At 39.9% G+C, this 122833-nt stretch overlaps 4 protein-coding genes across 6 annotated transcripts; 2 read left to right on the top strand and 2 right to left on the bottom strand.

Annotated features, from left to right (window-relative positions):
* Positions 1 to 1574: 1574 nt before the first annotated feature.
* Positions 1575 to 13405, top strand: LOC113163728 (sodium- and chloride-dependent GABA transporter 2-like). Of its 2 annotated transcripts, none has more exons than XM_026362611.1 (16): positions 1575 to 1648; positions 2479 to 2738; positions 3072 to 3206; positions 3404 to 3544; positions 3669 to 3786; positions 4855 to 4905; positions 5615 to 5744; positions 6143 to 6277; positions 7645 to 7748; positions 7862 to 7986; positions 8428 to 8540; positions 8625 to 8762; positions 9164 to 9266; positions 11413 to 11513; positions 12297 to 12443; positions 12565 to 13405. In XM_026362611.1, the coding sequence occupies exons 2-16, from the start codon at positions 2549 to 2551 to the stop codon at positions 12730 to 12732; spliced, it is 1899 nt and encodes a 632-aa protein (XP_026218396.1). In that variant the 5' UTR covers positions 1575 to 1648; positions 2479 to 2548; the 3' UTR covers positions 12733 to 13405. The 2 variants fall into 2 exon arrangements, with proteins under 2 accessions (XP_026218396.1, XP_026218397.1); XM_026362612.1 differs by having other exon boundaries at positions 1599 to 1648; positions 2498 to 2738.
* Positions 13406 to 19441: 6036 nt separating this feature from the next.
* On the top strand, positions 19442 to 28455 carry slc6a1l (solute carrier family 6 member 1, like). The gene is made up of 15 exons (XM_026362613.2): positions 19442 to 19730; positions 21541 to 21925; positions 22493 to 22624; positions 22793 to 22893; positions 23377 to 23486; positions 23621 to 23753; positions 24697 to 24831; positions 24920 to 25023; positions 25105 to 25229; positions 25381 to 25493; positions 25782 to 25913; positions 26300 to 26402; positions 26733 to 26833; positions 27139 to 27306; positions 27725 to 28455. The coding sequence occupies exons 2-15, from the start codon at positions 21685 to 21687 to the stop codon at positions 27818 to 27820; spliced, it is 1794 nt and encodes a 597-aa protein (XP_026218398.1). The 5' UTR covers positions 19442 to 19730; positions 21541 to 21684; the 3' UTR covers positions 27821 to 28455.
* A 3257-nt stretch (positions 28456 to 31712) lies between these two features.
* Positions 31713 to 110786, bottom strand: LOC113162853 (IQ motif and SEC7 domain-containing protein 3-like). Its single transcript, XM_026361090.1, is given in 16 exon segments — positions 31713 to 32440; positions 37035 to 37078; positions 37837 to 37929; positions 39406 to 39564; positions 39857 to 39956; positions 41034 to 41159; positions 44316 to 44455; positions 46760 to 46926; positions 50921 to 51043; positions 54579 to 54740; positions 63147 to 64432; positions 72662 to 73244; positions 95445 to 95525; positions 108532 to 109162; positions 109165 to 109233; positions 110696 to 110786. Coding segments are annotated over 16 exon segments (4416 nt in total). The 3' UTR covers positions 31713 to 31879.
* A 6871-nt stretch (positions 110787 to 117657) lies between these two features.
* LOC113162975 (troponin I, slow skeletal muscle-like) lies at positions 117658 to 120240 on the bottom strand. Of its 2 annotated transcripts, none has more exons than XM_026361260.1 (7): positions 120134 to 120240; positions 119514 to 119555; positions 119071 to 119112; positions 118668 to 118799; positions 118489 to 118578; positions 118182 to 118364; positions 117658 to 118045 (listed from the first exon to the last, which is right to left on the bottom strand). In XM_026361260.1, exons 2-7 carry the CDS (start codon positions 119532 to 119534, stop codon positions 117944 to 117946), a joined length of 570 nt encoding a protein of 189 aa, XP_026217045.1. In that variant the 5' UTR covers positions 119535 to 119555; positions 120134 to 120240; the 3' UTR covers positions 117658 to 117943. The 2 variants fall into 2 exon arrangements, with proteins under 2 accessions (XP_026217045.1, XP_026217046.1); XM_026361261.1 differs by having other exon boundaries at positions 120167 to 120185.
* Between the last annotated feature and the right edge of the window lie 2593 nt (positions 120241 to 122833).

Raw genomic sequence — 122833 nt, 5'->3', positions numbered from 1 at the left:
GTGGCCGTGACCTTGTTCAGCCAGGTGACGTAGTGGGCCCAGAAGAGTAGTGCTCATAAGAAGTGGTTGAATTAGGATTAAAGGTAGTAGTTATTGAATATGAAAAGTTGTGGGTGCAGATATACGCCTGGTATGTTCTCATATATTTATCTATGTATCTCATATATCATGCATAGAAATAAAGTAGCATCCCCCCCCCCATCCCCACATACACTACCTGGATGAGAGCCAACATGTTTTAAACAAGTTTCAGCTTGCAACGCAAACTTGTTTGACAAAAACAAGTGCTGGAAGAATATCCAACCCACTGCTGTACACTAATATAAAGCCTTTTCCATGTTATGCAACTTGAGAATATTTTTTGTCTGCTCCTTTGAGAAATAGTTGATCCCCTTTAGTTGAATATACGTGAATCTACATGCATTGGGTGACAAACCTAGTCCTGTTTGTTCTTTTTAAATAGACAAATGGGCAGGAAGGTTGTCAGGAAAACAAACAACGGGCAAACTCAACCAGATGTAATACTCAGGGCAGTCAGAGAGGTGAAGCTCAGCTTCACAATAAATCGGTCAGAGGAATGGCTAAAGAACTGAATGTTAACTATTGATCGCTGCACAGATATTGAAATAAAATAAGTCCATCAGAAATTGCTGGAGAAGGTATTTTTCCATTCTTGCCAGTAGGTTAATTGAAAAATCAATTAGTTTTCAGTGAGGAGCAGTAAAGTCAGCTGGCAGAGTAGATCATCACTGTATCAGACATTTTTTGTTGGCCTCTCTCCTGTTGAAGCTTTCATAAATGTATGCAGTTCATAACATAACATAAACCGTGCAGAGAAGAAGATGGCAGGTACAGACTGGTTCTCTGGCTTTCTGATATCCATCACTCTCATTTAGGATCCCGGAGGCCAGTAGGCTTTCACATGCCACAGCTTTTCATAAGCATAATGTGAACCAGTTCTTCAACAACTTGGAGGCGGTGACGGCAAGATACCAGTTTGAGCCCCAATCCATTAGGGAAATGGATGAAACTCGTGTTACCACTGTCCGTAACCCAAACAAAGTGGTGGGATATCTGACATCTGCTGAGAGGGGAACCCTGGTCATGTCTCCCTTCTTAATTTTCCCGCTCCCACAGGAAGTGCGGGACAGGCAAATCCAAGCGGCTTAATGAAAGAAGACTTTCTGAAACATTTAGTGGTAAACACAAAGTGCAGCAAAGACAGACCATGTCTCCTGCTCCTGTCCATGCACAGCTCACACCTGTTGAACAGAATGACCTTAAGGACAGTCTCTTTATTGTGAGCTGACACTTTACAATACAGTGAAAGTTAATATGTTAAGGGTCCATGAAGGAGAAAATGTGACAACCAACCCTGTTCTCCACCACAACACAGGTTGGAATAGTATGAAAAATAAAAACCCTCTCAGCTGACACTTGCAGATCTTAACAACCTGCTCCTAATAGTCCTGCAGCTTTTGCATGCTTTCACTTTTCCTCTACTGCTTGATTGTGGGAAGGCTTTGAGGATGAGGGGATCATGTATGCTGCATGGGAAAGTCAGTGCGTGAGGTTTCCTTCTGGACACACCTCTCTGTCGAAGACGTCTTTTCTTCAGTCTGCGGATTCTTCGTCTGCGAGCTGTCGGGTGAGTTACATGCATTTAAATCTTTATCTTTCTTATTGTTTCAAAGAAAGATTACAAAGTTCAAGTGGCTCATCATGTTTTGCATGTTTTTCTCAGAGTTACTTTTAGCGGAATAAGAGCTGTGAAGTCATTAATGACGCGCAGGAGTTTCTGTCAGATCCAGTTTTCGGCACTGATTTAAACCAGGATAGAGCTGATAACAAAGTAATATTAACTAAACTGTTCATATCTTTGCTCCAAATCTGCACATATGGAAGAGAGCTGCGGAGAACATGACCGACAAAAAGCCTGCAATGCATTAGTTTATGATGTATGAATATTATGTATATTCCGTCAACGAGTACCCTCTATCTATGAAGATAACATGTTTTTATTGTCAGTGGTATATCACCGTCAGCTGTAATCAGGTTATGGCAACAGGCAAAAACCTAAACTACTGGTTCTGGTTGAGTAGAAGTTGTTTGAGTGGTAAAGAGAGCTGGTCTGATCCTCTCTAAATAAAACCCACATGAGTGATATAGACTTGATTTGAAAAGTCACTGACTCATTAGAATGACTGATGGAGAACTGTCTTTTATATTAAGTCCACATCAGTAGTGTAGTTTCAAGCAGACTTGAAGCAGCAAAATATAAGTATTAGAAACACATTTAAGTTCAGGGACCTTTACAAACAAAGACAATGGCTTTCACACTTATTATGGTTGTTTACTTAAAATGTCTTTAAACCTTTACATTTTACAAAGACTTATCATGGCTATAACCATGAGGATCCATGTAGTGTGCAGTTTTTGTCGTAGCTGTAGATAAACTGGGTCATATGTCTTTAACAGGCTGTATGCGCTCCTGCAGACAGCAACCAATTTCTGGTGAGAGTCGCTTTTTGGCACAGACTGAGACATTATGACTGCAGAAACAACCAGAGAGGAGCCTGAGAGAAACTCCGGGACAGATAAAGACGCGCCTGAGGAACAGGTTCAGTCAAGAGAGAAATGGGCCAACAAAATGGAATTCCTACTCTCCATGGCTGGAGAAATCATTGGCCTGGGAAACGTTTGGCGTTTTCCATATCTGTGCTTCAAGAACGGAGGAGGTGAGGCACTGGGGCAGTGAGTGCTTCATTTAGTAAATGTAACACATACAGCCTGTTTATTTGTATTCCTAATGGGTTTCCATTGTCATGATAGTCTGACAGTATTTGTGTTTCTATAAAAGTTTCAAATGCACAAAAGATTTATTACCCTTGACATTAGGAGATTGAGATTTAGCCATTAGGAGTAGTGTAATCTCTCTGTATTCAGCACAGATCTACTGTAATGATTCCATTTGCATCTTGCTGCATAACAAAGAGTCCACAGCATTCCAATCTTTCTAGTATCTCCGCCTCACAAAAATGTGATTCTTCTTTATCTGTTCCACATTTCAGGTGTTTTCTTCATTCCTTACTTCGTGTTCCTCTTCTTTTGTGGCATCCCCGTGTTCTTCCTGGAGGCGGCTTTGGGCCAGTACACCAGCCAGGGCGGGGTTACCGCCTGGAGGAAGATATGCCCCATGTTTGAGGGTAACAACAAGGCTCTGACAGACTTTTATTGACTTGTACAACAATCAACATCTTTGTGTTGGAAAATAAAGCGGTCTGCACTCAGGCCCACACTTGTAATGTGTAAAAAAGAAAGAGATTATGCAAGTATTCTCAACCTGTGGAGTTTAGGTGCCAGTTTTACATTTAATGTAAAGGGATCTCACTGTGTCCTGCAGGAGTGGGAATTGCTTCCCAAGTGATTGTGATCTATTTAAACATCTACTACATCGTGGTGTTGGCCTGGGCTATCTTCTACCTATTTTACTCCTTCAGAAATCCCTTGCCCTGGTCCACATGTGACAACAGTTGGAACACTGGTAAGGCAGCCATTAGTATGAATCAACACTGCAATTCACACATCTGTATTTGATAAGCAGTATTGAACAGAGTTTTCCTATACATTTAAACCATCCATCTCCCCTTTATGTCTCTGTCTCCAAGAGTTATGTCACAGTCGCGTAAGCACGTTCGCCAACCCCCATTTGTTTCGATCTAACTCCAGCTGGTCATTTCTGCACAACATCAGCTCACCTGACTACTTTGAGAACATTACGTTCAAGTAAGTTACATCTTTATTACTGAGTGAACCCTCATAATTTATTATTATGTTGCAACACATGTTGAATGCACAGAGGAACTCAGAAGGGATTCGTTTTGGCTTTCAGAGATGTCACAGATTTGGGTCACACCCATTCTTTTATGTGTTCAGAGCAGGAGGTTTTGAAAACTAACAATAATAATTGCTGCCTTGGGAGTTGCCAAAGGTAGACCAAATAAATAATCTTTTTCTTTTTAGAACTATTCAACTCAGTACTTTAACACATATAATGGCTACAGAATTTGCATTGGAAGCTGGCTTGATTTAGTGGCTTGTTGACTTCCAGATCAGAGTGGGTACATCACTTTTTGTGAAATGATTACGTGCAGTGGTTCCTCCCAGGGATGTGTTTTATCACTATTATGGCTTATTTTGTACAAGCACCTTCTCACACAGAGACCTTGGCAAGGCTCCTATATGAAATGAAGGAAGAGCACAGGCCAGGACTCGCCTGCTTCCCACACTGGCGGGAGTGTTAGATCTTCTCTAAACACTAAAACAAAGGAAAGGTCGATTGATTGGCATGATCGCACCATGATAAACCATAAGCTTGGACTGACCTCATAAGCACTAAAATCACAACAACAAATGCATTTTTTAAGGAAAAACTGTTATCTTTTAATGTGCTTCATGCTTATTGTGTTAATGTATTATCAGCTGAATTGTAAATACTAGAAGAAGCAAAGACTGTGAGATAAATTCAATTGTAAAATATCTTACTTCATATGTAACCTGATAAGGGGCTATAGCAAGTTTGTTTACTTAAATTATGGGTTTATGATAACAAATTATTTTCTTAATTTGTTTATTATCCTATTTAATACTATTATTATTAACATTTTTTTTTTAAATAACCTCAAAGATATGAGTAAAAACAGTCAAAAAGAAGATCAGTATATTTGAATTATCCTATTTGTGTGTTGTTAGACCGACTGCTGCAATGATAGTTTTCTAGTAATGGTCTGTGACCTAAACCAGAGGCAAAAGCTGAGCACTCATTTTGCACATTTGTTGTTTTTGTTTTTCCAGCAATGAAACTGACCCGTTCCTGTTGAAGTCCCCGGAAGAGGAGTTCTGGATGTGAGAAAAACACACACTCACGCACTTGTACTTGTGACTGACAGTAATAACATCGTCCCCAGTGAGCTTGTCTTTGGATGAAACATTCCTAAGAAATAGCTGTTAATAGATCCCAGATAGCAAGAGGGCATCTTTACTTCTGGCCTGCTGAATGAATGTTAATGTTAAAGTTAATGGTACACTAACAAAAGGTGGACCTTCCAGTTTCACCCGAACACAACAGGGTAAACAAAGCAGTTACACTCCTCGGAAGCTACAAATGACCAATCCCTGCACCTTTATTTGAGGTCTAACTGGAATACCAAGTTGTTTGTCTTTGCTTTTTATTCTCTTTTATGTTGGACAAACACGGCTGCTGCACATTGTCAAAAGATAGTGTCCTGATTTAGTGTGGGAGCAGATATTGGGAAATCATTCGGCTACATTCAACTGTGCTGCATGATGTGAACAATGTGTCCTCTCTGGCAGCTTCTAGAATATAAACTGAAGTCATCTAAAATAAACACATCCCTTTTGAGACTTTCAAAGCATTGTTGTCAGAACACATCTGTATTAGGCTGAGTGTACTATAGTGGGAGGAAGCTTTTTAAGGAAGAAACGATCTCTACTTGTCTGCATTGCATACCTGTGGACATCCACCATTCTGCAGGTTATTTGCAATGGATGCATTTGTGCATGTGTGTTGATGTGTCAAATGTTCTCCCCACAGTAACCGTGTGTTGAGATTGTCAGACGACTTGTCTCTGGGAAAGGTGCACTGGGACCTGGCTCTGTGCCTCCTGCTTGCTTGGGTTATATGTTATTTCTGCATCTGGAAGGGCATCAAATCCACAGGAAAGGTGAGTCCATGTGTCATCGTCCATTTTCATTCTCCTTATTTACTTGTTTGTGATTGGTATAGATCTAATAAAGGGGACCACAATCATCAGATAATAGTCATTTAGATTTCCATTATATCAAACTGCATTTAATTAAAAGGTTTATTCAGTAATAGTCTCTAAAAGCATTTATATTCTGTATGTGTCTTCATTTGATTGGTTCAGTCACACTGCTCCCATCAGCACAGTTACTATCAGCACATTACCTTCCCAGTACCAAACAGAAGACAGACCATTAGCATCTTGAGGAACATTTCCCTCAGAGCAAAAACAGAGCTAAGGACTGTGAATACTAAACCTCCATTAACCGCGAGTGACCAGAAATCCAAATGCTGAACCCATCTGTATCCATTTTGTAGGTGGTGTACTTCACTGCGACATTCCCCTACCTGATGCTGTTCATCCTCTTCATCCGTGGAGTGACACTCCCAGGAGCTGCAGACGGCCTGAAATATTACCTCACTCCGGATTTCAGCAAGATTACTGAGCCAGATGTAAGAATTTACACTATTGTCATGAACTGTTTTTCATAATCGTTCTTGTTTCTCTGTTAAACTGTATATTTATATTATATAATGTCAGTGCAACCAAATTAATACCTAATTTACCTATTACATCTTCCTGTCTGTCTGCTTCTCTCTGTCGCTGGTGGTTCAGAGCATGATTCTCAGCTTCAGGGATCGAATGATACAACCAAAGCTTAGGCTTCAAAACTAGTCTTTGAGTGGCTGGATGGGGGGGAGGGTCACTTCCTCTTGCCATATGGACATGCATATGTGCATGTATGAGTGTGTTTATGTGCACATTCCTGTGAGAAGCGTCCATATGGAATAATCTAAACGTATCAGGGAAGATGTTGCACAAACATGAGAAACGAGCCAACTAATTTGCTTTTGGCAGTTATTTTTTCCACTTTCTCTTCTAGTCGTTGTTTTGTTGACTGATTTTCTGTTTCACTGTCTCATTTGTAAACACAATCAACTGCAATTTAAATGTCTGATCATTTCACATCTGTCAGTTAGACTGAGACAAAACATGGCTGTCCCTGTAAGAACCCAATCAAGGCAGCTTGTCATACAAATCTGAACCGTGGGAATGTTGCTCTTTAGTCGTGTAAGGAAGGAAATGGAAAACTGTGAGAATGTTATATGACATAATGTATAATAAAGCCAGTCAAAGCTGTTATGGGTCAGAGAGCAGAATTATGCAATGGCAGACGCATAGCACCACATCTGAACACAGATCTGTCGCTATAGTATCTTGCTTCATCATACAAGTGTCTGTTCTTTTCTTCAGCTGCAAAAAAAAAAAAAAAAGTATAACGGATTTCTGGCCTACATCTGGGGTCTGCTTAATGTGTGACTGTGTCTCCCTTTGTCTGTGGGTCAGTGTGCGTGTGTGGACACGATAGTTCCCTCTTTGTCTAGTGTCAGATGTGGATATCTTTTGACACAGAGGCTTTCATTTGTGATCCGAGGCCAAGTCGGGCCCATCAGGGCTAGAGTAGGGGACTGTATGTAGCTTTGGAGCCTTGCCAACGTAGTGGGCGTGACTCACAGCACTGTGGAGCCTTTAATGTTAACCAGATGCTGTCAGGACAAGAGCCTTAGTCTTGAATTATGGCTCTTGTCCTGACAGCATCTTAGTCTTGTATTAGACACATAGCAAACAAACCCACCTCCACCCATACACACCTGAATGCACACAAATACAAACACACGTGCAGCCACTCATTACTCAGTTAGTTGTTAACACAGTTGCACGGAAACAAAAAAACAAAACAGAAGTAAACACATGAAGTAAAGCTTTCTGTTGACTTCACAAATGATTATTTGATTCCTTCATATTTTACCCCCTCTAGGTATGGCGTGATGCAGGGACTCAGGTGTTCTTCTCCTACGCTGTGTGTCAGGGGGTTCTGACGGCTCTAGCAAGCTACAACCAGTACAACAACAACTGCTACAGGTCAGCGTCCTAACTCGTATACATGTTTCCTCTGTCTCTGTGAGTAATCACATTATCGTTTTACATTTGTGTGCTCTTTCTCAGTGTGGGCCTGTCCTTTTGTTCTATTGTAGGGATTGTGTGGCACTGTGCTGTCTGAACAGTGCCACAAGTATCTTTGCTGGTTTCGCTGTGTTCTCCGTGCTGGGATTCATGGCTCAGGACCTCGGCATATCAATGGATGAAGTTGCTGCTAGTGGTGAGATAACTACCCACTTTATCACAGTTTGCATCCTCTATTTTAATGCTGCTACACACGTTGCATTGCAACTTTGATGCTGACAACAACCAACAATGTCCACAAGGTGGCATCTTTTATTTACATACAGCTGGGTTCACCTTTTCAGTCTCTATGTCTGTGATGTTCAACACATCAATAATGTTTTCATTTATATTTTTTATAGGTTGCCTACTTATCAGCCTAACTATTTTTTTAATATTTTAATAGTGTTTTAAAAATGCTTTTAAGTTATAAGCACAAAGTGACAGCACTACTTATAAATAACTTTGTGAAAGCTGTTGCCTGCAAACCAAGAAACCTTCTGGGTTAAATACTACATCTATTTTTATCGTCTTTATTTATTTCAAGATGTTAAAAGCCAAAAATGCTGGTAACCTCTGTGTCAATTGCTCACCACAGGTCCTGGACTGGCCTTCATAGCCTACCCTAAAGCTTTGTCGTTGCTTCCTTGGTCATCTTTCTGGGCTGTGCTCTTCTTCCTCATGGTCATCTTCCTGGGCCTAGACAGTCAGGTACTAAACCCAGCGTCTCATGTACCGCGTATCAGCATCATATTCTAGTTATAGATAAACTAATCTGTGGTTCTGTGCTCACAGTTTGTGTGTGTAGAGAGCCTGAGCACAGCCATCACAGACCTGTTCCCACGTCAGCTGAGGAGGCCCGGTGCCAGAGAGATACTGGTCCTGGTGATCGCTGTCGTCTGCTTCCTACTGGGGCTGCCACTCATCTCTGAGGTAAGTAGCAGGAAGAGGAAGGACTGCTATAAAGAGAAGAAGAGCAAATTAGATAAGATTTTACTTCAAATGATGCATCTGGAGAGTTCTGGGAAGCAGGGTTCCCCTGATGGCCCTGTCCGCACCAGTCCACATATTTATCATTGACATGGCATCCCAAAGAAATGCTTACAGTTCTAAAGTCCTGTCAACAGTTTAACAGACATCTCTTGTATAATTGGTGACTATGGGCATTTGGGCATCAGGGACATTCGTTTATTGGATTATTGCAAGTGACCATTTGAAAAGTTGCCAGCAAGGCTGAGTGGTGGAAACCCATCCAGCTCTTTAAGTGTGTCCATGGTACAGAACTCCTGTACTAAGGTAGAAAAACACAGCTTTTCTTTTATGTTATGTTTCAGGGAGGCATCGTCCTTTTCCAACTGGTTGACACCTATGGTCCCAGTGGAACCAGTCTCCTCATCATTGCCTGTTTTGAGACCATTGTTATTGCCTGGGTGTATGGTAAGTCATATTATCACCGTTGTTATTGCCATTAGAGTTCTAAAAATATGTGTGTACTTCATATCAGAAGAATTTAGCTCTAATTGAGCACGGTTTTAGTCTTCTGTGATAAATGTAAATGGAAACGTCATGAAGTTTGTCTTCTGTTGTTATCTTGTGCATTACATTCACAGTAGCTACTGAGAACAACTCCACTGGATTTTCTTAGCTTACGCAATTCTGACTGCAGCATTTGTTTCATAAGTGTAATCAGCTTCTATCTGTATCTGTGTAGCCTTATCTGTAAGAAAGCAGCTTCAGATAAAACACTTTCACTTGTCATTTTACTTCCACTCCAAGTAAAATTAAAACAACACTACCAACAACCAGAAAGAACATTTAAATGAGATGGAAGTGATAACCAGATTGTGCATTAATTTATTTTTTAGAATATCTAAAGTGAGTTTCTCTTAACATTAGATCTCACTCCTATTGTATTGCATTTGTACATATAGTTAGGAGTATTATCTGTAAAGATATCCATTGCCAGCAAGGCACACAGAATCTAGATATCCAGCTTAAATAGATTAAAGGTTAGTGTGCACGCTTGGAGCTTTTGTTCTTTGCATGCAGTCTCTCTTTTTATGTTGTCTTGCTGAGAATTAAATGAGATGATCCAGCTCTCTGTCCAGTAATTAGGCTATAGCTTAGCTTAAGGGGGAAACAGTTAAAAAAAAAAAAAAAAAATCAGCCAACGCCATCTCTGAATCTCATTAATGCTCTGAACGGCATCATATCTTGTCACTTTAAACCAAACAACAAACTGATCTTATGCTAAACTAAGCTCACTGGCTGCACAGCCCTACTCTCATTTGAGAACAGTTATTGTATTGAGACATAACTGCTCCACCTACTGGTGTAAAACCAACATCAGAACCTTGAACATTTTGCCTCCAAGTTGTTTTTTCCTGCGTGATCAGTTGCCATCCTGTGTCTCCCTGCTAATTTTCTCCTTCTCCTTTATAAATATATCAAGATTTGCCCATTAGCTATTCCATTATTTTTGATAAATCTTCTTCCTCCACCTTCATTACTAGCTATATTACAAGATGGGGGTGGAGAGTTATGCTCAGAGCATGCTTTCTTTCATGAAACTACAGCTTTGCATTAGTTGCAGATATATATTCCTCAGAATAAGTCTCACAAACTGTCAGTGTAGCCTATTTATTTAATTTTGTGTACACCCGTATATTCAGTATCTATAGAACAGATACTGAATGAGGTGTTGATCCTGAACATACTTGCTTTGCCATTTGTTTTGCCTCTTGTTATGTGTGGAGATGTTTTCTTGGTGAAATTTAAATGAGGCTCGATGTATTTAGTTTCAAGGTTGATTACTGTAGTGTTTATAGGGCTGTGTCTGCTTTGCTAAACAGGTTTGACAACTTATTATGTATTATGCATTTGCAAAATCAATCTGTGGATGTTGTTCTATCACCCAGGCCGTGTACTTTACCCAACTCATTTCAGTTTCCTCTTTTCTTTTTATATCTCTGCTTCTTTCGATAGTTCTTTTTGGCAGCTCAAGGTGAGCAGCTTTCTCATCGTCACCTCCCATTTTACTCCTCCTCCCTCTCATCTACTCCTCATTAAGAGACTGGAGTCTCTCTCTGTCCTTTTTCTTCTCCTTTAAACCGTGTGATTTAAATTAAGAATAATTTTCTGTTTTATTTCCCAGTATCCTCAGTTTTGTTGATTGGGTGGTTGTTGTACCTTCCATTACTATATGTATAAAAATATATATAATATATATCAGTATATTAATATTGGTATATTACATTGCATATTTTCCTAACAATAAATCTGTGAAGCATTATCTTTTATACCTGTTATGTATTATGATGTATCATATTGTATAATGTAATCACGTTTTATGTGTAAAATGTTATTTTAAAAACTAGTAACTATAGTTTATAGTCATAGTTGATACTAAATATAGTATTAATTAAATGTATTATTAAGTATTAAGTACTCACACAAAGTACAAGTAGGCTTCAGCGTCTCATTGGGTCTTTAGTCGAGGGCCCATGTGCTGGAGAGTATTGTCTTTTAAAACAAGCCACTTCTTGGTTCCTTGGATTGACAAACTCCTCCTGGTACTTTGCAGGTGTGGATCGTTTCTATGACAACATCGAAGACATGATCGGGTACCCCCCGTTTACTCTGCTCAAGTACTGCTGGTTGTTCGTCACTCCACTGATCTGCATAGTGAGTCCTCACACCTGAGTCCCATCTCTTCTTCGATTCATCTATTTTGTGTCTCTCTTTCTTTTATGTGGGCTTCAATGTCTATTTCCTCTTATGCTTTCATTTGTATTCATTATTTGTCTATATTGCATGTGCACACAAATATCTGTACCTCTTCCTGTCTCCTTCTCTGTCTTTGATACATTTATATTTATAATGGACTAAAAGACGTTTCTGACATGATCAGTAACAGAACAGAATGAATGCAGAACATATTTTAGTAATAGGATCATAGTTAAGCAAAGGAAAAATATTAAATTTGAAGCTGCTCTCATCAACATCTTTTTATCACCAATTGACAAAAATGATGTTCTTTGCAAGTAAACTGCAACTGCAATTATGTTTTTTTAGAGGACAGTGAGGAGGTGATTGGCGTGAAAAGAAAAGCTAGAAGCAATTTGGTTAGGGTTCAAGAAAGATCATGTTATATAGAGATGTTGTGTATGAAGTGATTGTGTCTCTATTAAACCAGACCACAATCTTTCCCTGACCTTAACCCAGTTGTTTTAGTGCCTGAACCCTACCTTAAAAAAAACACAAATTCACAAATTCAAATGTACTGCAAGAATGGATATTTTTGTAAATGGGAAAACGTGAACTATATTTAAAAGGCGGTTAGCAATACAACTCCAAACTATTTTTTAAGTAGTTTTTATCTTTGCAGACCCCACAAGAAGTGGATAATATAATCAATACATTGTTTTATAACTAAGCCTTCACACCTGACAATTTCCTGCCCTCTAGATCACTATGTTGTATGACCTGGCGCAAACACGTCCTCTTGTGGTGCATGGACACGTACTAGGAACCTGGGGCACCACACTGGGAACTCTACTTATCATCACTCCACTTATATGCATTCCAGCATTTGTTCTGGTATCACTGTATAGGGTGAGTTCATGTATTAGTCAAATATAGTTTAATAAGATAAAGCTGTACTTCCTATTATACTGAGATGTGTGTGTGTGTGTGTGCGACTATATTTACATCTAGTTTTTCTCATACCAATCAGAATCCCAAAAAGATGACAACACCATCCAGTGACCTGCGTCAAGCTCAACCACATAAGCCAGTGCTCACGCTGTGTAATCGAATCATCTTCAAGGCTCAAGGGCCACCAATTAGGAACGTGGACGAGTGTAATGAGAAGATGATGATGGAGGAACACGGCGGAGTTTGACGGTTATTGATTACACAAAGAGACCTGCAGTACATTATGGTACATTTATGTCTGTGAAAACAGAACACACAATTATAATTATATGCAAGATTTTATAAATGTTTACATGCAAGTCAGGGATTTTTATTTTATTATTTTTTTAGAACAGTAGTCTAGTATAGTTTGTCGTATTGTTTTTTAATGAATAATAGAGTCTGCCAATTTACTTCTACACTCTTGATTCAGAAGAAATATCAATATCATTTTTTTTTATTTCATGCATTGTTTATATTTGTTGACGGCCTCAAGCAGAAATAATGGCTGAGCTACAGAGGTCACTCCATGATTTTTCAAGTCGCAAAAGTCCTTAAACAACATTTTTCTCATATCCAGGAGCTTCCCCAAGACCTGTAAACAGACTTTGATGTGTAAAATTAATGGAGTTGAGACGCTCATGGAGTCTTGCACCTGGCACATTGAAGTTATTAGTATTCTCTCGCAGTACTGATATGTAGGGGTTGTTTGTTATCAAGTGAAACCAGAATTAATGCAAAATTTTAATGGCAGTTGGTGAATCTATAATTTTACCGTTGTACCATCATTAACAAGTGTACACTGAACAACTCAAATCTCCTTTAATGGGATGAATATTTTATTGTACAGTATATGATCCAAAATTAACTGTTTTTACTGATGTGCTGTGTCCATTGATTGATTATTGAGCTGAGAGGATAAACATTCAACAGAAGTTCAGGATTGTGAAGGTTCACTGAACTGATCTCATGTTTTCATTTTTCTAGCAAGAAAACTATTCACATACCCAAAAAATAACTTCATACACAGGCGCAAAATGACGAATGGGCTGCGTGTGTTTGTATGAGTGAGGTGATTGATGAACATGAACTTGCTATAACTTAATGCCAAGCTCAGTCATCTGTGTAATTCAATCCGGCATTCAATTAACAGGCCGTCCAGTTAGTTACCACCTCACTTCACCCTCGACTCTCTCCTTTCCGTCCTCGTTGACACAGAATGACCCTCAGTCATGAAGAACTCTGTCCTGAAAGCAATAAATAAATAAATAAACACCAGATGCTGAAAGTACGTCTTATAATGGACATGATGCACTTTTTATCTTTGTGAGAAGATGAAGTCAGAATTAGGAAGCTGCTGAGGTGCTGGCAGTTTAATGTTCCTCATGGAGCAAGCAGAATAGGTCATACCCCCATTATGTATATTGATGTCCTCTGTGCCTACAGTGTATTACGAGCTGCAGGATGCCTGAGGGTGAATATACTGTAGAACTACAGGTTCACAAGTGGTGCAAAACTTCCAGTATTTATAATTAGTGAGTTAATGAGTATCTACCCACCAGCGTTTACATAACCAACCACAGCTCGAGTTACTGTAATGGAAACAACCAACCACTGGCATGGGCTACAACAATAGGTCAACGTCATACAAACAGAGGTAAACTAAATAAGGCCAGTAGAGCATTAAGAATCGTCATGGAAAGACCAGTTATATGAGATAATACTTTTGTTTGATGTGTACACTCAACAGTAAAATCACTAGGCTGAAAACCGATCCAATGTAGGACCGACTCAAAATTCGGATTAACTTGGATTAACCCAGAAGCAATGGGCTGTCGACCCAGTGTTATTTTTATATTTCTGTTCAAATATACCCAAACCGTGCTCCAGTATCTGTTTAAAGTCTCATGACACATCTGAGATGATATTGTAAGCTTTATTTTCTCAGACTGTGAAAAGCTCCTTGAAGGCATTTTAAAACCGTTTACCTAAAAAAAAATAAAAAATAAAAAAAAAATCACACCACAAAAATCTGACCAAACTAAAATAGGACATAAAGTAATGAAGTGCGAATTAAGGATCGGATTTACAAAGTTTGTCGACCACTAAGTGTTTGTGCTAAGGACTGAAATCACTTGGCATATCTGAGCACTGTGGGATATGACATTGAGTTAATTCTGCCGCATCATTAGTTTATTTCACTAATGAGCGGAGATCTTCCCCAAATGATATGTTGCCTTTTTTGTTTTCTCTTCCTCCACCCTGCCTCACAATAGTGAAAACTGAAAGAAACAGATAGAAATAGTAATGGCAACTCTGCTAAAGACAAAATTAAAATGTATAAAAAAACAAGAGCCTGTGAAAGAGGTGGAGGTGACATTTCAAAACTAGAGGAACATTGATTGTATTAAGTAAATAGTGGGAGGAAAATGACTAAACCCAGTTTCTTCCTGCAGCAGTGTGGAGTAGGGAGCCTCGTTACAGTGATTCAGCTCACCTGCACCCACTTCTAAGCCACTCTATATATGAGCTGGTAGCAGCCGGCTTTCCCTACGTTCAGTTTGTTAGGGTAGGTCTGCTTCCATTAGCTTCTTTTAAGTTCATGTGTTCTGAATTGCAACTCTTCTATGTTCTTCAGCAACTCTCCTTGTCCCTGCAACCTCACAGGGTGTTAATGTCACTGTCTCACTTGAATTGTAACTGCTGGCTATGGAACTGGGCAACTTTCCAAAAAGCATCTTAACACAGAGATCATAAATCCATTTTATGAAATTATCACAGATTAATGATGGTTCCTGCCCTGCCATATAAAGCAAAGAGGCACTGGATATGTGCTGGTTTATATTCATTCATTATTTCATTTTTTAGTCACTATGACCCTTTTAATGGTGTTTGATGCAACATGAATTAGTTTAATATTTCAAATCCTCTGCTTTATGCGTGTGAATGCTGTATACCTGTGTACCAGCTGAAAATGAGGTGGATAGAAACACACTTTTTTTTTTTTTTTTTTCTAGAATGCTTTCTACTGAATGTCAATGAATGCATTTATGGCCTCTATATGTCTTTTTCAATATTTAATGAAGTCTCTGAGTTCAACAATAATTCCCTCAGGAAAAGAGGCAAGAAAAGGGAAAATGTCTACCTTTATCATTTGATCAAAAAAAAAGGCAACCCTGAATGCATCGCGGTAACAGATTGCAAAAAGTTTCTCATAACATCCATTGTGTTTCAGCTTGATTACTTCTTTAGGGCTTTTTACGGCAGCTGTGCCTTGATGTAATTTATTTTGGGGCACATAAAGAACAATGGCTCTGCATACACTGCAACAAGGTCACAAGGATCTGAGACACTTGCAGTGATAAAACGTGACTCAGAGGTAATGGAAGGAGAGCACAATGAAATGGAGACTGAGGCTGCTGATAGTTCTCTCGGGAGGAATAGCACACTGCAGTAACGCCAACATGGAGCAGGCAAACTGTAAATGAAGACATTTCAATGCCCTCTGTCACTTCTTCTTCTGATGTGGGCTCTCTCTCTTTTCGTTTTTTCTCCCATCTCCAGCAATGGGACATCATTTTCACATTTCTGTGGATCTTTTTATCTCATTCCCTTCTTATCTGCCCGGGCACTACTGCGACATATCAGCTTTTCCCATTTTTATCTTCATATCTTTTTTTTACTTTGCCTCCCATCCCATATATAGGTGCCTATATTGTATATTCTGTTCATTCAGTGCAATTTGTTCCACCCTTCCCTCCCTCATAATGTTTATTTTTATTTATTTTTTCGCTCTTTCTCTATCATTAACGGAATCATGCTCTCTCTGATGTGTGTCTCGTGCTGTGTTTGTCCTTAACCTGTGGAAATTTATGCAGCATGCATCAGCCTACCTACTGCATTACTGGATGAAATTGTTGGTAATATTAGGCTCCTATCTACGGATGCCAATGGCCTCTGGGTGTTCCTTTCTTTGTAATAACCCCCGCATTGATTCACAGACCACAACACGTGCTGTGAATTAAAGGCAGCTTGCAAGGAGGCCTCAAAGACAGACAGCAGTTTTTGTTTTAAACTGTTTCCCACTTTTTGATACTGAGGTAAAGTTGGGGACTATTTTTCACATTAGTAAACAAGATTTTAAAAATGCAAATATACTATTTCCGTATTGCATTGGCTCAGTATGGAAGTAGCAATGGTTGAAATGATACTACTTGGATTTCATAAACACAGAAAAAAATAATGTTGACTGTAGGAGGTAATGATTGTCAATTTAACTGTGCTTGTTACTCTATGACAAGTCTGAAGATTCCTGTTTTTTAATCAATAAACACTAAGAAAACACTTCTTCAAAGAAAACCAGCACCACCTAGAAAGTAAAGGTGGATATGAGAGAAGTAGCGACCAGCCCAATAGTCGTGCAGGACCAGATAACCATAATAGCCAATCACAGAGTCCTGCTGCTAGGATAACTAAAAACCCTCTAAGGCTAAAATTTTAAAACTGCACAGATGATTTATTCTGTGTGTCGTGGTTGAACTATTACTGAGCTATTTCAGCAGTTTTTTTTATATATGCTGACCAGTGTTTCTATTTTGTTCTTCTGCAATCAGCATCTGGCTGAGTCATTTATAATGTGTGTCGTAATGCAGTAAAGGTCTCCTACTGTGATGAGGCATCAAATATGCACAGTACAGTCGAACTTATCGAGAAAAGGATACAGAACTGAAACGTTATGTTACATCCAACATCCAGATCAACTTAATGTACATTTTTTTAATGTTAAGAAAAACCTACTTTATTGATCTGTCAGTTACGATATATCTAACATAATCTAGAGCAACTTATTTCATTTATTTTATTTATTTATTTATTTTTTTGTGACACATCACACATTGACAGGGCCATAACTCATCCATGCAAATGGCTGTGTTGTTTATCTCTGAGCATGCAGACACAGCAGCTCTCTAACATTATCCATTCCAAGTTAATCTGCTGGTACAATGTAAGCAAAGTAAAATATCACAGTGTGTTTGACACTGGCTTTAACACCATATGCCAAATGTTTTCATGAGCGTTTTAAATACGGTGTACTGTAGCATCTTCTTGTGTCAAGATGATCAGACACCACTCTGATTCAGATTATGTATGTAGCATGTTTTGAGAGCCTAACTCTGCAAGAACTTAAATTCTCATCATGTTTTAAAGAACATGCTTTAGAAAGTACTGCATCAATCACCTGTTTAGACAGCGTCACAATTAGTCTTTTCAGCTTTGAAAATTTAAATAAGCTCCATAACTACTGCAAACTTTTGCTTTGATGATGTTCTACAGCTGTCAGTCTGCCTCTTTCACCTACACACCTTCCTTTTATTCTTGGCCCTGGACGCTCTGGAATCATAATTAGATTGCAGAGAACAGGGGCTATGGTAAACACATTGATGAAGACTAGCTTTGACAAATCCAATCTAACCAGCTGTCATCGCTTGGATTCACACAGAACATACATAGTCTCATCGAAACTGCTTTTGATAAAAACTACTCACTATACTTCCACTTGCTGTAATTAATAATATCTAATATAATGATATAATTACCTAATATCATTTAATCTCTTCATTTTGAAACTCCATCTCTACCAAGTGTCCCCACCCACCGGCGCACCAATGGACACCGAGCACTGTGCTGACAGGGTATTGTGGGAATGTTCATTAGTCTTTCTAATTGGCTGGTGGTGGAGTACTTGGAGCAGATTTTAAAGTTAGGAGGTTACCTGCCAGGACAAGGAAGAGCAGTTCATATCTCATATCTAATTTCATTAATATTAATGAAGAGATTGTTTCACTGCCACTGGAGTAATTAAAAAGGCAACAAAGATAAGACCATGATATCCACTGTGTGTGTGTGAGAACGCAATTGCACTTGTTTTTATATTAAGAACATGGTTGCATGATGTCTGGATTAACCCATGTATGGATTACTAAGTGGGTCTACCGGGCATAGGGCCAGGGGCCCTGAGCCTCTATATGATGTTCATGTGTGAATTGACACACACAAAGAAATATAAATATCCATTAAGAGACGTGACAAGCATAAAGAGACAAAAATGACAACAGATGATTAAAAAAGCAACATAAAGAAATGCCTAAAGGTTAACCAGCACTCTAAGGTTCACCATATTTCTCTAAAGGATCTTGGTGAAATTAGAGGAAAATCCCACCAGGCAACAGATTGCTAACAGACAGCGTTGGAGTTTAATGATGTAAAGACAATGTTTAAGCATAACATTATAGACAACTAAAATAAAAAAAGGACAGTGGCAGCAGCTGGATTTTACTGGTGCAATCTGTGAACCTCCGTGCTGTCTGGGTCTGTGAATGTGTGTGGGTCTGTTGCTTTGCCTGAAGACAGATGGGCCATCGCTTGAGATGTGGCTACGGTTATTTGCAGATATCACTTGGCTCACAAATGCCCCAAAACGCTGATGAATTTTCAAGTTGAATTAATTTGTCCTGTCACACATTGCACTGTCCTGAAGTGTATGTTTCCTTTCAGTCATTTACGCATAGATACTGAATAACGTGAATATTAGATCATAAAATCAGTTTATTTTGTCAGTCTGACTGTGGCATGACCTCGTTTGTGGTCATTCATTTCCAGGGTCTTTGCCAGCAGTCATCGCTGGTTTTATTCTCCAAAACGCCATGAGGTCTTTCACTGATCGGGCTCTTCTCTGTTGGGAAATACCATGGTAACAGTGCTGGCAAGAGCTGACCTCTGCTATTACATCAAATACATGCACACAATGCACAAACACACACACATCACTGCTGCTGCTGGATTTCCCCACCAGAACTGGGCTATTGACATATTGCATCCTCAATGGCCTCAGGGTCTCACTAGTCAGAAGCAATCAAAGCAGACACAGGTCGAAGTTTATTATCAACCACTCGATACCAGCAGCAGGAACAGCCACAGGTCTTCCAAATTACAGTTGGTGGACTGCAGGACTTGCAAAAGCTTTTTTAGGCAGCAGGTACTTTGTGGCTTCCCTCATGGTTAGAGAGTAGGCTTGAAGCTTTTCACAGTTGACACAAAGAAGAAATTTTAACTTTTGGATGTGAAGTTGAATTTCCAGGACCTTTGAGCGGCTAGTGTGGTGAACTGCAACCAATGACCTGATAAAGGACTTTGTAAATCTGTCAGGTAGGATTCATTTTCCTTCATCTCCTTCTTTTTTTGCTCTATTCAGTTAGTTATTACGTTTTAGAGATGGTAGAGTGGGTCCACAGATTGCATGATTAAATTAGCTTTAGTTTCATGAATAACCACACACCATAAAAATGTTGTACTATTTGATTTGAAAAGAGGATGAAAGTGTGCTTTAAGTGTAATTGTTGGAAAACGTTGAAAAAGAAAAAATTTTTTACTGCCAACAAAAGACAAAATCAACACCAGTGAGACCGAACACGCTCGGTTTTAAAGTTACAGTGTCAGTCGGACTTTTTATCTATTTCCATTTCACTGCTCTTTTTAAGTAGTTAGTAAACATAAATAAAACACAAATTCTGTTCATGTCAAATTACAATTGAACATTAATGCACACAAACACACTAAGAACTGAATAATGAAATTGACTACAGAATCTAACATAGTTGATGTGATGAAAGCATGAATCTGCTATATCTCCTCTATTCTCCTTTATTTTTCTATCCAAGAGAATATGTAGTGAAGTTTCTCCTTGAAAGAAATGTTGTGTTTGAGTTGTTTTATGTGTTTACTTAACCGCGAGCAATAGCATGAAGCGATTTGGAAAATTTCTGGGTCAATCAATATTTGCAAACATAAACAACTTCCTCCCGGTGCCTGAATTTCCTGAGTATGTGATGCCATCCAGGCATGAGATGTGGGATTATTCCAGACAGACAATGGCTTAATTACTATTGATGGAAAGGTACCTTTTTAAAAAAATAATAAAACTAACTCCCACTCTCGTTCTAAAGCTGATTAATTTCACTAACATGTGACAGGCAGCTGGGTGACTTGCAGTCTTTTTTGTGTGGGTATATTCAGGGTGGCTCGTCACTCGTTTTCCTCTCTTTTTGTATTTGGTTGACTCACTGGGAGCACTGCTGTAGTGGACTGAAAAGAAAGATGCAGTACAAAGAGTGTCAGTGGTGATTATACTGCATAGTGGAGAGCACTTAAGCATGAGCAATATTATGCCACCTGCGTGAACATTTAAGGCCCATGGGACACGACCCAAGGTGCTGCCATGCTCTGTATTATATTACAATGCCCCTGATCAATCACATGGAACCTATTGTGCATAATAGACACAGAGCCTGCACATTAAAAAAAGGTACACTACTTGAATAATCTGTCAGTTTTAATGGTATATCCATGCAGACAGCATAACACATGGTCATACAAAAATGTTTGCATTAGGTATGTGAACTGTTTTTATGGGTGTGTGAAACATGACAATTACAATTGTGACTTTTCATCACAAAACATAGTTGTGCAATTGGGAAGCATCAGTAAAAACACAAGTCATAGTGACTAGTGCTGCTGGTTACATTTAATAGTTAAACCACAGGTGACACATTCAGTGTAATTTAAAATCCCGGGTTTTGGCTCTTGAAAGCTGCTTTACTGACTAACAGGTCGGCCTGGATCCTTTAGTCATGTCATTGTCTTTAAAACTACGAAGTGTGCCCTATTTGATACACTTATCATTTTTCATAACTCAAATTTGCCTGTGGGGGAGGATTGTTTTATTTTCTCAGGTTTATGTGCTAGCTGTAAGCTTTAGTGGTATACAGTATGCCTGTTGCAAGGTTCACTGAACAGCTGTAACAGAATATACGAATGCCACAACATGAGCACAGTGTTATTTGAGTTGTATTTCTAAATTACACCGTCGAGCACCAAGCAATAAGATTTAAATGTGCCCCACAGATTATTACTCTAACACCTCTGCCAAACTTGTTGTGTTCTACTTCTTTGTCTACAGCTTTTCTGCTCATTGAGGCTCGGTACATCATCCTGAACCTGCTCCATCAAGATCCAAACCAAGCTTAAACAACTAAAGACTAACTATTATACCCTGTGAGATTTAAGTAGCTTTCTTACCCCACTGGTCTGTTGTGTTCCCACAATGGGGAAGACTGGGCAGAGTACAGTGGACCTAAACTCCCCAACAGAGGTCAAACAAGCAGTTCCTTTTGAGGAACTGGATCCTATGGTTCCTCCCGCAGACAAAAACAAGACAAAAGAGGAGCCACCTGACAGGGGAAGCTGGAAGGGAAAATTTGATTTCCTGCTCTCATGTGTGGGGTACGCCATTGGTTTAGGAAATGTCTGGAGGTTCCCTTATCTGTGTGGCAAGAATGGAGGAGGTAAGCACATACTGTACTGTAAGATTGACAGAACCGAAAGGTCTTGGGTCCAGTCATTTGACAGTATAATATAATAAGTGACAACAAATATACTAATGTGGTTGAATAAGATTATTATTAATATGAGAGTGGTGGTAAAGCATTTTAAATCATTAGTCTTGTAATCTTTTCATCTATCTGTGAAAGATTTCTGACTCTGGGACTCAGAATTTCATAGAAGTTTGATAATAAAGAGCCTCAGGCAGGAACTGTGGTTGAAAAACTGGATGAAGGGGATAAATCATAATTAGTCTTGTTTTACAGCTATATGTCACCTTTTCAGTTCAAAAGATTGAAACTTGATGTGTTGAAAGTGACTATAAAGATTTTATAGAGTTTCTAGCATGAAATGACATTACTGGCAGTGAATCACCAAACTGACACATCACAGTATGTTAAGTAACCACCAACCACTGCAATCTGTCTGAATGTGATCCTCTATAAATTCATAACTTTAATGACCTAACATGAACACGGTCTTATCACCATCTACATATTTTGTCTATCTGTGTGGCCTTGATCTGTCAGGGGCTTTCCTGATCCCATATTTTCTGACCCTGGTGTTTGCCGGGATACCGCTTTTCTTCCTGGAGACGGCTCTGGGACAGTTCACCTCAGTGGGAGGGCTGGGAGTATGGAAACTCATCCCTATGATGAAAGGTAAAGTGTTTGTCAACTCGGGAGGTTTTGTGACATCTGGGATGCATCAGCACTATCTCGTGCATCTTATTTAGTGACTGAATGTGTTCACAGTCTGGCACAGAGTCTTTCTATAACAATACTTAAACAAATGGGCGATCTGTCTATCTGTTCCTCCTCCTCCTCCAGGCGTTGGTCTGGCAGCAGTGGTGCTGTCCTTCTGGCTCAACATCTACTACATTGTCATCATTGCCTGGGCACTCTACTACTTATTCAACTCCTTTGGCTCGGTATGTCACATAATCACTTATGCTAATGAGCAAGCTCTGTTGAATTAGCTCTGCTGCTGGCCTCCACCACCTTCTGAGGATGGATGTGCTTTTTTCTCTGCAAACAGTATCAACGTTGCAAGGACATGAGGTGTCAGTATGTGTCCAAAGCTCGTTCTGCTGCCCCCAGGTGGCCCCCAAAACCTCATCAGTGCCACTTAAAAAGAGCCTTTGCAGTCATTGAAAAGCAGGGATTAGAAGATGTAGAGCTCATTGTGCTCATCTGAAGGTCGCAAAAACCGTTGGTTTATAAATGTCATTTTCCCTGTCGGATGTTTTCTGTGTCTATGTTCTTCGTTCTGAAGAATCTTTGTGGTGTTGAAGGCTGTTGAGTCATGTGTTGTGCTAAAATATAAATGTGTGATAGTTCATTGTGTTTTTTTTTTTTTTTTACTGCAGCTTTTTCTTTCTTTTTTTTGTTTCTGCATGTGTTTGTGTGTACAGGAGCTGCCCTGGCAAAGCTGTAACAACTCCTGGAACACAGAGAAATGTTTTTCCAACTACAGTCTGACAGATACCAGCAACCTGACCAGTGCTGTTACTGAGTTCTGGGAGTGAGTCTTGAGCTATATTCATGTCATAGCTCTGTGTGTGTGTGTGTGTACAGAGCACTCTGTAGAACAAGTGCTGGATCTATTTATAGAAACTTTTTGTGCTTATCTTTGTCTGAATTCAATGTGTTCTGTAGGCGTAACATGCACCAGCTGTCCAATGGTCTGGAGGAACCTGGAGAGCTCCGCTGGCCCTTAGTGGGAACTCTGGCACTTTCGTGGGTCCTTGTCTACTTCTCTATCTGGAAAGGAGTAGAATGGACAGGGAAGGTCAGAATAAGGGCTCGAGTTTCTCTATATTTTCTTTCTGTGTTCTGATTCTCTCTCTGATTTTATTCAAGGCAGGTAAACTTTTATTAGATAACCTTTTTGTTTGTGTGATATTAGGAGTTCACATTGAAAAATGACGATGTATCAGTCAAGCAACAACCTAAGATGATGTTGGATTTTTCTCTCGTTAATTTGAGACTCAACTTGGATTCTGTTCATCTGTCTGGTTATTCTTGGCTGTCAATCTAGCGTCCACACACCATCTGTCTTTGGCAACACTTCCCTTCAGGTGAAGAAATAAGTTTCAGAGTTATTACTTGATCCCGAACTGCAAGACAGTTCAGAGGCAACAGGACATATGACAAGAGTAAAATTCACTCTGCCTACTGCCTGGGATTTTTAAATTGCAGCAAGTCCAAGCAATGTATGTGGGTAGAAACACATTTACACATTCACTGCCAACGATAATTGGATTTTAATGTGTGGCATCTGAGAGCAGTGAGAAAAATGAATTCCCCAAGGCCCAAGCCTTGATGGACATTACCAATTAAACACCCTCATTATGCTACAGAACTGTGGGATACATCCTAAAAGCCCCGGAAAGATCTTCTGGCTAAGAGGAGCCATGGAAATATTATAGTGACTGAGTAATTGCTCACTCAGAGTAATGTTCAAATCTTGCTTTTCCATTTTATTTATTTAGAATAAATTGCCTTTACTTGATTTCAATTTCGAGCCACTTGTCAAAATCTCAACCCAATCTTAGCACACATGCACTGCATCTGAAAACACAAACGTTCATACAGTATGTGCTACTGCAAACAATCATTTTATCTTGTTTAAATTTCCTGTAAGTGAAATCTGGGCTTTTGGCTAAGTCATTGTAAGAATTTAATAAATCAAGTTAATCTTCAACCTCTCTCTCGCTCTCATTTTTTCTTAGGTGGTGTATTTTTCAGCCACCTACCCCTATGTCATGCTATTCATCCTGTTCTTCCGTGGGGTCAGTCTGCCTGGAGCCATAGATGGGATACTCTTCTACATCACCCCAGACTTTAATAAGCTCATTAAGTCTGAGGTAGACAGTTTGCACTTATCCAGTAGCGCAAACATGATTAATGGCATAAACATGGGCTCATGATGTACGTGTATCTCATGTCTCCCAGGTGTGGCTGGATGCAGCAACTCAGATCTTCTTCTCCTATGGTCTGGGCCTGGGCTCACTCATCGCCCTGGGAAGCTACAACAGCTTCAACAACGATGTGTACAGGTTGGGACATGAAATCACAGACCTGTTTAAAAGGTTTTTTCTTCTCTTTTCTTTCGGTTTAGTTTATTTCTTCCTCTGCAGGGACTCCATCATCGTGTGCTGCATCAACTCATGCACAAGCATGTTTGCAGGTTTTGTCATCTTTTCCATTGTCGGCTTCATGTCACACATCACAAAGAAACCTGTGCAGGAATTAGCAGCTTCAGGTATAGGACTATTTGTCTCTTCATATGCTGTACAGCATATGATCTGCAATGAAGCTTTTTCAGAATTTTTGTTGAAAAGTAAATATGTGAATGCTTATCATGTTTCAGTCAAACAAAGATTTTGAAAAGTGTTGTGTTCTGTGACCTTTAGGTCCAGGTCTGGCATTTTTAGCTTATCCTGAGGCCGTGACCCAGCTGCCAATGTCCTCTCTGTGGGCCATCCTCTTCTTCTCTATGCTCATGATGCTGGGCCTGGACAGTCAGGTACAAAACAGAGCATGCAGTATGTGCTGCTGAGAATGTGGCATTATTATTAGTTTTTTTTTTTGTTTTGTTCTGACTGTACTCAATAAATCATGCAGTTACTCTGAAAACCACCAAAACACATTGTGTAATTTTAGTAAATTATTGGAAAATGTGTGGCAATAAACAAAATTTGACAGTTTAACAAGGAAGAAAACAACTATTCTGTATTGAATTCTCTAAGGTTTTCTTTTAATAACAGACCGCAGTATGTAAGGAGCCACATGTCTTACCTATGTCCTGCATTAGTTTTGCACAGTGGAAGGCTTCATCACGGCTCTAATGGATGAATATCCCATGGTGCTGAGGAAGAGGAAGAAAGTCTTCATCCTCATTGTCTGCTTAATCTCTTTCATCATTGGCTTCTCCAACATTACACAGGTATTGCATCACCCTCTATTTGTGGATTTAAAGTCCTCTACATCATGTTGATTGTATAATACACTGTACATACCTAAAGGATGTAAACTGTTTAGTAAGAGGTCTGCGCTGTGTTTGATTTTTAAATCACTGCAGGTAATTCATGTTGCATGAGCTTGTGTGTGACTATTAGAAGGAAAAAACCCAACACACATACACACACTTTACCAACATTAGGAATAAAATTACCCTCCTGCATTATATATTATGACAAAATGGTCTTGCAACAACCCGCAGTGTATATTCATCATGCATATTTTATGCAATAAAGAAAGGGGTATTAATATTCTGCTTCTAATGCAGATATGTGATTCTGTGTGTGTGTGTGTGTTTGTGTATTATCCCAGGGTGGCCTGTACGTGTTCAAGCTGTTTGATTACTACTCCGCTAGTGGGATGTGTCTTCTCTTCCTTGTCTTCTTCGAAACAGTTTCTATATCCTGGTTTTATGGTAAGAAATCTTTTATTTTAATCTTTTTATTACTGTTTATGCTGGTCGATTTAAACCAAACACTGTAAAATGCAATCAACTGTAACCACACATTAAATAAACTGAGACAGTCTGGATAGAAAAAACAAATAAATGAAGCATGTAGATTTTCTTTACAGCTGCCCAACAGGAAATTACATCTACCTGCTTCACTTTCTATGATAAGACTGTCTGTCTAATTGGCTTCACCCATGGTGATGGATTAAGAATTGTCATAATACATGCATGCTTTCACCTCCAGAAGACTTTTTGCTTTTGTTGCTATCATCTCCACCTCTGTTTGTGCCACAGGAGCCGAAAGGTTTTATAAGAACATTGAAGACATGATTGGCTATCGGCCGTGTGGCTGGTGGAAGCTCTGTTGGAGGTTCTTCACTCCACTGATCTGCCTGGTAGGCTGGGAAAGATTATGGATTTAACTTCCCACATGCATGAGGCTTTTTCCTTAAACCACGTCTGTATCTCTAATACTGTAGTGATAAAAGACGTGTAATTAACAGGAAGGTATAAATGTGCTATTTTAATTCCACATCTAGTCTAAACAGGGCTGCATTTGATTAAAAACTAAATGTTTTTAGCCATTTACCTAATTGATCAGTCGAATTTTGAGGAGTATTGGATAGATTGGAATTAGGATTCATCATTTGGAAACCATGATCTGTAAAATCTGAAAGATGATTCCCCTTTTACACCACAGGGAGTGTTTACCTTCAGTGCCATCGAGATGACCCCTCTGACCTTGGGGAAGTACGTGTACCCACTGTATGGCCAAGTGATTGGTTGGCTCATGGCTTTGTCTTCCATGGTGCTTATACCTGGCTATGTCGTCTACATGTTCTGCACCACTAAGGGTAGCATCAAACAGGTAATATCTCACTGGTTTGTTGTTTTCAATGTATCGCTAATGTGTGGTTCTTTGTCCTGTTAAGACTGCAGTCATTCAGGAATGAGCATAAATTCAAGTATGGCTCAGGGTCTGTGTCATTATCCAGGTTTCATGTAGAAAAGGTCATTTGAAAAGTGAGCACAGTTTGTTAAAGTTGATAATTTGTCATCATTTGGCTCCTGTTAAATCTCATTTTTGTTCAACGTATTTAAGAAGATAACAGTGCATCCCCAACTTACTTTTTTCTCTGTGCTTTTACTTTAATGCAAATTACAACAAGGACATATTTTTGTATACTTTATTAGTACTTTTTGTACTTTCCACCCCCAGACTCACCTTCAAGAATTACTAATGTTAAGCATGTAAGACTCTGATGTAACTCTCTTTATTTCACTAGCGTTGGCGGAAGATGACAACTGCCCAGGAGGATGAAAAGCCATCGGGGCATGAAGAATTTACACTCACAGGGAGCGTGGGCGAAATGCCTGTCTAGCCAGGATTGTTCAGGTTTAAATAATCTGACTGCCATTTCACCCTTCTCCTTGGACTTAAAGGCAAATTTGACAAATGGGCAGATGGAGTTTTGTATAGTGTTTTACTGTGATGTCTAACTTGTGCTGAAAAACGAGGCAAGTTAAAAGAAGATTAGGAGGCGCGTTTGATGATTTTAGACCAGTGCAGTAAAATGCTGTAGATCAGAAATGAACCTTTGTACATACTATACCACAAATGTAATTTAGCATTATAAATGTACATTTTTGCCCTACGTGTAAATCTCCACCACTCAGTAAAACCATGAATGCTGTTGTACATACAAATTAAACAATGCCGTAAACGAATCAGAAATGCTGCAGCTACTTTGTATTAAAGCTTAAAGCGTCCAAAAGAAAAAGTCACCACCTGCATTTAACTAAGCAAATAGGTGAGAGCCTCCTATTGGATAATTACTGCATGGATGATTATTTTTCAGCTGGCAAAAAGTTATTTAACCCTAACTGATGCAGTGAGTAGCTTCTCATTTCTTCTGCATCAGGGTAAGAAGAGAAGCGGGTGTAGTGATGCACCCATTATGCCCAGTGCCTACCGTGCAAGCCTGTGGGAGCAGTGCTATGATCTGGGGTTGCTGCAGTTGGTCAAGTCTAGGCTCAGGAACGTTATGTGCCCAAAGATGCCACAGCAAATGTGTGCCGTAATTAAAGCTAAAGGCGATCCAACGAAATATTAGAGCTTGTGACTTTTCTTTTGGACAGACAGAATATTTTCTAGTATTACATTTAATCATGTATCATCATCAAGTATTACCCCTCATGGCAACTTAATGATTTAATTAAAATATTAGAAAACTGTAAATATAATTGTGTCACTACATTAAGTTTAGTATGTTTTTTTAAATTATGTGACTTAAGTGAGTATTTGTAACACGGCAGAAAATAAAAAGTGCAAAAAATGCAGTTCTTTCAGTTTGGTGAATATACTCAAAAATGACATGTTAGATTTGCCCAGAAGTTACTCATTAAATATCTACAAAAATGTCATTATCCCACTCAAAATGAGAACTGATCAATCCAAGAACCAAAGCAAAACTTGGTGGCGAGTAGACTTAAATCATCTTTAATAGCATGTTGATATACTGCAGAGACAGGTAGAGGGATTCAAAGCCAACTCAGGGAGGTGATGGTTCATATCTTTTACACTCATTTTCCACCTGTCCATTCGTAAATATGTCCATGTTTTGTTTGTTTTTTTTTAACTAATATGAGCAAACACAGTGTTGAAGAGCCACACAACATCCACACCATTCATGAAGCTGTGTACTGGTATGGCAGAGCCCTTTTTATCAGTTACTATATGAAAGTTAGCCACTGCACTTCCATATGATACGCTACACTCCAGAAATGCTACATTAGTTTCCTTTCAAACCTAAACATGTGGGTTTTTTTTTAGCATGCCCCATAATCATATTTATTGCACACACAGCAGGTTTTTATCTCTCAATATGCCTAAAAACAATGTCAAGTGGGAAAAATTGTGAAACGATAGACAAAGGGTGAAGAATCATAGAGAAATCAACATGGCCACATTTTGGCAGGAGATTAGACTCAGCAACATATTCATCTCATTAATGAGGGGCATTTGCTATTACAAATGAATATTTTTCACTTCCACCACAAATCATCTTCTCTTGCATAACCAAAAAACTTCTCAGACTAATGTGCTCACAGCAAAGTCAATCATGCACGAAAAATTCGAGACTTTTGAGGATCAAGGTTCAGCAGGCCTCCGAACTGATGTCATGCATGAGAAATCAACCACATTATACCTGAATGCTGAAATAAACAACGATTAAACGAGCAAACACTCAGGCCTCATTCATCGATGTAAAGCCATAACATGAAAACTTTTGGTGGTACGTGCTAAGAAGTTTTATATAAATTTCAAAGTTTTGCTGTAGCCAGTAAAAATGTTAAAGTAATAATAATCATTATAATAAATAGCACTTCATTTTTTGAAAGCCTTTTGAAAGAGGGGTTGGGAAAGTTTGGATGTTACTGCAAACATCCACACATCATCACCATCATTACCATCATCGTCGTCGTCGTCCTCTGCCTCTGCCAGCCAGAACAACAAACAGTTTTTTTTGTTTTTTTTCTGCAACCTCTGCCTTTCCTCTGGGTGAAATCGTGAGTGGAAAAGGACAGAACGATGAGATAGAGACCTCCCCGCAGTGGCGCCGTGATTATAAATCAACAAATCAGACAGATGGAGGTCAGATGGGAGCAGAGTTAACATCCACTCCACAGTACCTGGTAGGGCTTATGTTTAAAAGATGGACGCATTCAGGCTGGGGCAGTTGCTGACCTATTTCAGAATGAAGGACACATGACAGGGCAGTAGCATTTTGAAGGGGCTAAAGGTAGCTTGCTTGTTCTTTCCTACACTGCTTGAATGTGGTATTTACAATCTTGGCTGGGGTGAAAGAGAAAGAGATCAGATAATGCATTCTTTTTGTCCCATTCGGTTTTTAAAGCGGACTAGTCAACAGCACAAACAATACCATTAATGCTAGCATTTGCAATATACTGCATGTGCACTGCATCTGTAGATTTTGCCTTTTTGGAAATGTCAGACTGAAAGGTTAGCGGGGAAGAGAAAACAGTCACAAGGAGCTGGAACAGCACCTGGGAGTTGTACAAACATAAAGAGAAGGTGACTGGATGTTTTTATCCATAGACAGAAAACACACAGAAGTGGAATACGCTCCACGCAAATTAAAATCAACACAGATCTTGACCTTTAACAGCTGTAGCAGGAGCATCTTCATGGAAATTCATTTCATAAACAGATGACAGCCCAGTGTGTTGTACATATATTACATGTGAAAGCTGATTTGTTGTAGGTTTTTAAAAGTCCAAGAACAGTTTCAGCAGCACACACACACACACACACACACACACACACACACACACACACACACACACACACAGAGACGCACACACACACACACAAAAACATTTCCTCCCTCAGACCATGAGCGTGGAAAGAATTCCTGGGATATTAAATATGAAGCCTATAAGACAAACATCAGCAGAAACATCATGAGCTAACTTTTTGGTTTGGCAACAATCCACATGATTGGTTGCCTTTGTTTACGGTCATCCATCACCGTAGTGTGATCTATGGAGAGTGACAGTTGAGTATTTTGTGATGATCGAGAGCCACAGCACAACAGAGGCGCAGACGACAGCTTATCTTAGGATGCCGTTTTGTTTTGTTTTTTCTTATTCGGGGAGCAGAGAAGAAGAGAGAAGGCATAAATAAATCAGCAACAGTGCAAACGGGGAAATAGCTTTTTATGAAATATCAGTTTTGCTATTCTTTTTTTTTTTGTGCTCCATAAGGGAGAAGCATGAAAGGAGTATTTTTTCAAAGCAAATGAAGAGTTTTTGTTTTCTTCTAGCCCTAGCATTTAGTCAAGTGCAAAGGAGTCAGTGTTTAGTGGAGGCGTATGTATTTTGGCACACTTTTTTTCAGTAAGTCTCAGCTATGCACACATGCGCACATACAGCATGGTAGGCTTGAGGTTTGGGGTGATAAAAGCGAAGAGAAGCAGAAGATCCTTGGAGTGTGTCCATCCGTTACCGGAACAATCCCAAAAAAAAGTCTGAGGGACTCGCGTACTGTATTTCTGGTAATGCTAGAACTACAAGGGATCCAGAAACTGAATATCTGTGAGTTTTTCTCTAGCAAGAGTTAAAACTGACAAAAAGTTATAGAAATTTGTTAAAACTACATAATATTTCAAAATACATGTGGAATCAAGTAAAACTTTATATATGCACTTTATTTCTCCTTATCTCTTTTAAAACCTTGATTTTTTCCTTTATTTATTTTTCTTTAAATATATGCATATTAGTGTGGTTTTATTTTTTTTTATTATAGCTCTTTCATCGTATGTATATATGTACAAAATTTACTGTTAAATACGTAGGGAACTGGAGGGGTGTGGTGGAAGCGTGTGTGTGTTTCAGTGGAGTAATTCTAATTAATTTATTTACACCATGCTCCGAGAGCCACTTGGGGTCCGATGTAGACTGAGGCGGGGATCTGGTGGTATATATTGATGCGGGTGGTTGTAAGGCGGAGGTGGGGGAGGCAGCGGAGGCTGGTGGCCGTCGTTGCCATGGGAGCCATCCGGTGAGCGGACTGGAGTGGACTTGGCCGACTGGCTGAGCTGGTGGTAGCTGTGGTGGTGATGCTGGTAGTGCTGGTGTGTGGGCGTTTGGCTAAGGAAGTTCTCCATGCGCCCGTGGCCGCTGTTGTCGAGCATGATGACCTTGACGATCTGCTGACACTGGATGAGTGTCTCGGGCCGCAGATCAGCCATGCTGACAGCGGGCTGGTGGTGCTGCTGGAGGTGGAAGTGGTGGGCGGGGGTGCTTGCCGCTAACTGCAGCTGTGGGTGCTGAGGTGGAGGCGCCGGCCCCTGGGTTAACCCCTGGGGCCCCTGCTGGAAAAGCAGCTCCCCCTGATGGTTAAGAAGGGCCACGCTCTCGGGACTCCGAACCGTGCTGCTGCTGAGCTGGTACGTCTGAAGCCTGTTGTGAATTGACACCTAGTTTAGAAAACAGCCAAGAGAACAGCATCAAATGTTATAAAACTGGTTCCTCCTCTACAATCCGTCAAGCCCTCTTTTTCTTTTTTGGGGGGTTGGTGAACACACAGCACACTCACATACAGGGCATGCGTGGGGGCTTAGGTGTTGGGGGTGTAAAAATATTGTGACTAATATACAGTCCCTTCACTCCACCCCCACAGGAAGTAGGAACAGTGTAGATTGAATGCTGGGAAAACCAGTGTGTGACTAGGGTCAGGAGGACAACAGTGGTGGGGAACGGGGGTAAGACTTTTGGTGCAAGGCTACAGTAGGGACCCGGTGGTTCCAAAGGGGACACTGAGGGCCCCTGTGTCTCCCTTCCAAACCACTTTTTGGCGCTATGGGGACAGCGGACACGAGAAGACTTGAGGGTCCAGAATAGAGACGAAGGTCATATGAAGAAGAGGGAGAGGTGGAAATATAAGAGGAAAGGAGGTGAACAGGCTGACAACCACAGACATCCACAGGCAACTCATCAGAATGCAAACCTCCAGATGTCACAATTATTGTTTCTACTCTCTATTATCTTTAGAATAAGGAGACCATAAAGGGACATATGTTTTTTAATTTTTATTTGGGAGATGTTTCTTTATCTAAACTATCTCGTGAACACGAGAAGCTTGCATGAAACGTTTCTCATGTGCACAAGATAGCATCTGGTGAGCACTAGAAAGTATTTTGTGCAGAGTCACGGGAAACAACGTTAGCCTAGTCACCAGTATATTGTATCAGAACAACATCTGAGGTGAATTTTGAAGTCTTATAGACTGTTCGCCAGAGATATGACTGTAACAGGCTGTGCGAGTTCCCACTGACGACAATCAGTTTGTGGTGAACGATCACTTTTTTTCTTTTTCTTTTTAGAGGCGAGTTCTTCATGCTCACGAGAGTTTTGCCTGCAAGAAATACAAAAAAATCCCCCAAAAAAGTCCCTTTAGGGGCTCCGTATTTACAGTTTGCTTGGCTGAATGTTTTTATCTTCTTGTTAGTTCTGCTCCTTTTTATATATCTATTCTATTTATGTAGCCTACTCGAGGTATCTATGCTTCCCCAACTATGGCGCCATTTCACACTGAGAGACGGGCTCAAAAACAGCCCGCGCCACAAACGTGACAGTTGACGTCACCACCCACTATGTTACATTAGATCTCACACAGTATGGCATCCAATAAACTTAGAAGATTGCTGAAGTCTCACAGTCTATAAGATGTTTAATGAACTTTTGATCTACAGCGCAATAGGAATATAATTTCCCTCTCAAATTCTTCAAAATGGAGAGTGGCAAATAATAAGAATAAGGCCAATGGTAATTCTCCTGCGATATAATAGATTTAATATGAAATATCTGAGGTAAGAAAAGGCTTACAGCAGTGTTCTTCCATTCTCTTACAGCACTCCATTAACATTTGCTCCTATTCAGTCTGCCAGCCACTATTTCTCCTTGACGACTTAGCACATATGGGCTACTTAGAGTACAGTGTCACTGAGCTCCGAAGCAGTTAGATAAAGAATGAAGGATGATTTCTTTGACTTTCTTGTGCCTTTCAAAAGTTTGATTTTTAAGTGGAGAAAAACTTCTGAGAGCCCAAGGCAAACATCCATGTGATGATTTCTTTTCTTACTGTATGTATCACAGCTGTTGACCTATGACCTATGATTCATACAGTAAACAAAGATGACCGATGTCATGTTAAGTTCTGGGAAATGGTACTAGTCACCTTTTCACTATTTTTTATTTAACACAATAATCAGCAGAGTAATTGCTGATAAAACTCTTCATTTTCTTTTTATACTGTAAATTTTTATTATTATTCAAGTGTCTTCTCGGTTGCATTTTGGTTACAAATCACATACTGTGCATGATTTAGACTCAAAAGTTAAGCTGGAAGGAAACAAGGGCAGGAGCTTTGATTAGCTCTCCTACTCTGTGGACACAGCAAGTGGATCGTTGGCTAGATTGGCTGCAGCTGGCAGCACTTAAAAGGACTACTACTCAGGACAACCTCTGTTTGCCTTTGCCCTTCCTCTTCTGTCAAGATGGCTTCTTTTGTTGTTTTTGTTTTAGCCGTCTCTGTGTGTCAAAAACCAGCAGTTGAGTGCTGACTGATGACGAGCACACATTGAGATCAGATTGTTTAATCAATATAGCAAATAAGATATAATACTCTCAAAAAAGAGTGACTCAAAAGAATATATCAACACTTGTCTCATGAAATCTGTTTTCCTGGATATGTCCCATACCTGTACATGTATTTTCAGAAGTAGAATTAGGTTGTTGAATTGTTTTTTACACCTTCTTTTTAAAAAAGCAACAAACTATGTAGATGCTTCCTCTCAGACTTGTTTATTGTCACTGCCTTGAGCCAGGCCCCAACACAAGAATCTCAACACATTTCTTATCAAATATTCTATGATTAACAATTTGCTGTGGGCTTCAGACTTCTGTATATTCATGCCTCTAGCACAAGAAAGATTTCTCTGAGTGACCCTCTTGGTTTCCAAGATAAATGTGTTTCGACAGCTCCCCACCAGCTACTGACATTTACTGTAGGCAGTGTGGCAGAGGGGAAGAAGGATGTTAAAGGTAGCTCAAACAAGCATGAAGACTGATCTAAGGTGCAAACATGGGTGGAAAAAATAGTGGAATAGGAAAGGTCCTCAAAGATTCTCTCTTGAACTGGAATGGCTTACACCTATACTGAAGATGGAGATGTTTTTGGTTTTTGTTTTCTTCCTCTCACTGATGTGGTTAGTGGCTTTTGTATTAACTGTGATCTGCAGTACAAAGCCTTAGAACTTCTTATATAGTATAAAAGATTATCAGGCTATTTCAAATGAAAGTTGATCATAGCTCCCTATTATCAGCACCTAAAGGCTGCTCAAAGAGTGGCTGTCCCCGTACAGTACGCACAAAGTGAACGATTGTTCCGCTGCACACTGTCCTATTATTTTTTCTTTTTATGTATCTCGTGCAGCAATGAAGGCATGTTTGCTCTGCTGTAATTATTGTCATTCTGCAGGCATTTGTGGCTATAAAAATAAAATGACTGTGAAGCTTTTCACTGAAGTATACAAAATAACTTCTGTTCTAACGAGCTCCCGAGTCAAGGATTTACAGCCTGACATTATAACAGTGTCCTGTGTGGAATTAAAAAGCCCCTGAATATCAAGTTGGCCCAGTGCTTTGACTTTTCACTCATAGCCCTCTACCTTACTGCCACAGAAAGGACTAGAAAAGGTCATCTGATGCCTCTAGAAGGGTAATTTCAAAGTCCCATGGGTAATGTAGTTCAGCTTGCTGTCTTACTTGCATAAAATGCTTGCAATAGAAGTTTAGCCCAGAGGTCTAGCAAGGGGGTGGGAGGTGACTGCTCCAGGTCAAATGAGCATTAAATTTATCTGCCTGCATAATTAAGGTCTTGGTGTTGCGTGTGGGAACATACACATGCACACATAATATTCTCTATACTATTCACTGCCTGTCCAAAAAGAAAGTCACCACCTTGATTTAACTAAGCAAATGATTGATGGATGAATATTTTTCAGCTGGTTATTTAACCCTAACTCAGGGTAAGAAGAGAGGCAGGAGAAGTGATGCACCCATCATGCCTAGTACCTACCATACAAGGCTGTGGGGGCAGTGCTATGATCTGGGGTTGCTGCAGTTGGTCAGGTCTATGTTCAGCAACGGTATGTGTCCAAAGAATGAGGTCAGCTGACTACCTGAATATAATGAATGACCAGGTTATTCATTAATGGATTTTTTTCTTCCCTGATGGCATGGGCATATTGCAAGATGATTATGCCTGTACAGAGTGGTTCACGGAGTATGGTACACATGGCCATCAGAGTCCAGACCTTAACCCGATTGAGAATCTTTGGGATGTGATGGAGAAGACTGCGCAGCTATCACACTCTCCTATCATCAATACAAGATTTTGGAGAAAAATAAATGCAATGGGAATAAATTTTGTGACATTGCAGAAGCGTAATGAAACGATGCCGGGGCGAATGCATGCCGAAGTCAAAGCTAAAGACGGTCAAACATAAGATTAAAATGTGTGACTTTTTTTTTTTGGGACGGGCAGTATATATTATATATATATATTATATATTCTACACATGTTCTGAGATTTTGGCTTCTTTTAGTGATGCCTGCTTCCTATTTCTTTTAAGGGGCACTGAAGGAATCATAGTTTCTGCATTAGCCTGTGAAACTAATTGCATTGTGTTCTTTTTAAAGGGTTACTGATAATATTTAAAGCTGATTGCTATGATTTTATTAATTCCCCCAAACCACCATATTGTGAAATACAGGAATTCCCTTACTTATAATTTAGTTTCTCAGGGTTACCTTACATGCCCGCAGCACTCGTTCTCTCATCCACTCTTCACCCACTCCTGCTTGACGCCTCTAGTCCTAAAGATACAGTATGACTAGTCCTGGGGATTTGTCCTATCTCATCCTGCCTTGATAATGACATAATATACTGCAACTTACTGCACTGACTTACCTGTTGTTTGGGACATGGCCCTATCACTAAGCACTTACCTCTACTGCACTGTGTCCGCTTCTGTCATCTAACTCCTTGTTTCCTGAAATTGGGGAAAAAATGGCAGAAAAAGGGACAAAAGCGGCAGCAAAATGTTTGTGTTAAACAATCATTTTCTCTTTAACTACATCTTAAAATACAAGAATAATCACTAAAATTCATTAGTCTCCTATTAAGCTGAAGTTAAGAAATGTAATGTTTAGAAAAACATATATAGCTGCCATTTCTCATTTAACAGGCAAACAGGAAGAACAGACCTGTCAAGCTTTTAGTTTCTTTGGATTTCTGTTATGGAAAAGGAATGAAAATACATTTTATTTACTTTAAAGAGAGCCTGCCAAGCTAACCCTGCTACAGTAGGAAAGATAAATAGTGCAAGTTCCAGTAATTGTATTATTTTGTGGTTGAAGTTTGTGGTGTTATGCGATCAGAAATGGTTAATGTCGGTGGCTGTGTCCTTGCTCCTAATCTCATTAGGGGAAGTAACACTTCCAGGTAAACTCATTGCCTGAAATAACAACACCAGTTTCTCCAAACATCTGTGGCTTGTCATGTTTTCTGTGAGCTAATGGTGGGCTTAGCAAACAGTGAACTGCACCACTTATAGAATTTACAATTACTGTACATCACAAATTTATTTTCTATTTTTGTTCTAATGTTAATTAACTTTTCTAAAAATATACATTTCTTAAATTGATCAATTCGGGAAAACAGAAGTGATGCATTATTGCACTTGGGGACTGAGGCTCAGCAGTCAGTTTGAAAATTAAAACGCAATGATGCACACACACACACACACACCTGATGGGGAGCCCTGTCTGCCACGCAGCTCTAACTGTGTGCCGTTGTTCTTTACTGAATGTGTCTTGGCTCCCTGCTGCTTTTCCAGCTCCCCTGCCGAGAACAGAAAACAGACATGATTACCATCATGCGCACATTGACAGAGAGCAAAAAAGGTAGATAGGTAGATATGGATGGGAAAGATTGACCGTATTAACTAAATATTCTTTTCCAAGAGTGTGTGTGTGTGTGTGTGTGTGTGTGCGCGCACACACTTCCCCTCCCACTCTCTTCTCTAAGCTCAAAACACAAGTCTGCATCTCTCTAATTAAACTTCACACTTGATGGTAATTGCATGTCATTTCTAATCATGATGACTAAATGTTGTTTTGTCTCCAACACAGTGCTGCATTCTAATTTTGATGCCGAGCCACAAAACTGCCAGGTGACACCTTAAGGCTGCAGCACAAAATGTTCTCCAATCATTCGTGGTGCAAGTGTGATACAAAATCTGACAGAAACAGTTTTTCCTCACAGAAAAGGGGTCATATAAGACTGTAAATAGGTTTAACTTTATTTATTTAACAGCTATATTTTCTTTTTACAACTAGTTAAACTAGTTAGTCAGCTGAGCATGTCATGTGAAATATCTCAGGAGGCCAAACCTACAATTCATGCACATATGAAGAATAAATAAATGAATAAATATTTGCCCGAGAGAGGAAGATGTAGTGTTTCTGATGTGTGGAAGAAATGTTTTGGTTTCTTTTGCATCAGCCTTTGTGTGATATGTGGCATCTATTATTACTCCACTCCAAAGAAACAAATATGCTCTTTCTGTCAACCCCTGCCTATCTCCATATGTTGTTGACTGCTCTCCACAGGCTGCTGGCCCTCCCTCTCTATGAAGGGCAAGGCAGTTGCGTCAAACCCCAGCAGGGATGCTCTTTTTGATGCCCACTGGCAGGAGCCGGGCCCTGGGTTCTCAGGTTTTCCATGCGTGTCTAAGTATGTGCATGCCTTATTGTCTAGAGAATTTTATATATACACAAGGCAGAAACAAGTCAATGCCTGACTGCTCCCAGGAACACTGGCCTCTTTTCACCTGTAATTCCTTCCCTCCTACAGTCTGTTTGAGCTGCAGTGCGCCAAAGGAAACAAAACACAACATACACAAAAGGCACAAAAGTTTGCAAGTTAGAAAAGAAAGGATGACTACTGACTCTCTTCTCTATGAGGACCTTTTAATTAACAAAGTATCTAAGAATCCACTAATCCTCTGTAGTCAGATGGGAATGATGGGAATTTAGTGGTCGTTAATGTACCAGGACCTTGACCATTGTTTTGTTGCCACGAGACAAATGCACACAAACTATTCACTTGACAGACACTTAAGTGTTCATGCACCCAACCACTAAACATATATAAAATACACTAAAGACACTGGCATCATCAAATTGAATGAGCACAGTTATAAATAGTTTGCTTCTTCAGTGGAGAACTTTGCTTAAAGAGGTCTTAACGGTGTGATACGGATATAACTGCAACGTTACGTCAAGGAGGAAGGAAAGGGTAAAAAATGACACTTACACTCTATGCGTATCTGCTCCATCTCTGACACCTCTGCGATTGATTCCTTCAGGTCTTCGACAAACTTGAGCAGCTCCTCAGCACTTTGGGCACAGAAATTAAGTATCTGCTTCTTGTCTGAGCCAAACGGTGAGAGGATGGTGATACCATGGGGATAGTCTGAGGAGCAAACATTGAGTTATTGACACAGGAGAGGGGAAAAAGTACTGTTTGCAAGATATTGAGTGTATTACTCAGAGGTGTGAAATGTCAGTTAGCGCAATGTAAACTACAGTATGTTCTCCAAATTACTTTGTGAAAACAATTTCCTAAGCAACTTAGCATGAAACTAAGCGTGATAATTGTTTTTTTGTGTTTTTTTTTTCATTTATTCAGCCCAAAATATGGTTGTTGTGTGGAGTGTATTTTGTTTTATATGTCAGTTGATTGCAGTGAAGAAAGCCTGACTTACATTCATTTTCAAACAGGTGGAACTGCATGCCGAGTAGACCCATAGCTTTGCAGAAAGTATAGGCCGCAGAACTCTTCTTCTTTGGACATAGCTTTAAGATCTGCAGACAGTGAGAAAACAACTATAAACCAGAGTTCTAGAAACAAATTAGAATAACAGGAGAGCACATTAAATTATTTTGTTCAGTGTTCTTGACACTTGACACTTAAAAGTTCAAATAAGTGCAAACTGAGTCGATATTAATTTACACAATCACCCTCATTGTTATAGAGAGCATTGTCACTGAATGACCTTAACAAATAGATCTTTAACAGGGAAAGTGTATTAAAAGAATACATCACTATACCACTACCTGACATGTTCCAGGTCCCCATCACTTTCACTCTCCAGTAAATTATTTCAAACATGATTTCACCCCACTTTCTACGCTGTGAGGAGAATATAACACACCACTAAGTTTTAGTGTTAAAAGAAGAGAAATTCCACTGTGATGTTGGACGATAACTTATTTTGCCTCTCACTTCAAATCTGCCCTTTTAACCTCAGCCACCAATTACTTTCATGCTTGAGCAGGAAAAGGACGAGTAAAATAGCAATGCTGCGTTTCTTGTACCTATGTTTTGTTGGAGTAAGTTCAGCATTTGACATAATTATGTGAGCAGTTAAATACAGATAGGTGACCTCTGTGTAGCCCCTAATGAGCCCATTCATTATGCCCAACATTAAAACTCTGATAATTCCCTTGCCTTCAAGACTTTAGACCAAGTGAGCAACCTGTCTTTGCTGTGCCCCAAGTGGAAAAACAACTTTGTTACTGGGCCTTAAAGCTGCTTGGTGGAGGACAGGTCTTTGCTTATGAGGGCACTGCAATGCCGCAATTGCTACTATCTATTATTAAAAGAAATGGCTGGAGAGGCCTGAGTTATGAAACCTAATAAAAGAAGAGAGGGAGCCTTAAGAAATAGCTCACAGTTGAAGTAGGTGATGGTACATCGCAGCTGTCACAACAAAATAAGCAGCTTTAGAGCTCAACTGTGTGCAGCAGAAACAACCATTTGAGGGGGGGAGTAAAAGAAACATGTGTATAAACGTGTGTATATATAAAATATAGGTGTCACACTGAATCTTTTATGATTCATGATGATTAATGAAGGCATATGGCTGTTTGTATATTTACCACAATAAGATCGTTAAAGAGGAAGACTTCTCTCTGGTGTGCTGCCTGTTTCTGGGCCTTGTTGACGTCTGTTACTTCAAAAAGGCGACTACAGCACACCAATCTTCTGTGAGGAACAGAGAGGACCTGCAGGGAAAGAAATGCACATTCAGGTTAAAGGAGATCTTCAGTCACTCCTTGTGTTAGAAAACTCAGGGAAGGGAAAGCATTAAGGTGATTCAGGGAGACTTTTAATATAAATGACTATTGGATGGACTAGTAGAGCTCTCATTATTCACTGATCTGAAATGTCCAAGACTGAAGTATGGAGAAAACCATCTGTTAAACTAGTGGCGTGAGTGTTTCAGGATTATGCAAGGCTTGACAAATATTAACTGTCTCCCTGAGGACATGGCATGTAGCTTATCCATTTTATGATTCTTTACTGGGCACTGCTAAAAAGTTGCATTCATTGTGGAAATGCTTTCTACATTGTTCTAATTGCAGGTTTTCTTTCTATGGGTTCTGCGTGAATATGTATATTACCTGTTTAGAATGGGCAGGCACTAATTATTGTAGCTTCTGTGTTTTACTGACATGATTTCTGTTCTAAGCTATGGTGGATCCTGCATTGTAAAACATCATAGAGGCCAGGAATTCCAAATCAGACTTTAATTAACCTAATGTAAACAAACACTTTAGGAATTCAGTATAAATTAACATATGCCTTAGTTTTTTGTTTTTGCTATATACATCTTGCTGCTCTTTTGTTGGCTCTTACACCACACCAAACTGGATTAGCTAAGATGGTGCCACTATCACACTGCCCTTGGAGGTCTAATGTAAAGGATTTTTCTTTTACAAAATGCTGCAGTTGTGCTGCTAGAGGCCTAGCTTCTCCGCTTGGACTTAAGTGCTTTTCCAAATTTAAGCAGATTACACTGCAGAAATGGCTCATGCCTTTGGAGAGTGATCTAATCATGTCCTCACCCCTTCACACTCTTGTCTTGTCCAAGTTTCTGCATTTGAGGAAAGCCTGAGGAGAGCCGAACAGCAGCTGAATGACACAGTGACTAGGTGTGGGTCTGATTCCCTCTCCATGATAAAATAGAAGCGTGTATATACATAAATATATATAACCTCTATTCAATTTTCCTGATTTTATTCCCTATGCTCCCAGGACAATTTCTGATACACATAGTCAGTCTGTCTCTCTTGCTCTTTCATCACTGGAGGGAATACAAACTCCCACCCAGCCTGCCACAGCCAGCCTGCTTTCTCATTACACTAATGTCAGAAACATGTAGCGACATCATTAGCCTGAAATGCCTCCTGCTCATTTCAAAGTCTTCTCCTGACAGGAATATTGAGAAACAGTTTGTAAAGAGAGAGTTTGTCAATATAGTCATTAAAACATGAATTGTATTACTAAAGAAAATTGTACAAATATAATTCACATCACATTTAAAGTGAATTTTAACAGTGTTTGATGAGGGAAAACATTTGGTCATCACATTTAAGAGGTGCTGGCACCAGACTTTCATCAAGTCATCAAATATTTACACCAAGAAAACTGTATTATGAAGAAATGCATTGTAGGAAAAGCATTCTCGTGTCCCCTTTAGCATAATAAGATAAAATGCTTAGAATGCACAACACAGGCGCTCCGGCTCCTGCTGTGATTGTGTTTCTAAGAATGAAACTCTATCTAAGTCTGTTTTCTTATAGTGGGCAGATCTCGTGGGCAGTAATAACCACTTCCTGTCACAATAATCCATCATTGTTTTGGCAATGACAACAGTCCTTCTGTCCTCCTATGGCTACTCATCCATCACTGAGAGACACTTAAAGTACAGGCCAAAAAATTAATGATGGCGACAGTCCTTTCAATGTCACAGTTCCACTGTCATCTGAGTCAAGTGAGATTACATTTTAAAAACTAATTAAAAAAAACTATTTAAAGTGAAATTCCACCAAAGGTTGGGTCATGTTGTGATTGGAGAGGGAGCAGCTTTGGTTATTGGTTATTGTGACTTGAGAGCCTGGCAACATGAGTGTAAATCTTAAACTATTATTGATGCATTCAATTTATTTCCACTACATCTGCCTTCTGCTGAAAGCTGATTTGAAGGAACAATTCAAAATGGCTGTCATACAGTTAACAGTGTTAGATATCCAAGAGTATATGGGGGAAAACTCAGCTACATAGCTCTATATTTCATAAATAAAGGATTGAAAGCTTTGATGCACTGATACAAATCAAGGAGAATTCCCTTAACTGCATTTAAAAACCCTTTCAGTGTTATGAGTGGGCACAGACAGCACATTCCCACATGAATCGGTGTAAAATCATATCAGTTTTATTGATTCAAGCTGAAATGCTCCTGTCTCTGCCTGTCGTTCACTTGTTAAGTCTAAAGCACGTAAAGATTTTGCACACAGCAAATGAACACAACAGCCACACAGCACAGTGTGAGTGAGCATTTACATCTGTAGGCTGATTGTTAACTAATTCAAGCTTTAGGTTCAGCTACGTATAGTGTGTTGCTCATGTGTACTGGCCAAGCCTTTGAACCTTAAACAGTTAAACTTTAATCATAGCAGTGCTTAATGATGTATCTACAGTAGCTGGAGTAATGACCTGAGGTAATGATCGCGCTGCTGATGAGACATTTACTGTAATGGCTAATAAATGTGCTCTCCTAACTCTACTAAGACCTGAATAATGAGCGAGTGACTTGGCTAAAGTGTGTGTGTGTGTGTGTGTGTGTGTGTGTGTGTGTGTGTGTGTGTGTGTGTGTGTGTGTGTGACTATGTTCCTGTTTTTTCTTTAATGCATTGTACCCATATATATTTCAAACCAGTATATAAAACTCTTCAGTATCTGAAATCTGCGAACTCACTCATTTATAATCAGTCTAAAATTGACTGTATTGGCAGCAACACAGCTGGTGAAGGTTCTACGGAGCCTTAAAAGCAAAACACCTACATCAGCTCAACATAATCTGAGATAAGTCAGTACAAGTTAAATGATCTTTTAGGTGTGTATGTGTTTAATTTGAAGGCGAAATTAGACTTATTGTTGCTCACAGCTCTACATTTGTAATCAATGATTTAGTTTTACAACCTACATGTTTTTGTTCAAGTTCACTGCACCAATGTACTTTCCAGATGCTCTTATTAGCCAGATGTATTCACCTGATTTATTTAGTTGAATTACATGTGAGGGTTGGGATTTGTGTTACGCAGTTATGGCTTTGGTTAGTTGTTAAGGAAGCGGCTCATTGTGGTCTGTGGTCTTACCGTTTTCATGCCTACGATGGACTGCTCCACTTTGGAGACATAGGTGACGTGGTCTTCGTTGGAGCGTAGCTCCCTCTGTTGTATTCTTTCATAGATTCCCACCACCATGTCTCTGGGGATGTCGGCTCCATCATCCACACCTGAGACACGAATAGACTGATTATAACCAAGTGTACACATATCAGTGTCTTTTTTTTTTTCTGAGAGTGTTGTCCATCTGCAATAGCATGTTGTTTTAACAGTGACAGAGAACATAAAGATTTAGACTACAGCTACTAAAACTACTAGATTAATTAAGTATAAATACTGTACTGCAAACATGAATATACAAAAACTCATATGTAATGTACCTAATCATGTCTATTATACCTTATTTCATATGCAAAGAGTAGAAGTAAAAGCTAATATCCAGGAATACAGAACTCTTTCTCTGGCTCTCGTGTCTCTTAGAGTCCTCCTTGGACTTTGTATTTCACTGTCTCCATTAAATAATGACAGAAGGCAATGTGAAAGGAGGTTAATTGGCAAGTGAAAGGTTAACACCTCTTCTCTTTCTGTCTGGAACACAGCTTAGCTCAAGGATGTGACATTTCGACACAGGTAGAACTGCATTAGGCTGAAAGGTCGCCCTCGAGATGCTCCCCATCAGATCCACACAGCTGTACCGCATTGTGTGGTACATCGAGTTTTCAATGGGGTGCAATGTGTTTGGAGAAAATGAAGCTGCCACAAGTGATGGCGGTGACAGTGAGGCACCCTGGGACACTGCTGAGACATCGCTGCACATTATGTTTTCAACGGGAGAGGAGGAGATGACCAGGGGGAGATGTGTACATAGCGTCACATTAATAAGCTGCTTTGTTTGTTTCTTTGAATCCATACTACCAGCATGGCTGCGTATGATAAAAAATTATTATTCTTATTATCACTGAAATATTTCAGTAATAATTGAATGTATTGCCATGACATTTTTACATTTTAAAGTGCATGTTTCCCCAAGTACTGTACAGCTTAATAGAGTTACTAGCATAGCTGTAGCCTCTTAGTCTTGTTTTATCCATACTTCCTCGTCAGCTTGAGTCATGATTCGCCTAATCCTGTCGCCTCCTTTTTCCATCATCTGAGTGTAAAGTTGACTTGTCAAGCCTATTGATAGTCACCGAGCCACCAGGAGGACTTAAAAAGAGAAATTAACTTGATGTGCAAATCTGAGACCATCCACTGTAAAAACAAATAAAGGGCCCCGTACCCAAGATGGCACAATTAGCATTTTCAATAAGTGAGCATCTTGGATGGTGCAAGCGGGTTTATATTACGATGGCCCTTGTTGAATGGCTTTGACACTGATGTTCAGTTTTAATTGAGATAATAAATGTTCTACGGTTCTTCATTACTATCAATTTCTGGTGTATAATTGCATTTCACCTCAGCCAATTAGCTGAGTGAACCATTCTTCTGTCAGAATGTGAGAGAGACATGAGTGAGGAGAGAGAAACGGAGAGAATGTAAACAAAAAAAAAGGTGGATGAGTAAACAGATGGCATAATGTACTGATGGAGGCAAAACAAGACAAGAGAATTGATGGAGACAGAGAAAACACAGTAAACTGAGTAGAAGACAAATAGACAGGCCAAAAGAGAGTGGCATATTTTAATTTGCATAAAATGCCGAAATTGATTTTCCAACTTAATTTAATTGCGAAGAACAGTCTGTATGAATCTATTAAAGTTGTTCTGCATCGACCTCAGTGTTCCCTGATTGATTGCACTGAGGGAGAGCAAAACTACAACGCTCCTGTCGCTCGGTGAATGAGCATCCATCTGCATACGGGAGACTAGAATTACAGGTGCTTTCTGTCTGTGTCGCTATGAGTTGTGGACGTGTAAAGCATGGCGGGCAAGGAGAGAAATGTAACCTTATCTTTATCACCCAAATTTATGTAGGGAGCTTTGACTGAACACAGATCCAAAGACTCTCTCCCACAGATTTATCTGCGCCTCGCTCAAAGCCTTCAACGAGAGATATTTCTAAAGGAATGAAATAAATCTTACAAGTTTTATTGTGTATTACAGATTCCTTATTTATCATAGTGAATATTTTCTTATCTACATCGTAGTAATATTTTGCTTGGAAGAAGTTAAAATTAATTCCTGACAAACTGTATCTGTGAACAGTCAACACATTAGCACTAATGAAAGCCATATATCACAATCATGGTATGTTTCTTGCACCCTTCAATAATATAATAAGGATTTATTCCAGTTTTTGGTGGTGGTTTAATACATTCAGCTGGCACAAACAAATGAACACCCCAGCAGAAGCTGGTAGGAACACATTGACCTATCCCAGATGGCACATGTGCACATATTGAACTATGAACTAACTGCTAAGTTAAGTCATGTATGTTTTGCACACACAAGCAACCATAACGCTGTGTCCCTTACCACGTAGATTGCGTATGAAGTCCTCCAACAACATCTTGCGGTCCGGCTTGATGTTGGGACTGTACATGTCGGTGTTGAGCAGAATGATGGCGAAGGCCAGGATGAAGATGGTGTCCGGGTTGTGAAACTGCTGCACAACGTCAGGGTTGCACATACAGTAGCGCTGGCTGTAAGTGTAGAGGATACAAAGAAATACATAGAATCACAATAATCATCATAATAATACTAATTCTGCAGCTGCATTTTAGGTGGTTACAGTAACACGGTTTATCCAGGGGCAAGATTAAAGAAAGGGTAAACTAGAGAGATAAATGAGAGTGGGTAATAGTTGCAGGTCATGGCAGAGGACATAAAAATTAAGTAATGACAGAGTGGGAGGTAGAGGAAGACAGAACAGGTTAGTTAGAGTAAACTGAAAGCATCCTGTGTCTTGAAACAAGCTGAGCATGTGAATGTCGCACAGAAATAAGAGTTATGGCTTTAATTTTGCTCATGGCTTCATCTAATGCAGTTAGCTGCCTCTCACAAACAATGAACCTCACAGCGAGTGCTCTGCTGAATCGCTGTCTGTCTGTATAAACACGTTTGTCCCACTGCATTGGATGTCCACATGGATCAAGCATTGCACAGACACTAAGGCAGTGGCGTGATATAAAAGCAAAAGTCTTTAACGGCCTGTGATTTAACATCTTCTAAATGTTTTCTTTAAAAAATAATTAGAAAAGTTTAGTTTCTCTGTTGTTTATTTGAACACAGATACAGAAAAAGTCCACAAGTGTTAGCCATAGTTAACATTCTCAAACATTTATAGTCCTGGATGCTGGATTTATGCAGGTTGTTATTGTGCCAGAGAGAAGAAAAATGAAGTCTGAGATATAAAATCTCTTACCTAAGCATTTTTTAAGGCTCAGTTTGATGTAGTTCCCAAAAAACACTGCTAAATATAAAGAGGTGGAGAATGAGACGGCGGTTGTGCTGTGCGGTTATGGAAGCCACAAATCAAACAGATTTGTAGACACCTACTTCGAGTGTTTACATGCATGTCTTGGATGCACGCAGATGCAGGAGAAACTGTAAATTGTTTCTGCCTCTGTGAAGTGCACAGGTACTTCCTGGTTAGGGGATGAATAATACAATCCTTTAGCATCAACTTCTAATGAGTAATCTGGAGCAGAGGAGAATGTGTGCACGTTTTTTTTTTTTTTTTCTTTTGAGGATATACAGTACAGTCCAAAAGTTTGGACACACCTTCTCATTCAAAGGGGTTTCTTTATTTTCATGACCATGAAAACAAGTGCTAAGCATCTCTGGGAACTCCTTCAAGAATGTTGGAAGACCATTTCAGGTGACTACCTCTTGAAGCTCATCAAGAAAATGCCAAGAGTGTGCAAAGCAGTAATCAGAGCAAAAGGTGGCTACTTTGAAGAACCTAGAATATGACATATTTTCAGTTGTTTCACACTTTTTTGTTATGTATACAATTCCACATGTGTTAATTCATAGTTTTGATGCCTTCAGTGTGAATCTACAATTTTCTTAGTCATGAAAATATTGAATGAGAAGGTGTGTCCAAACTTTTGGTCTGTATGTTAGCCCATCCTCATAACTTCAGTGTGTGGTTTTAGGTTTAGGGCTGGAATTAGCTTTTGGTAAGGGTTAAGGTGGGGGCTAACGAATGCATTATGTGAATGACTGTCAAGTATAGTGAGACATGTGTGTGTGTGTGTGTGTGTGTGTGTGTGTGTGTGTGTGTGTGTGTGTGTGTGTGTGTGTGTGTGTGTGTGTGTGTGTGTGTGTGGAGACCCTGTGGACCTTACTGGAGTGTATATTGTAATTGCTACTTTTAATCAGCCATAATTTCCACACTGGGGCTGTAGCACCATTTTGAAGACCCGCTGAGCCACATGATTGCAGACTAATGTATCTGTGGGTCTAAAGACACACATATTGTTGTGCATATCACTCACTCAGTCACTGTCACACACACACATGCAATCTGGTTTCCATCACCTCAGGGAACATAACATTGAAGTAATGTTAATTTCCTGGGCACTTATCCTAACCCTAACTATTACCCACATCATCGTTAAGCCATGAGTGCCATGTCCCCACAAGTAAGTGTGAAGGCAGATTAAAGTCCCTACAACATCAGTAATACTTTGGCAGGTGTGTGTTTTTCTGTTTATAAGTTTGTAGTTCAGAAATTGTAATGTTTTCATATGCATAGTAACAGAACTGTTCAGGCCTCTGTAAAGGAATTTATATGTGATTATTGGGTTAGTACATTATTATGCAGCACTGAATATGGTTGTGGGTGGATTTTGTGGGGAGGCTAGGTATAAAAACGAAGAAAATAATATTTATAATACTTCTACATTTGTGTGTTTGCTGCATCCTTCATACAGTTTAGCACCATAATCACAGGGCTGCACACAGATGCTTCACATCATAGTGTCTGAAAACCGTGACTTGACAGCAACCAGTAATTATACACTTGTCTGTGAATTTTAATGCAGCACCACACAGTCAAAAACTTCAATTTATGCAGCTTTTCATCTGAGTGTGCTCTTACTCTGCACTAAAAGACACGGGGGAAAAATGACTAACAAAAACGAGAGGGTAAAAGGGCACATGATGCTGCTCGCTGGCTGGATTTGGCAGTCTACAAATTTGGCATTTGCTGCTGTCCTCCAAACCAATTATGCTTTTGATGATGTAATCAGTGATTATATAGTATTTTACCTGAGGATGGATTTAGGTTCAAAATTATACAATTAGCTTAGTCTGTATATGAAAGAAAATATAGGAAATAAAGTGACTGAATGTGACTGCAGGAAATGGGGATATCTGAATACTATACTGTAATGCAGACATGAAAATCTAAACTATATATATCTGCAGCACCGGGAGCTGGCTCATACACGCTCATTCATTAGTACACTGACACAGCAGATACCGAGGCTGTTGGCTGCTTTTCACTTTTCCCCCTCGCTCGTTTTCACTGCTGCTTCAAATCCCCTTCACTTACTTTGGAGAATTCTCTCTTTCTTTCTTTGTGTGTGTGTGTGTGTGTGTGTGTATTTGGAGACATATCAAAGCCCAACGGCAGGGGAGGCAGGCACAGAGAGGCAGTGGCAGTTACGCAATGCTGGTTATTTATAAATCTTCCTCCCTCTTTTCTTTCTCTCCTCTTCCTTCCTTCCTTCCTTCCTTTCCCAGTTCTCTTCACCTCCCTACCCCCCTCATCCCCTCACTTGCTCCCGATAACACGCACAGCCAGCCTGACGCCCAAACATTACCAGTGCCAACCTTTCGGCCCACTGACTATGACAATGCTGCCGTTTTTCTCCTCATTGGGCACCTCGACAACTGTGACAGGTGGTTGTTACTCCAGAGGGGCTACGGCAAACAGTTAGCATTAACAGACAGTGGCACAGCTGCGCCACAAATTGTCTCCCTGTTGCAAATTGAGCCCAAAAATTACATGCTGCCTGGCTATTCAGATGTGTCCTGCAATGTCAACATTGTATTATAGCCAAGCAGAAAACGCACGTTAGTATGTGTGTTTAATTGGGTGAGGCAGTGCAACTTAATTGCTGAGGTCAAATGTGTGTTGTAAACAATTCATGTGTCTACTTACACTAAGTCTTTGACTTCTGGAGTTTATGTACACTCGTGTTTTTTCATGCATGACCATCAATGTAAGCTGATTAAATTCTGTCCTACTGGCATGTTTTCATGTTCTCTCTTTGTCTATTTGTCTGGCCCAGCTGTACCGTACAGAGGAATAAATAAATAAAAAACAGGAGTCTAAGCTCAAATCTGATGGGACAAAAACACAAATTTACATGTCAGCATGCTTTCAATAGTTGATAGGCATCTTTCATGATCAACAACCCAGAAAATGCATCTTAAAGTGCTGCAGGACAAGTTTATTACCAAAGGTAATAAACTATGTCAAACAACATGCTAGTCAATTGAAGATGCTAAAGTTGTGGCTTTTGTTGGAGCAGAGTTATGACCTCTGAATCCATTCCCTACATATTTTTACAGTTCATTAGCACAAGAAATCACAGCTGACACACATTCTCGAGTTTCCCACTTGTATAAGGAAGCTGTAAGATTAACTGACACGCTCACAATCAGCTACTGCTTTTGTACCTGAAGGCCTCGATAAGACGTTCCACCTTCTGGGCTTCTCCCTGGACACGAATGTGGGCCTGAAACTTCCTGAGAGCTTCATCCAGCTCCATACCTGAGAAGTCCATCTCATCGACAACACAGCTGTGGAGTAAGGGAGGGAGATACAAGAACATATATTACATTTGATGTCAAAAAAAAATTGCAATATATCTGAACAATAGTGAGGAGGGGTGAACGTACGGATGGACACCAAAGACCACTCATCTGCTTTCTGTTCACTGCCTCACTCTGCTTACTGCAGGTAATAGCCAAACACAGTAACGAGTAATAAGACTGGGCCCGGCTATCTTCTCTGTGCCACAACTGCCACACAAATACAATCCCTCCAAGCAGAAAATCCTTCTATTACCTGACAACCCCAGCTTAATGGCTTTAATTAAAAAAAGCAAAATATCCTGTTCATGGAGTTCAGGAGGGTTAAGTGCAGTACGGGCCATTTCGAGGTGAAATGAGGTTTTGCAGTGAAAGGTGACTTTGGAGACAAGATGGGAGGTTTTAAAGTTCCCCTGGCTTTGATGTGAGGGGTTCTGTCTGGTTGTAAAGTGGAATTATAATCGAACTATGAAATCCAAGTCTTGAATTGGTTTTCACAGGATTTACTCCAAACCTACTGATGCTTTTTAAATCATTGGCTGTTGACAGCATGTTGAAAGGATAGTGCTTTATGTAATGGTGTCAAGACATCGCTTTTTCTTCTGCTCTTTTCTGCATGGTACAAAAGGAAAAACTAAGGTGCATGCACGTGCACACCTGAGCATGACCTGAGGACCACAATATGAGAGCACAGGAGAAATCTGTACCATTAATTTTAATCTAACATTACTACTAATATTATTATGACTACCACCACGACCTATGTGTATTAATATTACTACTTCAGTCATTACTGCTGCATTACTGGCAGCTGTACTATGATACTGCTACTGGTGTATGTTGTTGAAATGTTGAAACCACCAGAGGTGCTTGTAGCTACTACAATAAGTGGTTAACAGTACTTTTTCCATTTGTGCTTTTGATTATAACTGCTACTCCATCTTTGCAACAAGGACTCAAATGCAAAGAATGCAGGAGGCTGAAGCCTTGAATCATTCACACCCACAGACTCACACGCGCTCACATTCCCTTTAATAAATACATTTACAGTTTAGAGTTGCCAGTAAAGCTAATGCATGAATTTGGACAGCTGCAAACACACATTTCCCGGGACATTCTTGTTTTAAGGAGACTGTCTACTTATAAAGGTAACACTTATAGTACACAGGGAGTCTGACTTGATCCTCCTCTTGATCTCTTGACTGTTGAGCCGCTCTGATCGCCCTCTTCATGAGTCACTTCATCGCTCCACCACCTCTCTCTCCCGTCTTCCCGGCTGTCACTCTTTGTTTATGTAACATCAGACAAGATGCTCTCTGGCCTAAGTACATCAGTCCTCTCTTTCCACTCACATCTCTTTCCCATACACACTAAAACATCATAATATACATAAACATCTTATTATGCATACAGGTTGATATGTAGACAGTACCTAGGGTAAGGAAATAGACACATTGGTCTGCGTAACAAGGCTTAAAATGTGTGTTTACTAAGCTGTGATGGCAGGTAGACACACACACACACAGCACGTTCACATAACTAAACATCAGCAATGCCAATGAGCAGCTGACAGGCTGAAAACAGATGCCATTTTTCGTGCTAAACAAGTAAACTCCATTATCAGTAAATGAGTCCCCTGGGTGCCACATTTCTTGGAGCCCAAATCTATAACTACAATTTGGTTTAATTGACTTGTGACATTTTAACTATTGTTGTTTACGCTTGAAGAAATGTGAATCGAATGAGACACCAATAGCTTTCGTAAGGAAAGGAGGAAGATTCAAGAACACGAGGTCCAACTATACAACACATGCATCCACACCATCCCCAAAAAACACACACAGAAGTCACATGATTACACTACACACTCGCACACGCACACTGAGGCTCAGTAAATCACCATGAGTGATTTTCACATTAGACCACAATCCCTCACCCACTCTCCTGCACGCTTCACTTTAGAACATAAGTGCCCTGACACACACATTGCACCCTTATGTCATGTTCCTCTCCAACATCACTTTCACTTCGAGCACTTTCATCTGACTGCCCTTTAGGAAAATAGAGAAAATCTAAATCTATTTATCCTAATGTCACTTGTGCAGGATATGTAGATGCACAAACATGAAGTCTTAAAAAAGCAAGATTATGTAAATAACATGTACTTGCAGCACTGCAGTGTCTATTTAAATAAAGATCAACTGGGTATGATGCTGTGTTATGTATGTTTGACCTTGCAAAACTCATTTCATAACTTGGACAAAATGGATGGCTAAAAAAACCCTGCCCTATCCCCTCCAGTTGATATGCTAATTTAGAGGTAACCGGTGAACAGAAAAATGTAATGGAATAAAAAAGACAATTACTGAGATAAAAGTTGTTAAAGATGAAAAGATCTGCAAATAGCGGCAATCAGGTTAATGAGCTAGAATAAAACGTACAGGCTAAAGTGAGTCGTGTGTACGTGAGTGTGTTACAGTTTCTTCACATTTATTTGATGAGTAATACTGGAAGGAGGTAGCTTTCTTTGTTCTCTAAACCCCCTGGGTTCATGTGTTTTATCTGTTCCTGCATTTTTATTCTGTTGCGAAGAGCACACTGTTCAAAAAAGGTGAAAAAGGGAGCAGCGGCTTGATTCGTGTGTTGTGAATGGCCAAGCCAGAGTTATAATGTTGGAAAATATTCTGAAATACCAAGACCACTACAGAGATAAGTGAGGGGCACTCTGGGAACACGTGAAGTTATGAAAAAAAAAATGTTATGTGGTTTTATCTGCAGTTTAATTATCATCATTTTTTGGTTTTCCCATTGCTAAATAAAAATGAGGATATATCAAGATATCTAAAATCTCTGATCTGGAAGGAAGGTTTAGAGGCCTGGACTGAACAACATCTTGGAGTTTATCTTAAAGTAAGACTATGTGAGACACATACAATATAATTGCTCCCCAGGCCCCAAACATGACACAGAAATTCATTGAAAGAAGAGACAAAAGAGCTAGGTAGCTTAATGAATGAATGATAATGATAAAAGCAACAGAGAAGCAACAAAAAAAAAAAAAAAAAACCCAAAGAGGGCAGGTTCAGATTAATAATATTTTTTGGCTTACCAGCTTTTTTTTTTTTATATATATATATAATTGTCATGAAATTCAATTTAAGGAATCAGATGAGGGTATATTTGCTGGATCATGACACTTCAATTTCCACTGGTTTTCAGTTTGTTTACTATGATGTAAAAATATAATGAAATGTCAAGTCTGAAAAATAACAACTTTGACATATGTGGCTATTGTAAGTAATTTAGGTTTTCACTTTAGTTTTCAAGAAATCACACTGAACCTCAGTAAGAGAATAAAACTAAAAAGACTGTGAAAAGGCTCAAGTGCACTATATTGTCGCTAATATGATGATTTTTCTGATCTCAAAAATCCCAAAAGTGTAAGGATTGTCAAGGAAAGTCACCTTAGGAAGTGCAACATACTATCTTAAAATGGTTTCCCTAAGTAATGTGTGGTACTCACTCCAGGACATCTCTGTTGAAGGGCTTCTTGCTGTTGCCGAGAAACTCTCCAATCATCTGTCGGCTCAGACCCTTCCTTTGTAGCAGGAAGTGCGCTACTCCGATGGGCGTGTCTGGAATGAAGCCTCGGGAGATCAGGAACTGAAGGCCCTTGTCAGGGTTCCTGAGTCAAACAAGAGAGAAAAAGGGGAGTGAATAAATGAACTGATTAAGTGATTTACAGCGTCTTTAAAGGTTTAGACTCTAGTGTGATTTCAGATTTCAGAAGACATAAAAAAAAAAGTAGGTTCTTGGTCTGAAAATCTGTATGTTTACTGTTCTCATCTGCAAAGTATGGTGGAGACTGTTAAAAATGATAAAACACAAAGAGCAGAACCTCATCTGTATTCATTCCCACCCTGGATTGCAGCATTCATTAGCAACTACAACACATACTGTATCAACACTGCTAAATTCAGATGATACTGCCATAATCATATGATCTGTGATGCAGCTTTATCTGTTTGTAAGAGGCATGCAGGTGTTCTCATGCTGATTTTACTGGATTGGGTGAAGTCTAATATTGGCTTGAGGAACATTTTGTGACTTTTGTTTGTATTTTTCATTAATTTAGCAACAAATTAATCACTTTGATGAATAACATGCATCATGTTTCTCCAAGATAAGACTTTAGCAGCCTCTAAAAACTAATAAAGCCAATGCCTGCTGGGAAGATTGTATACCAACCTACAAATCCATCAATAATGTAGGATTTGTAATGTGCAGTTTGATTCAAAGTGAGATAGTCTGAGGTTTGCTGCTACAACCTTACTAGTATGACTAATAGCTCACAGTGGCTAAGATTAGCCACTATTAGTAAGATGAGTATTACTATTTCCCGTTCCTAAAGTGTCCCGACTGACTCATTTTAACATTTACCATTTATCATTGTCACTTGTTGCTATGGTGATTGTATCCTTCCACCACAAGGTTTCAGTTCAACATCCTGTTGCTAATAGCAACCAATGTTGTCACGGCTGAGTAGGAGTGTAAACAACATTGTTGTTATTTGATGATAATAATAATAATGATAATAGTTTATTTATAGAGCACTTTTCTTAACATGTGCTACAAAATGTTTCACATAATAAACAAAAACACAGGTGACTCAACAAATCAAATGTTGTTTGGTGACAAAACTTGAAGACACTGTAACACACTTGGTTTTCTAACCATTACAATAGCTCTAACATCACAAAAAGAACTGCAGAATGCCAATATAATGGCTAAAAGGGCTTTATAATCACTACTTCTGGCAATTAAAGACAGATGAAAATCAATTTTATAACTACTAAAATTGGTTTTTGCTGTTGTCTTTACACCATCAGTTGTACTGTAGCCTGTGTACCCTCACTGGCCACTTTATTATGTACACATTGCTAGTTCTGGACCCCCTTCATGACTCAAGAACTGCTTCAGTTTTCCTTAGAGAGTTTGTTCCACAATGAGATAATGATTGCTATAATATTAATGCAGTAGCTGCAGATTTGTTGACTAAGTTAGGTACAAAAAGAGCCTTCAGTAGTAGAAACTGTGCTTCTACTTTTTACTAGTCTTGAGTGAGTATAACAATATGTTGACATGAATAATTATTGCTCTTGTGTGGACATATTGTTTATTTACAGTGGTTGAGGGATGTAATGTGACAGCTAGTCTATACAGTTGTTGCTGTACTAATTTATACAGACTAATTTTACAAGTCTTTTGTTGTTACTCCTGATAGATTCGGTTTCTGTTTGCATCCTATTGCAATCCATTAGATACACAAACACCCAATTAGCTAACTTGTGTTGTGATATTTCTATGAAATGTGTGAGTATATGTAGAAACCTATGTCAAAATCTATTAATCTGAGCAAAGATGCATATTTTAACTTTCAGGCTTTCAAAGAAAATCGTATAAACACTTCATTGGCTTCTATTAATCATTGTTTTTAAGAAATCTCTGCCTTATCCTATCCAAGGATAGGTTTTAGCTGAGTGCATGGCAGAAGTTACATATCTATGAAAGGGGGAGTAATATCTTAACTATTTATAACCCTATTACATACAGAATAGTTGCTCTAGGGAGGCTACTGCATAGTGCCACAGCGCTCCCTTTTCAGTCTCCATATAGTGTTTAAACCATAGCCTTTATGTAACAGAGTGGTGTGTGTGTGTGTGTGTGTGTGTGTGTCACAGCTAATGGGTTTAGTAAGGCACGGGTGGGACAGAGGGGAGGGGAGGATAAAGAGCAGGATAGAAGGAGGAGGCTGGAAGAGAACCAGACACAGCAGATGTGCACGAATAGTAGTGTGAGGTCAGAGAGTGAGGACGATGAGCCCAAGCTGCCTGAAAGCATCTGCTGTCACAGCCTCAACACACTCAGTTTCTAGCTCATCCTCTCAGCTGAAGGTGATGTCTCGCCAAACAAATTTGGCAGATATCGCTCTCCTGATGTTTGCCCAAAGGCAGATGGATCACACATGGTGATTATTATTTGTAACTACAATGGATGGAGGGGTGAACATAGAAGAACGATGCAGGAAATTCAGGAGGAACAGAATGAGATGAGTAGTGCAGAAAGAGACTGGGTTGTTGAATCAAATAATGGAAATAGCCCTATTTATAATATCCATCACATGAACCTCGTGATCATGCAGTTTGACGAGTAATGTGACTATGAGATCATTAAACACTGTGGATCTTTTAGTCTTGTCATTGATGCATCGGGACTCGGGTAGGGCAGGTGATGTGGAGCTGAAGACAGAAAACCGGGGTCTTACCAGGCTGAAGTGTGAAAATAGAAGTGTACAACACGAGGTGACACATACACACAAAACACTGGGGAGGGATGGAAAGAGACAGTGCCAGACAGGAGCCAGATGTCATGCTAAAATGACAACTCCCAAATAAACTGCTACACGGCCCAGATTTCATCTCTCACACACACACATTTCTGTCTCTCAGAGCAGTGTGTCCACATACACACACACTTGAACACACATGCATGCACAAATTTAGTTTGCATCATATTGGACTCATAAATCGGCCCCTTCCATACCACCTCGATATCCATTTTTATTGGGTCTCTATTTTATTACTAATCGACAGATGTGCACAGCAGCCGTGCTACAGAGCTGTGTTTTACGGGCCGTACAAGTGGTTAACTGTCAGCGCTTCATGTTGCCTATTTCTCTAGATGCACACATTTCTGTTCTTTTACTAACCAGCAGTAGATTGATGGCCATAGCACCCCTGCATAGTGGAAACACGTTTATGTCGTGTAACTGTAATCGCTTGGAAACCCCAAAATATGAACTTGTGGTCTTGCTATTGTAAAGTGTTGTTCTTGTCCATCAAGTGGGCTATCTGAGGGAGCATAGCATAGCATAGTGATATGGCTGCTTAGGCGAACCATTATGTTGGTGTATTTTAGAGCGAGATGAATATGAGATCAAGATTTCAGCTTTCATTTTCAGGTGTTTACGTCTGGATCTGATAAACAACTAAGAAGATAGCACCTTTAGTTTGAACCCACCCATTTCTTCATGGGAGCAAAAGCATAGAATGTCAAAGTCTTTTCATGATAAACCCAAATGTTTCCAGTTTACGGCAAAAATAAAGGAACTGGCCTAACAATACTTTAAAAGGGGAATGTATAATTACTTACTTTGAACTGACAATAACTGTTTGTTTATTTAAGTACATACATTTTTGCCTCATCAGGTACAAGGCTGTACGTCAAAATGAAAGGTGTTAACAGTTCTGAAACTGAGGCCGAAGTCACAGCTGCAGCACAAACATCCACAGGATTGGTTCACAACCACCATTACTAACAACCTGCAGAGCACACACTTCTTGTTCTTGCTAAAACAGAAGGATGAATTAATTGTTGGGTTTGGCTTTTTCACGAGATTGGCTCACAATATGATAAATGCATATGATCAGTCCAATCCTTTCAATAATGAGGGCAGATGATGGAAATGAGTGCTGAGTGTTGTGTTCCATTGGGATTTAGAAATGCTTCCTCTGTTCACCATCTGGGTTTCAGCGTTTCTAATTATGTGCTGGGTCATTTAGCACTAAGGGCAGAATGTTAATGCAGTGAAGGTTTGTGTATGCACAACATATTAATATACACATACTGAGCTTTTTCTGTAGAGCTCTCTCCCTCTGAGGTCACAATATGCTGGCCAGGCTTTACCTATCTGCTGTGTTAATTAGCCAATCATGACTACTTGTACGCTCTTTTCACTCTGCTATACATACCTTATAGCACTGTTTCTTTAATTCATAAAACTCTGATGGTGTTCCCTTTTCATGCATGATGGGAAGTCGATATAATTTCGCCATGACATGCTCTGATGTCTAATCAATGCTTTCACTACACTTTAACGTGAGAGGGAGAAAAGTGAATTAGGGACACGTCTAATCAAGTGGTATGAAATGAAAAAGTCATGCATACAAAAGGACAACTCTACTCAGCAATCTACCATTAATGTCAAACCTCCTCACGTCCCCCCTTGTCTCTTGTCTGTTCCCTATCGACGGTTTGGTACCAGCTCCCTTGTGTGATGGTACAGTATTGTCCTTGACTCTCTCCTCACATAATAGTCATTGTCATTCCAGCCACACTCAAGGTGGGACCTTTATCAAGTGGTCTTTCTCTCAACCTTTTGCCTCCTCTACCTTTTTGTGTCTCTTTCAGTTCCTCTCTTTTGCTTTTGCACTCTATTTCCATCACTGGCTTTGGTATCTTTTCATCTTTGTGCACACACATATCCAAACTTCCAACTATTTCTGACTTTAATTTACTGTCTCCTACCTTTATTACAGCACTAGCTACGATGATGCATAGACCACCACTTGCTGCCAGACAAGCTCGCACTCATATATGCTCCCTCATTACCTCACTGTGTGTGTATGTCTGAGCTTTATTGTCCGCATGATCAACCATGATCAAGCAATACCTCAAGTTTTAGCCCAAAGCAAACAGCCCTAGTTAAGATGCAAAGGATACAGCAGTGCAGGTATTAGAGGGAGGATATGAAGTGGTGGAACTAATAAGCCTCAAACTTGATTGCCCTCTTCCTCTCTATTCTTAACTTTTTGCTCTCCCTTCCTCAGTCTATCTTTCTCTTCCCTTGTAGTCAATTTATTAAAAGTCAGCTTATCTTTCAAGGTGTTTGATCAGGGGAATGAAAAACGGGGATTGCAAATAGACAGAGAAGGCTATGAAACCTGTCATTTTAGTATGAAAAGTCCCTGAAAAATAATAGAATCATAAGATTGAGAGCGTTCATTGCAGGAGTCGTATTATGGTTGTGCTATATATGCTCTTATGTGTTCTGATGATACATTTGCCTGTTACACATAGCCAGAGGTCCATAGTCAGAGGGGAACATGTTTGCGTACTGAAATGCCCAAGTTTCACTTTGGCAAAATGTTAACCCATCTGATGTCAAACATTGTGGAAGTCTATAACTGTCCACACATTTTGGGCTCCTACAAACCTTAGGCTGAAATAGTTTCTGGTGGGTTCAAAGTGACACTATCAAATTGGGCATATTTGAGAAAGTAATTAAATGTACAGAACATAGTGCAGAGTCTGACTGAGAGGTCTTTTTATTGTAACTAGTTCTGTAGGAAATGAGAATTTTAAGAACACTGGTACCCATAAAACATCTTTTATCTCTACCACTTATCCTGTTAAGGCTCAAGGGTGAGTGGAGCCAGTTCCAGCAGACATTAGGCAAGAAAAAGGAACAGAATACCAGTCTATTGCAGGGCTGTTACAGAGAACCATTCAATACTGAGAGACATTGAATACATTCACACCCATTGGCAATTTAGAGTTGCCAATCAACCTAATGTCTAATGTGCTTTTTTTTTATTATGTGAGGAAACCAGAGTCAATGTGGTAAACCCCAAGAGGCACAGGAAATAAAACTTCCATGACATCAACTTTTCCAACCACTTTTAAGACTGATAATAAAATTAAACAAGCTCCTATGATCGCCATCAACTGGTGGTTAAAAAAACCATGTAAAACCCATTCATGACTATGTGACAATGACAATATGTAGTAGAGCCACACTGACGCTGCTGTCAGTGTACACAGAGAAACTAAATATGTAAGATATCTTCTCTGCTCCTTAACATATCTCCTAAACATATCTGTTTATCTGCTATTATTTAATTCTAAGAATAAATACTATACTTTTTATATATGTCTTTAAAAATGGGAAATTATGCATATCTACATCAACTTTCTTTTAGGCTTTTTCTTATATTTCTTTATATTATATATTTCCACTGCTCATTATTCCTTCTCTGCTTTAAACAGCCTTTCTGTGCTCCTGTTGTTTTCAGTCTCAAGCTCCAACATTGAGTCAAAGTTAATTGGGTTTATTGTGCACTTTTATGATGCAGCAGATCTTGGCAGTGAGCAAAAAGATGTGTGTTTATGAGCTCCAATTTTCCAAATTTGTATGACATGGCATATTTTGGGAAATATCTTAACAAAATTTCTGGTTTTGCAGTCAGAAGAAAACAGGTTTATTTTGCTGCAGTTTTTTTTAAGCAGTGGTTAAACTGCAAGGACAAACAACTATTTACATTATTTTAAATGTTCACATTTTCACTGCAGTTCCCAAGATGCCAGTTCACACAGTGTTGAAGGACCTTTTAATTACATCCACAACTCAAAGCTAAATGACTTATGATAATTTAAGGCTTTGTGGAGCATTACCATTATTTTATAGATTTATCCTTCATGTACTGAAATCTGAGCTTTAGCTCTACTTGTAACTTGTAATAAATGTGAGTAGGTCCAGTTAATTTATTTAAGTCCTTTAACATATGCTCTGCATTTGCCATATGTTTTAGCATATGGTACATCTCCCTATTTAATAATTCCTTTTAAGAGTGCTGTTTGCTGCTCAACGCATTTTCAGGAGTCGTGTGGTTGTGCAAACATTTCTAAAAGGAAAATGCAGCTGAATAGAAGTCAGCGCTGTTTCTAAGGATAAGCCATCCTAAAGCCAAGTCACACATTTGTTTTAATTCAGTCCATGTCGTCTGACATAAAAGCTTACAAAAAAATCATCACGTGCATCATTTATCACCACGTTTTTGATTATTTCAATTGTGGGTACAACTAAAAAGACTTCTCCTCAAACAGAACCACATCTCCAGGATTCAGTGTTTTTCTCAACAAAGCAACACAGCGTCTCGTGGCAGTCAGCACTGCCACCTCGTACCGCTGTCACTATGGCAACACTTGTTCTCCCTATCTCTGGCTGCCATGTAACCACCTTGCACCTGTCTGGAGCATGTCTTGGGAAGTTCTTATCGGGTTTTGACTTTGTCACTCTTCACTACACAGCATGGGGAACTGAATTCAGAATGACTAAAAAACTGAAACCAGCAAACATAAACAAGACAGAAGAGATGTTTTTCTTCTGCTAACTTTTTTTTTTTTTGTCCTCTATGGTTTTGTAAAACCGTAGAGGAAAGTGCAATGGGAGCTGGGTGATGGTAGGAATAAGTGTTTCTAAGAATAGGAATTGCAGCAAAAACAATACATTAAGAGTTGGGTGATATTTCATTTGTCTTTTCAAAACCCAACAAAACACAAAATCATGTAGAAGAATAGCATAGCCACTCCATTATTGGACTTTAGGTTGATGTTAGCAGATCTGTCCTTTTCCCTAGTCAATGTTCCCTGTATCAGTCAATTTTCATTTGCAGTTAACAATAAAAGTAACAATAAAAGTTTAACTTATCTTCGTCAATCTGTCAAGGTGTCCTTTAAATAAAAAAAAAAATCCCAATGAGAAACTGCTTTTGTCTACATCTGCTTGAATCAGGGAACCAAAAAATTACACAGAGTGGTAAATCTGTCACATTTGCCACTGTATATAGTGATTACTGTATGTGCCAGAACAAAGCTTGACAGACTGTCAGTTCCACCGTGTCTGGGTGTGTCTGTAACTAAATTATCCATGTGAGGTTATCCTGAACTGTCTTAACTCGTCTGAGCTAGGTTCTTACATTCCCTTCATTCTGTCCCTTTCCTCTTACAAATCAATCTTCACACACTTCTCTGTCTCAATAATTCATTCTCGTTCTTAGTCACTGTGCTGATATGTCTTTTTACAAAGAAAGACATCTCTGATCTAGCCCGGGACTTTGGCTTCATTCTGTTTGGTCTTTCAGCACTATAGGGACCTGTGAGGAAAAGTGCTTTCCTTTGCTCTTTTGAGTCCAGAGAGTCCTGTCAAACTTCAAACACCTAAAGAATGAACTGAGGTACAGACTGCTTCATAAACAAAATGTATGGCTGGAAGCACCAAGATCTTAAATTCTCAAATGCCATGAAATTCCTGTGTGAATATAGCATCTAACCTTATGTGTGTGTATAAATATTTCCACAATTCTTGTTGTGTTTATTATTATTTTTATTACTAGATATTTATTACTAGATGCTATTTAGAAAGATGAGCAGATTTCAGAGTTCTAAACTGTAAAGTGTATTGGTTACTTACACATTGAAGAGGTTGAGGCCAATGCGGTAGAGACGTTTTCGCATGACGTCAGTAGACAGCGTGGGTGATTTACAACTGGCAGGATTCTCACAGTGGTAACGAGGCAGGCTGAGGATCATGGCCTGCAGCGCCTCCTTGGATGAGGCTTCAGATGTGGAGCGTGCCTCTGTCGATGTGCTGCTGCTGCTCATCTGCTCGGAACTGTTGTCTGCCGTCTCAGAACCACATCTCTTGACCTCCAGGGGCTCCACCACAGGAGAGATTCCCAACAGTACTGCCTCCTGTGATGGAGGAGGGTGGGGGGGTTCTGTGGGCGGGGGTGTCACTACTGCAATTTGCTCTGGGTTTTGAGGTGCAGCCATCTTGTCCAATGGGGTCAGGGGAGGTTGTTCCTCCTCCTCAAGCTCTTCTTCACTTGGTGGAGGAGCTGGGAATTCAATATCCTGCTCGCTCCCGTCTGTCTCTAGGAGCGGTGGGGGTTCTTGGGGTGGTGGGGGTGGATCTATGGGTTCAGCTGGGACCTCTGCAGGCGGAGGAGGGGGTTCCTGTAAGTGGCCTACTGTAACAGAAACTGGTGTGGCATTTGTTGTCGTGGAAGTGGTTGTGACAGCGGTGGCGGCTCCTTCTTGTTGAACGTGGCTGCCGAGAGCGACAGATGTGGACGATTCCATGACTGAAGATGATACACGGAAATTCTGGCTGTCAATTTGCACTGTCACATCTCGAAAGGCCATCATAAGTTTACTTGCATTTCTCGACAAGTCACTTGGGTCCATGGGGCCTTGATGAACTATTGTCTCTCTCACACCACCTCCTTCGACTCCACCTCCTACCCCTGCAGCAGCTGCTGCTGCTGCAGCTGCATTAAAGGAGTCAGCACTAAACTGATAAGTGCCGCCTTCTTGCAGTGAACACATGGTTTTCAGGCTCCAGTTGCTCAGTGCATCGTCTATAGACTTTGCCAGGGACTGGACCTGTTCAGTGAATGAGTCTTCCAGGTCGGTTAAGGTGCTACCAACTGTGGCAGGCAGAGATGGTGAGCGCACCAACGGGATGCCTGCCAAGTTACAGCCTTCAGCCAGGGCCCGTTCAGCAGAGAAACCTTCGGTGTTTTGTACACGGACCTTGCGAAGAGAGATGCGTCGAGGTAGACGACTCTCCAACAGTGAATTGCGGATCTTCTCAAAGTTCTTGCTGAGTTGGTACTGGCGGAAGGCAGTCTGGATCTTGCAGGCAGCACGGCGGGAGATGAGGTGTCCGCCGTATTTGAGCTCTAACATTTCGATCTATAAAAAAGAGTAAAGGAGGATACAGAAGGAAAATCAATGAAAATTTCTGTTAAACTTTAGAATTTACATGAAAGACATAGCAACCTATCAGGAGGATCTTCAATTATAGATAAACAACAATGTCTGGATACATTATATAGCTGTTCTGGCTGCATTACTGAACAAACACAACCTATACACATATGCATTTGAAAAACACTTTCACAGTCAAGGAGACTCCCATGAACTCTTGTTTCACTCATACTTCTATTCATAAAAAGGGAGCACCCATGCTATGTTACTAATAATGTTTCAACATTTTCTTTTCATGTTTTCTTGTCTGTCTCTGTGGTGCATGAAAGATGAAGAATGAAATAGCAGTGTGAAAAGAAAAAGTGGAGTATAGGTGGAAGATGATTGAACTGAAAGGTGAATGGGTTAATTATGGTGGAAAAAAAGATAAATACATTCAGTTCCCACAAGAGGAAAGAGATTCTATAGTCCATTTTTTGGGAGAAGTGGGAAAAACTCAGATATTAAAGTACACTCAATTCAAATAATATTATTCTCCAAAGGTGGCGTAATTCTATTTAGCACCCTGTCCTTGCGATGTATGAACTGAATCTATATACAGTTTGGTTGTAGCCACGGTTTGGAAGAGGGAATACAGTTAAGGCTGACTCATGACATTTGGACAAACTGTTCATTTCCTCTGCAAATAGAACTCATAATCTCTGCGAATTCCATAGAGAGGCCCTCGATGCAACTTTAAATTGTCTGAAACTGAACAAGCCATTAATCTTGCCTGTGAAATATTGCTCAAATGCTGTGGGAAATAGATAGAGATGTAATATAGCCATCCTCATCTGGCGGCAGCTCAAACACTAGATGAAACCTCTTTGAGTTTCCCCAGAACAATCAGGGTGTGGGTATCTTTGAAAGTGCCCAGAAAAAGAGTGCTTATCTTCTTGAGTCACTCTAAAATCCTTTTCATTCAGACTAAGTCAATGAATATAATTCCGTTCTTGTTCTAACCTCATCAAGGGCACACGTCTGGAAAAGATTTCAGCTTTGAAAGAATAGAACTGCCACATTCTGGGATTTTACAAACATGAAATATCTAGATGTTTTTAATATGCTGTGAAGAAATACATATTAAAAACAGCATGGCATTAATTAGGGAAATAGAAATCCTCGCTGTTCCCTCCCCCAATGTTCTCTGAATGATTTGAGCTGGCTTCTGTGTCAGGGTTATGTGTATGTGAGGATTAATTTGGACCAAATAAAATATCCCTCCTGTAAATTAAATGCAACTGAGCGAATGGTTACCGGGGCCATGGAGGATGAAAGTGTGACTGTCAGTGGCTAATCTCCTTTTGCTTTAGTCCTGGACAAAGTCACCCAACCACCTCATACTGACTCCTGCAAAGAGACACTGATAGGCTGTAATGCCTGGAGGGTTTGCAATTTGTGATAAGTGGTAAGTTCAAAAAGATGCAGCCTATCGTCATTGGAGGAACAGAATCACATACAATGAAGTGGAATGACACTGAAAATCCATCTTATCTACTTGATTTACATTTCATTGCCGAGCCTCTGCGAGCAATGTGAGACATACTGAGAATATTAAGGTGGTTTCTGAATAGGGTGCTGGTTTGGAGCTCTACTGTATCACCTCTTGTAAACTAGCTGCACTCACTAAGAATATTTATCGCATTTCAGTCGGCATTGTTCTGTGACTACACTGCGTGCACTCACAAAATTACAATGCTAGCCTTATCATCGTGACTGTGATTGAAAATTGATTTTGTATGGTGGTATTCATTCATTTATTTAGGAACAGAGGTCATATAGTTGACCTCATTACTCAGAAAGGTGTCCCTTCATCCAAGCAAATTCTGAAGAGTGTTCCAATACAGAGGTGCCCTTGGATGTGAGAAAAGGCCGTCACTATGTCTGTGTTTGATTAAATGTGGCAGTGGCGCTCGTTTGTTTTGCCTTCTGCATAAGCCGGGTCGGGGATGATGAATAAAGCATTTGGGTCACGTTGCTTTCTTTATCAGAGTGTGCATCTGATACACTTTGCCATTCTGATGGAGTTATAGCCACCGAGATGACATGGGACATGACGGATGGAGAATAGAAGCACGGGGAGAAAGATAAAGACGAGGAAAGTACACAGGATTTGATGACAGGCTATCAAGGAAAGCCATGCTTTTAACATGACAGAGAAAGAGGAATTCCCTGTGTCCAGTTTGTGTCCTATTGACTTCTAATAAGCTGGTGTAATTGCACCTCTGTCCATCACTATGTTCCAATGTTTTTACTTTTAATTATTAATATCAGCAGGAAACGAAAAATGTGAACGAGCAGCATTTTTGTTCATTTCATTGTTTCTGGGTATAGACAAATGGAAGTCCAGTGTTTATTCACATTTAACTCTCATTTTGGTTTCTTCCAACTCTTCCAATTCTTTAAACTATTTTTGTTTTATCCCACACAATAAATTTCAATTCATTTCATTTATTAATTATTAATATATCAGCTGTCTTGTCTTCTCTCTAAACAACAAACATACTTTCGTTGTTCGAGAGCCTAGTTCTTGTAATGCATGTAGAAAATGTGGCGAGGTAAAGAATAAAAAAAAAAAAAACATAAGCACTGACAACACAAGAAACAAAGGCTCAGGGTATTTAGGACTAACAGAAAGAAGTGGTGAGAGGATGACCAGGAGTGGCACTGCTGAAAATCCCCCCATTAGCTGACTGCCAGTTCTACCTCTGATCACCGCACTAAGTGCTGAAGGAGAGAGATTTTTCGAGAGACGCAGTGGTTTTAGAGAACAGTGATGGCACTGCTTTCTTCCACCAGGGTCTGTAAATTGATTTTGACGGGCAGATCAGCACCATGCTGACCTCATGCTCCCCTTGAATCAGGGGTGGAGGGTTGTGGGGTGGAAAGCGTGCCTATGCAAAGTGGCACAACGCTGCAGTATGTGGAAAATATAAAGAGAGATTCAACTCCGAGTTTGAGGGTTGAGATTGAACTTGCAGTATAAATAGAAATGGCATGATACTGGTACTGTAAGAGGAAAAGGGTAGATAGGGCAAGACAAAAAGGGATGTATAAATAGTTAAAGGGCATCAGTCTCTAAATCTACTGAAATCAAAGAGGTTACACAACCACAAAAAGCAGGTTTAATATACGTTTGGAAATTGAGGTAATGTTCATATTGTTATATAAGTTTAAGCTCAAATGCAGAATTATTTTAAATATTTTAAAGCTGCAGGAGCATCACAGTATCAGTTGTAGCAGGTATCTTAGCTTGAAATGTGGACCTTTCTTTGTATATATCTAAAATATTAATACCCACAGGCTTTAGAAAGGGAAAGTGCTATAGTCTCAAAATGTTTGTGCTATTCTCTAAGTGTTTAAGATGCATACTGCTATTTAGATGATGTGTCATGATTCTTATTGTCTTCTTCTGTTGGAGCTTTATAACAAAATGACAAATGAAAAAACAGATGAAAAAGTCTTCTGTACCGTACAATCTTCTGTTGAGCACCAAATCTGTTAAGAACATGCTTTAAATTTTAATAAAGCAAACTGTAGTGCTGTAAGTACCAGACAGGTTTAAAGAAATTACATTTTGGTTCTTTGCAACTGAGTCAAACAAGCATAGCTCTGTTCCTAAGCAACTCAACATAAAACAAGTTAATGTTTTGCAGTGACTATAATGCACTGGATAAGCACCACAAACTGACTTCCAAGCAGGTGGTTGGGGTAGTTTGAGGCCGTGCAAGGCACACCACAAGCCCATGTCCTACTTCAGAGCCACATGTGGTTAGGTTTAGGCAAGAAAACACACTGGTTAAGGTTCAAGAAAAACAGTTTTGTTTAAAGGTTAATAAACATGTTTTGTGTGAAGAAACTGTTGAAGTTTTTTCTGCAATGTTTTCCTAACCTTAACCAAACACTATGCTTGTCTAAACAAAGCCATAAAAAAGTGTAATCATACTGTAGTCACTCAAACTTGGTATTAGACTGCAAGATCAGATATGTTGGTTAAAAAGAAAACTGACACTATGACACTTTGTGCACCAGCCATCCACTATTATAAGAATTGTTCCAATATCTTTGGAAATTTTCGTCTTATATGCCAAAAGTTAGATGTGTTAGATGATTTTAACATGTTAGATGTTAGGTGCAGATTGATATTATTTCGATAAAACCAAATATGAAGCTACAGCTACAGACGACAGACTGAAATGCCATGGCATCTTTGTTTGTTTGCTTGTTTCATCAGTACAAAAAAATAGTACTTTAAAATTGTGAATTGGTTGTTACTGCTGTTTGTTCTAAGCTAAACAAGCTGGCTGGTCTTCTTCTCTAACTCAGATAAACATCATCAAAATGCTGAATTATTTCTTTACAATACTGGTTTACATTACATTTTGACATACGTAGGCCTTCATTGAAAATACCTACATTGAAAATACAATTGTTAAATACTGCACTCTCTATAAATCTGTATTTTTTGTCATAAATCAAACACTGAAATACTGATTCATGGGCTTTCATCTTTAAGTGTGCCAGGAAAGACTGATATACTGTATGTAAAACAGCAAATTACCATAGCTCACATGCTGCAGAAATAATGGGAAAAATGCAAAGCTGCGATTATTAGCTTTCATGCTCATGCACACTGTCTTACAGCACAGAAACATCTGCATGATTAATGAGATGATTATATAACTGCAAAACTGGGACACAACTAATGCTGACTGTATTAGAATGTAAGGCTGACAGTAAAAGACTTGATGAAGATCTGCTTAGCCGATCCATCCTTCACTAAAGTCAGTTACCAAAAAGGTCACTAGATTTATTTGGATACAGGAAAGATCAGGTTTTTGTCACTTGTCTGAAAATAGACTAAGTCTGCAGTTTCATCAGAACTCTATAACACTATTTCAGCCTTTTGTGTTCATATATTCTTTCTGATGTGTAACAGAAAAGAAGATCTGGGCCTGAAAAGGGCCATGTTTGATATTTCTCGCATGTCACTTTCGCATTTGAGTATAATGGTGAATGAATATAAGCCACCAGATCTACAATTCACTGCTGAGTGCTTCACTTTCAGAAGATGAATGTCTCTTTTTTTTTATGAGAACCTATATTACTGAAGCAGAAATTAGCAGCAATTACAGAGCAGGGGCGGTCATTTAAAGTCAGGTCTCATCACCTATTCCTTCATTACCCTGGAAAACTAAAAGTGTTGCAGTTTGCATGGGTAACTTACTTTTCAAGACTCTTCATTTGATGCACAACTCTTACAAATATGTCAGTGTTATATATATAATATATATATAATTTGTCAGTGTTATATAAATAGGAGAAAACAACCTTGCGTGCTCCTTAGGCTGTGGCTGAGAGAGTAAACAGACCCAGGGCAAATCCATGCAGATTGTAAATGAGTCTGAGAAACAGTGGTTGATTTAAAGACAGTTTTCACAGAGTTATATTATACTGAGATAGGCAGCAATATTGTCCTCAATGTTGCAGCCTGTGAAGTAGATTGCATGACTTTTTCTTCAGATTGTAGACCACTGGCTATATGGGATTAATGTACATGTATGTTAACTCTACAACACAAATTCTTTGCTTTCATTATCAGAAAATTCGCAAAATATATGAAAATCTGCAGTAAGCAGAAGTAAACAAGCCACCACTCTGATGTTTCACTTTTCATGCTTTTCATTTTGCCTATAAATGTGTCTCAGAGATCATGTAGAGCCTCATTAGAATGAAGGTTGTAATCCATAAAGCTACAGTATAAAACTAATTTGGTTAGCAGTTAGCAGGCATTGTTTCTGCTGTGTTATCAGCTGCTGCAACAATTAACAGGGGCTTTGGGAAAAAAAGCAGAAAGCAAAATCCACAAGCCATTACTCTATGAAATTTATTTAATTTTCAATTTCTTTCATCCACCTCCACTTGCATTCTAAGTGGCATGAACAAAGGATCAACCAAGCAATCTCCTTCCATGGTGATGATGGTTAGCTATCCACACCCCCAGACGCCATTCTAATTTAAAGCATTGTTTAAAATTGAAAATGAATGACTGCCCAGCTGTGAAACCAGTTTATAAAAAAGTAACAGGGGTTTCAGGTTGAATGTTCAAGTTGGAGTAAGTTAAAGTCCAAATACTTCATCATGAGGTCCTTCCTCAGCAATCAAGGTATCGCCCCACAGATCCAATTACCCTAACATTGATCTTTAGATCCATCAAGCCCCTAGACCCCCAGCTGTACCGACAGAAGATCAATCTAGCTCATCGTGTATCTCCAAGCATCATTGACAGGCAGACAGAGAAAGGGGGGACTTTGAGTTGTGAGATTAGAAGAGTGAGAATGGAGGTGAGAGAGAGACACGGGTTTGGAGCAGAGGTTAAAAGAACCTTGAGTCTTGAATAGAGAAGCAATGAGTGAGGAAATGAAGTCAAAACCGAGTGAAAAGTGGCGCTGACGGAGAGTGAAATAAATCAGCCATCTCACACAATACATTAGCTTCAGTGGCTAGTCATATGGAAAATAGATTCTAGTAAACATCTTCAATTTAGTTTTTTTGTTTTTTTTTTTTTCTGAATTAAACAAATGACAGAAAGACTGTACTTCTGGGTTATTGTGTGGTCAAGAGTGTGGCACGCAACACTTATAGTGACAGTATTTGAAGTCAAGGCTTGAGGGAGTGTTGTCAAAGTTTCAAGATTCTCAGAAAAATGTCCTATTATTATTAAAGCTGGAAAATTCTCATTAAAAATTTTCAGAGCTCAAGGTGACAAATGTTTAGTTTAGTCAATTTATAATTTAATCAAAAGAATAATATATGCAATTGCATAGATTTGAGCGACATGGTTCAGCAAAGGTTTAGCATTTCATTCTCTCTTCATTTAAATAATGACTTTAAGGATTTAGTAACGCATTTATTTATTTATAAATACAAAACCACACTCAAATTAAAGCAGAAGAGGCAGATATATAACATTGGGCACCAAAACTCTGGATCCTGCATGTCCCCTAATGCAATGTTATTAAAGTCCCTAGTTTTCAAAGCCTCGTGTCTCCAATTCCTAGTGCAAACTTTCTGGCAACAAATGTAAGATCTCACACCCAGCCAAGGTAACCCTGATGACATCATCAGAGGTGTTTCTTGGAAAGCTTTCTCCAGATTGTACAGTAAGTGTTTACACTGATGTGTACACGAGGTGAAATTAGTGCAGTGACCCTTTGTACAGTTTCTTTAGGTTCCTGAATTGCTAACTCACGACAAAAAAATCGTAAGCTGCAGTTGAAGCCCACAAGTTGAGCCTAAACTCTTACCTGGTTGAAGATCCATGGACTGAAGAATGTTGATGAGATGGATGATGATGAAAATGGATGGCTAATGACTGATGTCTCTTCAAATGCAGATGATTCATGTGATGAAGATGCCACTGATAAACAGCATGGTAAAACACATGACCAGATAACGTGGAGACGCATGAACAAGTACAGTTAAAAGACATACTAGTGTGACACAAAATCCCTTTAACTGGCTGTAAAAGATAAGAACACATAACAGTCACTTGCCTTTATTCTCAGTGGAGATGGAAGCTTTTAATTAGTTTTTCATCCATTGATCATAACGCAAAAGAGACAATTTGAAAGACTGTTCATTCATGCAGGCACAAAAGCAACTTGCTTGAACATCGTCTTTATATTACTTGGGCATTTGTGTGTACGTTTACATAATTTCCCAAATAGCACAGCACCCAGAACCTTATGCACATTAGTCGCTCTATTCTCAAAAAATTACAATGCAACAGCAAAATACCTGGCAGTAGAAGTAATATTAAGTTTCAGGAAACATACTTTAACAATCCAAATATGGTGCGAGACAAAACCAAGTTGATGAAATGATAACATGGTAATGACAATGATTTGGTTTGTGAGGATGAATGAAAGTTAAATTCACAGTTTGTGTAGTCGAAAAGAGCCAGTTGGGAAATCAAAGTTGTGACAAACATCAGTTTCCTTTCCTCCAAACCAAAAGTTCACTTCCTCAGACAGAAAACTAAACATCACAAACAGGTCAGACCACAAGACGTACAATACACACACGTCAAGTAACTCCATTACACCTGCCCCTCTCCCCGACCCAAACAACACACCAACCCTCAGCCCACCCCCGTCCCCAACACAACCCTACCTGCTTATTTTTGAGGTCAAGCGAGAGCTCATAGTCGGAGGTGGCGGAGTGTGAGCCGGCCCCGTTGCGCTGCACCCTCAAAGGTGAGGCCGTGTGGTGCAGGCTGGCTCTCCTCCCCGCCCCACCTCCTTTTGCTCCTCCCCCTTCCTCCTCCTCTTCTTCCTGTGCTGCCTCGCCCTCACGCTGCTCGGCCCCCTCTGCCTCTTGCTTTATCTTTGTCACCACATCCTCTTCTGATTTGTGATTCTCTTGCCCCGCTTCTGTCTGCTCCTCTTTACAGGGTGAAGGAACTTCAGGGGGGCCATGTGTTGCTCCCTCACGTGGGGACTCGACTTTGGGCTGAGGCTCAGGCTCAGGCTCAGGCTCAGGCTCAGGCTCTGGTGCAGGTTCTGGCTCGGGTTTGGCTTCGGGTTGGGGCTCAGATTGGGGCTGTGGCTGTGATGGTTGAGTCTGTGGCTGAGTCTCTTGCTGCTGTTGTTGTGGCTGTGGTTCTGGTTGTGGCTGTGACTGAGCCTCACTCTGCAGCTCCCCCTCTCCTCCCTTCCCTTCCTCCCCCAAAGACGAGTCTGGAGAAAGGTCATCGCTGCAGAAAGGAGGAGAAAACGCAGAGTGAGGTTGCTGCTGCATCCGCGGTCAGCTCTGATCTCTTCTCCAGGCTGCATGGGTTAGTGGTAAGAAGTTGCCTTTTTTCTCTCTGACTCTGGGGCCAGTTCAACTGTCTATCTGCTCTGTTCTGTCTGCCTCTCTTGTCTGTCTAGACACTGACAGACAAGAAAAACGAGGGGAAAAAATACAGCACAGAACAGCTAAAGAAACCACAGTGTACAAGAGTAGAAAAAGATCAAAAGTGATTATTTATCTCAGCAAAGTCTTCAGTAGAGTGGAAAAAGTGGAGAAAAAAAATAAGCAAGAAAGTTGACAGCAAACAGTGACACACGCCTACACCCACACACACACACACACGTTCACAGACATAAGGGACAATCATGCAGTCAAGTGTCTCCATAGCTTTAAGGTTATATGTGTATGTCTATAGGGCTTTGTGTGTGTTGGACTCTCATTTGCTTCTCTAATGTGAGAGCATTTTATCAACCATTTGAAATATTGTGGATGTGTAAAACGGTTCTTAAGCTGCCAGTATGCTTCATAAGAAGTGTTTGTCAGATGCTTCAGAAACCCCTCCTCCACACCTCCAAGAAAAGCATGGTCTGCTCCTTTAACTTGGCAGGTATAATGTTTGTTTAGCATGATTAACATGCTAATTACCAATACCCACAAAGTGCCACTGAAGTAATTATAAATGTGATTATTTTTGCAAGCTATGTGTCAAAATGGGAGAAAATATTTCATCCGGAGACAGGATGTGAACATCTGCACATAATTTCATTGCAGCCTATTCCTAGCTGTTGATGCATTTGTCGTTGAGTAGGGCTTAAACTTGCCATGTTTGGAAAGCAGAATTAAGTTTGTTGTAACAAATAAGTCAATAATAACTATCACATACCATAATGCCACGACCTGCTTATGTTCTGCTTGAGTATCAGCTTCAAACAGCCCTAAAGGCACGGTAACACGTTAAGTATCAGCTTTTCCTGAAAGGTCCTTTGAATCCGAGCCAGGTCTACACACCAGTTGACAGTGGTGGCGATAAAAGCTGGCATGTTATTACCGAGATTAAGATAAGATTTTTTTTCTCCTATTAGATTTTATGATAAGACCGGAGCAGTGAGAACAGGATATTCAGGCTGCCATGGACACAGTGTTGTGGAAGAACATCGGCATGATTCTGCCCAAACAGCGTCTACAGATTTTGAATCTAAACAGCATAAATCTGTGTAGTAGCCAAAGTTGCAGAGACAACGCTACATACCCACTGATTAGTGTGTATCTGTGACTCAAAATCTGCTGTTATTGAAAGTCAATATGTACATGTCTAAAAGTGTGTGCCTTCCTGTATATGTGTGAGTTTTTCCTATTCTGGTCCAGACTGTGTTCTTTGTGTACTAATCTGAAAAAAAAGATTCAAACAGATTTGTGTGCGGCAAAATCCCCTCTGCTTCCCCTTATTGCATATGAGTCTCACTTCTACTTTTCAGTGCACAAGCTTGAGGAAAAAGTATTTTTCGCAAGCATATACAGTAGCTGGGTCTGCTAAGTCTAAATAGAGCTTGTATGAATAATAAATAATAAATAGAGAAATATAGTCTGCTGCTTCGACATGCAGCTGCAGGTAAGCTTTCTCTTGTGCGAAAAATAGACCTGCCTGGAAAAACAGAAGAGTTCTTTTATGAGTAGATTCTGTGGCCAGCCATCTCTGCTCACAATGTTTCATGTCATTGTTGTCTTTGCTATGTTCATTTTGCAGGAGCACTTGTTATGGTGAGAGATAATCTGACAACCAATAGGCTATGTGTGTTGAAAGAGGGATTTTTTTTTACAAAGGACACATACACAAATCATTAGAATTAGTCCAGTCACTGATAATAATATATGTCCATGTATTTATGCACATCATATGTGTGTGCATCACCTCAAGAGTTATTGTAAACAACTTTGTCGGCTCCACTTTCCTTCAACCTCCCGCTCGTTCACACTCTCTCTGCATATAAACTTCTCTCATCCTCATTCCTTTCATCCATTTTTGTCAAGCTTCCTGTCATCTTCTGTGTCCAAACGTCTCACACACACACACACACACACACACACACACACACACTCGCACACACACCTACACACACTGTCCTCCATAAGGTAAGGAGATTGAGCGGTTCCAGATGTCAACGTGACTGACGAGGCGGAGACAAGCCATGAAGGCTGCCTCTCTTTTCATTTTTCCATATGTTAGTATTGAAGAGGGATGCGTTTACAGGCCACTATGTGTTTTATACTGAATATAATTACAAGATATTAGCAATATGTACTTTATCTAATCTGTAATAAAGCACCTATTTACAAAAATAAGAAGAGGCAAACAATGTGGAATATTAAGTTTAATCTAGAAGCAAAGCATTGGCTTTATTTAAATTGTGGTTGCACACAGTTTATCCATATGTGTGACTCTTTGAGTCATTTTGCAGCATCCCAGGGATGTGCTGTGTCATTATGCTCACATGCAGTTTTGCATTCTTAGTGGACATGTACTGCAGAGCAGAAGGAAGAACATGTCTAACATGGACGTTCCAAAGAAATGTACAGAACACACAGCAAAAATGACTGACTGACACACTACTGTATAAGTAGCCTTATACTGTTATATAGTAGTTAGTAGCTTTAAAATAGCAGCTACAAATTTAAATACATCAGCTCTACAAGCCCCGCTAAGCAAACACAACATAATTCTTATGGGTTGTGAAACGCTTAATCAGGCATGAAAGACTTGATTGAAATGTTAGAAATCACTGTTTCATCGTTATCAATCAGTCTATAAGCCTTTATCTGTTTTGTTGTTGTTGTTTACTACATACTCAGATAAATGCAGTAGAGTAAGAAGTAATATTTTGCTATAGACTGTACTGCAGGATACACTACACATGAGCTGAATATAGAACATAAATATACTTTTTATGCCAGTGCTAAGCAATAAAATAGTAAAGCTTAAAAAATATATACTCATGGTACTATTTCAGAAAAATTATTTTTGTGAGAGTTACAACATGAGACGTTTTTGAGATGAACAAACATCAATATTGGATTAAAAGTCTGGGATATGGTCTTAGGATGCACTGATGTTGTGACTTTTAGATCAGAGAAGCTACGGTAAGCTACAAGGCTTTGGAGGTACAAATGATTGAATGAACAAAACTACATTTTCTGTCTTAGCTAAGGCTTTCTACAATTAGTTGTTGGTTGGACAGCATGAAAAACTACATATATTGGTTGAGAAATGTTTTATAGTTAAGTAGAAAAGTACCCAAGAAGTGCATTTTCAGTGCAACCTCCACAGAGCAGAGCTACAGTGAGAAAAAGACTAAAACACTGATAAGTCCCATTAAGTTCCACTGAGCATCTGTTGCACTACGTGTAGGGTGATGACATCAAACAGGAAGACTGACATCGTTATGCAGCTGGTCCCCTGATTATGTTTTCAGTGTGAAGTCTGGCACTGTGGGCTGTTCAACCTTGATCGGAGAGCTTTTGCTGCATCATCACCATGGAGGTGTGCTGCAGCATAGAAGATGTGTCGTGTGACCAGTGGGGTTCAAGGGGTCTATCCTCTGGTGGACTGCAGCCAAAGAGTTGCTGAAGAGGGCAATATGTGAGAAAACCTGCATCAGCAAATGTCATAGCAAGGGAGAACCCTGAGAAGGCTCTTGTTATGATTACTTGACGGAGGAAGTGAAGTTGTTTCAATCTTAGATATGGGTCTTACTATATTATATTAAGATATTTTTAACCAATAAGCACTTACTCGAATGCTTTTCTATGTTCTTCCACAAAAAGCATTCCTCTTTTAAACTAGGCAGGAATCATCTTGACATTTCTGCTAAACTATCTGTTTCTCATAACCCTCATAGAGAATTTATCAGATCGTCAGGCAGAACACAAGGTCAGATTGGAGAGCAGAAGCCTGCGCATAAATAAGCCCATTTCTTTCTTCCAGTGCATGGTCAGGCTAATGTATGGGGTAAATATGCTGAATACATCACCCAAGTGTATTTTAAATTAGCCACAGTGTCTGCAAGCAGGAAAACATGACTTAGTTCCATGTGCATTGCAGAGGATTTCTTTGCATTCACAGTGTTAAATGACATCATTTCCCTTTCCCACAAATTCTGACAGTCTGAGAGAAAAAGAAAATACACATTCTGCATTTCGGCTAATTTACGTTGCAGTCTCACAATCATGAATTTCAGAGCCACAAGAAAAAGTCAGAAACAACAAAGAGTCCAAAGCCCTGACGGCGACAAAAGTTCAGTTTTGCTCCGTTGCCATTTCACACGTTCCTGCAGATGATTTGAAAAGCTCTCACCCCTGATAAAGCTGGCATTGTGCATTTTTAATAGCTAATTTTTTCTTGAGCAAATTAGCATCAAAAAGACTCCTGCTCTCACTAATCAACATGTGTCGAGTCATCCGTCTCATTCTTAAAGAATACCTAATTCCCTCCCTCTCTCCATTAATATATGACTTTAACCTTTGTTAACCTCTCTGTGAACATGTATGTACAGTAGATTAGGAAGACACGCCGGCTTTTCTTTCTCTTGTTCGTATCACTTCTAGAATAAATCATCCTGCAGCGAGGGGTCGGGGCTGGGTGTAAGTTGGGAGAGGCCTGCTGGAGATGGAGCTTGACCTGATGGAGACTGAAGGAACCGCATGAGTGAAGGCCGGATCAGATAAACTGATTTAAAAAATGTAAAGTCATTAACTAAAATGAGTTTGTGTTGAAAACATTATAGCCAATTTATGAATTCCTGGGTGGTTAATCCACATCTTTAAAAAATTACCAATAACTAGCGCTATAAAATGAATTGAATATTTCCATCTAAGAGTGGTACGATTCCCTCCTCCGGCCAGCTGAGGCAGTGTCCCCAGAAGTCTGTGTATTTCTGTTTTCCTGTTTGTGTTTCACCTCACTTCCGGGGACATGTCTCAGCTGGTCTGAGTGGCTGCAGGTGTGTGTTTTTAGCAGGTGGTTTGTGTTAATCATTAGTGTGTCTTGTATTTAAGTCAATGTGTGTGTGTTTGTTATTTGCTAGTTTGCAGCATTTGCGGTGTGTCTTTGTTTGTTGTTTAGACTAGTGAGTTTTCTAGTTTGCCTGTGATCTTCAGTTTGTTTCTCCTTTTGAGGTTTTTGTTTGTTCCTTTTATTTGCGTTACATTACGGCTGTTCAGCATTTATTGTTACTACCTCTGTTAATTAATCTTTTGGGGAAATTACACTCTTTTGTTGTCCTTCTGCAACTTGGTCCTCTAGTTTGTTCAAAACCACGTTTTCCCTATTATTTGAAAGCACATGTGGGTTTCCTTTGACAATGCATGGTTTAGTATTACAGGCTGGTTAGTTCAGACGATTAGGGTATGGTGCTAGTAACACCAAGGTCATTCTTTACAGCCCCCTCTCTTGGAAAGAAAAAATGTTCCTTATCATGGCTGAACAGGCAAAAAAAACATCTTTTTAGATTGAAACACATCCATCTGGACCTCCCTTCATGAGCAGATGAAAAGCCATATATCTTGTATTCCAGCATGTTTTCAATGATCAAGGTCAAACAGAAACATAAATCCACATCTGCAGTAGCATATCTCCTGTAAGCGGCATGTTCTTGTTTCCAACAAAGTCCAGAAAAGCACTGAGGAGCCATCTCTCATGCTTTGTGCATACTGTGTAACCTCCACCACGTGAGAGGAACATTTTCTCGTCTATTCTAAAGAGTAAACAAATATAAAATATGCATGGATGCAACTATACCAAACATGGTTACAGCTACCCGGTGAAATTCACCTTGAGTAGACATGTTGTGATGTATGATAGGGTTGCACTTTGTGCTTTCTGCTTGCCTCATGTGATCAATCTTTAGGTTATGCATAAGTTATGGAGATGCCGATCAATACTGCACTCAGCTGGGAGGGACAACATGGCTCATGAATTGCACTATTTAGCACAAGGGAGGCAAAAGGAGGAGAAGCAACATGGCATAAAAGAGAGGTTGTATGTAAATCTATATATATGTAATCTATACATTGAGCACTAGGAGTTGACTGAAGAGGACTGAGATCAGTGTCGACCAGTTTATGTCCCTGAGTTGCAGAGAATCTGCCTTTGGCTTGTGCAGGCACTTGGCTTTTTTATGGAGGGCCAGTAATCTGTGTCACATGTTGAGATGAAACAACAAAACAAGACATGGAAAAAATAGTTTGTTGTTGTTAAAAGCCAGGCTTTTACTTATGTGTTGAATTTCAGGATTGAATGAGCAATTTTACCCAAAAGGGTTTAAGAACAAACTGCTTGCACACAAATTATGCAAGTATATACACACAGGCCAGTATAACCACAGGCATTCCCATGCAATCTAAATGAAACATCTTTTCAGCAATAGGGTATAAAAACAGGTTGAGTTCGTGAAAAATGTAAGACAGGATTTCAAATTGAATCTTTTCAAAAGCTGTTGCCCTAGGATGTGGGTAAAGTGGAGAGAGACAGAGAAAGAGAGACAGCAGCAGGGGAAATGCACTGGAGATATATGACTGACACACTGCAAAGCAGCCTATACAGACACTGCAGTAGCATATATCTATACATATATATAAATACCAGCACAGTATTCCTTGGCAGGACTTCAAGGGTGGAAATAATTAACTAACTGTAATTTAAAATGTCGAAGTGTAGAAGCATCATCTTATAATTTAAGATAATTTATCCTTTAATTCCTAATTTATTAAGTCGTGCTATAATGTCAGCTTAGCAGCACACTAACATTTGATGAAACATGAACAACAGATCAGGCTAAACAGGCACAACAGTAGTTAATTAGCAAGTAGCAGCAAAACTGAAGTGCTGTACTAATTTTATTTCAAACCCCCAGTTGTTGGGATGTTTTACTAAAACCACAAATCTCAACGTAATGGCATTAGAAAAAAAGTAAACCAAAAAGACCATAAATCAGGAGAATAGTGATAGCTTCACAGCAATAATATGTCATTAATTTAACAGAATTAAAAAAATAATAATGCATAAATAAAACTGGTAATCTTATGTAGTAAGACTTGATGTGCCTGAGCTCGTCCTGCAGACACACACCTTACAATGCCACATACTATATGTAAAGCCTACCCCGGATTGTCATCATGTTTTTTTTTCTTCATGCTTATTCTGCTGCGTCTTATTCACATCTTGTTACACATAAGAAACACAGCGCTATTTTTATACCTCATTATGAGAGGTTTTTTTTTTTTTTCTGACAGAGAAGCAGAAAGAAAAGAGTGTGTTCAAGAAAAACAATGCCTGAAGAAAGTTTTCAGCTGCCGCTTCATCTTGTTGAGTGTGGAACAAACAATTGAGCCGCCCCCCCACCCTGATGATTTCACAAGCTAATTGCCTATTACATGGCCCATCAGGGGGAAATAACTGTGCTTTTTCCTTATTTGGCTTGCTTCCCCCTTAACGTATTTGAAAATATCCTCAGGCATGTTCCCGATGTTTGATTTTCCTGTTTGAATCTGGTTCTTTTGGGCAACACAGAATTCTTCAAGTTCAATATTTTAAAGCTAACATAATAGTTTTATGATGCTAAACCATGATCTGGAAATCATTCAGACATGAAGAATGTCTATTTTTTTAAATATATGAAATATATTACATATTAAACAAAACTTTCCATAACATAGATGTCACAACACTCTGCCTAATGGTTCCTCCACATGTTCATCTGTTAAGGGTAAAGGTAAAGTGTCAGTTCAATCAACCACTATAGTATTTGATTCATTGTAATTCACTGCACAGCGGTTATGATCAAAGTGCAGGTTGTCAGCTCCAGTTTGACAGCCTCATCTACACGTTGGCTACGTGCTCAAAAAGGTTAGAATACAAACAAAGTGAAACAATAGGTGAAAAAGCTACTGCTGTGAAATGACAAGGTACGTTAGCTGTAAATGTGAGCTCTCAAGTTAGAGGAATGGTGTACATCTGTGCTCCTGTAGTATTCCAGTCTAATATTTTATGATTACTCATCATGATGAATGATGCTTTTTATTTATTCTGAAGCTATTTTCTCTGTATGCATGTAGTATTAAAAGTATATTTTGAAAGCTGCACTCAGGCTTGAAGGTGTAAATGCTTGAAGCCACTTTTGAGGGGCTGGGACTGTAATCATTACTTCCAATAACCTCCCAGTGGAAACCAAAATGCTACGTCAGGGTTTATGGTTTGAATAAATCATTAATAATAATAGTTAATACTTTATTAGTCTCCTTGGGGAAACTCTTATGCACTGGCAGCAAAAGCGCCCAGGGTTTTTGGTCCAGTTTGACATGTGACCAGGAAGTAGGGGGAACTGGGAATCACACCACAAACCTCAGGGTTTGTAGATTACTGCCTTACCAGCTGACTCAGCAACTAATGGAGATGTGGTTTCACAAAAGGTGGCACATGTCAATTTTAAATAAAGAAAGAAAATGAGGCCAACAACACTGGCAGCGTTCCCAAACAGAAGGAGTGAACAAAAAGAAGTGGAGTGAAGCAATTTAACTTCAGCTGTAAAAGGTGGATGACAAAATGGAAAGACAGATGGACAAGGAGATGAACTGGACAAATAACACGGCCTGGTTGTTAGAAACGAAATACCCATAGATTGATTCTGCAAATGGTAGAGGGAGTTGTCAGACCATCCAGGGGAATCAGAGGCAGCTGCTGACATCAATAGATAGATAAATCACATCCAAGAGGAACATGGGAATGAGTGGCTAAATTTAAACTGGGTGCTGAAAGCTGGTTAGGAATATCCAAAGACTCAGTGTTATATTTTAGATTGAGACGTAGGATGAAGCTTTCTCTGGAGCAGAAAAGACAGATTCACAAATGGAACAGAAAGGCTCATAGACATGTCAGTGAAAATGAAAGCAAAACTGCTCAGTGCGGTGGTGGAGAAAGCCAAACATTAACCGGGCGAAATGATGCAAATGAGAAAAAGTTGAATGATTTCCTCTATCCTCTGTATAAAGAGAGCCGAATGCAATACAGAACTGAAAAGGGATTGTCTAAGATCTTATTTCCACAACAAACAGAGAACCGACAAGAATGAACGTGGAATGGAAACACAACAAATTCCAAATTGATTTAGGCAAAAATGAAGTTAAGGCAGGCTGAAATGTTGAGATGGAATATCAGCTGCATTGATGTTCCTTAAAGTGTAGACAAATCTGAACAGACACAAACACAACAACACAAAACGCGCATATTATACGAAGAGGAAGGACCCACTTCCTCTGGATTAACCTCCCTGCCGATGTCTGACTCTGGAGAAGCTTTTAAATGAAAATATTAAACTTTCCATAGAACGATAGGACCTGGACGTGGACCATGTGAGGAGTTGTGGTCCAGGTCCTACTGTATGGCAGCACCTGGAAGTTGCTCAGCATCCTCTGTGTTCAAATGTTCCGTGTATGTTTAAAATCAGTGTGCAGCTGTTGGCCTTATCGACCTAGTCAGTGTTTTTCTTCCTGCTTCTCTTCTTGTTGCTTTTCTTTTCTCTTTCCGATTTCCACTCATCCCAACCAGTTGAGGCAGATGGCCGCCCATCCTAAGTCTGATCCTGCTGGAGTTTTTCCATCTCTAATGTTGCCTAGTGTTGCTCAAGAGAGATTGTTTAGCGATTTAAGGCAATTCTTTTTGGCCTTGATCTTTCTTCATACTACATACATCTTGTAATGATTTTTCTTGTCTTCTTTGTCATCTTGGTATAAGCTGACCTGTACATATAGGAGGATCTGTTTGATCCACGTGTGAAGAAGAGATAAAGGGACGAGACAGCACATTTGGCATCTGATAAAACACGTTGTAAGCTCTTCAGTGTATTACAAAGTGGGCTCTGCCACTCATAAACACACACATACACAGACTGAGCACAGTACAGCCAGATATGTAATGCAGCCAAATACAGTAGGAGCTCAAGGCTTGTCAGACTATAATACCATGGGGACCATGAGGCAGACACACATATCTGATAAATCCACTACAAGTTGTTCATGGTATTACACACACGCTCACACACACACCCTTTGTACTCTATAAAGTCAAATACAAGGATGTATCATCAGCCTGGAATATAATGCTTCACAATATCTTTACACACAGCGGAGTGGAAAAGCTCACTAGGAGTCTGCTCCACTTTTTTCTATTGTCAAAGAAAATCATTGCAAGTAAGGTCATTGTGACACTGTCACAGAATGTGTGAAGGTTTTTAGTTCTCATACAAAGTCTGTTTGTTTCACAGCGACTACAAGAATGACGCGACTACCTGGGTCATTTTAAACTAGTTTCCTAAAACTGTTGGTTCTTCTGGTAACGACAGTATTCAGATCATGTGCACAAAGTTGCAGTGTGAAGTTATTTATTTCTCTTCCTTCGGGATTTATTTGTCACCAGTGCGCGATGCTACACAAGAAAATACAGAGAAAGGGGGTTGTTTATTGTAACAAGTGAGCTGAGGCAGTAGAGGCCTGGTCTGGCATCAGGCTCACTATTCATTCTTTGGCACATCCTTGATTATCTGTCACTGTTCTCAGACACACACATGCACACACTCATATACTCCAAATCAGTCTCCCCTCATCGGTGAAATTGCTTTCAAGGGAAGGGTGAAAAAAAAAAAAAAAAAAGCTTCACTCTGTTCTTTTTGTGGCACAAAATAAAGTTAAGCCAAGCGGAGGCCAGTATTGTGTTTCCATTGACTCTCCACTAGAAAGTGGTGAGATGCTGTCCCATCACAGGGCCGATAAGAGAAGGGGAGAATTCAATTACATTTCACTGAAATGTGAAAGGTTTTTCTTCCAGAGTAAGAGCCCGTCCATGCCTTTGTGGACCTTCATGTTTAATCTTTTCTCTGACATTGGTCCTCTTTAACAACATCAACACTGGTCGGCAAAGTCAAAGAAGGTCTATTGCAAAATGGGCTTAGCAGACTACTGGAGAAGGAAACTAATCGTGCATTTTATGGGGTGAACGAGTGAAAAAGAAGACACCTGGTCTGCAACAGACTCGCGCCCTTTACATTATAAGGTCAAAACTAAATTCTGCATTAACTTTAAATAATCATGAGTCACTAACACAACTTTGAGCTCCATTTCCCTTCTTTTTCTTTTTCTCCTGACATCTTCATCTTGAAGGTTTCTCACTGGTTCTGCTCAACATAAAAGTGGAACATCTGTGTGGGACTGCCGTGGCTCGACTGCTTAAAAAACACCAGCCATCACCACTTCAAAAGAAAGCTAGAGGTGACGGGGAATGACACAGCCTGACATGCACACTGCAAAGATGAGTCACCACAAAAAACTAAATAATAAAAAATGGTGAAGTCATGGTAACAGCTGTACACTTGCACAAAAGCATGATTGAGTAAAAAAAAAAAAGCGATGAAACACTTCTTTTCATCAGCATTCAGTGGTGGTGTGAATCATTTCTTTTAGGGTAATGAGGAAACGCAAAAGTCCATTTTTACTAAGCACATCTTACTTTGTTCTAATAAAAATATGCTCCTCATTTGTAATATGGACAACACATAATCGAAACAGACAAAATATACATTACAGAATAATAGTGTCTTTTTTACCCCATGGAAACATCTACATCATTAAATCTCCCTTCGTCTTTCTTCCTCTAATCAAAACCTCCACCATGCTCCTTCCTATCTTCCTCTTCTCTCTCTGACTCTCCTCCTCATCATCTGTGTTTCTCATTAGTGAGCGAGGAGACAGCAGAGCAGGTTTGCCTCGTAAGCACTTTTTGCATCCTCGCCTCCTCCACCGCCTCCTCCACCCCTCATTACCTTGTTGATCTACTGACGTGAGGCTGTCTGTGAGCTGTCAGGACAAGGACTCAGTGATGTATGCTGAACCTGACAGTGTCACCCACGCCCGGAACACCTAATGTCCCTTCACAGGGAACAGTAGGGAACAACCTGTATCTGTTAGATCTCTCCCTGCTTCAGTGTGTGACTTTGAGAAAGGCAGATGTGCAGAATAGATACAAACAGATTTTTGTATTTTTCTGTTTTTACACTGGGTGACACTATCAATCTTACACACGCCTTCAGTTATTTATATTTATGTCAATTGCATTGCTACGATTTAAGTTAAATGCTAAAGGCCAATCTGATGTAGCAGCTGCCTGAGCTAGCCTCATTTGGGATAATAAAACTTATTTCCGATTCATCTCCAACTCATACTGAAACTGTATAAGCAAAGCTGTCTCTATTTTCTCAGCCACATGTTTCTCAGCACAAAACATAGAACACACAAGTGACAACAACAGCCTGCTCCATGTTTGTTTTGTTTCTGTGAGATCTGAAAAATCTGTGGAATTGTTCCTGAATTGTTCAGGACAAGTGTTTCTGCTTGCTAACTGACTGAATGGTCTGGTGTGTGCATTGTTAGGAATAAAAGGTCCTCCATGTTTTTAAAATTGGTTCATATTTGAAAATCGTCTAGTGTGCACCAGGCTTTAGGCGCTGCTGTCATGAACGAACACAAGAATCACCTCAGATAACATGCTGCCTGTCTGGCTTAATTTACGAATGAGCGGCACATGAAGCACTCTCAATTAGCTTTTAAGTCAGTCCCACTCAAACAAATTGGTTTCTCCATCACTGACTGTCTAGATTTTTAAGACAACTATCAATACTACCTGTGGAGCTGAGGAAAACAGAAGCCTGCTTTCCCCGTAGGTTTTCCACAGCGAGGCTTGCTGTACATGTTGGCAACAGCTGACACGATGTGAACTATATGTGTGAAATGTAAGGTCACTGGGCTCAAAATTTTAAAACCGCAGTCATTGACTTCTGCACGGTTTAATAGGAAGAGCAAAGATGACTAGGTGGGCTGACTGCCAAAGCAGAAAGGTTAGGACAAAATGTGCAGCCGGCATGTGGACAGACAGATGTCTCTGGTCAGTGCCACTCGTTATCACCCCCTGCTGCACTAAAGGGAGTTATTTTGTTCATTTGTGGAGCTGGAAGCAAGCTAGATAGAGGGACATCTCCTCACAAAGAGCAAAAACACAAACAGAAAGACATGTCTGGACATTTTGCACTTTCTTTTTCCTCGGCTTACTCTCTTGCTTGCACATACAAACACTCACCTACACACAGGGGACATTTTATTGCAGCACAGTCAGGCAGGAGTCGCACTTTTCACTTCAGATATTCAGGCACTCCTGAGACAATGAAGACTAATAAAAATGCAGACAATTAAAGGTGGTCAGAGAGAGGAACAGGAAGGAGGTTGAAGGAAGGGGATTAATAAGAATACCATGGCAAATTATGTGCTTTGTAGAAAGTGGAGGATGCTCAGGTCAATGAACCAGTATAACACAAAGCCCTGCCGTTGGTCTTAAATCTTTATTGTGTGTAATTATTCAAGCTGGTTGAAGCCAGAATACAGCGTTCATCTGAGCTGTTAGCAAATCTAAAAATCTGTATTCTGACTGTGAACTAAAAGTCAGCTCATAGTGATTATCATTTTTCTCAGAAAAATGGAAAACATTATGGAAAACGCACATCTAGAGTTGTGTTTCTTGTCATGACTCGTCCAGTGCAGAATGGTTATTACTGTGAAATAAGCCTTCCTGCTGCATATTTCTATGGATATTATAGCAGTAGCTGTGCCTCTGGGGACAAGTGAGTCAGTTCCTAGAAATGACCAAAATCATTGTCTAACATGGTGCAGTGAGGGATAAAAATCCCAAATGCAGTCACACACACACACACACACACACAAAAACACTTTCTGTATGTATGTATTTTATCACTTCTTCTGCAGGAAATCTGAATCATTTTACTGGATTTAAAATAACATTAAAATGTTCAGATGCTACCTTTTAAGGAGCATGTGTCAGTGGATTCTGTGGCTTTAGTTTTGTCTTCGGGGACGACTGAGTCAGTTAAATCACCAAAAACATTGTTTGAAATTGGACACTGAAGGATAACAATAGTCAGAAATTCCAAACAGGGTCATAAAACTGCATTTATTATGCGTTTTGTGTAGTTTATTCAGTCCCTGGCGCTTGCTTGGCACTTAAGCATTTTTATCGCACTTCCATGAAGTTTGTGGACTAAAAAAGAAAAACTATTTTTACATAATGTTTCCTATCAAAGCAGAGAAGGGCAAAGACATCTAGACTTAAGTCCTTAATATAGAACAAGCTTCAAAACTCCTTGATCATACATTTCCCATGATGCAAGCAATACTTTTTTATTAGAGTTTATCTATTAATTGTAGCACTACTTATGACTAGTAACCTGACGTTCATGTAAAACCAGTAGCACAGACATAGACATTTATACAGATTCTGCAACACACAGAAAAGTTTTAAAGCACATACACACAAGACAACAGATGCTGTACACACAGGAGCTGGTGCAGCAAAGTAATCAAAACACTTTTATTAAAGCGCCTCTGTAATAAAAACTCGGTGCCTGCTTCACAATGCAGAGATAAACTGCAGAACGGCGAGAGATGAGGAGGAAAAACTCTCAGATCTGAACATTTGATGGTCAATATTTTACGACTGTTCTGCTAAAGGCAGAGATGGACTGACATGACACTGCAGGAATGCAGCAGAGCAACATAAGTAGAGAGAATTGTGGACTTCTTCACGTATAATACGTCTTGTCTAACTGTCTAAATGTATTTAAAAACTTAACAGGGAATGACATCTATGATCATGCAAATGAGAATAAGCAGATTTGGTATCACAATGCTTGCATAAAGCAGGCCTTAGGGTGTAAATAAATTAGTGAGAGCATCACTTTAATTAGAAATTACTCCAAGCACTCGAACTCTAAAATCTCCTTTCATTCATTCACGATGCTGCTGACTGCTGATTTCAATTTTCATGCGAATTTAGGCTACTCAAATCCCAGAGGATGTGTTTAAAGAGGAATAAGCTAGAACAAAAACCAACAGCTGAATGGACGGTCCTCTGAGGAGAACGGCACCGAGCGCTCCTCTCATTGGCTGAGAGGAAAATGCTTTGAGCCAATAGGAGGATGACAACAGAACAACAAAGAAATAAACTGATGACTGTATAGTTATGACAATAATGAGGAGTAAAAATTATTATGTGTGCACATACATTCAGACACTGGTAGCAGATGGCCTCTGGATGTTATGGTGTGTGTGTTTTTCTTTTCCTGCTATGTCCTCTGTTCCCATGACAACAGAGCAGCAAACCAACAAGGTCACTTTGTCCAGCTGAGGCAGCTTGATAGCACAACCACAGCGTGCAACACAGAGACGCATATACAGAGGCAGATGGGGACAAATATTAAATTACAGGGTGAGGAGGTGAAAGAAATTTGGCAAAGTGTGATTGAGGATACGTTGAGTGAAATTTAATTCCTAGCTGCACAGGTGAGACTGGTGGGAGGACAAAAGCAGGGGCGATGTTTCACTTTAATAAGTTTTTACAGTGCGCGTGTGCAGTTGCAACTCCTGCATGACAAAACAAAAACCTCCGAGCATACTTTCCCAACATGTCCCTGAACGTCCTCCAGCAAAAAAAGGATCAGTCATTCCATCAATTCATCCATCTGCCTCAATGCATCATGGTCTCTGTAGTGCTGTCAGTCTCCCCCCACAGACAAAGCCTGTATTTGTCTTGGTCGCTACCCAAAGTGACAAAGTATTTCCAGCTGTGTCTTCACTCATCCAGCATCACCTTTCCATTTGGCAGACAGCATGACTTCGCTAATTAGACCAGTTTATTATTAATCCTAATGATTAATTAGAAAGAAAGGAGTCCTGGCGAGACTACACATCTGTCCACTTGTGCCACAACCAGAGGTGAATTAATTTCCCCCTCAAACACCATAATCCCTTCTCGCTGTGATCCCTCAAATTGTCACCTTCATCTTAACCACTCGTGGCATTCATTGACGTTTTATTCTTGCTCGTGATCAAGGACGTTTTTGAGGTGCAGATAAAAAAATATGACTCAAGGCTCCTAAATTGGATCTGACAAGGACCCAGACGTGATGTCCTTCTTTTTTTATCTTTCTCTAAAGTCATATGCTCCACCAGGTGCAGTGTGTAATCTTTCTTTTCTCTACTTTAGCATTCTTTATAGCCTGCAATTAAAGACTGGTTGTAAAGTTTAATTACACTTGGAGCAAAAGTGCAGATCGCCACTAATTTACTCTGATTAGACAAGGCTAATTTTACATAAAATCCTACTTTTAACTTTTGGATGAGTGGATTTACTGCCCAGCAACAAACTAAAACTCCCAAAATGAACTTCACAAATCTCATTTGATTATCACGTGTTTATTAAGATAAAACCTCTGCTCTGACAAACAAGTAGAGCAGGCTCATGAACTTGATAACTAATTTCTTCCATGACAAGGTAAATCATAATGACACATTGTGTGAGCTAATTAACATAGCATACCTCATTAAGGTGCTGGTGTGTGTATGTGTGTGCAAGTTATTTGTCAGGAGCACAGCAGGAGGATTAATTGAAAGGGCTTTTAGATGGTGAGCAAGATGTCAGTATTTCTGTGCACACTGTGAGCTGGTGCGGGGAAAGCTGTCGGATTGGCAGCTGAATCGCCATCAGGCTCAAGTATCATGCCAAAAATGTGTGCTGTCACTTGCCAAAGGCTGACTGGTCAGTTTATATTTAACTCTGTGACCAAAGGAGTGTTTGCTTGCTATCCCATCAGCTCCATCATGATGAGTCCAGGATGACTCAGCCGTGCAGAGAAATAGTTTTCCTTGAACTGCGTCATTTTTATTCATAATACATAAGAGCACATGAGCTGTCAAACTATAAAGTTTGGTTAAGCCACGCTCCTATAATCAAAGAAAAACCAGCAAACATCTAAATCTAAAAAATAATAATAAAAAAAAACTGTGTGAAAAACTAAATTGAATCAAACAGTGATAATTTATATTATTATGTTATACTATTATTTAATATTTTGAATTTGAAACCAGTCTTTCCACAGTAAATCTGGGTTGAGGTTCACGACTGGGATTTAATGTGTGTGCAAATAGCAACTTATAATAACAATATTGTTTCTCTATGTATAATTGCAAACAATTTCATCATCTATAGCGCATAATATTTTCAAAGAATTTAGAGAAAACTCTGTACACAGGAGACAAGGTTAATACTGAATGGCTGTGATCTTCAAGCCCTCAGGCCAGGCATTAAAAACAGCCCCATCTCTGCTATGATCTCACTGTAGGGGCTCACAAGCACCTCTGAAAAATACTGTCAGTTTAGTTAATGCTGCAGACATGTATGAGTCTGAGCGTATTTAACACAGACTTAGACAAAGTTGAAAACTGTCAAATGTTTAAATTCAGGATGCTGCATCCTCCACACTAAAGAGAAGAGGAACCATCTGACTTGTTACCAGTGCACAGTTCAAAAACCAGCATCTGCGATAGTATGGGGGTGCATTAGAGCACATGGTGTGGGTAACTTGCACATCTGTGGGGCATCATTAATGCTGAGCAATACATATATACAGGTTTTAAAGGAACATCTGCTGCCATGCAGACAATGTCTTTTTCACTGATTTCAACCGCATGGCTCCATAGTCAAACAGTCTGGCTGCTAGAGTGTCCGCCCTGCGTTCTACACCTGTCACCTATTGAAAAGATCTGATGCATTATGAAGCAAGAAATATGACCAACAAGAAGAAATCCAAAAACAAAGAGGAAGGGGGAAAAATGTCTTTCAAAACTCAAAGTAACTGACTCCCCAGTTTCCAAACACTTGCATGGTGTTGAGGGAAGATTGTTTTTGTCTTTGTGCTTTTTCCGCAGTGCCCCAGCTTTTTTAGAATCACCGCTGAACTGATGCCTTAAAGGTGGCAAAGACAGAACTAGACGTTCACGTCCAGAACTGCATCACTGAATCTGCAGGGATGAGGCTCTTCAATTAGATTACACTGGCTCGGCCATTGAGTGCTTTGCATCAGCGTGTGAGTGTGTGAGTGCGCGCGCGCTTGTTTTAGCTTCAGACACGAGAAAATGTGGACAGAATTAGCAAATAACATAGAAAAACACCGGCTTGAACAAGGCCTGCTTTAGTAAAGAGAAAAACTGTCCTGTCAAAGTCTGCATAACATTTGGTGTGATATTACAAACTATTTTTAAATTTGTGAATTGACGGAGTACGGAGCATGATGGATATGTGCCATTATATTGACAGTGACCTTCCAAGTTTCAACAACAACACTCGCCAAACACTATTTTACTAGAGCAGCTGCACTCATGATCTGCTACTAGTACACACCTCGTAAGCTGACGAGGCATGCTCTTGTTTGCACTGTACATACTGTACATATCCGTTTTTACTGAGAGAACATCGCTGCACTTATTACAACCTGGCAGCATGTGTTTTTAAAGCAGGCACCACTCTCCCTGTGAAATCACTTGATCTCAAACACTGGGTTTAATTTCTCACAGAGGCGTCTCACAGACATCTTCCTGTGTGCCAAATAATAGGTGTTCCTGAGCTCTGCCGTGCTAGATTATTCTAAAAATGTTTTCGTTCCATCTGTTAGGTTTCTGGGCTCCTGTATGTTGACCACAGCAGTTCTCAGTTTCGCTGCAAAGCAGAAAGTTCAACCTAAAGTACCCTATGGAACTTTAAAAGTACCAACAGAGACCCTCAGTGCATTTTTAGCACACTGCAGCAGAAGATGGCTCCAACTAATTGAATAGCTGTGGCCCGTCCCACACAATCAGCCCGTTCCACAAGTGATTATAGATCTGACTGTGTGACCCTGAATACAAATCCCCTATAGCCTTTAAAACCTCTGGTGCCTCCTTAAAATCTGGCAACAGTGACCAGGTTGTCAGGGTGAGTTTCCAGCCTCCGTAGGGTCCTCATTATAAGTGACAGTCAAACCCCCACTTCTCTTTTCAGTTCATGACTTTGTGCTTTCTCCTCATTTAAATTATTTCACACACGCAGCGTTATTACCTGATTGTTTCCCGCTTGCTATCTGATCAAATAAAGCTCGTCAGGTGCAAACAGTTACACAGGTTCTTGTAGAACGTCACACTGGTGCCCTTTTCAGAGTTGGCCCTTCTGACACCAAGACTCAAATTACTCTCCTGTAGACAGAACGGTGTAAATGAAATATCAGTGATTGCATTTTGTCGGTGCGTGAAATAAGGCTTCATTACATCCTGAAGCTGAGGCAGTGCACTAAAAGGCAGTGGGTTGTCGTTTTTGTGTGGCAATCAGGTCTTGTTTAGCGGCAAGATAATCACTCAATCACCCAACATATCATAGTTCACTGACCTTTACTTTTTACAAGAGGCTTCTATGGATTTATGCACTTTACACAGGTTCATGCAGTTTGCATCAAAATTCAAAAAAGGAACTGCAAATACCGTGGCTGATTTGGCTGATTTGGCTGATTTGGCACACTGGTAATGGCACCGATTTGCCAAAAAATAAACAGATAATGGCTAAAAATAAAACAGCGGAAATTATAGCCCAGAGCACAACTCACTGAATCCATGGCAACAATATGCTTAGTGTTTAATCACAACAAAGTGTTTGGAGAACTTTTACATTTTAAAGAATTTCAGACAATAGAAATCTCCCACATAGAAGTAAACAGATGTTTAAGCTCTTCAGTAAAGGTGTGACTCACACATTTCTCTAGCCATAGTCTGGTCTATCATTAGGCATTTCCCTGTTGATCTGGTGGTGTGCAAGGTGTTGTGTGTTCTGTGTTGTATATGTAATTATCTACTGTATCCCGTGTGTAACATATTGGCACACTGGCACACACATCACAGGTACATTAACACACACACACACACACACTCAGACATACATCTATGTTCAGATCACTGCCAAGCCAAAGCATGCAACATTTTTTTTTTTTCACATGAACACAGATGCATTACATGTGTCAACAAGAAGGCTCACCAGTTTCCAGCATGGGAAAGACCCTACAGTACACACATCAATGCATTATGGTAGTTTTACATTGCATAATTACACTTACATGGTAATATTCATACATGACTCTTTCAAAATTAATGTGACCACAGTGGAGAGACAAGCCTGAATGAAGTGAACATGAGTGACGATGGATGCAATGAGGTGTGGGTGCTTCGTGGAGCTATGTCGCTGTGATGTGACGTGGTGATGCCACATGAGTAAATGACCAACAAATTACTAACATTAATGCGGAAATACAGAAATCAACAACATAATACAGCTTTCAAAAAGAGAGAGGACGCAACAAGAACAAAACAAAAGGACAAAACCACAAGCTGCTTCGTGTCTCGGATCCAGACAGCGCGGCTTTGAAGTGGTTTGCTTCAGATATTGGCAGGGGGTATTTTGAGGAGCTGGAGGGGTTGACAAGTCAGAAAGGACCTTCTGTTGTGAACTTTGTTTGTACCCTGAGTTAATGGTCCCTAAGCACAGAGCAATCACAAAACAGAAAAGCGCCCCACGGCTTCTATCAAGCAAAGTTCAAGCTGCTCAACTCTGATCGATTCTTGTCTTTTTTTTTTTTTTTGTCTACCTTTTCTAATTTCATCTCCAGCTTTGAGCTTATGAAAGTCACTCCTGTGCAACCCCTGTGGTTGAAATCACTACGTGCATCTAATGCAGGGGCGAAGTGACTTTAGCAACAACAGTCACTGGGTTGTCTGATAATATGGTAAACAGACATGATAAATAAATGCATATGATAAAAAAGCTTCACTTGCACCGTGTGGTGTGGCTGATTTCTTGCCACACAAGCTTCACAGGTGTTCAAAGTGTGATTTTTTGTCTGTGCTTGTTGAGCTGCAGCCTTCTGCCACTTATTGTGTCCAGCACCGCAGGGGCTATGATTTGCCATCAATATGAGTTTGCTTATCTGCGCTTTTCTGTCTCAGCTCAGACAATGCAGCAAAACAATCCTGCGAAATGTGCAGTCCACAACAAACAAGCCATTATGGGACGGATGGCTTAATTGCTATTGATGTTCCTCGGCCAGATGAATGCCATAATTTTGAACAAAACTCTGGTGGTGGAGTGCTTTTGAGTAAATACAAGCAGGAGGCGAAAAAATGTTGTGTTGTCAGATCTGCTTGAAAAGGGGCCAACTAACGTCTTGTCAAAGCCCTTTAAAATGTCTTTTTGTTCATGCTTATCTAATTCTATATTCTTTAGACTGCCTATTCAGCATTAAACGCTAATTATTACACTCCTTCAAAGCTGCCCAGCCAACTAATACAGGAGTTGAACTAAAGCACAGTCATTAGAGCAGCTAATTATTAGTTGTTCTATTTTTTTCATATTCCACAGGAAAGTGGATGCAAATTACTACATCAAACTAACCTAACAGCGACTAAACTGGGAAACATTTATTGAAATAGTTTATTGTGTATTATTATAGTCTACTGAAATAAAATAGACTATTTGGAATTCATATACAAGCGCTGTATTTGTACACAGCAATAACTCTGGCAGCATCAGCTCCACCTCTGTTGTATTCCAATCAGATATAAAAAGATAACTGCATCATCATCCTGCTCTGCCTCCTAAATGTTGTGTTAAATTTGCCCAGTTGTACAATTCTTATACAGACAGCTCCACCCAGGACTTGACCACTATCCAAGAAAATAGGATTTTGATGTGATTCATTTGGATATTACTACTGGATTTAGCTCAATATTCAGATAAACAGTGCACTGGCATGCTGTGGAAACAGCAAATTATATCCAGTGTATCTTAGAATCACAGAGGAAACGCAGCATCAACAAGACCCAAAACTCAAGCTGATGTGACAAATGAAATTTGAAACTGTGAAGAACAGCCCCCTCTCTAGCGCCATGGTGGCTTTTTAAGATTAAGTAATATCTCTCTTATTAAGAAATTCTGTCGGGCCCCTGGAAGAACCTGAAGCATTTACAACCACTTCAATTTAGATAACACTGCTGGGGTCACTGTGTTGGCTAACGTGGCTACTGCAGCACTGCTACTAACAGGATGCATGATAAGTGGCTGCAATTAAAATTTACAGAAAACGAAAAGAAAATAGTTGAAAGTAAATAAATATTTTGTGCAGATGTTACAAGAATGCAGTTGTCTTACCTGGACACACACACAGTAGAAGTCTCCCCCTCAGGGGCCTCTGGGGCTGGGCAGCAGAACTGGTGAAGCACCGTTGGGTTCCTGTGTAAAACCAGGAAAACAGAATAAATGCAACAGATCATAACGTACTTTATGGATAAGAACTGATTTAAAATAAATAATTAGGATGTGCTTGAAGTTCAGACTCTCTTATTTAAGTGTTTTATCAAACATATTGCTTGAACTGTGTAGGAATTCAAACCGTGAGTAAGTCCCATGATTCATCACCTTCCCACCTGTTTCCCAAACTGCCCAGCGTCCTTAACACCTGCTTCATCTCCTCAGATTCAGTAAACCACAGTATCAGCAGTATATTTTTTTGCCACTGTTTTCATTGTTTCTCTTGCTCGAGCTGTTCCTGTGTTGTGTTTTATTAATTAATTTATATTTATTCATTTATTTTTTACTCCTTCTTGCCTTTTTCCCCTCAGGTTTCGTCAAGCTTCTTTTGAAGCATCTGCTGATTAATGAGCAAAGAAAAAACTGAGAGCAGCTCTCTCACATCACCTCACTCATCCCAATGAAGGCACAGTGTTTATTTATAGGGAGACTTTCAGGATTACCCTAGTGGCATAAAATTGCTGGGCCGGTATCATTTCCGTTGGAAGACAACTGCAGCCTGCATTTGAGGCGCTGACAGCTTTACTTGTTTTACAGCAGTTCCACTGGACCTTGGTATAATCAGATGTCTTTCAACAATCAGGCTAATGTTGGGCCAACAGAGTTTTAATTTGTGCTCATTTACATTCTCAAGTAGTCACAGCTGCTAACTGCTAAGTTTGTCAGCAAATGCATCACACTCATGTGATGTGTACAAGTCTTTCCCGCTGTTAACTGAGGCATGTCAATCCCAATATGATATTCCTAATTAATAATAATAAAGAAAGGTTAAATAAAGCATTTAAAGATGAGGGTCAAGTGAACAACCACATAAAATATCCATTACTTTCCTTTCACTGTTGGTTTGTCTGTGTTTAGTAGATTTGAAAATAATATATAAAAAGACAGATGCTGACAGGCAGAGAGTGAGTGTGTCCTCGCCAAGCTAACACACAGCAGGAGACGCAGGGTTTCATTGTTTCAGCACCACGGACAGAGACAGAGAGAAGGTTTGAATGTGTCTGCGTCAGGTTTCACAAAAAGGAACGCTCCTTCCCCCGTTTCACAGAGGAAACCCCAAATGAAAAAAGATGGCTGCCGACAGTGTAGCGAGATCTAAATATTGGCCTCACAGCAGATGTCCGGCCCTGTATGTAGAGTCACTAGTGAAGATGAAACCCACGAAAACAGCAAAGACATAAAAGTTTAATGTGCATGTGATAAAGCCATGAGTGCCTCAGCTTTTCCTTCTCCATCAGCATGTCCTCTCCTTCAACCTGTACGCAGCCTCACATTTTTCACAGGGAGGCTCCATCCATCTCCTCCCTCAATAACTCTGCCCCCGCTCACCTCCTTCCTCCTCTCCTTCTGCCCCTTTTACACTGATTTTCCATCACTACCTTCCGCTTCCCATCCCCCTTATTCCAGCTCCTATAGGCACAGTGTGTTGTGCAAAAGAGAAATCTGCTCAATTACTCTTGCTGCCAGGAGATGTAGCCATTAAAAAGAGCAGCCGTTCTCCATATGCCATGTCCTATCCCTGGACACAGGACAGGCAGAAGGACGAAGAGGAGAGAGGTGAAGCTGTTGCCTTTGGATCTTCCTCCCTATAGTCAATCTCCCTGCTTTCATTTCTCTGAGTTCCCCCTCCTGTCTGTCCCCTGAGAGAGGATAGAGAAAACAAGGGGACCTGTGTGTCTTCTTATAAACTTCATTCAACAGCATGACTGCTCAAGAACACTTCAATCTGTTGCTCCTAATAACCCTGCTCTCTGCTGTGCAGTGCAATAGTTTATCGTGCAATACGCTCTTTTTACACCATTAAAGTCTCACCCATGAAAGTACAGATTGTTTTATTCTGTTTCTGTACCACTTTTTCCCCGTAAGGACAGAAAAAGAAACGGAGAAAGAGCTTCAAAGGGAGGTCGTGGGTATTTGAAGGCAACAATAGCAGACAGTGCAGGGAGGGTATGACAGCAAATTAATTCCCATTGTTAGTGGCTCCTCTAATTGTCTTCGCCATAACGACCGTGACACTGGTGTGGCCATTTTTAATAGGTCGGGAACACAGGCGGTCTCGGAGGGGACACAGATTAGTGAGAGAGAGTTGGAACAGCACAGCCACTTGTTCACACAGATAAAGGCTGTATATTCTGCGGGGCGTCAATAAAACAGCGCGATTGACAGACGCACGTCAAACATGAACAAATGAGAAATCACATTTTCTGCATTACTGGTGTCAGACTTTCCGTTTATTGCAGCCTGTTCATCAGTGCCACATAAATTACAGTCATATTTCTTTTTCCTGGCTACCCTGAGTCGACACACTCGGCTCTGCTGAACACCACAGCATCTCTCAGAATACACCGGCTAACATATTCAGGTCTCTGTGCTCACCTTGTGCATCGACTGATATGCGTATGAATAAAGACAGCCTAATATCAAAACCTGCTGAGTCTCCTTCTTCTTGACGACGGCGCTGAAAAAAAGTCTGAGCTCATTTGAATCGAATCAATACATATAATTAGCGAGCACGTGCTGTGCACAGCGGGGTTAGTTACCTCTGATGATGAAGCACTTATTGACGATGCACACACGCATACCGTGACTAGCATCCATCCACCGAGGCCAAACTGTGTCAATACCTTGAGGACATTTGAGTCTTTGATTTCACCACATTTGGAGAAAAACACCTCGCAGGAAAGTGATGTGGGACGGGAAGAGCTTGAACTCTTTTTATCTTTTAAAGCACCTTCTTTTGATTCATCTTAACCATCTGTCTCTTACTGCTTTGATCTCCTCACAATTTTCTCGCCATTATTTTTGCCATTTCTCAGCTCAGCTTTATCACTTCTATCTTTGCACTCAAAACGTCTCGCAAGGGTTTTTATAACAATTTCAGTCCGTGCGGTGTCTTTTAAAGGGCACAGCTGTGCCACAGAGATAGCATTTACCCGACTGACACTGCATAAAGTCGACTCTCGTGTCGTATGTCATGAATTTGTTCATACTAAAGACAAGTTGACCTGATATGAGAACACCAGGAGCTGTAATTTCTTAATTAATCCCTGTTGGTCCTTGTGTTTCGCACACACACACACACAAACACACACACACACACACACACACAGAGAGTCATTTCGACAGCAATCCAACCACTCCCCTGTTCAGGATTACACAAACATTTCCTCTGCAACACATCAGCACTGATTCATCTCTGCAAATTTGAATCCCAAAATTTGCACGACCTCAAACAAATGCCTCTAGTTCCGAAAGCACGGCTTCGAACGCTGTTTGATCAATGTGCTGAAGATTAAACTGAACTTGCATGACCTGCTTTCTGATCTTCCACACCACTGACTCTGTTCCCTTCGCGGCCTAAGCTCGCTAATGCCACCATATAAAAAGAATCGATAAGCTTTTATAAGCTCTTCCACACACTGGGTCTGCATGAGAGAAAGTGTAATCTGCACGCCATGATTTCATTGTATTTTGTTTTAACTTCTCGTGTCTAATGTGTTTGTCGATGCGCTCCTCCTGGTGTTGAATTCAGCTTTATTGTGTCAATAGCTCCCTGGCTGACTGAACTCAGCTCAAGGCAGAAAAGATCTGTGCACACTGAAGTGATACACTTTGAAGCATGTGACAGAGCGAGGGAGCGGAAGAGAAGGAGAAGAGGGATCAAAGCTTGCAATAATTGACGGATTAGTTTTCACAGACCATTTCCTTGGCAGTGAAGAAAAAAAACAGCTGTGAACATGTTCACTCATTGAAATGACATAGTATGCAGAATTAGTCTGCTCCTCAAGGCCAAACATGGGAAATACAAATACAATTGACAGTTGTGAGGCTGAGGCTGTCTGCTTGATGGGGGAATTTGTATTAGTCGCCATTATTTCATTTCCATGTTTATTTTGACGCAATGTTTGAATAAATGCATTTTAGACTCAAGGTCAAATTTAAACCAAGAGAAAACTTTTAGAAAGGAAAAGAAAAACATCCATACATATCTGCAGAAATATGGATGAAAAATAAATCCCGAGCAAAATAACCTTCAATTGATAAAGGTTTTAAAATCAAGCAGCTCCGACTCTTGTGCACTTATATATCACAGAGAAAAACACTGAGTTGAATTTAGGGAAACTAACATATGCATTTCATCAACTCATCTCATGGCAACATTAGTAAAAGCACCTTGAACATGTTAAATCTAAAAAGGACACTTTGTGTTTTTGTCATACTTCACTTCCATTTTGCAAATTGGCATTCGCTGTAAGTGCTAGTTTATCACTGTTTTACAGGCTAAAAGACTTCCTGAGAGAATTAAATTCACTTTCACGGTGCCTTAGTCTGTGTGTGCTTCTAACTAGCGAGGTGATGATGTATTAAACATGATTGTGCGGTGGAATATGAACTTGAACTCAATCAGACGTCTTGTGTGAGCACTGCACCAATCCTTCGCACTGACGCACACACAAACAAACAAACAAAGATTTTTTGACCATTTTCTGTCCTAACAGCCTTTTATCAATTTCCTTTACTCACATGCCCTGTGAATTCTTTGTTTGTTTTTTGTTGTTGTTGTTTTTTTAAGCTTCCATGAAAGGTTTGCGTTAGCACTGATTCTTGGGTCTTCTCAAGCGGCTTATAGCTCACAGGAAGCTAGACCGAGAGAGCTGGTGATGGACGAGAGAGCAAGACCAATTTTTCCCAAGAGAAAACTAACAAAGGATGAAAAAGAAAAACATTTCATCCTTGTATCCAGTCCCTTAAAAACTCCTGACATAGCGAGTGCTGCAACATTTGAACTTTATTCACACCTTAACGTTGGTCTATTTGAATTCTCTGTGGCATGTGGCAGTAAATATGACATCATGTCACTGTAGAGCACTGAAATGATGCTGCATCATGTCTGTCCTTCTCTTAGATCACAGGTAAAAAATTTAAACAGGTTACTTCAAAGTGTAAGAAAAGAAACAGTGATGATTGATAACATCTGCAAGCTCGCTGGGCCAAATATCAGCAGTGTGGCAGCACAATGAGTGTCTGAAAGAAAAAAAACATCCCAACTATTAGTGTGAAATGTCAAGTTTTGATATCAGATTTCTTCTAGTTTCTCAACAGTTTACAACTTGACTCATCGTGTCGCTTTAAGGATACAAATGTATGGATGTTTCTAGGAGAAGAAAAACAAAACGCAGACTCACAGTTACTCAGCTTTCCATGAAAGAAGCAGTTTTTCATATGGTTTTCATCAGATCTCCAGCTGGTGCCTCCACTACTGAGCAGGTTTAGCAGCTCATATGGAGCATCGAGCTACGCTGTGTTGCTGCAGGGCCATCTGCTGAAGACTTGGCAGCGGGTCAGATTTCACAGATATTTTCTATGCTTCACGCTGATGCTTGACAGCTATCAAACTGACATGGTTGCCATGTATCAACCAGAGTTTGGGATGATGAGCGAAATCCCATCAACCACATCTTCAACAGTGGTCATACATTTTGTGCTGGAGTCAATAAGAAGAAGCTGCGACAAAGACCTTGAATATTTGTGAATGACTGTGCCGGCTTTCTACACAAGGCAAAAAATATGTAAAAGAACAAGCTAGGAAAGGCATGTATGCAGACGATTGGGAGGAAAGACATTTTTCACCACATCGATCCCATAAAAGACGTTCTTGACTCCAGTTCCCACACATATGACTCATTCAAGTCTCAGATGACATCACCGATCGAGTCATCAGCTCCTCCCCCTGGCTGTGCACGCCTGATGATGTAACCACAGTGCAGAGGAAGGTCATGGTGCTTCTATGGCCCTTTGAATTTGAAGACAATCAGCTACGTGGATGTGAAAAAAATCTGTATTATAGGAAGCAATAAACTCCTCTCTGAGTGTGTAGTCTGCAACAAAACGGCATGAAAACACACATAACGGTTATGTAAATATGAAACAAAGGAAAAAATAATTGAATTGGGAAATGTCCACAGGTCTGGAACAATTTTGTAAATGAGTGGGTGTGGGGTCGTATCCCGTTTTTTTTTTGTTTCGTTTTTTTTCTTTTTTTTCTTGCACGTTTAAAAAATAATGGTTGAGGCTTTGTGTGATGTGCAGAGAGGACCAGGAAAGTCGAGTGGACACGCCATGCCTGTTCCGATCAGTTCTGCAATGCCTTGCGGCCTTAGGTGGATGGCTTTGAACATTACTGTGGGTCGTAAAGTTAACCACACCTGACATTTCCTCGGGCAAGTGTGTGCCTCTGCATGACTGTGTATGTGTGTGTTGAGTATATAATGCTGTAAGCGGACAGGGACATTATGTTGGATAGAGAGCAATGGATGACAAACAAACTGCGATAATATCCCTAATAATAATTTACAGTACATTGTTTCTGAAAAACGGTGTGTAGATCATTTAGGCATGTAAAACAGTCTGTCACATTGATGCAGTATGAGACTAGATACAGAATTAAAACGTCTAATCTTTCCAGATTTCCTTCACTGTTTTCATTTCATTATTAACATAAGTGACAAACTATGCAGGTGATAAAAATATATATAATATATAATATACATATGCCACTTTTGAATGTAATCATTTTGAATATTATTGAGTAATCTAAAGTACTACACAAATGCTACACCTTAAGAAAAGTGAAGCTATAGATTATTTATTATTATTTAATTTGGTTACTGTACATATTAATGTATTAATGTGACAAAATCACTCACTCCTAAATTCGTTCAGTCATAACATGAGCCCATCATAACCACTGCCTAACCCTATCTGGACACACACACACACACACTAGCGCACATGGTACAAAACAATTAGAATTGCTTGTTGAGGGATTTTCAGCACTAAGCTCCGGGGAGGTGAAATCTCGGTGACAGATGGGGGGGCATTTTTCCACAACTGTGCATTGTTCCTTCTTTTAAGCAACCTTTAGTCCATGAGCCCACTGACCAAAGGGACTCATGCTACAGCATTATGTTCCATTAAGTAATATTATCATCGTCTTTGAGAGGCAAACACTGGTGTTAAAGCACTTTTAAATCGTTTATAACGTGTTAGTCCATGGTCAAAGCACCTGTTTCCTTGTAACATTACATACTATATGTTAGAGAACTGCCAACTAATACTACATTGTGCGCTTGAACAGATTGTAACGTATTAAAAGGCCGTTAGAAGAGCAAGATATGAGGAGGGCTACACTTATCACATTTAGACATGGTCTCACTTTTTGGAACACTGTGCAGTCATTAAAGTTATTCTGTTTGTGTGCATGTGTTCAAGTGGCCTCTCCTTACTATATACTGTATTGTATTACATTTATGCCATTGCAATAATACAATGTGCACAGTTTAAATAGGATGGGTAGGGAGGAAAGCTTTTATTATTTAATGAAATTATCTGCTTACATTGTGCAGTCACATTGAGCGATGCCAGATGACAACACTGATGTCATTTCCATTTGCAACCACAACTCTGAAATATGTAGATTGCATACTAATGGCACGCAGAGTTTGCTGAATGCTCATTGGATGCTCATTTGCATGCAGAAGAGATGAAATGCATCAGTCAGATGGGTGAATAATTTACCTCCAACCATGAAAACGGAGAGTCACCGTCTGACTAACTACAGGAATAAAGGGTATAATGCAGAGCTATAATGTGAGTGTGCATTATTTACATATATGGATGATGTCATATGATGTCATATGAGAGAGTCAAGGACATCAGGAGTGAGCATGTTGCACAAGTGACAGAGGCCTGCCAGTTCAGAGCCATGTTTAGAAAAATAACGATTGTGCCAAACGTTGTCAGTTTGATTGATTTGGATTCAAAGAAGCAGAGGACACTTGAAAGAAGCTCTTTGCATTTTAGCCAAGTTATGTGGAAAGGGGGACATTTGGACACCTCGCCCAGTGGGGTTTCTCAGTATGTTTTGTCCAAGTCTTCTGTCCCTGCCCTGTTTTTAATCTGTCATTCTGTTTTTATTACATTCTCCATAATGTAGCACCCCTCCATAGTTTCTTTCTTTTAAGAGAAACAGGGTTTTGTGTGGATTTACAACCTGTAAAATCCGGAAAGGGATCCTAAAGATTGATTTAGACAACAACTCCTACACACTCCTGCATTTGCAGAGACTCTAACCAGAGCAAACATATCCATTTGTAATCAGTACAGTATTATTTAATTCAGTAATGATGATATGCTATACTAAACTTGATCAAAAAACACCTCAACCGAAGCCTTCATCCTTGATTACTACACACACATGAGCACACATGGCTGGATTACAGACAACTGGGACTGTCTTTCGCCTTGCTCAACTTGTGCATAAAAGCAGCTAATGCTCCTGCCATGGAGTCAGGAATCACCCGGCAGCTACATCCTCTGAGAAATGAAGCAATTTGAAAGCACTATGCACCAAATGCGATATTCATGATTTGGATTGCAGCAGTAGAGTCGAGCCACCCTGTCATAACTGAGCAGACGTGACTCCCATTCAGACCGAGAGGAGAGGAAGCAGAGGAACGAGCAGGAGAGGAGATTCCACCTCTGGAGTAATGGTAGGAAGGGAAACAGAAGTGTGGAGGAGTCCTCATGTTTGTCTCTCACTCATCTGCGTCTGCTACTCTCTGAACATCTCCCACCGTTGTCCTTTGAGACATCTACTTTACCTTCACGTCCCAGAGAGGAAAAGTAAAGAGGTTATTCTTTAAGGGTGAGTTCACCTAAATCACAAAACAGCATATTTTCTCAGTTATTACTAGAATTTAACTATGTATGTAGATTATTTTTTTACATTGTTAGTGTGGCCGATGTGCTGGACAATGAATCATGTATATGCATGCGTATGCTGAAATCCCCCATCTTTAAATGCTATTGGTACATTCCACTTTTTCCTAAAGATAACGGGCACAAGCATTAGATGGCATACTGTACACTCTGCCCTCCAGTTGGTACGAGGCCAGTAGGAGGAAAACGAGGGCATGGTGGGCGCAGAGGGAGTCACGGCCAATGTGGAAAAACACGTAGGCTGCCAGGTGGCATGTGGCATTTTAGGGTTGGAGTGTTTTGCGTGTAAGCAAGAGCTTAATATATGTGAGAGCGTGTGGGAGGCAGGGAAGCAGCAGAGAAGCACCTGGAGCTATATACGAATCCTGGGATTTCCACCTCAGGCAGTGGGATTGCTGCCTTGCAGAAAACACACACGCGCTTCTACACACACGAAAACAGCACCCTGCCACTCTTGACTCCCTCCTGAACACACTTTCCAAACTTCACACTCTCTCATTTTAGCACACACACTTGGCAGTCCCCAGGCAAATACAGAGCAGCAAAGGACAGAGTGGACTGAAGGCTCCAGCCCTGCCTGGAGATAGGTTAAGTGTTGGAGAGTGTGTGATTGTAAGAGGATGGGTCTGAATGCTGATACACACTGCAGAGGTGGCTACTGTAGCATATGCTACTGACTACAGAGGACGGGGAGATGGAGAGTGGACAGAGATAGGAAGGGATGCTGAGAAGGAGACATTTTAAAAAGCAGGTGAGTTTAGATAAGGAGAAAGACGTCGAAGACAGGGGGAGCAGTGATGAGTTAGGTGGAAAACAGGTCTATTTGTTGTCCGGGAACAACAAGGCAAAGATTGGGAGAAAATGAGAAAAGGAAGCTGAGAGAGGAGAACACAGCATTGCTGACGGCTTCCTTCAGATCACACAGGATCACTTTAGAAAAGTTTGAGCTTCTACAATACAACTTTTCAACAGTGGCCAAAGTGTGCGTGCAAAACCAAACACACTCTTGATTTGCAAATTTACAAATGGGTTCCCCGCTCATGTCTGATCAAGGAAACACATAGATATCCACTATATCAAAGCACTTGAAGAGTTCTGTGTTTCCTTGTTTGCTCACTTCACTTCAGATTTTGCCAACTTTCTATGTACATTTGTCCATTTTAGCATCAAACTTTCCTTTTACAGTGCTACAACATCTATCCGCCCTCAAATCTTAAAGAAAACCACTAAACGGCACACCAACTCACGGCCCTTATTAGTAAGTTTGTCCCTGTCACCATCGAAGCATCGCTTCTACTGCAGCACTGACAGCATCATCATACACCATCTTGTCTGACCGGGATCAATGCTCTAAGTGGAAATTACAATGTTCCATCACATCTCGTCTTTCACGTCCCAGTGCTTACATTAACGATACAATAGTATACAGTCTGTTCCCTCTCTCTATCGGGTTCTCTTTCTCTCATTGTTCATCAGCTGAACTGTCAGGAGCCATGGTTGGTAAATCACAAATGAAGCCCTATTGAAAGCCCCCACTGACATTTATTTGATAAAACTCATATCTTTGGGTGTGTTTGTCCATGTCTGAGTGCATCCTTGTGACAGTACTTTATTCTAGTATCCATGCTAATGTACACTATTCCCTACGCCCCGTTCTTCAGAAATGATGTCTTAATGGTGAGATATATCAATCTGGATTAACAGAAACAATGCAAATGCAGCCGAGCGGAACAGATGGGGCTCAGTGCGGCACATGTGTCGGTGTGTGTGTGTCTCCAGCAGAAGCAATTTGTGTGACCTTGATAGAGGCAAGCGAAGAACATTCAGCACTGTGAACACTTCTGAAGCACACATGGTTTTCATGTTTTTAGTTGTTTTAAGGCACTGAATCAAATTGGATTTAAGATGTTGTTTTTTTTCTTCCCCTTATCAAAAACACCGTGTGGATGCTTCTGTGCAGCAGGCTCTGGAAGGCTTGTGAGGGTAAATGAATGCAGCGAAATACAAGGAGATCCTCAAGGAAAACTTGATACAGTCTGCAAGAAAATCTGCAACTTGAGAGAAGATTTGTTTTCCACCAACATGCTGAAACCAAATGTAAACAACAAAACGAGTATTGATGCAATGGAGAGACTTCCTGAGGGGTAAATGCCTAAATAATAGTAAATGTACACGACCTGCACGTTGGTCCAGTTACAGTTGATACACTGAAAACATATGTCTGATTTTTACCGTCGATATTATATCAGTAATTTATCATCAGGTTTTTTTAACTGAGACACAGCATCTATTTTAGAGTTACCGCTAACCCCGTGAGCCAACGCCTGACCATCACATTTTAAAACAGCTGGCTCGAGCCGGTAATATCAGAGGGATTATTGGAGCGGAGGACAAACAGCCAGGCTGAGACCATCAGTAATTAAATGGAAGGGGATCCTTTATCATAATTTTATCTTTATCATTGTCAGACTCTGAAATATTGAAATCAGCATTGACCTTATAAATACTGTATCAGTGTGTTACATAAAACCACTCTGATTCTACTTCATAGGCTAACATTATCAATACACAGTGACAGTCGCTGCTTCAGTCCTGGTGCTGGAGAAGGGTTGGAGATGGTTAGTTGATTCCTTTAGTAGTCGACAAATCCCTTTCAGTTTACAATAAGCCATTGTTAACAGAACTAATTACCTTCTTAATGATTTGCTTGAAAACTGATAATAAAGCCAAGTTAATATTTTGAGTCTGACCAGACGTCCTGAACCCAAAAACAATAACCTTATAATCACATATGGAAATCATATATAGAAAATCAAAAACCTCCAAAACAGAGGAGCTGGAAGTAGAAAACGGTTGAATTGCTTGGAAATGACTTAATCAATTTATCAGATCTAAAATATCAGTCCCATTAGTCATTTCACATCTTCTAATTTCGATTGCACAATGTGTAGCATTCGGAGCATCAACTCTGACTCAGAATATGAAGAGAGAAGACGATGCCAGTGTATTAAAGCTTATTATAACACTGGAGTGGCTTTAAGGTAATTACAGTATAAGAAACTGCTATCATCTTTCTGTCTTTGCTTTTGTTCTCCCCACGTAACATCCCTCCAGCTGTGTCATCTTTTAACCTGTGTTTTAATGAGGAGCAGGCTGTTTGTCGGGTGGGTGTTTTTCCAAATGTGAAGATGTAAAAGTGCTGACATTTGCCTGAAAGTCAGTGATATGCCTGTGGGAGATGGTTGTTTTAAGACCTGTGTCTACAGTGCCACCGGCTCTCCCGGCTCACAACCTCAGCCAGGTCTAAAAACAGATGCATTTTAATAAATTCTCAGCTCGTTCCACGTTTAAAGTGTGGAAGACACAAGGGGCAAAGGAAAACAGAGTGCTGTAATCACCCCAGAACCAGCAACGACTCGAAAATGATAAATCGACCAAAACACTGTATTATTTATCCAAACGTTGGTTCTAGTCACACACGCACACAAACAAACAAAACACTTTATCTCGTGTCCAGTCCCACCAAGGAGTGACAGTCTACTTTGGTGCAGAATTAACAAACCACCATGCTAAGAGGCCTGCATGGGTCCTGGAAATCAATATCCATTAAGCATTCAATTGATTAAACAGGGCACCAACTGAATGAGTAATGTGAAAATACAGGAGCCTGAATTACACGTCAGAAAATTAAGACTCAGCTTGTCAGAGGATGTGAAGTTAATCAAAGGCAAATCATGTGCAATCTAATACCAGATAAGACTTCATGTACTATGTACACTTACTAGACTGGCATTTGAAATTTTGCAGCACAAATGGAGGAAAGAGCTCAAATATGCATCTTCTGAAGGGCACTGAATGTAATATTGAGTTCTTTTTTTAAACAAGGATAAGCTTGACAGTGAAGTAATGAAATCATGTCACGTGTTTAACACAGTGATGCTGCTGGCATTTAAGAAAATGTCATGTGGGAGAAGGGGGGGTGATCACACTGTGTCAATAATCCACAAACTAAAGCTGAATTTGGAATTGGAGATTTTATTTTATTTTTTTTTATCAGGAACATCTGAAGAGTCCTTATAATTCTAAGTCTCTCCTAAAGATGGATGTTTTGTGGCAGCAGCGTACACACAGCATCAAAGCTACTTACTCCGCTTTCCTGGCCAGTCCAACTGAGCGGCACAGAGCAGTGGGAGTCTGCGGAACCAGGGACTTGCAGCAGGGGCTCCTCTTGTCGTCCTCGGCGGAGTCCGGGCTGGCTTGGCTCGTTTTGGGCGACTGAGGCGAGGTTGGAACAAGCTGCAGCTGCTGGGGGTGGTGAGAGGACGTCGCAGGAGGCGCCGGGTGCTGCTGAGGCTGGGCCGAGAGACCGGGAATCTGCTGCTGCTGTGACGGCGGATGCTGCTGCGCCTGCTGGCCGAGGTGAGCGGCAGCTTTGGTGCTCCCCGTGTGCTGATGCAGGTGGGCCGGCGCCTGGGGACTGGCGCTGCGGTGAGTCGGATGGTGGTGGTGGTGGTGATGTGGAGCTGGCTGCTGAACGTAGTGATGGGGATCCCGCAACTGTCGGTTCTCTCCGATCAGATCCTCCACCTTTCGCTCGAGTTCGTCGATGCGTTGGCGCTGCGTCTGGATCAGGCTTTGCTGGTTCTGGACGATAGTGGTGAGCTCCTTCAGGTAAAGAACGGCTTTCATTGGATTATCCAGCAGGCTCTCCATTACTGACTGCAGCTGTGGCCGTGTGCCCGGCTATGTTCACTTTCTCTTCAGCTGTTTCGGCTGTAAGATCCGGCGATAGGGCCTCTGAACAATGCGTAACCGGGATGCTCTGGATGCCGTCTGACGCGTCTACGCTCTGTTGGGGTTGGGTAGTCTCTCTCTCTCTCTCTCTCTCTCTCTCTCTCTCACACACACACACACATACACACACAAGAAATGGTGCTGATGCAAGGGGAGGATCAGCATCAGCGGAGAGCGGAGGCGGGGCTGTAGTGGACGGATGATGTCAACACGCAAGATTGTGAAGCCGTTTCACGTGAAAATGTGTAGTCTATACATCTTAGAGCTGAACATAACCAGTGTCTTTCCCTGCAAGTCAAGTCCCACTGTACTGAACCATTCTTTAACATTATCCCCTGATGGCTCTGGGCTGCATGCATTGGTCACAGTATAAATAATTTAACAGGCTGAGTAAATAGTCAAGTAGGAACACACCAATACCCAGATGAATTCTGCCTGCAAGATCACAGAGCCTGTCAATACTGTGTCATTTGACTCTTTACTTCGTAGTTTCTTTTAGTTTTCTTCTTTCATCTACTTCAGGAAGTGATAAGATAGAGATTCGTTCCATGGGGTCTGCACACAGTCTGCTAAACTGTACTTCTGTTGTACATGTGTCATGTGATTTAGAAGAGTTGCACCTCAGGGAGTCCCTGGTCTTCATGGGAACGTGTGATGTGATTTGTGTCGATCATGAAGATCTTTTTGTCTCACAGCAGTCTTGCCATGCTGGATGATAATCTTTTTTTTATGTTGCCCTCCAGGATTGGAAAAGGGTATAATGGTGGGGAATATAATTTCATTCTCTTAATGGTGCTCACTTAGCAGCTCAGTATGAAAATGATTTGACGAAATGTGAAACTGTTTTGCAGGCAGATATAGGTTCTTCAGCATATTCATCCGTTTTTATGCTATTTTTTTTTTTAGTTTAAGAAAAAACTCTCCATCTGAAATGCATGAGCTTTTGCAGGATCAGGTCAAGGAGGCTGTTTTTCAGTCTGCGCCTTCTCAGGTATCTCTGGATTTACCAAAAGGGAAATAAGAACACATCAACCAGACAGAAAGCATGTAGCCCGGGCAAAGAAAAAGAAATGGGTTTTAGGTCTGCAGAGATGATCCCTCCTGATACATAAAAGGGTTATATCTCACTGAGAGGGTGCTTTGCTCTTCTGGTTGCTGCTGTGTGATACAAAATTGCACTTCTGCTGAGTCGCAGCCCTGAAATTATGCAGGAATGTATACCGCTCTTGTTAACTAAATAATGGTAAGTGTAATAAGCATAACGAGGAACAGTTCACACTGACAAGTTCATGCAAAATGCTAAACTGGTGACTCTTTTGCTAAAATAGAAATTGGTCCAAAAAGGAATGAGTTATCTGTTTGTTAGTGTCAAAGGACAGTGACATTCATCCAGAGCAGGGGCGACATGACATTAATGATATTCTGTGATGTGAGAAAAGAACAAAGATGAAGACAGTGTTCAAACCTTCATCAAACTTTTGATAAATAGCTCTGGGAAAGTATTATTATCATATGACCTTGAGACAGTGAAGGTTTAGGAGCATGGTGGTGAGCCAGTGTGGGTGCATCGAGGTCCCTCCTTCCATATGGCTGCTTTACGAACTGCATGAAGTGAAAAATGGCTCCTGCACCCGACCAACTGGACAGAGCCAAAAATGAGTTTTGCAGCAGGATTGTAAAAGTGGAAATGGTTCTAGCAGTGACTTTACTGCTTGGGTGACATCTGCAAGGTCCATCCTCGCTTATTATGGACTCTCTGCCAGAAGATGTGCAACCCATCTTTAACAGCAATTACCTGCGAGAGGAGTTGGAGGGTCACGCACCTCCAATTTGAAATGATGGCACGAGGCTCAAAATGTGATATGACTTGTCAAGTTAGCCTGCATCCCAAAACTTTATGTGCTATTTTAAAAAGCACACAAACCTAAATAAAAACTTTTATCACTTTTAAAAACTCTACAACCTTAGAGAGATCAGTGATTATCAAATTTCCATCACTCACTCCTGAAAGAGAGAAGTTTGAAAGTTGGTTGGCAGCGTTAAAGTGCTGCCTGACTTCCTCCTCAAGAACTTTTAATTTCAGAACTGTGTTATATCAATATAGGCTTACTCCCCAGAGTGCGGTTGTTTCTCGGGTTTCTTGCTAAGTTGAAAGTAGACCAGCTGTATTCTCTCGCTCTCATTGTTGGGTGGTGTTTGATGCAGAGACGAACAGACGCAGACTGACTGCACTTGAGAACCCAAAGTAACATTCGGAGGAACAGAAAGTCGCGTCTGGAACAAACAAGGATTGGTGCCTTTGTTTTGAGTAGCCATGGCTCTCAGCACCTACATATAAAAAGTTGGTATTTTTATTAATTCTATCACGACATTGTTTAGCGTGATTTCCCACTGTTCAGCTCCAGCTGTTCTTTAGCCTTTTTATGAGTACATATAACAGTACATATTAATATAATAGTAGCATGTTCCTTGCTTCAGACTTCACTCAAAATATGACAGCTATTATGTGCTCATTGATTATGGATGTCTTGTGTCATCACTATCCTATTTTTTAAAAAAAAGAAAAAACAATGACAAAGTCAAGGTGTGTGAGAATGAAAGAACCAGATATAAAGGGTGAAGGAATGAAAACAATGTCCAGGGACTAGGGCACATTAATGTCATCAAGAGATGCAAAGAGCAGATGACACGATAATGCAATCAATGTCAGGTAGAGACTAATTAGCTGCAGCGTAAACCCTCATTAGAGACACTGCGGTGGAGCCAGTTGAGATAAGTCACCGACACTACGAGCATCTGGTAAGAACAGCACTTCATCTACTGTAGCTCTACCTGTGATAACATTTAAAGTTTATTTTTGTTTTCTAACACAAATAACATTATCAAAGTTTGGCTGCTAAGATTATCTTTATGTTGTAAACAAGACTGAGTGCTTGAAATCTGCTTTACTGAAGCGAGTTCTATATTTGGACAAAGACTAATGTGGCAAACCAGCTTTTGACTTGTTGATGCAGCTTTAAAACATCAGATCATCAAAGTGATCACAGTTCATCTTGAGGGGAACTGTCACAGTTCATTTACTCTCACTAGCTGTTCTGTTATTTTACTTCCTACCACACCTGCCTGGAGTAACCCCAGCCCCTCCCACCTTCTCAGTCACATGATTCGCCACACCCACCTGAGCACCTGTTCCACATTCACTCATTAACTCCACAGTATATATATATATATTCAGATCCACGTCCATGGGTTCTCTGCCACATTGTCTTTTACAATGTTCTGCCAAATTGCCCTGTCTGTTTTTGGATTTTTCTTCTTGGTCTTGTTTGCCTTGTGTTTACTTCCTGCCTGTTCCTGACCTCTGCCTGCCTTTTCATTTCACCCTTTAATCTACCTACTTTGTCTGTATTAGATTTTTTTTTCTCAGATTTTGGTTTAGACATTTATTAGTTGTTCAAATATTGGACTCACCTAATCTATAAGCTATAACACAATTTAATTCCTAGAGCCACAACAACAGAGTGGATAAAAATAACCTTAAACTGATTCCTTAAAGGTTTCTAAACTAACTTTAAACCAATGCTTAAACCACGTTTAAACCCACGAGAGCAAGTGACAATGCTGAAAGCATAAAGTACTGCACTCTTTCCATGAAGTACACTGTTGAGGTGAGTCAGGTAAAAGCCATTATTCTTTATTGATTTTTCCTAGTATCTCTACACAGACGAGAAGATGGAGATAAAAGCGAAGCAGATCAGTAACAGAGTTTTAAGCTTTAATACCACTAAGATGTGGATTGTGAATAAGAAACTACATCTAAAAATGTCTAAATATTTTATATAACCAGAGCCAGCTGTGTCATAAGTGTCACCTTTTTGTACCAAATGCAATTAACTTTACAAAAATGAAAACCAAAGGCCTCTTTAAGACTGCATAATGTTGGTGCTGCTGCCACAAAGTAGCTTGGTGGCTTGGTTGCACTCTACCAACATCTTTCATTGTGGTAAATTCCCGAATCACTATTAATTTATGGAGACAGGCTGCTCACACAGTTGCTCCGGGGAGACTTGAGGCAATGTAGGATCAGCTGAGCAAGTTTTTTTCCTCTGTGTCATGTAGTGATTCCACTTTACAAAATTAAAATATACATTACAGATACAGTAAAACTAAACTAAAGCGAATAAAAGCAAGTTAAACACTTAAGTTGAACACACATGCTTCATATTTGATTGTAGCCCTTCCATCTAGATAAAGCAAGAAGAATCATTAATGGGTGCATCGTGCCGACCTCTGGGCTCCTTAGTGCACAAAACCAATATCCATCAACCCTTCTCACCTTCTCTTGGCTCAGGGAAGATCAATAATGAGACAGGAGTAAGGGCCACCTATTGTAGATGTGGGCTTGGTTCATTTTAAAGTTGTACAAATCAGTATTTTAACAATAGTTCAAATGAGTATGTGTATATTAACAAATCACCAGGGAACTGATTTGACCTTCGGCCTTTTTGGGCACTTTTGCATCTTATAGCTTCTTGTTTTGGTTTTACAACCCTCTGAATTGCTATTTTAGAGTCACTCTCACTAATGTCCTCATTTTCTGCCACTGCCACTTCATGCCATGTTACCAAGCAGCTAAAGAACCAGATAGTTCTACTGAGTTAGCGAAAAACACAGAGCTTTAAACTGTGGACTTACGTTTTTTATTGTCCCCTTGTTCTTGTAATTCTAGACAAAAGTCTCAACTTGGACACTTTGACTTTGAGGCAACATCGGCCTGTTTTGAATTTGGCTGCTTCACTTCAACCTTATTGTAATTCCCTTCAACATTACGTGATTTTCTACTGAAGTGATTTTTCTTATAGACTCTGACAATTAGTTTGTCACAAGATGGTTTTACTAACTCTAATTATCATATATTGTCTTACATTTGCTTAATTAAGTCCAGTTTTGTGGACCTGTAAAGCAGCAAAACACACCTTTCTCAATACTAGATCTATGCTAAACTAAATTCAGATTGTCTTTAGGCCATTTTCCTTCATACTTTACAGAAAGTTCAGCTATAAAGGAAAAAATGAAAAGACTTTAGCTCATTAGGAAACTCGTAAGTTGAGTTCAAGTGAGGTGAAGATCACCCTGAACCTTTCAGCTGGGTCACAAGGATTAGCAGTGAATAACAAATGTATGTCTCCATCATTTTGTTTCCAGTCATTTCTGCCTGCTGCCTGTGAATGTTTCATTGAGGTTGAAAAGATTCACCCCTCACTCTGAATCCAATTAACACTGTTTGACTGAGGGGAGCATGGTGTGTGTGTGTGTGTGTGTGTGTGTGTGTGTGTGTGTGTGTATCTGTGTGTGTGTGCATTAGTATGTGTTTCTTCTGTGTTTAAATCCTTGAATCCAGCAGTCTAATATTTTTTAAAGCTCCTGTTTTTTGTGTCATTACCTCCAAATATAGACTAATTCTGAAAAGAAACAGGATTTGCCTCAAGCTGCTTATTTGTCACATCAACACAGAAAGCTGTAAACACACACACAGTCGCTAGTTAGTGCAGCGCGAGCCCAGAGGTCACAAAAATGAGCTTGTCACAAGAAGATTCTCAGTTTGCAGCCGCAAACCAACAGGGGGGTGTCAACAGGGGGAAGTAAATGGATAAATCTCTCCCTTGACATCTCAGAACGCAAAGTGTTTGTGATACTTTTTCTTGTGCTGCAAGGCAAAGGTAAACCAGTATACGCTTCAATTCAACACTCCTAATCCCATCTCTATTCTGTGCAAGTGAATGGAGGTCGTTTTTAGATTGACAATAGCAAAGTTTCATTCCCATAACTACTGCAGAAACAGCAGGTCTTTAATTATTAGGCAGAAAATTAAGTTCAAGGTTTGTTGTGTTTTCTACAGGATCCATCTTCTTGGTGGGAAAGACACTGTCGGATTAAATAACCAAGCTGAGCTGTTGGAAAAGAGACAAAGAGATTTGTTGTTCAGGTTGACAGTTATGGGAACAGAAAGGTTTGTAAGGAAAACCAGTATGAGATTAAATTAATATAAATAGCCTGAAATTAATTATATATATATATGTATATATATTGTATATGTAACTAATATAGACCCAGATATATTTCCTGTCCCACTTGGATCAGTTGGTTCTCTGCATGTTCTCTCATTTAATTCTGATTTTCTTTCTTTTTCCCCCTGTGTTTGTTCCTTTCTCTATTTTGGCCCATTTTACGTGACGGATCCCCTTTATTTCAATCTTCTAGCTCTGTTGTCATTTCAGACTGCCATCTTGTGACACCTAACAGTACTGTTGGTGTTTTTTTACTGGCCTTTACTGTTTTTTTTTTTATCGTTGGCCTCGCTCCAAATCATCTGTTTGCCTATTTATTGATCTGTTTCTAGAAAAGTCCCATAGCTGATCCTTCTCTGCCTCAAGTGTTGCAAATTAGAGGTTAAGTTTCATGTGTCCGTTCGTAAATATTGCTGCAGCAACATTTGTTTTTAGCATGACTCTGACTAGTTCTGACTTTTAAAAGTAAAATGTCAGCAACAAGTCTAAAGTTTCACCCTGCAACTTCACTTATGATGACATATTTAAAAAATTACCTTTCATACCCACAAAATACCAAAACGACCAGCATCATTCATGTCCTGCCATTTGTCACTAGACACATGACTGCTTGCTTGCTTGCTTGCTAAGGAATTGAGCCTAGAGCTTCCACTGTAAGTGAAGGCTTTGCAATCACCAGACCACCCTCTGTTACTGTCAGGTATCGTACATTCCAATATCAAATCCCCCACCCCCCGCAGTTCCTGCAGTAATAAATACACTGTTTGTGCTTTATGGTAAAGATGTCATCAATCACACTTTCTCATCAGGCTGCTCTCATGCACACGGCAAACATTGCTTCAGTGTTTTCTTTCCAGACTAAATCACATTTTTCTTTTCCTTTGGGTTATTTCACGAGTGAAATGAACTGGCACTGGCACAGTGGTAATTATTTATTGTCAGGTTTCACTTCTTCTTCCGTCTTGCACTTTGTGGGAATGTTTTCTCCTAAAACAATGAGGATCCAAAGACTACATAGTGATATGGACATTTTTGTTCAATCAAGTCACTTTAATATAACTTAAAATCACATCATGGATCTGAGAAGGTGTTAGGCAAAGTTCAGATAACTAAGATCTGCAAAAGAGCACAACCTACACACTGTGTTCACATAATAACACTTGACATCATTGTTCTACGCTTCTGTTCATCATATTTTAATGCAGCTGCACACTGCCTCCCAGTGGCACTAACAGTGAAGCACAGTGTGACCGCTTCGTGCTGAATCCCATGGGTTGTTTTTGGCACATCACTCCATGCTTGTGTCATCTCAGCAAGTCTAATGCAAGCCATGACCTTTTGCTTTTAACAGCCACCTTCATCTGGTGGTGACAAGAACACACTCTTGATATCACATCTGGAAAAATTGTTATATTTGAAGGTCGCTCTCATCTGTGTCCATTTATAGGAACACAGGGTGTCTCGAGTCCTGGGCTGCTTTTCATTATCAGCTAAGCCTGAGTGACTTATCAAGCTGTTGCCAAGAGGTTATATATCAGCTTTTCAGTGTACACAAATGTCAACAAGACTAAATACACGTATTTGACACCGCAAGTGCAGATTATTAGGACAAACTAAGCTGAGAGGTCTAACTCTGCATCATTTGTAATTCACACATCATCTGTCATGCTCGATGGATGTGTGTATGTATGTTTAAACACTGGATATTCGATGATCCTGAGGCTATTTTTAGTGTTACAATCATAAATCTAGTAACAATGTCTGTGTGGACAACAGCCAGTCAACTCGGTGACACACACAGACACACAGAAGGACATAGCATGAGTGTATGCAACGTTTAGGATAACAATACCAGCACATGTTTTGCTTTCCAAGGCTGGGAGTAATGGAGGACATTGTTGCTAAAAATACTCGACCCAAGTTTCACCATCTACTCTGATGCCGACCAGTGGTTTACTTCTACCATCAAACATATTTAAATATGAACAATCAAATCCCTAAATAACTTTACTTTACTCACTATATGTACATGATTAAGTTTGGGAAAAACAGGCAAACATAATACTATTAATGGCCAAAACCCTGACTTGGGTTTTAGCATTACATTGTTATCATTATATAAAATACAGTATACATCATTAAATTAGAGTGTACTTGAATCAGCATATTCCTTGCTCATTCCAAATATTGAATCTGAACTTTAACAGTAAGATTTTGAATCTTTTTATTTAGATAGGTCTTTATCTTTTGTACTTCACATACAAAATAATATCCATAAAGATAAAATAAAAATTTGAATCATCATCATCATCAGCTAAGCTGCTTTCCACCCTCTTACATGCTACATATAAATCGACCCGTGCCAATACAATGAAACACGATAAAGTCAAGTACAGACGTGGAACAGCAAAGACTGAAACAATATCCATTTATTCATATCCACTCTTGTTGGTTGTTCAGACATACCTTAAGAAAACAAATGATCTTTGGTAATAAATAAAAAAAATCCTTTTTTGCTTCATGTCATTGCACACAAAATCAAGCATATCAAAGCACAGCTGATGTACTGGGGTTATACATGCTTTTGTCAAGTCTGTAAGCCTTCAGATCATTAACCTGCATCTCTGTCTACACAGCTTCCTTTTCCCTGCTTCTAATTGCTCGTGCTTGATCAGTGCGTCATCGTTTGGCGGCATCTCACTGTGCTGCACCGCCTGTATCAAACATCTTCTTGCGTCCCTCCATGCCTGACATGGCCTCCACGTTCTTACGCCAGTCACCCACTTCATTAGTAAGCACCTGGAATCAACAACAAAAATGAAACATCAGTATTTAAACTAGTCTCATTCCTGATTTTAATAATTGCGTTACAGACTAGCCAACCTTCCTGCACATCAAGAAATGCAGAGAACCAGAGTTCTCCTGAATCAGTTACCTTGTCCTGTTTGACGTCCTCCTTCTTCACAGACTTGAGGTTAGCTCTGAGATCCATCGAGCCTTTGTGTTTGGAGCCCAGGAGAGCTCTCATCATCTCATCTGCTGACACCCTGACTTTCCTCAGAGCAGGCTTTTTGAACTTGCCTCCAAGATCTTGTACCTTCAGCTTCAGCTCATGAATCTAAAATATATGAGTTGTTACCTTTGTTAAACGTATAAATATGGTGCAATAAATACATTTCAAGGAGCCGATGTTCATTCAGGTTATTGAGGAAGTGTGCAGGAAGATGTTCAGGGAGACTTACATCTTTGTTGTGCTTGCTCACTTTGGATTCACAGTCATATCGCTCCTCATCCACAACATCAATTTTGGCATGGAGCTGCTTGCATAGAGTCTAAGAGAAAAGGTGCTTTTATAACTTTACCTAAATATTCTCATACATTTCCTGCTGTCATTCTGGAAATTTCTGTTCATGGTTCTTACTTGTAGCTCCTGTAGTGACAATCCAGACAGCTGCAAAGGGGGCAGCTTCTCTCCTAGATAACGCACCTTCTCTTCCTCCCTCTCCTGACGCTCTCGCTCCAAATCCTCACAAGCTCTTGTGAGGAGAAGCATCTTATTGGACAAAACGAAATCACTCAAATCATGGGGAGGAAATGCAAACAGAACCAATCTGGTCATGAAAAGTTCCTTTTAATATTTTATATATTGAATAATATTGTAGTTTCCAGGACTAGCTAATCTTAAAGTAGCTAGTTTTTGCAATTTAAAGTGATGATACAGTAGAGCTGCAATTACCAAATGGACCTGAACATTATCATTCAGTTTTTTATAGTTAATAATTGTAAGTCATCCACTTTTGGAACCACTCATATCAACTACTTACCTTCAGCGAGAGCTTGCGAGAAGCCGAAATCTTCGACTTCGGCTGCAGAAACAAAATTTTTGTCAACACAAGTACAGTTTGTAATATAGTATCATTGAGAAAATTTAGTTTCATCAACATTTTTCAGTTAATTTATAAACAGTACAACAACAAGTGATCATCCTGAGCTTTCCTAAAGGCACCTTTCCATAAATAACTCATGAGATGTCCGTGCTTATCCTCCCAGGATGTACAGTACATGATCATTGATATATGTTTGGAAAAACAGCCACACGTGAAAAGATAATAAGTTATTATTAGGATGAAGTCAAGGGGAAAGCTCTCAAGGATGCTGACAGCAAGTCTGATAGATTACAAGTGCCAGATCTTTGCCATGAGCATAAGGACACTGTGACCCCTCACCATGCATGGAGGATTAACACAGTGGAACATAGTTGGCTCACCTTATCCCCTTTGGGATTCATCACTGTGGGTCTGTCAGGCTCCTGAAACAGCAAGCATGTACAAATGAGGGTCATGAAGCTGTAGCATAAAACATAATTAGATGAGTAAGAGAAATACAGTTTATCATGTATTTAAGAGGAGAATGTAGATATATACACGTTGACAGTATTCAGAGGCAGAGGATAGCAGATTCTTACCTCACCTCACTACATACAGATGAGAGAAACCAAGGTATTAGTACACTTTAGGGGTAATATCCCCCCCAACTAAACGACATAATGTAATTTGACTCGTCAAAGCAGTGAAAGCTGTGATAAGATAATTTCCCTCCACTAAATTCATCATCATCTGACAGTTTTAGCAGTATGAGTACCATCTGTTAAAAGCTGCAGCATCTATATCTTAACACCAACACATAGTAACCTAGTTATACATCATATACGTCTTCTAGACAGATACAGATGTAGAGTTACACACAGAAATATATCAACAGAGCTTGTATTATAATAACAGTTAATCATTTTTCTGAAACCTTATAACAAAATGCTAGTTTTATTGAAAGTATCTGGATAAACGCATCTATAATACATTTAACTGAACCAGAATAAATTCTACTTACAAGGAAAGAAGGAGATAGTCTCAATTGTTTCACCTTCTAATGGGGTCTGCTGAGGTGCAGCGAGTCAGACAGCCACTACTGGAGACAATGGGCTTTTTATGTGAGGGGGGCAGCGAGTGGACAGCAGATATAACTTCTGTTCCCAAGAATGTGTTGGCATGAAATATCACCTCCCCTAACACTGTGACAACACCAGGGAAGTGTAATAATAAATCAGGAGCTTAAGAATTTAACGGTGCTGTCTTGATTGTTGCGTAATATAACGTCATGGTATGTCATGTATTGAAGGAAGCTGTTGGAAAATATCATTACAAACACTATAAACACTTTTGTCAAGGATTGGAAAAGTTTATCTTGGTTAAATGTTAATAAACATAATTCATTATTGTGTTGCTGTGAAACATAAACCAACTGACATTATTATACATTATATTTCCTTAGACAAAGCCCAACAGAGTTAAGCTATATGTCACAATAAGATTTTACAATTTATATTTATTTCCTGTTTTTTTTATGTGTGTTTTTGTGTCATTTGGTGTCACAGGTCATCGTGTACAAATATTTATCACATGTGGGTCATATATCTGTCTCTGTATGGCAGACATGTGGTGACTGTTGCTGCTACGGGACGTCAATAGCACTGTGATTTACCACACACACAAGTTAAAAGTGTTGAGTGGCACTGTCGAGGTTAAATAAGTGAAATTAGCTCCTTTGACATTTGATAAATACTTGCTGGTGTGGTTATGTGGCACCTCAGGATAACAAAGGAGGACATATAGGAGGTTGTGTCAGCTCTGACAGTGCAGATACTGTGAAGGAAGGAAGGAAGAAGGAGAACACTCACTTAAACTGAGGAGAAAAGAGACAATAGTGAGATAGAAGCAAAGCCAAAATGACATCACAATGATGACAGGAGATAAGCTTTGGCAAAGGCCTGCAGGAGAATTCAAACTTCCTTTGGAGCAGGATGCGCTTCAAAAAAGTCCGAGACTCAACAGTCTTGTTAAGAAGACGTGAAACAGACCTCCAAGAAGTGAAAGAGATTAGAAGCAGATTTGATTCTTGTCTGTTTACTGTAGCATCGCTGTGCTCTGCTGCAGTGACTGAACCTCTAGAAATATCCTGTTTAGATCATCTTATTTATTTGCAGATGTTGCTATCCTGCACTCTTTACTGTACATTACTGTATTTGACAGGGAGATAACTTTAAATGGGCCAGAATTAGCCAAGAAGTTCATTTTCATCTGCTGTCTAGGATTTACTAAAGACAAACAAGCTACATCGGACAAATATGCACAACAATATGAGAGTGCTGGCAGTCTTGTTCTTCCAACGACCAAATCTCAGATTTGTTTTTTCATAAGTCAGTATACAGCCTGATGAGAAAACAATGACAAAAGTGTTTTTCCTACTGAAAGAGTTCAATTTTTTAAATTAATCATTACTTTATCTATTAAAGACCTGTCTCAATGACCTCACCAACTTAACATCCTTCTGTTGACATATTTAAGTGTATGTTTTTGTGTTTGCCAGCCGTTCTTTGGCTTGACTGATGCTCAGCTCGGCTTCAGTTTCTACACTTCTTACAAATCACTTAACCCCCTAAGCATCAAGTTTCTCTTCCTTCCACTGGCTTAAACTGGAGTAAAGCTGATGCAAGGGCTAAGATGCGTTTGGTAGACCGAGCATTAGCTCCATGGATGTCTTCACAACAGTCACATAAAAAAGCAAAGGAGTCTATATGGAACCTTTCGTCTCAGAGATTAAAAACTGGAGTAGAAACGGATGAGATTTGCAGGATTAGCATATTAAAGAATTGGGCAGATGATGTTTTTTCTCTATTTTTCTCAACAACTGTCAACAACTTCCATGAAACCCAAACAGCAACTTATTCATCCTTCTAACAGGTTTGTTCTTTTAAAACCAGATTTAGTTTATTGCTTTGTACAATAGAGCTCTGTAGATTTTCAGAAACCATGTTGAACATGAACACAGTGTTGGTTTGTGCCACTAATACAGCAGAGGTGGGACAGAGGCAGAGGCTAAAGAGACAATAACTCAGTGAGCAGTAGGTGGAAATAAGAGGAGGAAGACGCAAGGCACAACAAATGTTCTGTCATTTTTTCTCATCAGTGATCCTCAGCAGGTGGGGGTGCTATTTCTGATGCAACCCAACTCCCTTCTCACTCCACACAGATACATAAATATGAAAAAGAAAAAATAGAAGGGCCTTGGTATCTTTACTGTCAGAAATAGGTAGGTGACAGCTCGATGTGTCACCACATAGTTCTCCTTATGTGGTCAAAACAATTAAACTCATGTTGAACTGTGCTGTGCAATATAGCATACCTTATATTATAGGGTGCTAATGTACAGTAATTATTCCCTCTAAAAAGAATTTAATAGTTTATTTCTAAAATCTAATAAATGATACTTTGCCTATGCCCAGAACATTTATCTATTACCTTAACTGCTTTTTCTGAGAAACATTGCAATGGTGCTGGAGCCAATCTCTGGAGCTGTCACTGGGGAAGAGGAAGGGTCCACCGCAGACAGGTCGCCAGTCTATCACTGGGTTGACGAATATGTACAACAACCATGTACGTTCACATTTACCCAGAACATGTTGCATGAAGGTGTAAACAAGATAAGGATAGTTCCAGCCCCTCTCCTCATGCTTTTTGGATCTTCTCCAGG

This window comes from Anabas testudineus, chromosome 23 (assembly GCF_900324465.2).
Source record: "Anabas testudineus chromosome 23, fAnaTes1.2, whole genome shotgun sequence".
Lineage (NCBI taxonomy): Eukaryota > Metazoa > Chordata > Actinopteri > Anabantiformes > Anabantidae > Anabas > Anabas testudineus.
The sequence above is the reverse complement of the archived record's forward strand: the minus strand, read 5'-3'. Positions and strand labels throughout refer to the sequence as shown.

Bases quoted from the DNA above. Each gene is read 5' to 3' on its own strand.
- slc6a1l (XM_026362613.2), top strand. From the start codon at position 21,685: ATGGGGAAGACTGGGCAGAGTACAGTGGACCTAAACTCCCCAACAGAG. The intron at 22,894-23,376 runs GTATGTCACATA...TTGTGTGTACAG, and splicing joins TATTCAACTCCTTTGGCTCG to GAGCTGCCCTGGCAAAGCTG. The intron at 23,754-24,696 runs GTCAGAATAAGG...ATTTTTTCTTAG, and splicing joins GAGTAGAATGGACAGGGAAG to GTGGTGTATTTTTCAGCCAC.
- LOC113163728 (XM_026362611.1), top strand. From the start codon at position 2,549: ATGACTGCAGAAACAACCAGAGAGGAGCCTGAGAGAAACTCCGGGACA. The intron at 8,541-8,624 runs GTACTAAACCCA...CTGTGCTCACAG, and splicing joins TCCTGGGCCTAGACAGTCAG to TTTGTGTGTGTAGAGAGCCT. The intron at 12,444-12,564 runs GTGAGTTCATGT...CATACCAATCAG, and splicing joins TTCTGGTATCACTGTATAGG to AATCCCAAAAAGATGACAAC.
- LOC113162975 (XM_026361260.1), bottom strand. From the start codon at position 119,534: ATGAATCCCAAAGGGGATAAG. The intron at 119,113-119,513 runs GTGAGCCAACTA...TTGTTTCTGCAG, and splicing joins TGAATCCCAAAGGGGATAAG to CCGAAGTCGAAGATTTCGGC. The intron at 118,800-119,070 runs GTAAGTAGTTGA...TTGTCCAATAAG, and splicing joins CTCGCAAGCTCTCGCTGAAG to ATGCTTCTCCTCACAAGAGC.